General features: G+C 43.9%; 3 protein-coding genes across 4 annotated transcripts; 2 read left to right on the forward strand and 1 right to left on the reverse strand.

Annotated features, from left to right (window-relative positions):
* The first annotated feature begins 25839 nt into the window (after positions 1-25839).
* Positions 25840-40853, forward strand: OSTN (osteocrin). The gene is made up of 5 exons (XM_026093516.2): positions 25840-25980; positions 33433-33531; positions 36366-36583; positions 40187-40283; positions 40589-40853. Exons 2-4 carry the CDS (start codon positions 33433-33435, stop codon positions 40269-40271), a joined length of 402 nt encoding a protein of 133 aa, XP_025949301.1. The 5' UTR covers positions 25840-25980; the 3' UTR covers positions 40272-40283; positions 40589-40853.
* Positions 40854-45757: 4904 nt separating this feature from the next.
* On the reverse strand, positions 45758-54859 carry UTS2B (urotensin 2B). Its single transcript, XM_026093543.2, has 5 exons — positions 54706-54859; positions 52377-52478; positions 49104-49141; positions 47604-47697; positions 45758-45783 (listed from the first exon to the last, which is right to left on the reverse strand). Exons 1-5 carry the CDS (start codon positions 54857-54859, stop codon positions 45758-45760), a joined length of 414 nt encoding a protein of 137 aa, XP_025949328.1.
* Positions 54860-67398: 12539 nt separating this feature from the next.
* CCDC50 (coiled-coil domain containing 50) lies at positions 67399-114862 on the forward strand. 2 transcript variants are annotated; one of them, XM_026093481.2, is made up of 12 exons: positions 67399-67630; positions 87305-87367; positions 88696-88825; positions 93241-93331; positions 97652-97769; positions 101499-102215; positions 104902-105008; positions 105602-105646; positions 106264-106368; positions 106835-106914; positions 107972-108069; positions 109109-114862. In XM_026093481.2, the coding sequence occupies exons 1-12, from the start codon at positions 67582-67584 to the stop codon at positions 109126-109128; spliced, it is 1623 nt and encodes a 540-aa protein (XP_025949266.2). In that variant the 5' UTR covers positions 67399-67581; the 3' UTR covers positions 109129-114862. The 2 variants fall into 2 exon arrangements, with proteins under 2 accessions (XP_025949266.2, XP_025949267.1); XM_026093482.2 differs by lacking the exon at positions 101499-102215 and having other exon boundaries at positions 67401-67630.
* Positions 114863-143007: the final 28145 nt, after the last annotated feature.

Genomic DNA, 143007 nt, shown 5'->3' on the forward strand with positions numbered 1-143007 from the left:
CCTTGTGTAATGAGACTGTTTGGCAAGGAATGAGTTGCTGAAAGCCAGCTAACGGATGAAAGTAGTCAAGAAACCATCTGCCTCAAAGAGACTAATGAAAAAGAGGGAAAAAGTGTTTCTTGGACATACACCTGGGCTATCCCTTTTTACCAAAGCTTTCTACATTTGTCCTGTGTCTATCCTGAACAGAACAGCCCTTCTTATTTAGCTGTGCTGGAATTACAGAGTACCCTTCTTGGAAATATTTCTGTATGGACTGCTGTGTATTAAAGGGAACAGTTTTGTTTGTTCACAGATCTTTCAAAGCCCACACTAACAGTGGGATTTCTCTACAGTTAATGGGAAGAGATTGGCCTCTCTAAAGGACAAGTCTCTTATCCTGTTGTAGGTATCTGAGAGTGATAGCATGATGGACCTCTGCAGGTGCTTCTGTTACCGTAGAGGGAACTTAGACAAGCTTATGCTAAAGAGCTTAAAGTTATGTGAGATGAAAGACTTTTCTTCCACAGGCTGTGTGAAGTCATAGAGAATCCAGTGCAAACCCTCTCCTGGTTAGGTCCTTGGGGCAGGCTCCTTGGAGGAAAGGAACTCTGAAAATCAGAAACTAAAACCCGACTCCCAATGCGGGTTGCTGGAAAATGAGCTCTTGCTTGCCTCCGGTTATAAAAAGGCAAAATGTGCAAGTCATGTAAATCACATAAGACTCTCCTATGTGAGACTGACTGGAGCTGCACAAAGTAAATCTCGTATCATTTTCTTGGATTTCTAGCAAGAGAAATGCTGGATTCTCTGTCTGTTTATGTCTACATATTCAGACTGGGTGTCTTTAGGCTTTAGCCTAACACAAGTTACTGGACGCTGACTTACTGAAATGTAAATGTCTGGCATCTGCAGAGATTAAACCAGGATCTCATGGTCTGATCCTGTAGGAATCTATTAACTCTTCAGAATCTTCTTTTCACCTTAAATAGTGTGTAAGTGCTTTGTTACTGACATCCAAGTAGATGTTTTTATGAGGTTTCTACAGGCAAATCTTTTCAGTTTTAGTTTGGTTCTTTGGGTACTGTATGAGAATTAAGTACAGTAAGAGCTAGGTTAAAATTTTCAAAATCTTAAAGCTAAATTTTGTGAAAACATGTTTCTGGGAAGAGGAAGGTGAAAATATTTGAAATCTTTGCAGAATACTTTCCATTATTTTCAAAATTTGGACTTAGGTTTTTTTTCATCAAAAAATATGAGATTTTGAGAAAAGTGTTGGAATGTTTTCATATCACTAAAAATCTGTGACCTTTTTCAATTATAGGGATATTTTTCTTGCATGCTACAGCAGATTCTGACTTTAACTTCCAATTTACTTTTTTACTTAGTTGCTTTCAGCATTCCTTCATTCTTGAACTCATTCATTCCTCTTTTATGTTTATATGAGCTCCAGCACCATTACATCTCAGAACATTCCTCTTTTGTCTCTGTACAGTGTCATAAAAACACCATTAAGGAACCATTACAGTTTATCTAGAGATTGCTGCACTTCTTGGTATATCATCACTGCAGTTAAACACTTTGGAGTGCTTCACTGAGAGTGCCTTACTTGAAGGATTTGTGCCAATTGAGATGTATAGTAACATGATTTAAAATCATTTATTTAACTTTTTTCAAAATATAAAGCATGTCTTCTGCCACTGGCTCCAGAATGGACCAAATGTCAGCTTTCAGCTGTGAAGGTAACAGACCCAGTGTTGTTGAGTCAGGCTTTAGTAGAGTTATGCTGATTTACACTGGCAGAAGATCTGAGCAAACTTGAAGTCATGTGTTGGAATGGGAACCTTAAACCAAAGATCATTTCCATCTGTAACATGTGGGTATGGCAAGAGGGTTATCCGTTGGGAGGCGCATGTGGTATTGTAAAAAGATAAGTGCAGCTCAGTTCTTCTGTTTTGTGGGTGCTGTTCCTATGAGAGAAATTTGTTGTTAGCACAACTCCTGCCTAACTGCAGTGCCATGCAGTTCCTTCTGGATCCGAGTGAGTCATGCAGACTGGCTACATCTGTCCCTGAAGAAGGGGAATGCAGTGTTTCTTTCCCTTTCTTCAGGGACCTTGTCTCCTTCATCATCAGCAAGGAAACAATGTCCCTTTGCCAAGCAGAAAAGGCAAGTCACCAAATCAGCTTTTCAGCCTGGAACCAATCCTGGAAGTGGCGGAGCCCAGGCTCTGGTAAACCAGGAAGCATAAGTCATGCCTTCACTGCTTCTGAAGGAGGTGGCAGCCAGAATGCCAGTTTAAGACATTTCCCTGGCTTTCTGTTTGCTTTCTGCCACATAGGCGATGTTTCTGATGCAACACTCACATCCTGTATGTATTATTGTCTGTCTGTACGCATAGGTGCTCAGACATGCAATTGTGTTCCAGAATTTAACAAGTTCCCACATGCTGTCTGCCCAGTGCACTCTGAGCCTGCGACTGCAGGGATCTAATGCTCCTTAGCTTAGTCTGTGATGGAGGAAGGCTAAGCCGAGTCAGGTCATCCTTCCATATAAACTAAGAGTATGCAAACAAGAAATACTGCAGCAAGCTAATATATGGTTAAGCTGTAGTAACAACTCTCCTTTGACTGTAATGCTGTGGGACAAGAGAATGTCTTTCTGTTCTGTTCATACAGCTCCTGACATGGCAGGGCTGTGATCTGTATTTGGGATCACAATAACTGACAATCTAAGCCTGTATTTTGCTTAAAACTGCAGCACAAATGTTCTTCCTTTAATGGTTGTCACAGGAGAAACTGGAATGTGTGTGATGCACTGCCTGAGCCTTGATTCCCAGCAGTACAGGAGGGGAGAACAGCTGGAGCAGGGCTACCTTGTGTCTGGGAGAAATGCAGGGGAGTGCTGGTACTGAGCTCTGGTGACTTGAAGCCCTGGGGTCCTGTATGTGAAGGTTGGTTCCCAGAGTTGACAGCTCCAGGAAGGCTGGCAGAGTTCACTGTAGTGTCCCACAAGACAGCAGCACCTACTCTGAGCCCATGCAGACTCTAGGGCGGGAGAGTGCTGTCCTTGCACAAAGCACTTCCTCATGCCTGCACCAGCTGATGCCTCTGAAGATCTTTGGATGCTGCTAGGTGTAGAGTGCACTGTCATTATCTCTTGTGGAGGGGATAAGAGAGCATGCCTGCTGTTAATGAAAGACTGCTGATAAGAAGAGGCTTGCTATTAAAATGGAAGAGGAAAAAAAGGAATGGAACCTTACTTTCCATCTCAGATCAGGTGCAGTAATTCTCTGAGGCTGAGAAACTAGGGATAATAAAATACTTCATGCTTTCAACTTCCTTGGACTGCAGGAGTCCCTGCAAGCCTGATTACGTGGGGCTTTCCACCTTTCTAATACCTCACATCAGGTATTAAGCTTTTCCCAAAATGCGCATGGCCCTGGACAAACATGTAGATGAACAAACAGGCATGATACAAAAAACTATCTTCATTCCCCTGCCATGGGGGTGGAACAGAGAGATGTTAGCTTCTACTAGGCCCCTTGTTCCTTTCTGCATCTGTCATGCAAGCATGATTGGCTTGTCATCTGCAGCTTTCTGCACAGAGAAGCTAAGTCTTTGATGCCTCTTAAGCTTCTGCTACTTTAGCGAAGGCAGTGGGACCTATTCATCCCTTTAAGTAAAATTCCTATGAAGTGCGGGAACACTAGTGTAGCATATACAGCATAAATAAGTCCAGAACTGGACCCCACAGAGTGGCCATGGGCTAAGGTTTGCCAGCTATAAATGGAAAATAGGGGCCACAGTCAAAGCAATTAATTTCTTGCCTCAGGGCGGAATAGCAGACTTCCTCCACTCACACTTATGCAGAGAGCCAACCCATTTTCCAAAAGCCAGCATGCTCATGTTACATGGTGTTCAAAAGTCCTTGCTGTTCTCAGAATATTTCCTTAGCTCGTTTGTCCGGCAAGGGGCACAAGGGAAAGCAATTACTGTGGCAAAGGTGGAAAATGGAGGTAATGGTTCAATCTAATCACCACCCCACCGTGCAGAAAGCTACATCTCTTCTACCAACAGAGGAGGTGTTTAGTGCTCCAGCTCAAGGCAAATATTTCCTCATCACTCAGCAGCAGTTAGGCAGGATGTGTCAAAGCCAGACAGGTCTTGCAACATGAGGAAAGCAAGAGCTGTATGGAACTGTCATCAGGGAATGAGAGTCCTAGAGTTTAGATTCAGCTCTGCTGGCTACATTAAAACAGATGAGAGGCTGCATTACATAGCAGCAGAGATTAAAGTCCAACAAACTTCAGCGCAGAGCTAGGTGCCAGTCATTGCATTTTGAAGACAGTACATGACGCTTGCACCCTTCTTGCCAGTGCCTAGAAGACACTAACTGGGAATCCCTTCCAGGAGCAGGTGTGGCTGATGGAGAGGGTCCCTTCTGCACACCTAAGTGATGGAGCAGGTGTGGCTGATGGAGAGGGTCCCTTCTGCACACCTAAGTGATGGGGTTCTGCTACAGCTGTAGCTGAACTGAGTTGCTAACTCAGTGCAAAGAGGGGCAGCCTTCCACAGCAACCTGCTTTCTCTTGGACTGGGTCTCTGTACCCATCAAGGACCAGGTTGCATTTTATGCCTTCCAAAGACTTTGCATCTGGCTGACAGAAGGGTGATAAAGCAGGCCAGCCCAATCTCATTCATATGAGCTTTACCTCAGTGAAACTTTGCTGTATTGATTTTCCTGATGTTATTCCCAGATTGCACTGAGCTCAGGACACTGCATGCTGGATTTATGTCATGAACAGGCATGAAAATTATTTTCCTCCAAGATCTTGTGTTTGTAAAGCATTACCAGGTGGCAAGAGGAGTTTCTGAGTGTACAGCTGCTGTAGCCATGCTGCAAATAAAACATCATCAAATTCTTATGCTGGTCCAATGGTGGAGATCTTGTGTAGCATTAGAGTTACGTTGCTTCTGCTAATGTAATGAGTAATGTGCATGCACAGTGAGAGCCAGGGTTCAAACCTTACAAAAAGATACAAGCCTCCATTGCTTTAAGTGAAGCATAACTTTTGTTTTTAGGAACATAGGCCTGAAGGTTGTAAAATCTTGCACCTGCTGTTGTAAGCATTCACATCAGATTATACTATTTATGAACTGATCAAGACCCAAACTAGGGCTTTGCTCAGACTGGTGTCCTGCATATTGAACTGTCTCCACTGGCCAGCAGTAGTTAGGTTCTTTACTTTCTTTTTGGATTGAGTGCAAGAGATGGTATTCTTTTATTTGTGGGTAAATTGCAGCTTAGGTCCAATTTATGACTAAAGGCTTGATGTAGAGATTGCTGGAATAAAACAGCCAAACAAGCCTTAAAAAACCTTCAGGAGAAAGCATTGTACCTTCTCTGTGAGTTGATCTGTAGGTCTGTATACACTGATGCCAGATTGTGATCATGTGTAATGACTTTTCAGTTTGGAGGCTCTGTACTGGCTGTTGGTACCACATACACAGTTTTCCTAGGGATGTTATAATTTTTGAGTTCCTAAGAAGTTATTAACAAAATCTCAATAATTACATGGAAATGATTAAGAACCAATTTAAAATGTCATTTAGGTATTTGCTATGTCAAGTGGCAATTCACACATTTTCATTTAATGAAATCAGTTTCCAGTAGAGTTCATAACATCATCAATGACTAAAATAGTACCCCTGACAGCTTGACTGCTGTCTCAAGCTGTAAATCTCGGTAACTAATAGTATATCGAAGAAGCAAAGGTCAATAAATGCAGAAATGTGTGGAGAATCTAATCTTTCCCCAGCACTTGTTATTGCTCTCTCTTCACTCTCCTTTCCATTTATAATCTGTCACATTAAACCAGTCATGCTTTGTGAGAGCCTGATCAGGGCAATTTTCTGATAAAGCTGCATCCTTTATGGACAAAGGCAATATATGACTGCAGATCTGGGAACACACAAAGGCAAAACTGTTCTGGAAATGCAATTTAAAAAAGAGCCATAAATATATTAAATTTGAGAAAGCAATGGGAGAGACTACACAAGTCAGTCATCTCTTCACATGCAATTTAAAACGTTTCTGATGAGTTTGGTTTTGTTTTAAATAAAGTTTCTTCTGCTGAGTACAGAAATGACTTTGGATTCTGACCTGGTAGTCTTTCCATCTGCCAGTACATTTTTTTCCCTGTAGTGTGCTTAACACTTTGCCCAGTCCAGAAAGAAATGACTCAGTCAAAAGGACTTCCTCCGTCTCCCTTGGGTGATTATTCCACAGCCTATTAGGCCTCCCCATTAGGAAATGTTTCCAACATCACTTTTCCTGTGCTCACTTTTAAAGCATTATTCTATGACTAGATATTATCCTAAACAATACTCCTGCATCATTAGTGTTTCCATTTCTTCTGTACTTGCCTATGGTTATCATATCCCCTCTAACATTTTACTGGTGTTTAGCTGAGCTTCAGATGTTTAATGTGTTTAACCTTTGCTTGTGTGCCAAGCATAGGACTGGCACCAGGATATTTATACACCATTAAATAAGGGTGGCGCCTGTTAAATGCAATTACTTTCTTCTGATGCTTTCATGGTAAAGGTTGTGCTAGAGAACAAGGGCAGCTTGTGTTTTAAATTACAAGGAAAAGGTGCAACTGCTAAACAAGAATGACTTATAAGCAGACTATATATAGAAATGTATTTGTTTAGTATCCATCCTTGATGTAAGTCAACAGGGAAAGTAATTAAATTTAATAGATGCCGGGCCTCTTAAACAAAGATATTGTGTGTGCATGCGTGTGCACAGAAGAAATTCCAACCAAACTGATGAATATTATCACATTTACTAGTGTTCCATATTTTAACTGTAAAGAATATCTCTAAAACCACTAGAGTCTTTTAGACTGTGGGAAACATTGCAAATTTTACCACATTATATCTGGATGTATAATATATATGTGTTTTTGTATCTCAGCATATTTGGGTTTCTTTGAACTTTAAGGTTAGCGCTAAATTTGTTGAGTATACAAAGCTCACTGCAGAGATAATTATATCATCACTGTATTGCATATTACCCTAAATTGCTGATATGTACTGCTTAGTTGAATCCAAATATATTTTTTGAATTAAAGGTAGGGTTGATAGTTCTGTCTCTTATTAAAGCTTAGTATTTGGAAATGTTAGTATTTACCTATCTTTGGTTGCTTATAAATTTACTAAGCTTTTAGTCTTTGGATTGAAATTTTCCATGCCAGCTGTCTGTCAGACACAATATGGTGTGTTCATGTAAATGTTATGATTGTCTCAGTCAAATTTGTTTAGCCATTTTGGAGAACAAGGCAACAGGAAAATATGATACAAAAGTGTAAGAACAGTCATGCCAGGTCAGACCGTCTGTCTAGCTCAGTATACTTACTTTGACAGTGGCCAGTACTGCAAGCATATTTGACACTTCCTTCCAATATTCTCCCAGCCTCTAATAATTTGTGGCTGCGGGATTTTAGAAACAGACATGGTATTTTGCACTTACTAGACCTTGAGGGATTTTCCTTTGGTGACTTTGTTTTTGAATCTGTGTAAGCTTTTGGGATCTAGAACATACTTTGGTGAGGAGTTCCACAGTTTAAATACATCTCGGTCCTTTTTTGTTTTTTGAACCTATTTGCTATCATTTTCATATGAAGATCTCTAGCTATTTTATTGGAAGCAATCATTCTGAAGGTTGTGTCTTTTAGAGACCTTTGTCAAACACCTCTCAGTTCTCATTTCTGAGTGGTAACACTCAGCTGAGAGCTCTTTGCTATGTAAGCAAGGTAGGACTGTTCAAGATTGCTCCTTCCTGTGTGCATCATGTTCAGTGTTGTCTGCCCTTTTCCTGGCCAGATGCTTCATCTCAGTATTTTCATCTAAATTTTTCGTAAACATCTCTTATCTTTACCATTTTGAATAACCTGTTATCCGTAGCAAATTTTCTTCTCACAATTGGCTTTCTTTTCTAGATCATTGTGTACTGCAGCAGGAACATATTTTTCTCAAGTTAAAAATTCCAACAATTTCCTTTGATCAGCTCTAGCCCCTGCATGTGATAGAGGCTTGAAGTGGGAGGCAGGGTTGTGAGGAATGTGCATATTGCTATCATCGTGAGCATCTCAAAATTTCATGGGTCATGTTAAAGGGAATGTGTAGACACTCAACAATGACTAAGGAAACTACGGATGTTCAGCTTCACTGAAAGATAAGTCCCCTTTATTAATACAGCTTTAAAGACTGATTTTAGGTACCCAGGATCGATAGATATTGGCTAAAAGAATTAAATACCAAACCCAACACTGACTGAAATAGAGAGTGAGGCTTGCTTAGAATTCAATGGGGTGGATTGAATGAATAACAACTAGTGAATGAGCAAGAACTAGTCCAGGAAAGCATTTAACTAAATGCCTAAATTTACATACTTGAGCAAATGTTTTTAGTGGGGATACTCATATGCTGAAACTGAAAACTGTACTTAAATGCTTTGCTGGACCCCTTTAGGTGTGTCTATAAATATTGAAAATATATGAATTTTTTGAAACGTTTCTTTAAGTGGATTATATGGAAGTATGGCTGGGGTGGTTTGAAAATAACATATCTATCAGGGTGTGTCTGACTGTCAAATTTGACTGGACATTAGTTGTTTGCTCGTTTTTCATACTTGTCTCCCAGAATGGTTTTCTCTGGGGTCTGGTTTGGTTCTCACTGAAGTTAATAAGCAACAATGTTTGTCAAAATATATCAGCTGGAATTTTGTGTGTGTGTGAAAATAAGGCTTCTTAATCTTCATTCCTTCCTTCCCCTTTCCACCCCAGGATATCCATTCCACACGGACCTTGGAATTTTGGCTTCTCATTCATTTTCAGAGGAAAAACAAATTTCAAAATGGCAGAATTTCCCACAGAATAGAAATTCTTTTTTCCAGCTAGCTCTACATAAAAGGGTGCCTATGGCTTCTGTGGCACTTAGATTGCCTGTGCAGGACTGTCAGGTGGATATAGCAACACCTGGATGAAGGAGGAGAGACAGCAGCACACCATCCAACTTGCAACAAGTCAAACCACCCCTCTACCCTAGCTACCAAGCCTCCTTTTTTCCATTCCTCTGTTAAGACCATCTTAGAATAATAGCTCCTTTGGTGAGTCAATTTAACCTTTCCAGCTGTAAAGGTAGTGGATATCTTTGTTAGAGTTGCGAGTTTCAGAAGTTCTTAAGAGAGTCAGCTGTCAGCTCTCAGCAAATTTCAGTGGGACATTTCAATCCTAGCCTACTGGTAAAAAGGAATTTTTAAGTGTGCCAAAAGCCTTTATTACTTAAAATGATACTTCTTCCCCAACATAAAAGAAAAAAAAAAAAAAAAAAAAAGCAAAATAGGCAAGAGTCCAGTTAGTGGAGAAGGAATGAAAATAGTCTCAATGTCTTTCTTTACACAGTCCCTGCAGCTATTTATCTTTCAGTGTGCCATCTTTCCTATGTGAAGCTGTCCACTCTCCAATCTTTTTCCGATACATTTCTTGAGAGAAGAGAAGAATGACAAATTTCTCTGAAGTACAGTAGAAACGGGTGAGTGGGGGACAGGAAGTTAGTTTTATACAGGGTAAAAAGTAGAACATGAAGAAATCATCTCAAATACAGAGAGTGGCAAGCCACATGCTGGGGGTGGGGAGGAGACATCCTGAATGGGATCTGAATATGAGTGGAAAATACCACTGCTATAAGAGAGAAGCTGCTTTGGCTGAATTCAGGCTTCATTCTGCTTTTACCCAGGACTAACTTCTTGTATTCCAGTGATTTTTTTTTTCCTAATTGACAGCAGTACAAAAAGGAGTGAAATCCAGTAATAAAAATCTCTTCCAGTAAGCTCTTTTGGAGCTGTTGTTGCCATTAAAGTCTCTCTTCACAGCAGGGTCTTAACAAAGTTCAAGGAATGCATGTCTGTAGATTCAGGAATGGGCACAACAAGTCTAAGTGCCTTCCTGCACAGTGCCTTAAAATAACTCCACCAATGGCCATTTGTGCAGTGACATTTTGGAAATGTGCGCCGCCTTATTAGAAAACTTGACTCTGAATACCAGGCAATCTACTGTGGTTCTTGGGATGTCAGCCCAGAATCCCTGCAGCCCTCCCATCTCAGTGTGGCTCAGAAAGGCAGTTTTTAAATTAAAATCTTCATGTAAAATAATAGACGTGAGATGAGAAGCCTCATAAACTGAAAAATGTCAGTTGATTTTGCAGAGGCAAATGGGTGGTTGCTTATTTATGTATTTATTTTCACCTCATAAACATTTCAGAAGGAATTCTAACACTTTGTTAAATTGCTGTAAAATTGCAGTCTTCCATGTTTATTTATATATACCTAGTAAACTCCTCGTAGTAACCAAAGTGCCTGTTTTCCACAGCCCGAAGACTGGTGAGTGGGGTTTTCTTTTTCTGTTGTTCTACTGGATTAATGTACTGATAGGCAAATCTGAGCAAAATGAACACATTAAATGCAGACATTTGTTCCCTAAGAAAATGGGAGGGAGTCTACAAGCTAGATATGGGTGCACTTGTCCTGAGCAAGCTAGCGGTTAAGTAGCCAATTCTATGTATCTTTAGTTTTATAGATGCAGCCAAAACTCTGTTTTCTATTTAGAGCTATTGGCCTGAATTCAAAGTCCATCCTGTAAGCAACTTACCTATCATATTCAGTACAGATTGGTCTAGCACTGTGTGCAGGATTTGCAGGGGACTTGTTGTAAGGACAGGATCCCAGACTGATGTATGTTGGTCCAGCTCCAGTCAAAGTTATTGGCCAGATTCTCAGATGCTGGAAAGTTTAGTTAATTCAAAGTCATTGTGAAAATCTGTGCAGGTCTATGAATTGATTTGTTTCTACTTGGTTCCAGAGCATTTATGCTGACTTTCCCACTGGGAACTTGCTCAGGGGAGATTTTCCTCTGATTTCAGCTTGTCTCAGAGTGCTTCCATTCACCTGGACCACATCTTGATTTCGGTTACAACAAAGTAAATGCCATTGAGGACTGAGAAGTTATAACACCAGTGTAATACTGTGAGATAAAAAGCCTGTTACTTTTTTTTCTATCTTATTTTTCACTCAATTCTTATTGTTCTAGTCTGTCCTTCACCCCATCCCAAAGCAGTGGTACCTGCCACAATTTTACTGTCCCAAGTCAGATTTTGAAGTCAGTAGTCTAATTCTAAAAACTAACTAACTAAAAAGTGGAGTGTGCTCTGGAGACCACTATCAGTGGTACTCGGGGTACTCCTGCTGAACATCTTCCCAAGCATTTTTTCTGAGGTAATATCAGTGGTTAAGCTTTTACCTAATGAGAGTCAGTATGAGTCAATGAAGTCAGCAGTTTTGGGCCAGTGACAGGGAGATAAGTGTCATGGGCTAAAGCTGGAGTGCAAAGGTACTTGCACGGGTGTTAAGGGATGTGTTCATGACAGATACCTTAACTGTCTGCACAATATCTCCTCCTGTATCTGTGGGTGTTTTTTGTTCTGTTATTCCTGTTGAGGTGTATACCTCCCTCATCTGGAATATCTCCACTGATTTTAGTGAGTTTCTCTGGATTTTCATCAGCATTAAGGAACATTCAGTTCATTGCTCATACTACTGACACTACCTTGACCCTGCATGGACCATGATAAGTGGGTCAAATATAGTATGGAGGTAGGCAAGAGGACCCTCCATTGGAAATTTTGGGGACAGATTTTGATGTCCTGATTATCTGCAAATCAGTCTTAATCAGTCTGTAAACTGGCCATAAAACGTATCTAAACAAAATTGGCATAAAGTGGGTTTTCAAAATGAGTATGACTTCCATTTCACGGGGTCTGAGGGGATACATGAAATGGCATGAAAGGAGAACTGTAAAGCAGAATATATATGTGAGGATATAGCTGTCTGGGGAAAAAAAAACATGAATTTACATTAACTTTGGATTGAGCTCTCAGTATTTTGGTGGATCTGTTACTGCTACTACAGACTTCTGTAACATGTGAAAGGGATAAATCACAAGCGGTGTTTTTTAAAAAAGCAGTTAGGACAATTTCTCAAGTCCCCAGCTCTTTGGAGGGCAGTAGCTTAAACAGTGCATGCCATTGATTGTGGGAAGGTCAGGAGCGAATGGCCTGCACCTTCCTGTCTGCAGGGAGCTCTCATAGGTGTAATGCTTGCACTGTTCATATGCTTTCCAGAAAGCTGCTGTGACTATTTGCATACCAACATTCGGTACCTTACAGTAGCTTTTCCCAATAATGTGTAGCTATCCTGCCAGTAATCCATGTTTGTCGTTCAGATTTAGTGTCCATGACTCTGCTGTGCTGAGGACTGACTGTGCACTGCTGGGCAAGAAGTGTTCCCTCTCCCCCGTTCCCCTGGTAGGTGTGTGCACTCTCTTACCCAGGGCAGAAGGGGAAGGGAATGTGCTAGTGCCTCTATAACTAGAAGGGTGATTTTTCCTGGCAGTGCTTTTAGGTTTGCTTCCAGAATGTGTACAGTTATCATTTATGCTCTTTTAAATTCTTTCCTTTTCTTGGAAGAGGTCAGTGCATAGAAGGAGAATTTGGATTATCAGACCGCTGGCACTAGCCTACATTTTCCACTGCTTGTGCTAGGAATACAGCTTGGTCTTGTGCCTTTCTTCATTTGTTTACCTTTTCCCTTCCCCTCTTCCTGCCCATCCCCACCTCCATAAGTTGTTGGACTCCTCTTTTCATTATAAAGGTTTTAAAATTTTAGTTGAGCCATTAAATCACTTTTGGCAAGTTACTTGAAAACCTTAAAATTGAACATTTGGTCACCTGAAGTGTGAAGAGCCCAGTGAAATGCTTCCAAGAGCAAGACGCATCTCAGATCCTCAGAGCACTCAGAAGACATCAAATCTGAGTCCTTGCCACTGGAATGAGAGCTTTGAAATTGTCAGATCTGATCTTTGATCCAGAGGTGTCATAGCTGCCAGTGTAAGCTAGTCCATCTGTAAACGCGGAAATGCTCCACTTTTCATTCCATCTCTCACTCTGTATCACTACAGCGGTTGTCCTGGTTACCTGCAATTCTCAGGCCAAGAGGCATGACCCAAGCACTGCATTTACAGTTCTGTACCCTTCAGATGTAGGACAGGTAGCGCCTCCCTGCTTTCTCCGTTGCTGCGATCTCTGCTCTGCTGCAAAATCAGGCCCCAATTGTGAGAGGCAGTGAGCAATCAAAAGATAAAAACAGGAATAAAGGCACCAGAGCTGCTGTAGCTGACCCTGCTAAGAAGACCTCCAACTTTTTCTGTTCAGGCTTTCTGAACTGTTGGGAATAGAGTATGTATGGCTTAATGGGACTGGACAGGGACAGGACAGTACAGGCTTGATGTGGATTGTAGTGCTTACACAGAGATGCTCTTCAAACCTCCTCGAGCTTAAACATCTGTGGGTTTTAGTGTCAGTGCTCCAGACTTATATGTGAGTGAGGTATAGCAACTGGAAATTCTGCATTGTGTATTCGAATCTAGCCCCGTAGCCAGCTGATGGATTTCTGGGAAGTGAGAAACCTTAGCCTTGTCTTTCTGAGACACTGTTACTGCCATGAGAAAGACCACGCTGGTTCATGCAAGATTGGGCTGTTGAGTTTGGCCATGCAAGACTATCTGCCAGAATGTGATACAGTTCTGTTGGCAGTTCTTAGTGCTGAGGAAAAAAAGAGGTTGCTCCCAGCACCCCTATATTGAGCCCAGAGCTTGGAACTGGGGAAGCAGTGGATATATTTTCATATGTATTGACCAGGGATGCCTATGTTAGGATGATAAGTTGTGGTTGCTAAGAACCGGTCCTGTTTCAGAGCAAGCAGTGGAGACAATATTGCTTCTACTGCTGTTTTGCTGCAAGAGAAATAGTGTAGTAAAAATAGAGTAATTCAGAAATAACTATCTTATCCCAACTAGCTGTCATGGCAGCAAAAGGCTCAAAACAGAGCAAGTCCCAGAGCCAGGGTTATTTCTAAACCACTTCTAATTCATGGAAACTAATTTGCAAAATTTTGGGTGGTTTGGGAATATGAAAAGTCCCTTTACAAATCATTGTCTGCTGCAGGAAAAGCAATTTTCATGGACTCAGAATATAAAAACATGATAGTTTTTTTTTTTTAATATATCAAGTCATGTGACAAATTAGAGGGATACCAAATAACATAATTTCAACACAGTCCAACAGCTCATGCTCTGCTTGCATGGTGATTATCCTCTCAGTTTACACAGATCTTTGCACTCCTGTGGTGCTTTAATAACATTACTTTAAAACCCTGACATTTTGGTAACATGAGGAGCAGGGAATACTCACAGCACCTACAGTCGTCAGTCACTGTCAGCTCCAGGCTGAGGTTTTTCTGCTTTCTAACTATGTGGCTGCATGCTTAGCTTAAACTTCTTTCTCTGACACTGAATATCTCACATAGGCCCCACAAAACATCCTGGAGAGTCTTTAGCTAGTGTGCCCAGCTGCTTGAGGCCTCAAGAGTTGATGCAGATGATAAGCTAAGGGAGAGCTACTGTTACAGTTCAGTGTCAAATGCTATTAATTAACCCTGGCTGTTCCCTGAGGATAACGCTATTTACACTGCATTATTTGCACAGCAGTAGAGCAAGGGACCTACCTGAGATGGAGGAAAGGAGAAACAGTCACTGAATAGTATAAGACAGCGATTGGTCTAAGGAACTTCGGAATAAGGTAGAAAAAGGGAGGGAAGAAGGAGCAGGCCACAGGTGCTTCGCGTAGTGGTTTCATATGATAAATGCCTTAAGGGGAGAAGGGTCAGATTTCCCTCTCAGTTCAGTCTGAGTCAGCCAGGCTTTGATTTCATTCATGAAATCATGAATAGCTCTGCTGACTTCCGTGCAGTGACAGCACTCTCTGTTATCAGGGTTATTGACTTCAGTGCAGTTATTCCAGTTATAAGCTGGCTAAATAGAAGCCAGTCTTGTACCTGGAATGGGAAGACCAGGCCTAGCTGGCAGTATTTTCCTGTTGTTGGCTCTCTACTTGATCCAGTAAGAACCAAATTCTTCCCTCAGTGAAATGGGTGCTCTCTCCTCCTGACAGCGTTAGAGGTCTCTGAGCCTTTTGTAGGAGCAATACTTACACCAGGAACATTGTTAGGTGCCCAGTAATGTCCATGTGCAAACAGTCCCATATCACTCAGCAGCCTGCCATTCACCATCCCCTTGGAGCCATCGTGTATTGCTGCTGAGCACAGGGTTTCTCCCCAGCCAGGTGAGCAGAGCTGAGGTATCTGTAGCAGTGTGCAGTAGTCTGTTCCCTTAGCAACTCACCTCTTTTTTTGTGTGCAGAATACTCCCTGTGTTATTTATCGCTTACTGTTGTTATTTGTAATTTTACTGCAGTGTTTAGAAAAAAAATCTGTCATTCATTCTATGTTTATGTTAAGCACATCTGCTGTGCAAGGCACTGAAAACCTCCCAATGTCATTTTTTTCACAAATACAGCTTGACTTTGCTATGGCATGGCTGGGCCACGGGGAGTATAGATGCTTCAGATCCAGGAAGGATCCACTTGTGACGCAACATCCAAACTACCATGTAGCGCAGCTCCTGAACATTTCCTCTCCTGTCCAGTCACTGCAGTTGTGCGCTTGTTGGCAATTTCCTTGATATGGGAGTGCGAGATAGGGCTCAGACTGCTTAGTCAGTATTGTCTTCTCTGTTTCATTCCACTGGTTGGTTGGTTGGTTTTAAATATATTTTGGATGCCTAATAATTCCAATAAGAAATTTCTAAAAGAACATCAAAAAAGCCATCCACAGTATTTAAATCACTATGTTAATGCGACTGAGCTCATGCGGCTAAGAGATTGCAAATCATTTTCAGATGCCGTCAGCGTCTTTTTTTGCGCTTGACTATGTCCTCCCGTGACCATTGCTTGGAGAGCCATATACACACGCGAAGGATTTGCTTTGAGGGGAGGGCTCAAATATCAAAGTGGAAAAAAAGCATTAAAACCTAAAAGCTGGCCATAAAGCCCAGCACATCATTTTCAGAAGCAGAACATTATTGTTACTCTGCTGACAAACTTCTTTTGAGGGCAGCAGCACAGTCCAGCACCATTTTAGATTTGTCTTGAAGCCGCACATAACCAAAATAAATATATGGTTACATAAGAAACTATATTATATTTTTCCTCCTAGGTTCCAAGTCTAATTGTAAAGTAAGCACAACTCCAGCATGTCTGCACTTACGGAAGTAGAGGGCCAAACTTCTCCTGTGTGCAATCCAATTGATTCACACCTGGGATAAATTGGCCAACTGACTGGGAGGAAAGTGCTGTGTCTCTTCTTCTGTGGGCATCCTGTAAGATGTGGAGGTCTTCTGCAGAGATGAACAAGAGGAGGACAGGTAGGGAGAGGCACTGAACAGGCTCTAACTAAGAGCTCCAGTGAGCATTTCAGAGAGGGCAGTATGTGGTTTTTGGACAGAGCCCAGCTTGGTGCAACTAACTGAAGCCCAGAGGGTTACATTGCTCATATGAATCAGTAATGATTTATTTAGCTTCATTACTATGCCAGTAGCAATGGCTATAGTTATAGTGACTTAATGTTACACATAATACAAGCCTGCTTTCTGCTGCTTATGACTAGGGAAAGAGTTATGTTGAGAAACTGTGACAATCCTGTGCTTTTAGAGCTGGGTTTTGAAATTTGGCAAGGGATAATTGTACTTCTTTGCTCCTGAAGGTGTTGTGAAAATACATAAATCATTGTTTATTTCCAAAGTGCTTGGACACTATAGCTCTAAATGGGATAGAAAAACCCACAAAGGAATCCCGTTTGCTCCAGAGCAGAGGTCCTCATGAAAATTCTCATGAAGTCAAGACTAGGCTTACAGAGGGGAGGGATCTAGCCTTATGGCTAGCATGGTGCAGAGGAGGAAGAAATACACAGCAAGGATAAGAAGGCAGTGCTTGAACCTTGAGTTTTCTGAAGTTGACAGTCTCTCTACTTTAATCAAGCACAAATTGTTCAGCTCCATGCAGAAGTAACATTCACTACCTTGTGCTCCATATAAGAAGAAAAAAAGAAGTTCTTCCTGCTGGTCCTTCCAGGCTTCCTGACTAGACTAGACGCAGCAGCAACAGAGGCAGAAAAGCTGGTAAGATCAAAGAGCATTTTCTATGGCATTATGTTCTGGACAGGTCTTTATAGCTCCTGGCTATAGGGCACTGTATAATGCACAGTATTCTGTCCTTTAGCGGACATAGAATAATCTGTATCTGTGTCTGCATTTGTCTCAGCTCTAAAAATAAGGACAATGAAGCAGGGAAAGTGAATTAATTAAAGTGTGTGAGACACTAGGGCAGCAGGACAGTGACTGCTGTGAAAACCCCATTTGGAAATTAATAGTCAGTATGAAAGGCCACACATTGACAGAGGAGGGTAAAGGCAGTTACCTGTGAAGAACAAATAAAAGTGATACCTACCTGTGATGACCAAAGGTTAGAAGCACTTTATGAAGGAGGCCAGCATTGTGAACACTGTGTTACAGCTGTAGACAGTAAGGCCCAGAGAGCTGAAGGGGTTTATCCAAGGTCATCTAGTCAAGGCACTCGCAAAGCTGAGAATGACCCCATGCACCAGGACAGACTGGGGCTGACCAGCTGGAAAGCAGCTTTGCAGAAAAGAGCTGGGGGTGCCTGGTGGGCATGAAGTTGACCATGAGCCAGCAATGTGTCCTTGTGGCAAAGGAGGCCAACAGCATCCTGGGCTGCATTAGGCAGAGCATTGCCAGCGGGTAGAGGGAGGTGATCCTTCCCCTCTACTCAGCCTTAGTGAGACCGCACCTGCACTGCTGTGTCCAGTGCTGGGCTCCTCAGTACAAGAGAGGCATGGACAGAACGGAGTGTTTCCAGCAAAGAGCCACGAAGATAATTAGGGGCAGGAGCATCTGACGTATGAAGAGGCTGAAAGAGCTGGGATTGTTTAGCCTTGAGAAGAGAAGGCTCAGAGAAATCTTATCAATTTGTGTAGATACTTGAAAGAGGTAGTAAAGGAGATGGAGCCAGACTCGTCTCAGTGCTGTCCAGTGAAAGGAGAAGAGGCAGTGGGCACAAATTGAAATACAGGAGATTCCATATGAACATAAGAAACTTTTTTAGTGTGACCATGGTTGAATACTGAAACAGGCTGCCCAGAGAGGCTGTGGAATTGCTGACCTTGGAGATATTCAAAATCTTCCTGGACACGGTCCTGAGCAACCTGCTTGAGTCCACTCTGCTTTGAGTGGGTGGTTGGACTAGACAATCTCCAGAGGCTCCTTCCAACCTCGACGATTCTGTGATTCTGTAATAGGACTCAACTCTCCTAAATCCTAGGGTAATGCTCATGATAAAATGGTTAATGGGATCCAGGACGTGTGCTCTTTTTAGGTTAAATGTTGCCAACAGAAATGTGTGTTCAGGTATAGGGCGGACGTGTGCAGAGCACCCAACACTTCCACAGAAGTATTGAGCGTACTGTCTATATGGTGCCCAGATGATTTATGCATGTGTGTGGATACCTGAAGAATTTTTACATCCGCAGGCCAGTGCATCCTGCTAGTATATCAGAAAAAATGTGAAAAATTGTTGAATTCCATCCAGACAGAATTTGCAGCTGGAAAAAAGAGGACGTGTCTGGGAAAACCTGGACATGAGCTATTCCTGCCTGCAGGATCTTGTGCTAAGCCTCTGCATAGAGCAATTTCTCCTTAAATATATACTCATCTACTTTAGCAAGGTGTTTACACAGCAGAAACAGTAAATTAACCATTTGATTACATGAGAGGTTACTTGCTATTCATCATCCTTTATATTTTTCTCTTTAAAACTCTTTGTCTATTCCACCTTTTGGCTATTCCAGCCAAGGAAAAGAAAGAAGAGTACCTAGTCATATTTTTACATAAAAGGCTTGCTACTTTAGTGGCACCAAGACATCCTACTTGTGCAGACACAGTTAGTTCATACTGTTGTGCCACTGGTCTAGTTTATGCACATTCTTTGAGAAAAATAAGCGGTAAGAAAACACAGTTTGGTCTGGGGTTTATTATTACTGGCTTTTGCTATAGCTCTGTCAGATTATCTGTCTATCTATATATCTATCTATATGTTTCACATCTACCTGACAGAACCATGCCTGCAAAACTTGTGCCTACAAAATGCTGCAAGTGTGGTGACCTCTCAGGCAAGAGAAGGAAGGAATAATCGAGGAGCTGTGAATGAGCTCTCAGTAATTTGTCCCTGTAAGCAGTACATGGAACAATTCTAATCAGTAAACATGTTCCTCCAGCAGTGTACAGAAGTGCTCAGTCCGTCACCTAACAAACTCATTTGCAGTGAATCCAGTCAGCTCTAACTGAAATGTGGCCACCTCTAGAGGGCGTTGATTGACTGATTAATGTTTGCACTGTAATTGAAGATGATGAGCACCGGTTTGTATAGGTTTGATACAGTTCCAATGCTGCAGCCATTTAGCAAATTACAGCTTCACTACAGAGAGGTGCAATGAGTCTGACAAGAGAAAGTTTCTGTCTGATTGAAGTGACAGAGGAAATATGACAGAATTTGGCCAGAACATTAAGATGAAGTGTCATCAGATCTTTAATTCTCAGAAATTCCAGAGACCTTCGCTTCTAGAACAGCATTTGTTTGTGAGGTCCCTTGCAGGGATACATTTTATATTAGATACATTTACACCAGAGAAAGACCCAGAAGCAACTCAAAGCAGTCAGCATCAGTTGCTCTAAACTGCCAGATTTTGACTAACAGCTTGCTCCTGTAGGGTTCCAGCACAGCGTGGTGTCACTGTGCAGGCTGATGTTCCCACCGGCAGACTTACCAGGAATGGGAAGACAGTACCTGCCTTATTAGCATAATTTGGAGGAAATCCTTCCAGGGAGAAGCAGCTGTTCAACCCCACTTTTGACATGGCTGCAACTTTCTCTGCCTGCATGTTGCGTTAAAAAAAAATTTCCTGCAGCATCCTGTGACTTTGTGAGGGGTCCACATGTGGCCCTGCTCAGCTCCCACACCACTGCTTTATATTTGAAGAATATCACTCGACTTCCTCCTTTTCCCCAGACCTTCCTCATCATTTTGCTACTTAGCCATTTTTTTTAATTCTTCAGTATCCTTTCTTCTGCTGCCAAATTACACTTTACTTTTTAGCTGTGGACAGAAAATGGTGAACAGTTGCATAAAGAAAGGAGTTCTGAAAAGAGTTGTAAGGTCAGGACAGAGTGCTGAGGGATTTTTATTGTATTTTTTTCTTCCCATGAACATCTATATGAATTTGAGCTGCAGCTGTGCATTCAGTGCTGTGCTACGTAGCCACATTTGTAATCTCTGAAGCTGAAGTGTGCGCTCTGGAGCTAAGATGTACACTTCACCACCCTGTGGCGGTGTATCATACCGCAGGGATTCGTGGGTCAAAAAGAGTCTATTTCAGTGATAACTGACATCAGCACAAATGCTTCTGCTTGACAAAAGAGGCAGTGTGAAAATATGAGAACCACTCCCTTTCTTTTCCTCATTCTTAATTCAAGAAGACCAGGCTGGTTCATTGTATGTCACCTTTATATTTAGTATTGACTCCAAGCAGCATGGCCACAGGTGATGGAAACATGATCTACAGACTTTAATTTCTGGGTTGCCAGTGTGAATGAGGACCAGTCTGATTTTGGCTCAGAATTATTACTATTTGCTTAGTACTCTGAAACCTCTTTGTGCGGGTTTGTTGCCTCCTGTCCATTAGCCTGTGGACCACTGTGTCCGTAACACAAAAGGCCCTGTCACTCTTCTTGATCATCTTGGGCTGCGAGCCAAAGGCTTGAGCACAAAAGATAAACTGTGGATTTTTTAATTTCCAAACACAGCCTTCTGCATCATAGCATGGCTGTTACAGAAAAAGCCTACATTTCAAAGAGCTGTCCTTGTTTGGGAATTTTGCTTTGCTTTGCTGGTGCTCTTTCATGGATTCTTCAATGTCATGACCCAGTTCCTATTACAAGCACTTAAATCAGGCACAAAGGACTTTTAAAAAGTGTGTATACAGAAACTGCTAAATAGAAAGTCTTACATTCCTAAAGAATGTTACTGGCTCAGTTTTGTATGTTACCTTCCCTTTGTGGATTTTGCTTCTCAAAATCTATGTAGCTGCAAGAAGTCATCTTAAATGGAAATGACACAGCAAAAGCTAGTTTGATAGCTTGCAGATTTAAAAATAGCTGTCTTGAGATAGCTCTTCCTTCCGAGGTGAAATGTATCTTTAATTGGAAAACGTGAATGCACATTGTTAATACAGGGTCTCTACTTTCCATAGTTCTGTCTTGCAGTGAGTCATCGGCGCCCTGGCTCTGTGTATCTACATTAAAAAAAGGTGGGAATCAGCTTGTTTTATGAAATTCCATCTTATATATTGACTGAAAATCTGTGGGGGTTATTTTAAAATGTTTCCCTTTCTCTAGCCAAGATATAAACATAAGTACAACAAAAGTAATATTGGATGTTCTCCCTCAACCAGTGATACCACTATAAAACGATGGGTGTTTGGTAAATCTGGTGGAATGCTAATCCACTTTCCAATGGTCAGAATTGGTCCAATTTTTTCAGAAGAGTTCATTGTCTCATGAAATAGAAATAGACCTGAAGGCACTGTACATCTGAATATCTCAATTGTTTAAACGGAGCCATATGAATTAGTGCCAGCTGAGCACCTGGCTTGTGGAGATCAATTTTTTTAACAAAAAATCTTGTAGTTTTCATTTCAAAAGAAAAAAAAGTTCTTGGAATATTTTTGAGAATTTGGGGGTAATACATTGAAAGCCCTGGGAAAAAATCCACTTTTTCTAACTTCAATGTTGTCCCCATTTCCCCACCAAAAAAAAAAAAAAAAAAAAAAACAAAAAAAAAAAAACTGTACTTTTTATGATAAACTCATTGTTTACTGAAACTGTGATCAGTCTTAACCATCAGAATATATCAAGTCATATGGTTTTACTCCATGACAGTTCAATCAAAAATTCCAGTCTGAGAGTAAGGTCGAGTCCTTTGTCCATAATACCTTCTAGAGCCAGCACTATACACAGTGATTTATAAATGATAGGTGTATGAACTTGTGTGAGTAATCAGTGGTCAGTGGGAAGGATGACATAATTTGAAGAGACTGGAAGGTAGAGTTCCCTTGGGACAACTTAACAGAAAGAGTAGACTTCTGTGACTTAGATCACAGTGATCTAATAGTGCTGCTACACATTTTCATAGGTGAGGAAAAAGACTAAATGTATGATACAGCAAAACCAGCAAGCATGTGTCACCATATTTACCTGTCTTAAGATTTTAAAGACCACAGTTTACAAACCCAAATATAGTTTCCACAAGCAAGGCTGATGAAGAGCAAAATTACTCAGCATTTACACAAGTGAATCGTTGCTAACTTCGGTTCTAATGTTGAATAAGAACTTGCTTATTGAAGCCCAAGCTCTGGTCCATTTTGTGCTAATGACTCAGGCAGCTAGACACTGATTTCAGCAGAGAGGGCTTAAATTTTCATGGCATATATACTTAATAGGAGAAAAGGGAGATGATGGTAGAAGTCAGAGGGGGGATAGGGCTGTGCATACCATTTTGAGGACAAACGTTTGAAGGCAGTAGAGGCTAAGTACACGTTTATACTATGTGGTAAGTCAGTAGCTCTGTGTTCCAGCTGATGCTGAGGGCTTCGTCCAGCTCCTTTTGACTTCTTTGAGCATTGATCGAGTTCTGAGATTTGTAGGACATTCAAGCATGAAATTCTTGTGTACCCTGTTTAGCAGTCTCCCTACCTAGAGCTTAACATATCAAATGCCACTGAAGTGTTAAAGGCAGTGGAATGCACGGTCCGTAAAATTGCAAAATGTCAGAACAAATGACAACCATGCGTATTTGTTTTACAAGCAAAAGTAAAATGGAATTAAGGAAAATACTGAGCCTATTTAATTGATTTGCTGACTAGCGTTGAAAGAGTTACAGAAGATGCTTATAAGAACATGAAGGCACCAGGCAGAAAAGCCTGTCTTTCTCTTGGATAGTAATGAAGAGTGCCCAATGTCTTGTACCCTTCCCTCACCCAATTTCCTTTTTTTGTCTTCGTATTTCAGAAAATCACATGTTGTTTGTTTATTCATTTATATTTAAGGCAGTAAAGATTCCTACTAAACTCCTGGTTGCCCTAACTTAATTAACTTTATTGTAAATGCAATTAAACCGCATCAGCATGGAGGTAATTTGTTTCTTGGGCACTCTGCCAGCTAACTAACCACCATAGACCATTTTCATCGTCTGGGAAGCTTCCTTATCAGCCTTCTCCAGAAGGTGTCAAAAAGGCATCTGTAAATTGTTGCTAAATAAATCTAAGTAGGTTCAGGGCAGGAAATGAACTGTTAACACCACACACCATTTTTTTTCAGAAAAGCCCTGTGTGCTGATAACATATGACCTATTCTGAGGCTGGTTGCAGCCCATGAAGATGGCTGATTACTCAGATCTGACTCTTTCACACCTCCTAGTTATAGAGCTGATGACAGAGGTGTGTATCAGTGACCGTTCTGCAATCTTTTAGGTTACATAGTTTTGTTGAAAGTGCACAGTGATAATTTATTTTGAAAAATCCTAAATAATTTGTCTAAAAGAAAGAGCCTCAACCTCACAGTAGGTCTAGGTGATAACAGAAGTTACTGGGGCTTTGCTGTAGTATCAATCAGTGGAGGGCCTGAATGTAAATTTGAGTACCAAGTGTTAGACATCCTCTTGAAGTCAAAACAGCGGACAATATGTCAGCATTAGTCTTCCCTCTGCTTTTCCCCAGCCCAGCATCCTCCTCACTCTTGTGAAGGGCTGAGCCTCGGCCAGCTGGGTCTCACTTATCCTCCAGGCTTCACCCTATGTTGCCAAGTATGAAAATGGACAAGCTACCACCCTTCAGTTGTCTTTTCTCAGCTTGGCACAGCCCTTCTGCTCCTCTCAGCCTCATCAACACCAAACATGGTGGCAGAACAGAGCCCTACAAAGATCCTGAGCTTGATAGCTCCTGTAAAAGGTCCCCAAGAGGAGTAAATGCCTGTGACTGTGTCCTAATGTCTTTCCAATGGGAAAAAGAAACAAAGAAGCTCCTAAATGGACAGGGCACAGTTGCTAGTCAGCAACACCTCATGGTCAAATGTATCAAAGGCAGCTGATAAATCTAATTTAAATACCTTGTACTTAGTTATATCACGGATATCTTTTTCCCAAGATCCTGCTCTTCAGTCAAGTACTGCTCTATCCTTGGGATTCCAGCATCAAACCTCCATGTAAATGCAGGCAGCATGATAAAACTGAGTACAGTTCCAGTTCTCTTCCAGTGGCAGTGTCTTGAGCTGTGTTTTGTGAGTGTGGAGTTGTTTGCCTCTGCAGTTTTATTCTGATGCAGTTTTAGTATCCATAGCGTCCACTTGGACCTCTTCTGCTGCCATTACTGCTCTGTTATGTCCTAAAGCTGAAAACATTTCCAACCCACCTGCTCCGGCCTGACCTCAGTGTGAGTGCTCACGTGGCTTGTGCACATTTTCACAAGACTAGGCCATACTCACATATCTGCTTGTACAGGGAGATGCTGTAGAAATATTTGCTTTTCCTTTCATTGTTTTCTGGAGCTGTACATTTGTCTTGTTTTCATGATCAAAACTAAGCTCTCATTCTCCATTTATAGTTTTTTCCTTTTCTTCTTTTTTTTTTTCCTCCTGGATATTTCAGAGACTATGGCAAAAATCTGCTTTACAATGAACAATTCTGATTTGGCATTTTATCTCAGCTGTCCCAAATTCTGCTGCTGTCTTCATTTGGGAAATTAACTGAATTAAAATACGATTAAAATGTCTTATTCTTTTTCTGATCATTCTGATTGAGATAGATGATGAAATAAAAGATTTTGCTCCTGGGTGGCAAATTTTAACCACAGAATACAAAACTACATATGAAATTTCCTTTTATTATCTGTTTCTTATAGGAAGGATTTTGGAAAGTCAGAGTAAAAACTATGTTGAAAGTACTGTATCTATAGTCTGTTTAGAGAATTAAGTCATCATAAATAAACTATTAAGAAGTTTGGACAGGTTGGGATTTTAGACCTAAAAATGAGTACAATTGCTGTGTAAATCACTTGAGAACTGAGGAAAAAGGGGCAGAAGACAGATTCATTCTAGTATACAGGTAAACAGAAAAAGAAATGGGTACTCTGATACTGCCTAGTTAAGATACTTCCAAAGCTCATGCTTTACAATAGTTTCAATAACTGAAATGACAAAGTGTCTGAAAGACTTAAGTTCTTGTGACTACTTTATGAAACACATTCCATTTCTACTGCTTATCTTACAATACTGTTTGTCTACTAAAAAGTCACTAATTCATTTCTTCCTAAGGTAAATGTTGTCTCTCTGAAGTTATTTCTGTTATCCTAAAGAAATACAGTGTGTGTGTGTGTGTGTATATATATAAATATATATATATATATATAAAGATGTCAGCTTTCTCTACTGCAGCTTGCAGAAGAAAGAGTTTAGAGGAATGGTGATGCTACTGAAAATCTTTCTACTCCCAGGGCTCTCTGATTATCTGAAAGAAAAAAAGTACCTTAGACCTTTAATTATAACCTAATCATCTTGATCAGAGCAATAAATATAACAAGCATGAGACAAGTATGTGTGTGAGAGTGCAAGGCAGAAAGGTTTAGGGCAAGGATCTGTGGAAAATCTTTAGAAATGATGTAAGAGAAAGCAAAAGCAGGGATTGGAGTTTGTAGCCTACAGCAGAGACTATAAAAACTCTGAAAGAAAGCTGAACGTTAGGGATAAGTTAGGGGGAAGAACATAGCAGGACCATTAAGGTTGGAGTTGCTTGTGTCCAAGGCAAGGTAAGATGAGTGAGGACAGAGGTGGGTTTGGGATGTTTTGTGTGTTTTCTTTACAGAAGTTTCTTCCCCTGGGTGCTTGCTTCTTTCTATTTTTTTCTAATTTTTAAAATTAACAGGCATGCACAAAGTATGCACATGTCCATGTCTGAAGGCAAAATTACAGCTCCTTTTTCCAGTTTGAGATTAAGATAGTAAGATGTCTATCACCTAGTACTTTTGGTACTAAAACTGAACTAATAACATTCAGTGGAAACTTACATTCTTTAACTAATCAGCCAGCATTTAAACAAAATGTGTCACTGCATTTTACAAAAGTGCCTAGTTGCTTTCATGCTTTTGCAGTGCTTTGAAGATGTAAACTGCTGCCTATTCTTCTTCTTATTTTAATCTTACGGATTTTCCTCAGTATATGTTACTTTTAAATGCATGCTACTTCTCAAAATAACCTGAAGAACTATGACAGAATAGTTTCTTTGCTTTACTGAATGCCATACATGTAGACATGTTTGCTGCATGTAATATGTTGTAAAACACAAGATAAACAATTGAACTAGGGAGATATTTTTCCATTAATTTGTAGATGTACAAGAGAGTTTTATTATATCCCATATTAGATAAATGTTGGGCCAGATTCTGTCACATTCCTGCAGCAACAGCATAATCCTGAAATAACATTCCTCCACTAACAGAAAAATTATCACTATCCAGTGATCTGGTTACTTCAGCTGCGTACCACTGTAAATGAAAGCAGTCTCTGATGCAGTGATAGTCATTGTTATTTCTCCATTCTGGGTTCAAAACTATTTCACTCTCTCTTTTTTGCCTCTCAGACTGGAGTCATACAAGTAAATACATGTGAATAACCTTTGGGTTAGATGTCCAGATGCTACTGTAGAGTTCATATCCCACTAGTTTTTGAAGCACAAGCAAATACTGCCTTTAGTGTTTCTTTGCTTGGCTTTCCAATATGAAATGACAGTCCTCCCGTGGTAGTGCAGAGAGCTGAAACAGGGGAACCATGAGGACATTTTGTGACCCTGCCCACTGTCTACTTAGTCAGTCTAGGGCAGAGTACCTATGTTTATCTAAGTCTCTGCTCTCCTGCACTCAAAATGCAGCTCAGCATACTTTTCTTATAAAATTCTTTGAATGTCATGATGAAAAACAGGCAAAAGGACAAAACCAAACAAAGCTATGGTTTAAATGATAGGATATCTGCAAAATATAACTGCATGGAACAGGTGTTCTTTGGTATTTGTAAATACCATCCACATTGATTTCAGTGGTTAGGGCTTGGTTTTTACTCTTTGAGTGAATGATAAGTGTACCCCTCTGGGGTTTTTACCCATCAAATTCAAAAATTTGAACCTTACAACAGTTGTGAGAACTCTCCTTATGGATTCTGACAAAGATTGTAACTGGTTGTAACTTTCCTTTTCTTTTTAGTCAACCCAAAGAAGCAGATTTATCTCTAATTTCCATTTGCAATGTATCTTCACCAAGCAGTTGACTATTCTTCTATTAATATCCTTGATCAAAAGATTTAGAAGTGTTTATCCAGTAAATCAGCATTAATATATGATTCACTTATTAACAAATTCTAGTGCCATTCATGTCTCTTAAGAGCTAATATTAAAGGCATATCTTTGTAATAGAAGTATATTTTAACTGGCATTTAAGTGGCCTAAGTCTTTTCATTGATATTATCAGAATATGTTATATTCTTCATACCACGCATGAAGAACTTCCATTTACCACTCCACTGTTATTAGGAGTGGAGATTTTTTCTTTCACTAAATGTAGAAAAACATAATATATTTCTTGATTTTGATTGCTTATTTAAAGATATCTAATTTTTGTTTTAAATACTAGAGACAACATTTACAATGAATAGTTTTTGGTTCTCATGATAAAGATGAAGGAAGAAAAGTAAATGCAAAAGTGATTAGGAACGTTAAGAAAAGCTGGCTTGTTCAGTCAGTAGATACATAAATGATTTATGGTTGAGAGTTTGTTATCAATGATGTTTTTGTTTTCCATGGTGCATACCAAGATTACTGTAGCTTGCTCAATTATCTCACTTAGGAAAGGTGGAAATAAGCTCTTCTCATTAAGATCTATTTTCTTATACCTTGTAACAACCTACTTCTTTAATAATCCTTAGGCTTCTGGATGTATTTTATCTTTTTTTTTTGTGTCTCCTGCTTCTTGGTCTCCTAATTTTATAGTCTTGAAACTAGTCGGGGGTTTTAATTGCTAAAATCTGCTGCTAAAATCATTTTGTTATGTCTTTATTTATTTATTTATTATACCTAGTAACAGATTTTTCTGAGTTTTGCAAGATGTTCAACCTGTCTCTTTCCTGCTAGTTCTAAGGAAAGATGTCCTCGTTCGTTCTGCGTAGCCATTTGGTTGAGCACACTTTATTCAAATGGAGAAGTGAGGACCATGACTATTTTTCCCTTACTGCTTTCCAACTTGTGGCACTCTAATTTCAGTTAAATTTTTCCTGATTCATACTCATTTCCATTAAGCAAATATTCACCAACAGGGCTGTGGTCATCTTGCAGCAAAAGTATTTTTATCCTTTCTGTACTCTGCATGGGAACTGTGATGCCACACTGTGGTGCCACATTTTCAGCCTTTCTTCATATGAGCAGCGTGATTCATGTTCTTCTCCCACAAATATTGAATGTTTGGTGAGTAGGATTAATGCAGAGTCTATTCAGGCCCTGCAGTGACTAAGCCATCATTGAATTCATGGGTTTTATCTCAGTAAGGATGGTAGGAACAGTTGTAAACTTGGGCATCCTCTGACCACATCTGCTTCTTCCAGTAGCTTAACTATCAATAGCTGGATCAGCACTTATAATAGAAACAGCAGGAAAAGGTAGGCTAGGATAATCATCATGATGGTATGAAAATACAAGTAGTTAGGACCAAGCACTGGAAATCTTATTGTTAGTGTAACATTATACAACGTTATATTGTTAATGAAATCATTGAAGTGAAAACTTGCAAAAGTGATGACTAATCTGAGGTGCCTTCTGGAGAAATGTTTAAGGAACTTCATTTGCAGGAAGTAGAACATGCCTGTCCTTGAAATATCATATGCTAGACAAAGTATTCCATTTGGGATGCCCAAATACCTAGACATTTCCTCAAAATCACTAGCCTTTCTTAAGCCTCTTGCATAAGTTTATGAATTTTAAATTCTTTCTGGTTACATCAGACATACCTTACCAGCAGCTATTTATCTACATAGTTGGGAAGCTGAAAATTGGGAGAAATTTTCAGTGTAGAAGTTACAGTGTCTATACCGTGTATCTAAAAAAACATATGACATGGCTTAAAAATCTAAACATACTGCAGAATAACATAAAGTGCCTGGCACTGACTGCTTACATTTCATTTTGCCACAAAGCCCCATCCTTCAATACCTTGCTTCAGTATCCTACATAGTGCCTTTTTAGAAGGCACTATATAAGAAGTGCTCTATATCTCATCTGTGGGATGAGAATGAAAATACTAGTCTAACCTATTTCTGGATTCTACTTTTTTCTGAGTTTGGGGTTTGTTTTGATTTTTTCCCCTCTTCTTTGGTATTTCCATAGCTAGAAAGTTACACTTGAGATTAAAAAGGTCCCTTAGGAGTTTCTGAAATCACTAAGACTGCTGGTATGGGCATATTTTGGTTTTGTGGTTATGAATATGCTCAGAGAATCCAAAAGTAGGGCAAATTTAGCACTGGCTTCAGCAGGAGCAGACTTATCCTCAGAGCTTTACATACAGCTATGTCTAAGTTGTTCTTTTGTTGAGATGCTCAATCATCATAACTTTGTGGGCCGTAAGGTAGATTCCCATCAGATGCCACATCCAATGCCCAGTGAGGCCAATGGTAAGACTTGATGATACATTTAATTAAGACTGGTAGCAGCAATTAATTTTCTCTTGTATGACAGTGGATAGTTTTATGACAGTGGCATCAGTAACTGGCTTGCAGACACATCTGTGATTTCCCTCAACTGTTTGGAGTTTGCATGGTATGAGACCCTCATGACTAAGAGGTAATGGAGGCTGTCCATTGCCATCCCTGTGCTCACACAGTAGGACTGGATTCCTACTAGATGCTGCCAGGAGCTTCTCGGTGCCCATGGGGCAGTCAGGCCCTGGCCCTGCATCAGCTCTATTCAGGAGCATGCACCTCAAAGACCCTGGGGGTCTGGGCTAAGCTACATCATGCACATTTCAAGAGCAAGGTCGGCATTTGCAGGTGAGCTTGGACATGTCCCATACTGGTGTTGCTAGAACTAGCAGAGCAGTCCTCAATATATAGTGGCAGCAGAAGTGAAAGATTACTGTGCAAGGCATGATGTCTTGCCTCAGTTCTCTTGCTAACAGGCCAGCAAGAAAAATAAAGCTCTTGTGATTTATACTAGTGGACTAATTTCCACAGTAATGTGAAATATGATAGTTCAAATGGGTAAGAACAATGACAGCTGTTACCGTTTTTGACAGGCAACGGGTTTGGAGTTTGGTGATGAATTACACACTATCTGGGGTTTGTTCAGCTCACTTATCTTCAGGATGTAATTTTGTTTTTTGTTTTTTTCCTCTAAAGAAAAATATATTTTTAAGTCCTTTGGTTTCATGTTGGAGACTGAACAGTTTGTGTTTGGTAAAGAATTTTGCTTTCTTATGATCTCTTGTTGGAAAACGGCTCTGCACAGATTCCTAAGAAAAAGTTTTGAAAGTTTATCCCACTTTGATAAGGCAGAATAATGTTCTCTGTTTTATCTTTAATTGTATTTTAATTGGACTTGTAACAAAGATGCCTAATTATATGAGGAATTTGTGTTTTGACACATTTTGAGCTAAAATATCATTGAAACACATAAATCTGTCTGAATTTCAGACTTGCAACTACATTTAGCGAAAGGTGAGCCATATTTTATACCCGATAACACCAGGCCAGACCCCGAGATACTGGAGACACGGAATAATACCCCAGTTCCTTGACCTATCTCTGTAAAATTGGTGATAAATAGCTTTTCAGAATGAGTAAGAAGGCAGGAATTTCAGTCCAGGTGGCATGGGTGTATCTTGCAATGGTCTATGTGGTTGTCAGAGCTTTGCTCATTCTCTTCCAGTAACAAATACAGTCAAGCCTGATTTCAGGTCTCTCTCAGAAGGGGACAAGGTAAAATGTGCATGGGGTGAAGCAATAGCCAGATATGTGGCTAGGAGGGGAACATGCATTTGCAAACACCCCTTCTGGCAGGGCAGTTCTGCTTGCACAATTGCAAGAGATGAGCTAAAGCAGTAGAAGCAGCAACTGATTTTAATAAATAAGATCCTATGACATTGCTGAAGGTGGCCAGCTAAGTTCAAGGCTGGCAGAAGACAGTGTAATTTCAGTTTACATTTACATAGTCCTTATTACTGCCTTTAGTTTTGAAAATACTGTTTTAGAAGTAAACTGCTCCATTAGAACAAGCCTGCATCTTTCTCCCACCTTGGTCACTACAGCATGCAAAAATCAGCACAACAGGATCTTCCGGACTTAGTTTTGCTTCTCTTTAAACCAGTGACATTGCTTCTTGGTTACTGATTTCCATGGGAAATAGAGCCAAGCTTTAAGTTCTTAAAATTTCCTCTGCTTCTAATTTCACTGGCATCAAGTTCTGACTGGTTAATCAAATGTCTTTTGTGTTGCAGGTGCGTTAATGTTTATTTTTATTAGTCTACCAGCTGCTATTTTTAGCTCTTTGGTCTTTGGGATGAATGAATACCAGCACAACCCTTAGACCATAATAAACATGTGTTTTTAACCTTGCCATTTATTTTTATGTCCCTGTATCCAAATAATCAGGATGTGGTTATCTGTGGAGGTGGTAGACTACTACTTCAAATTTCAATGCACAGCCACATACAAAAATATACATTGTGGAAGGCTATAGGCCTAAAAACACCAGGACAGACGCTTGTCTGGCATTAAGGGCTGTCACTACTGGACTGAGAGACACTGGTACAACCTGGTTTGCTGCTTTGTCTTTGTTCTTTGATTCCAGTGGACTTAGTCTGCTTGACACTTACGGAATAACCAGCAGCGTTCTTCTTCACTACTGATGCCTCATGAACAATACAAAGCAGATACATAACGGGGTAACCAAATAACAGAAGTGTATGTAGAATGTATTGAAAAAGCCAAGGCAAGAAACAGAGTAATGAGTACAAATGTTGTATCTTCACTTTTTAAAACTGGATTCCAAGCGCTTTTATGGCTTCTCTCTTTTGTAGTGTGGGAAAAAGTGCAAAGCCAAATATTTTTTGCCATATGTTTTTTGCCTGATCTTATGGGAGATTTGCTAAGCAGAGGATAAAACAACTATCATACATCATATAAATGTATTTATACATCCTTTCTATTTTTGCTTTTGCCAAGAGGAGCGTCAGCAAAGAATGGCAGAATCAGACTTGAATTATACTCTGGGGCTGGACCTGGTAACAGACTAATCAGTAAATTAGCAGATTTCTTTGGCACTAGAGGCCACAGCCTAGTTCTTATTAACATCAGTTGAAAGACTCCCACGTGGTGAAGTCAGAGGCACATTAAGCTCTGCCAGCTAGATCTAGAAAAGGGCTTAAAGAGTGCAGTCGAAATCCATGACCCAAGAAATCCCTGCAGCTTCCTGATCTTGCCAAAACTTAAACCTCTTTGCTTGACTTAAGGGCTCTGCAGGCACCTGCAGTTCTGTAACTGTGGTACATGGTTTGAAGGATATGTCTAAGCAATGGATTTCCGTATAAACTTTCCCAAGATATGGGAGCCATATGACTTTCCTCCAAGATTCCAAGGGGTCTGCACTTGTGGCTACTGCTAATTCACACCATCAGGATCGGGGGCCTGTGAAATTCAGCCTTACTTTAAAAATGCTGCTGGGGAGATCTGTGATTTCTGTAACAGCTTTAGGGCAGCTGCCTGGCATGTGGGGAGGTGAAGGTCAGCCTGGGGAGTTGTGAGACAAACAAACTCTCCCTGCTTATAAATGACTATCTAGTTCATCGGGTCTTAATGCAAGTTTGCATCATTACTTCTCCTGCTTATGCAAGGACTGGCCCATTGTGCAGAAAGGAATTAAAAGATTTTGGGGGCCATTAGAGGACAAAAGAGTGGGGTAAAGAGGAGGGAGCTGATTCTGCACGCAGAGGTGAAGGTCACTCATCTAGCACTACCTGTTTTTTTTACACAGTGACTTTGTATGATAAAATGTGTTAACAGCCATGAGAACAGAGTCTTCCTGCTTGCTTTGGTCTTTGGAGATAAATGTTCTCCTCTTTGTCTCTCCACCATCAGCCTGTAAAGACCCTCACTGGTATTTGCCACCTACTCTCTCTTTCTCCTCTAGGAATGTGGCTATGGAGCTATTAAAAGATCGTTCTCCTTTGCAGATGCTGCAGTTTCAGCTGATCGTGGTGCATTTGGCCCTTGTGATTACCCTGCTGCAGTGGCAGTCTAGCTCAATGCTCCTAGCTGAGGCAGCTCCAGAGGTAGGTGAATGTTCCTGATGGTTACCACATAACCCCTGTCTTCTTAGGGAAGCTCCTAGCCACAGAGTGTGGAAGATACCGCGCTCTCCAAACAGCACCAAAAAGTGAACAAGTATTGACTCTTCAAGGGCAAAGCTGGAGCAGGACAACTTCTGCAATGAAAGGAGTGATGCAAATTGCATGGCTCTGAGAGGGCTGACAGAATGAAATGCTGCCTGGATTCACACAGTCTCTCCTGAAACACTCTGGGATTTCTGTATGTTAAAACATTGTCCAGTGACTTGGGATAGAGAACTTCAGGGATGGGGAAAACAAACTCAACTAACATTGAAAAGAATTCAATTCTTCTCCTTAAAAGGCAAATAATAGCATGAGTCATCTTCGGTTTTCAGGATCCATAACAAGAGCATTGAGAGAAGACACCCTGCATAAAACCTTGTTGAAGGAGACAGAGAAGAGACCAGGAGAGGAAAGGAGCAGTAACTTGCCTAAGCTTGCAAAGAAAACCTGTAGATGAAATGGCAGAACTCATGTCTTGTATTTTATCCACTAAGATATGCAGTAATTGCACCTGCAAATACTTCTAGTGAATTCTTTTTTTTTCTTTTTTTCTTGTCATCTTGACATAAAACAGATGTGGCAGCAAAGATACTTTTGTAACGGTTTCATGTCATGAAAGTCAAGGATCGAAAAGTTAATCAAAGCAGCACTATTTGGCCGTAGGGTCTTTACACAGATTTTTAAGCTCAGCTTAGAAGTTAAATGCATACTGCAGAATACTGATGGACCCTTCTACCTTGCTGTCTGTTTTCAAGTGAGCATGCCCTGATTATGCAGAATAATACCCACTCTCCACATCAATCCCACAGCAGCAGCTCTTCTGATATCACAAAGACCTGGTACCCTGTTTCTATCAATGACCAATGGTGGATGTTTGTGAAGAGAATATAAGAACAGGACATCTTCAGGAACTTCCTGATCCAGATGGGACCAGTGCATTTTTTTAGCTGCTGAAGGGGCCTGTATTTGTCTTTGAAACTGTTTAAACTTTTGGTATCCATGACCTCATTTGGCAATGCATTCCACTTTATCGATATACTGTGTTTAAAAATTAGCTGCTTGTATTTATTTTAAATTCACCACCTGGTGACTTCACTGGGTGAAGAATTGAGGAGCTCTTATAATAAAAAAAAAAGTTAGTCTTTATTTATCTCCTTGCTTTACATAAATTTATAAACCCTCCACTGTATTCCCCCTTCGTTCATTTCTTGGCTCTTCTGTGAAGTTGTGCTTTGTTCAGTGGTTCATCATAGGGAAACCGTTGCCTACATCTGATTATCTTTTTAGCTGTCTCTTTACTTTCTACAATTCTATTATATTCTTTTTAAGATTAAGTAAATAGAACTGCATACAGTACTCAAGAACAGGGGATATTTTTACTTTCCAGTTCGAGCATTGTTGTAGATATTTATCCCCACTAACCAGAGGGGAGAGTTCATTGTTCTTTAAAGGCACAATTTTGTTGCAAACCTTTGTTAACAGTTTTATAGCCCTGAAAATGAATGGAAAAGACCACTAAATGGCCCTCGAGGCTCACAGAAAAAGTTAGAGGGCAATATGAGATCCCTTACAAAAATATTAACAATACCATGTCGTTATTGTGATTATTGTTGTCAGTTGATCCTCCTTATGTCAAGGTCACAGTTTCCTTTTATACACACTGACACTGGTTATGCCACCCACCAGTAGTGAGATGTCACCACTACAACTATGGTGTGGACCACAGTAGATATAAGCATATTACATTATCCATGTGATGGCTTCCTTTACATTAGTACTAATCACACTGTATATGAGTAAGAAAGATAGTGGCATGCTTGTAAAGATAGAGGAAAGTCAGGTTTAAGGCATCTCATAAAAGTTTTGCTTAGAAATTTTTTTTTATTTAATTCCATGGAGATTAAGTTGAGCAAGAAGCTAAACACTTGGTTCAAAGAGAGGAGAATGAATTTAACAGCTACATTCATACAGTAGCTGCTGTCCTATATTTTTCTGTTATTTGCAAAGCATATATTTCACTTTGATTTGATGTGTCTCATTTCTGTATTGATAAACCCCAATATTCTCAGCTATTCTGGATGGCTAAGTAGAGCTTATTTATTTTGTTAAGGTCTTAAGCTTAATGTCATAAATAAGGTTCAAAATTCTGTGTAAAGTCAGTATACTGTTCTTTACTTTCCTCCTCTTCACATACTGTTACTGTGTAATACAATTCTTTGAATGTCAGTGCTGAGCAAGTTGATCTTGGGATATTTTTTGTCATAACAAATAATTATTTGTTGACTTCGAATGGAAAATACTGCATAGATTTTCATTACTATTTATTAGCATGCACTTAAAAAATGAAAATCAGTTTCCTGAAAAATATCAGAATGGATATCAGAGTCTGGTAATGGCTATTGCATTTTTTTAAAAGGTGGAATTACTCAGCTCATGCGAGAAGTGATGCTTACCACACTGTTAAGATAGGGATAGTGGGCTGGCTCACAAAATACAGGCTTTGTGAAATCAAAAATTTTGATATTTATTTTGATAATATTTGCAATAATAGTGAAGGGGAGTTCAAGTCTATCAAAAAAATATTTCAACCTTTCATGGCAACCTGCTGTGATTGGAAAATGACTAAGTTTCACAGAAGAAATTTTGCTTTAAAACATTGGCCCAGGTTTAGTGTCTTAGTGATTTTGTATTTATAGAACTGTTGCTTTGACACCGATTGAAATAATTTTTCTGGAACTTCAGCAGCAAGCAAACATCCCTCCTTTCTTTTGCAGTCTTTGGAGCTTTCCAATGCACTGGGCATGGGAGCACGTCCCACTACCAGCGAAGAGAAGTCAGCCACTGACCTATCAGCCAAGCTGTTCCTTCTTGATGAGCTAGTGTCTCTGGAGAATGAGGTGACTGAGACCAAGACAAAGAGAAGTTTCCCGGGATTTGGCTCCCCAATAGACAGGATTTCTTCGAGCTCTATGGATACAAAAGGCAAACAGAGGTAAGTTCTTTGATGGCTCCTAACAGTGATGAAGCTGGGAGAAGGCATCTGTTGGTAGGTTATCCTGGATACGAATGGTTCATTTTTAGCCACTAGAAAATTCACTGGCCAGTTGTGAGGTGCCTTCTATGAGGGTACCAGAATTTCTTCAGAAATCACTCTTCACAATGTATAATTCTTCAGCTGTGATGAGTAATACATGCTGTGGTTCATTTATCCCCACAGTGCCATCCAACTAACTGGAACATTCAAGGACATGTATTTTTCTAGTACACTCCTTTCCAAGCATGTAAACTGTCCTTCAGTATAAAACTGCCTTTTTGATCATGAGATTATTTACTGCAAAAATGTATCTGAGGCTAAAAAACAAAGGGACAGGGCTAAGTGTTCCCAAAACCAGGATGAAGAGAGGTATTGTAATGCACATCTTGAATAGAAAGATGAAAAACACAATACGAATATCGGAAGACACATTATAGAATGAGCCTCCAAGAAAAAAGCTTCAGGATCTAGATCTGCTCCTGATGAGCCAGGTTTAATCAATACAGCTGTTCTGTTCCATGACGGATTTGTTAATATTTGGGCCTGATACCTTCACAGTACATGCTGGAAGGTATGCATGTTTATAACTATGAGGGCTAAGGAATGATGATTGATATGTCTGAGGAAAGCCAGTGAGTTTGGGGCAAAGGTAAAGAGGCTGTTCACCATATCTGAAAGAGCTAAACTGTCCTGTTCCCTTCCTTCTTCTGGTAACTGTCTTCTTTTGGATGGAATCCCCAATGCCACAAAGCATTTAATGACATGCTTAAAATTTGATCTGGAAATGGAAAGTATTCACTGGAGTCAGTCAACATTACAAGAGTTTTTTTTTTTTTTCAAGAACAGTTTTGCAATATTTTCTTGTTGTTTTTCCACTTACCCACCCAATCTGCTACTAGGAGTTTTTGACTGCAGCCAAAAGTGATAAAGTAGAAAAATTTCAAAACCTCAAGTAGGACTTTTTTGCCCATATAACTCTGCATGAGATCAAAATCACTCATTCTTTGTGTTTTTAGCAGGTTTTCCCTCTTGAGGGGAACAAATACTAGTCACTTTTGAACTTGCAGTGCCTTTTTGGAAAAAATATATGGTAATCCCAGTTTGTCGTGTGCTTTCTGGATGGAAAACTTGTTCCATTCTACACACAATAGAAGAAAAAAAAAACATGGAAAAGGGAAATTCAACAGAAAACTATCCAAATTTTCTAGCAGCTTATCTCTGAAATCAAATAAAGAGATCATGCAAGTGAGTGACACACTGCACAAAATTCCTCCCTTTCCAACATCATCAGCACAGTTTTGCTTTGAGATTATGACTTTCAGAGACCTGATTAGCTTCTGCGTTTGGGATTGATCTACACATTAGAACTGTCTGAGCTGCCTTGATCACTCCATTGATAGTCAGATACTGCTTTCAGCGCAGATTGCGGATCAGATGAGTACCACGAAACAGTAGAAAGGCCCTACCTTTAGGTGGCAACAGGCAAACAGAGGCTGCTGCACTTGCAGGAGTAAAACAGAGGACTGGGCACCCCTGTTGTTGTGGTGCACGAATTGGATAACAGCCTACCACTGCACCAGCTGAGAGTCTGACCTTTAGAGACTGTAGATAATGACTTTTGAAGCATAAAAAACAGATTTACCCCCTGTATGAATACAGTGCATGTAGTACATGGCAACACAACAGAAGGTTTCGGGAGAGAGCAAATGAAATGCAGGCCCTCTTAACACCACTGTTGTGGCATCCACCAGCTACAGGAGGGCATAGATCCTAATCTTGCTTGTCAGCACTTATTTAGAAAATTTTGAAAGCATAATCTCGTTTGGAACAGGAAAATTGAGCAAACGGTCTGTGAAGGAAGCAGTGATTGTCCTGCCATGGCTCCAGATGGCCACAAGAGGGGAAGCTCAGCTGCAGAACCTCCCTACCAGACTGCTCAGCCTTTCACGGCGATAGGATTTTAGGTTTCTTTCTCTGTTTGACTCCAGACCATGATGGTATTGCAACTACTTATGCAGGAATCCCCCTCCCCCACATAAAGCAGTGTGGGAAATTAATTTCCCTTTTTATCGTATCAGGCTTGTTAAGACTGCAGCAGCCCAAGCTTCCTCCATGGTCCCCCTCACTCCCCCTAGCTTGTGCCTACACTTTGTGGGGGGGAGGAAGGGGGCATGATGTTCTTCCTTTGAGGCAACAAATGGAGAATCAGCCCTGAGCCACTTCGCTTTACTTGGATTAGTGCAAAAGTGCTTCTTCTTTCTGGCAGAGCAAGATAATGTAGGTTTTTGAGGAAAGGAAAGTGAGGGCTATAGCATTGGCATCCTGTTCATTTGCTATGTTCTCTAGCTGCTCCAGCATGAAGATTTGGTGCTCCCTACATGTGGTACGCTATAGGACCTTTTCTTGACCTCCTCTGAAAAGCATCTAGAAAAGAGACAGCATGAAATGTGCTGTTGCTGCTGGACTGATGCCTCCAGGCTTCAGTGCGTGCCTGAGTGGTCTGAGGAAAGGATGCTGCTTGGAGATCATGGACTAAACAGATCATTCCAGAGGGATATACACAGCATGGCAGTACTAGCACATCAAGGTAGACTCAGGTGCACTGTAGCATGGTCTCCTGATAGTTTGCATTTGCCAACTTAAAGAACAAAAATACTTTTTATTTATTTTCCTTGACAAGGACCAATACAGAGAAGAGTTCATTTCCAGGGCTCCTCTTTGCCCTGCATTTCATTGACAAGAACATTCGAGGATGAAAGTCAAGGTTATTCTCAGCTGCAGAAAACCTCACCATTTACACAATAAATTAAAATAAAACTTCTGCTGATGAAACAAATGCTCAAAAATGCTGAATTCCATTTTATTATTAAAAGCTGGAATTCTGACTGGGAACATTCTTTTTTAAATAATAAAATACTCCTGCCTACAACTTCTCTCACATCTTTCCCCAAGCCCTTATTCATCAAGTTATCAGGCAATGTAACATACGGAAAAAAACCTAATACTTTCAAACTCATCAAGAGGGTTGTTACTACTCGGTTTTGTGAACAGTGCACTGCAGGATACCCCTTAGGAAAATCCTGCTAGGATTCCTCTGACTTGTCCCTTCTGTTAGTGTGGAATACTTCCCTACCTCCTTGCTCATCCTAACCACAATTAAATAGGAGATTTCGAAGATTCAGGCTAAGGGGTCACCTAAAGTGTATAATACTACGCGTGGAACAATATCCTTATATACATGCAATGCTTCTTTCTTTTATGAATAGCAGGTAACCTATGAAATTATTTGCTTGTTGCTAAGTATAAACAGGGGTAGTGGATCAATATCAGCCTGTCTGTAAACAGGTTGCAACTCTTGCCTGCCTTCATTTTTAAGAGAAGTGAAGCATCCTATTTTCAAACACTCTCATCTTCAGCTGCTGCTGTGCAACTGTTCTGTCTGAACAACAAAGTTGTGAGTGGGATGAATGGAGGAATCAAAGATGCAACAACATTTTGATTATTCCTATGATGTCTTTGCCCAGTTCCTAACCTCCTTCTTTCTTTGTTTTTCCCATGCAGGAAAGTGGTTGAGCTGCCTAAGAGACGATTTGGAATTCCTCTTGACCAGATTGGAGCGAGCCGTCTCAGCAACACGAAGGGTTAGCAGTTCATGCAAGTAAGCCAAAGTACTCCAGGCGTGGGCAGACTCGGAGAACCACACCTGTTCTCGGTTGCATGGAGGTACTCAGGTCATGCCAATAGGTTTGGTTAGGGAGGCTTGGGGAAGGATGACTTCATCTAATGTTGATTGTGATTGTGAATTTAGATTTAATAGTCCTAACTAGGACTTAGTATCCCCCAAAAGGAAACCTAGAATTCTCAGTCTTTTCCATCTCCTGTAGATGACCTTACAGTGTCTTTGCCCAAGCTTTGCATTTCTGACTTGGGAAAATGTAATGTTTACTGCTTTTCTGTCTACAGGTGCTTCTGTTCTGAATGATTGATGCTGTGTTGGAAACATTACAGAAATACGGAAGATGCATCAGAGCATGTCTTGTCATTGACTAATGATTCAACACTCAAGGAACTGACCTCCTACAAAATCTGTTTCACATTGCATTTTACAAACAGTAACAAATTCAATTCATCAGGTCAGAATGCTCTCACAGATATTCATGGTGCCACGGATAGGAGGGAACAGAAAAAATTTATATAGTTTAATTGCATGGCATTTATTTCTTAAACTTGCAAAAGTTCATAATCCTAGCAAGGACTGTTAGAATTTTTGACTATAAAATAAAACCTTCAGAGATGCCAACAGCAGTCCATGAAAAGCAGACAATTTACGTTGCAAATTTGTTTCAGGAGGATATTTGCTTGGTAGATGAAGGGAGGATTTAACCGTCATGGGACAAACCGAGATTTTATTTGAACTGCTATTCAGGAGAAAATATCTGTTGACATCACTAGGCATTTGTCTAAATAAAAACTATGACAAACCTTAGAATTTGGCCTGATGCTTTTAGCAGTCTTTCTCTTATCTCTGCACCAAATTTAGAAATGTTTTCATTGTATGGCAGATCCTGAAATGTGGTGAGACTTATAGTTTCCTCTGCTAAGCTTATGAATACATTTCACTCCTCCCTATGTATAACATAGGAAACCATCCAAATATGAAGTCATCTGCTTCCTAGGCCATCTGCATCATCAGCCTTATTTTAGTCTCTTGATGTGTGTATGGGGCATAATCAGACATCCAACTGTAAAAGTTCAAACATTTCTTACCCTGCTAACATGTGAACATGTGCCTACGCTGTCCATTTCAATTCAGTGTAAAACAGGTTAACTTGAATCCTGTTTCATTCTTTCTCACTTCTTTCCAGCTTACAAAAAATAGCTGGAAAGAGGCGCTTGCTGATATCTAAATGCTCAGGTTCCTAGCTGATCTTTTCTAAACCTCACACATTCCTCATTGGACTTGGGTCCATGTCAGCTAAATTCTTTGGATTGCTATTGTTGGTAAATCACTCATAATTTCAGAAGAAGATCTACTTAGAGGTTATGTAGGACGAGGAGAAAAAATACATCTTGCTCTGACTTAACGCTTACCGTATTTCAGGCAGTGAGCTGCGGTAAGGGTGGGGATAGAAATGAAGTGCTAACTTCCTAATCTCATGTGAGGCACAAAGAAACTGGCCATCAGCTAGCAAAATGGGGAAGAAATACAGTCAGCTTCTCCAAAAGGAACCTGAAAGAAAGAAGTTTGGATGTCAATGAGATTTCAAAAATAGAGCTATTCTGAGGAGTAAGATTTTCAGGCCATGGTGGAAGATAAGGCTTCCCCTCAGAAGGGCAGGTAACATACAATACTTGTCTGAGAGTTGGCAGTACTTTGGCCATAGCAGGGGCCCCACAAGTCTTACCCCCTTTCCTTATTGCCTATAGCCCTGACTGGATCTGAGTCCAGCAACTAACATCTTGACATCTCCAATCTAGGCTATTGCTGCTGAGAGCAGCTCCACAAACCACTGAATCACATCAAGAAGTGCCCCCATCTTTCCCCTCAAGAAGAGTTATATCACACTGAGTTAGGTGTTCATTCCTCCATTAATGGGTGCATTGTCAGTACTTATATGTGAGGTGAGTGAGGGAAGCACTGCAGATGCTTTCCAGATCAAGGTCTCGAAAGTCAGAGAAAGGGAAAAGGGCCATAAGTCCAAACAGAGGAATCATCTTGGCTTTTTGCTTCTCACATTTCCCCTAGCCCCAGTGCTCACTCTCAATCTTTAAGATGCAAATTAAGGCTCTGGGGGCTGGATTGACTGTGTGTGTAGACTGGCTGAATGCTGACCTGAGACAAGATTTTCTGCCCATGCTGGAAGCAAATCTGCAAATGCAATCCCAGACAAGCCCAGACCCTGTCCTCTGGAGTGTGCTGCAACCACCTATCCTGAGCCTGCCCTGCAGCTTAGTAAACAGTTATCGTATTGAGTGAGCTCGCCCAGACAGGCTGCGGATAATCTGCTTGCAAGGCAGCCATAGGTGTAGGCCACAGTCAAATTATGTAGGTGATGTACTCCTGACCACTTGTACAGTTGCCTGTCAAGAGCACCATGGACAAGAGTCATTTCGTGACACATTTTGGGCAACTCAGATTGGAAGAATCCAGTGCTAACACAGCTGCTTTGCAAAGACACTACTGGAATGTGAATGTATTGGAACAGTTGGCTGGTATTAGTCTGGGCTTTTAAATAGCAAGGGGTTTTAAAACCTACAGCTGTATGCAGAAATGCCCTCCATCTAGAGGAAAACATGAAGGCATAGCAGGTCAGAGGTGTCTGTCTGGTTGTTCGTTGTTTCCTAGAACTGGGAGCTTGAAGTTTCAGTCCTATTCTTGGCTCCTACCGTGTTGTGTGCATTACCTGGGAGAAACCAGCAGCTGTTCTGTTCCTCTGCCCCCATCTACATCAGAACATGCTGAGGCCTCCTGTGGTTCAGAAAGCACTTGTAAAATCCATAAAAAATACTGTGTCTGAAAGACTGAACACCATAATTTGCTTTCATAGACAAGACTAGACAGCCTCACTCATTGTGCGTAACATAGGGGTTAACAAATGTGAAGTGGGAGTATACGACAGCATCCATTGCATGCTCTTTGCCCTATGCACTCTCTCTGTTTGCAAAACCATTCAGATGTCTGTGAGGATTTTCTGCTAATAAATCAACATGATCTACTAGAAAGCCTGAGGGAAATGTCTTTAATTACTGCCTGTGGGTCGTTAACTTCAGCAAGAGTGACTGCCCAAGCATGGCTAAGGTGTGAGCAGCACCTCTGTGTAGCATGGAGGTTAAAAAACATGAAGTGAGAATATGCTACAGCATCCATTGCATGCTAAGTTTGCCCTGTGATGTGGAAGTGGCACCTGAGGAGGACAAGAGCTACTGCCCTGTGAGTTAAGGATAATGAGCAGGACCCCCATAGCGACATGCTGAAGGTGAGTCTAGGGAGAGCATCATCATCTTCGCTCAGAACTGGTAAATGAATTGCACTCAAATTCCTCTGTCCAGCAGAGGCAACCAACACAGCATCATAGAGTGCCATGAGGAAATAGTGCGGTAGTCTGGGTACTAGGAGCACTTACGAGGTACGCTGGTAGCATGTAGCACATCATGTCGGCTAAATGTCACTGCTAAGCAGCGTGGTGCATTGCACTCCAGGGACTTCTGTGTCTAAGATCAGACCAAGCTGTTAAATAGTCAAAAATGTTGTATTTCCTGGCTCTCTGATGAGCTTGTCACACCAGGCAAGGAAGGCATAGCTACAGCTAGCATGTAACAGGTGGAGGCTGCTGCTTCCGCCATTCCTTGCAGTGGAATTTCCTGCAAGCTGAAGGCACAACAGCTTTGGGCACTCAGTGCAGCTCTTGTAACACACCTCCCATTCAGCTGGAGCATCAAACACTTTGAGAAAGAGACACCCTTTTCTTGTCAATGAGCTACACTTTCTCCTGATTTTGGTGCTATCTTGAGGGAAGCCCTGTGTTCCCATGCACAATGCAACAGACAATGGGAAAAATCTTTCTGAATCACTACCAAGGAAATAGCAAAGAATTGATATTACCACCAAACTATATTTTATGTACGATCAGACCTCACTGATATAGTCAAGCCGTTTGTATTCCATTTATGCTAGCTTCAACCTGTAACAAAATGTAATAAAATAAATCTCTTGTTAATGAAGTATGTAAAAGGTATTGTTGTGGTAAGCATGCACATCTTGCCAGAGCCCCAGGCAACAAATGTAGGATAGTAATTAATGCTTTGGGAGAGGTAAAGGTTTTGAGGAATACGTAGTATGCAATCTACAGTTAAATAATATGGCTAGATAGGACTGGAGAGACACCTCAATTCTAGTCAAAAGCGATCTACACATTAATAGTGCTTACTGGATTCTGCTCTCATTTACACTGCTGGAAATCTCAAAGTTAGCATGTGTGGCCTCAAAAGATTTATTCTGAATTTACACCTTTCAGAACATGGCCCAGCAACCATTTGCATTTTGTTTGCAAATAAACTTGGATAACATGCCTTAAAATATAAATATGTAGAAACCAGTGATGTAATATGATCTCTTCATTTTGAACAGGTGCAGATATATTTCTACAGTAGGGAAAGCCAGCTTGCATCAGCACTGACCAGCCAGAAGAGCCAAAAATCTCTTCTGAAACGTCTCTTTGGGGTGAGTAGGTGGAAGTCACTGGGGCTGGTCCGGTTCCATGATGACAGCAGCCTGCACATCTCTGTGGGGAAGAGCCATTTTTTTCCCAGTCCTGGTCAAAAGGAAGGGCCTGCTGCTCAGGCACAATAAAATAGACCTGTGTTGCTATAGCTGGGTGTTTAATACGGGCCTTTTTCACAGTAAACCTAACGTGGCCCATTAGGTAACATGAGCCTACATCAAGGGAAACATGCTGCCGCCTTGGGCCTCTGCAAGGGATGAGAAATAAAACAGCACGTGCTTCTGTGCAACAGAAAATGTTTATTGGAATTATATCCAAAGGACCCAGACTTCTGTGCCTGTCCTCCCCCAAATCGACTGTGTACGGTGACAGGGCACAACAAGAAACAGTCTGTCTCAGCAAGCCTGGGCAGCCAGCCCTGAAACTTTCACATTATCCCCAGTCTGCCTTCCTATTCTGACAGGGCGTGTTAGGTCATCCCAGACCTTCTTTTAGGAGGCAAAGGGGAAACTGAGACACCACCAAGAGCAACATCTGTGCAGGTGGACAGAGGCCCAAGCTCAGGGCAACTGAGTTAATGTTCGGTGCCTTGGGGAACCTGGTGGGAAGAGGAAGAGTTCATAAGGGCAGCAGACTGAATGGCATACACGAGGGCATCAATGAAAGTTGGGAAATGTCCGCCAGGTAGAAGATCAGGGAAGGTTAAACCTGGAAGGAAGGAACAGTGGAGAGTGGTAGTGGGCTACTGGCTCCTGTCACAGTCCCTGTTAGACTTGGCTGTGGTGCAGTTTCAGCGGATGGCATCCAAATTAGCAGCACAATGAGATAACAGAACAAACTCTAAGACATTAATACCCAGCAAGGCAGTTTGAGGAAGTGCTTGTCTTCATCGTCTGGTCCCGGCAAGCCTTCAGATGCAGTATTTCCAGAAGCAGGCTGGGGAAGGATAAAAAAGAAGGATATTAGTATCCAGGGTACTTTTTACAACTTCCCATTCTAGTCATGGAATGAGTTTCAAAAGCCCCAGGTCTTGAGGCAGTTGCGGTGTTGAGCCACCATCATGGTTTTTGTGTACATCTCAATAACCAGCTTTGACTTCATATAACACTTGTAGGAAGGTGAATCTTTTGGCTTCTTGCAATATAAAGAAAAGGCCTGAGAGTTGTTTCTGTGACACTTGTTTTGTAGGGATTTTCTTTTGCTTTTGCTCTGCTTTAGCAATATCAGGTTTTTTTGGTTTGTTTGTTTGTTTGTTTGTTTGTTTGTTTGTTTGTTTGTTTTTTTGTCTTTATTGGCCAGTAGTTTTGCTGCCTCAGAAGCATGCACAGGATTTCTCACCTGGTGTTGACTGGAAGAGTTAGCTGCTGACTTGGAGAGACCTGAGCTCGTCATAACAATGAAAGAAAAGGTGCCTACAGATATTTAAAAAACCCCAATGACTTTCCCACTCTGCTACCAGCTGTCCCCAAAATACCATTGATCTCTGTAGGATCTTCCAAGAGAAACAAATTAGGGGAAGAAGGGGATTTTGCTGTTGGAAAAAACAACTGTATCACCAGCATGCCCTGTTCTTTGAACCCTGTGCAGGTCACCTGTTATCAATTCTTTGAGAGCTGCAAGTGTAAGAGGGGATATCTACTTGGTTTTGGAAGGCTGGATCTTTGGAGAAAGCTTCCATGGCAGCTGCAGTGCTCAGGTGTGAGCTCTTCCCAAATTAGAAAGACTTTAGATTAAGGCAGAGATGCTCTGCTTTAATTTCTGGCAGAATATGCTTTAAACCTAACTGGGGAAAGTAGTTTTATCCACATTGGAACCTTCCAGACTGGTAGGAGCATAAATTAGATCAGCCAAATCAATGGCAGCCTCCAGGGTTGCTTTTAAATTGCAGATCCTCTAAGGATCACCTAAGCACTTACACAAAGGGGGTTTTCCCTTGCCTGTTTGACAGGTTGTCAGCTTGCACATGCATAGAGCACCAGGTGTAAGGGAAAAATGAGCTCTCCTGTTTTTAGTCTGGATCCGTCATCAGTGACTTCTGTTTTACAGCTGCCACTTCTTTGTGAAGGAATCCACTGAAAGTCAGCATTAATGGCGTTGTTCACATGGTTGTCAAGGACAGCATAGCAGGAGCACTAGTGAAAAATACTCCCTGAGGCATTGAAAACAGAGTGGAAAATCTCAGAGAAGGTATGGCAATGAGCAATCCTGCCTTGCTGGCAGAGAGGACCAACTGGGGGACCTATTAAGATCTCAAGCTCCCTGCATTCTTGGTTGATTTCCGCATCCTTTTTTGCTGTTTTTCAGTGGCACAAACAATTGCTCCTTTTTTCTCTTCAGGGAGGCAATGACCTTGACAGCAGGGAAAACATGCAGTCCACATGCCTCATTATGCCTTCAGCACTAGCTTTGTGCCCAGAGCAAAATGAGAGGCACACTGAGGGAATGTGTTCATACACTTCTTCCTGGAAAGGCAGTCATTGCCCACATAACCCCATGTTCCTCTGTGAAAAGAAGGGTGCAACACTAACTGCGTCCAGCAGAGTCCTGAATTTGTAGACCCACTGGATCTGACCCAACAGCAGGCAAGGTTTGGTTACACAAAGACCTCACCAGCTGTTAAACCAGTCAGTCATTAGCAAGAGAGGGCCAGGACAACCAGAAATGCTGCCTGTGGAAACAGAAGATGCACCAATGAAAGCCCTGGCTGGATGGCTGCAGCCAGCCAGACCCACAGACCAGACTAACTCAAAACCTACCGCGTTTTTTAGGCTGAGATGCTGACAAACTTTCCAAGGCATAGGCCACCTCTGACCCTTCCTCAGTTGAGAGCTGATCCTTCAACTTCTCCAGCTGTTTAAAAACAAATAAAGCAGTGAACAAATGCCCCATCATGAAGAGCTCTGCAGCTTGCTGGAAAGCGCAGTACAATTCAGGGCAGGATGTACAGACAACCTGGATGGCAGCATCACTGGAGAGGACAAGTTCTTCCCTGGAACAGGACCTTTCCAGGAGGCTCTGCCTTTGGAGCACTCACACTTAACCCCATGTTTCCTCCTCCCCCTAGCTGCTTGTTTCATGGCAGCAGTGTGGGCACCCTCTGCCCTTCCCCTTTGGTGCAATCCAAACCCCTACGGAGAGGAAGCTCTGTAGAAGGATAATGTACCACTAAGACTCAAGTCAGTGCTGCTTCACAGGGGTGGGAGTGCAGTCATCCAGCCACTGCAGCAGAGAACATCACACCTCTCTTCCTCTGGGCTGTGGCTCCCACTCCCTTCCCTCCCTCTGCTCTTGCTAGCTTCCCTTGGTCACAATGGGGAAAATCTACAGCATCTTTTCTCCATCTGTAGCTACTCTCTCCTTTTCCAGTGGGCTGGAAATAGCTATGACCATCATCTAGACTTCTGCTTTGGCAACATCAGTCCCAGGAAGCCCAATCTAATACCCCTCAGCTCTGGATTGAGGGGATGGGGGAGATATGGGAGCCTCCCATATCTAGCATGCCACATTGGTTTTTTTTTTTTTTCAGTGCAAATCAGAAATCTGATGAGTGGAACTCAGCAGGACCTACAGAATCCACATGAACACCTGTATCTGGCCTGAGGGTGAAAAGGGCTTCCACTGCCTGTGGGGTCTGGGGCACAGTGGGAGCCACATCAAAGTTGCTGCATGCCATTCCCTGTTCCTGAAACCCCATTATAGGATGGGGCTTCCTCTTGTCTGCACGTGTGTGTGTGTGCGCGCGCGCACAGTCCATAGCACAGCACGGCCCTGACCACGGGTAGGGCCTCCCTTATTAGGAAAGAATTGAGGGAAAATTCAGTCTGGATTTTATCTGGTGCAGTGGCTATCCCTCCAAATTAAATTATTAGATGCAGCCAGCTGATGCAAAGCATGGGAAGGCAGCACTATCTCCCCTTCTCTCTGCCTGTTCATCCATGGAGAATTCCTTCAGCAACTCTTTTCTCCTGGCTTGGCCCTTTCTGGCCTTTCACTGGTGGCAGAGGCAAGAGCTGTCTCAGCCTTTACTGCGTTAGGTGATCGGTTTCCTGCCCCTTTATCTTTTTCAGCTTGTGAAGATCTTTAGCCCAGGTTCTCCTTTTTCCTTTGTGTGATATGTTCTTATATTGCTGCACCAGAATGAAGAGCAGGAAGATGTAAAGATAGAAAAGGATATAAAGACAATATACACATTTGTTTAGCTGAGCTATTATTCATGCAACAGTACATATATGCATCTGTGCATTTGCTTCTCTCACCTGCTCAAGCTCTTCAAATTTCTTTGCCAGCTCCCAATCTGCAAGAAAGGACAGGGTAACATCAGTATCCACATTGCTTCCAGAAGCTCAAATCAGAAACAGTTTCTTCATTTAACCTCTTAAAGGGTGGATTACGAAATACCTATTTATCATTTCATTCCTGTTAGTGATTTCCAAATCTATGGTAGCAGAAACAAGGACCGAAAAGGTAGACTTTCTCTGTTTAATTCTGTGGGGCTTTACCCTAATTCTCCATTATGAGAGAAGCTTCTTTCATCATTCACCAAGGCCTTAGGGGGACTGGTTCAATAAGGTCAATTGGTGGTATCAGTTCAGGTGAATCTCTTTGTTGCTTTTTGCTGATAACAGCAAATCTATGATGCTAGCTTTTCTGTCACTGGCTGTTTATATGAACTCACATTGTTCCCTTTAAAGCTGGTTTATTCTTATATCACCCGTGTGGGCAGAAGCCAGAAGACATCAACTTAGCCTAGCATAGTCCATTGCTTTACAAGTGAGCAAACTTCAGGGTAGGCAGAGTGTAGCAACAGGAGAAGTAATGTACCAGTGAGTGCATGGATTTGACACTTCTAAATGGTAGGGGAGCATAAGGAACTCATGAACTGGAGAGGATGGAAGATGTGCCTGTTCTTTAAAACCCCTACAGCTGCACCTGCCCTGAGGAAGGAGGGAGGACAGAGTGCACCATTTTATTGCATGTGTTACAGCTCACCACAGCCGTGCTGTAGCAGGGATCTCTCGTGTGGGCTCATGGGAGCTCTGTGCCTAAGAGCTGCCTCTATTTGTCCTCCCTTGGAGTGGTGGAAGCAGCTGTCAAGTTACTGGCAGTGGGGGAGCTGGCTGCTTCCTCTAGCTCTTTCACCCTCCCTTCCCTGAGCAGGGACTAGGATCTGGGGGCAGCTTCTTAGAGAGCTCCAGGCTGAGCAATACTGCACTAGACTGTCAAAAGCCTAGGCACACGGCTGAATAAGCTGCCCTGAGATATCCCATCCAGGATGTGGGAGGAGTTAGTGAATGCAATCTAAAACCTCCATCTGAACGGGGAAGGGCCTAGACTAGCAATAGAAAAAGCTTCAGGAAGGAACATGAGATTTCAGTCTCACTCCTGAAGACTGAGGTACCTTATTCCAGGTGCCTGATGTCAAACTGATATCAAAACAGTGAAACTATTGGAATAAGATAGCTGAAACAATGGAATGAACCACCATGGGATGGGCTCAGTCAAAAATCCCAGTCAAAGCTGAGTGAAGACTGTGGCAGTTTTCTCAGGCAGGGAGGGGAATGCAAAGCAAACAGCTGGCTTCAAGTGCCAGTCTACCAAAGAAGCATAAAAGTAAGCAGAAGAGCCAAGAAAAAGCTAAAGAATGTCCCTGTTAGACCCCACAAGAAAGCCAAAAAATCCAGCCCTAGAATTGCCTCCTTTGTCTACTCTGACAGTGGCTGCAGACATTGGTCTGGATCTCCAAAGGGATTTAGGCATCTAATTCCCCTGATTTCAGATAAGACTTCAGCACACAGACACATTGCCAAACTGGGCTTTTTTTTCACATTTGAAACTGAACAGAAGGGTGCCAAAAAAGAGCTAATTGCATTCTCAGTTTCTCCTTCAAGAAGGAAACAATTTAGCTGAAAGATCCTGAATATTATCTGACAGATATTCATAAAACAGAAAAAGTAACAGTTCCTAGGCAAATGTATTACATTATGGCTTGATCTGAGAGACAGTGTGGTGCTGGGGATGGGCTGGGAGTGGACATGGGGCTCTGTTCCTGGCAGTGCCAGAAATGACCTTAGTCAGGTTCCTCTTAAGCGTGTCTTTACACATCATTAAGGTACAGACAAACAGTCCTGTACCTCTACAAGTGAAAAGTGCCACTTGAGAGCTTGTTATTATTATTTTACACATTTTTACCTCTTTCAGTGTTTCAAGTGCCTATTTTGGCTCAACTTTCCACAAACTGTAAGCTTGGCAATGACGGCTATGAATAGAAAATGAACAGTGGTCGAAATTTGGAACAGATTATCTCAGGCAGGGGGAAGGAAGCTAATTTATGAATGATGCCTTGAGAAACTGCCTGCTGTAAATCCTCTGTCTGTGCTCTGCTCAGAGATTCATTATATTCAATTGTCTGGCATAAAATGCAGCCATTCCTCTAGGAGTAATAAGTGCAATAATCCATAAACCAATCATAAAAATGTTATTTTTTGAATGCATCTCCTTTGCAAGAAGAATGCCTTTGTTAGTATAAGGACTTGATTTATTTATATTTATCATTTAACCACTGCCTCACTGCATTAACAAGAGGCTGGGGAAGAGCACTAAGTGATTTGATGTATTGGATTTTCATGACACAATTTCTGCTGGGCCCCTTTCTCTCCTGTTTTTATAGGAAAGAACAGCTTCCTGCTCCGAGACCACCACATATTGCCTAAACCCTTCCCTGACTGCGGTGGCCATGGGAATAGCTGACCTCCATAATCCATGTGATTGTAATGCCTAGTGTCATGGAAAGCCCAAGTTCCTCTTCAGTGAGCCTGAGTTTGGAGCCTGGCACAACATGCAAAATGGCCTTAAATTTGGTGTCAGGACAGACAGGAAAAGCCCACATGTGCCCTGTCTATGTCCTCTCTGCGGTGTGGGAAAAGCCCATTGTCTGACCCTCTTCCACCAATAACAATGGCTCCAACTCAGGCGGGAGCTTCCAGTACAGTTATCCCAGCTTACGCCTGACCCTGAGGGATCTCGGTCCTATGCTGTCTGCAAAAACATTAGCGCCCTGTGTGCTCAAGAGATGCCAGCCTGACACTGAGTTGCATCTCAAAAGCACTATGGCTATATGGGGGTGCAAGTGGAAAGGTGACCCCCAAAGCTGCTGTATGCTCTGAACTTAATATTCAGCATTTATCCCAGGGATGGCAGAGGTGCAGGGACTCAGCAGCATTTCTCTTCATTATTAGTCATGCCACATACATAAACATGCTCCCTTGGCAGCTCAGCATTGAGTGTCTGAGGATCTAGGCTGTAAATTTTGGGACAGTTTTGCATTGCATTGCAAAAGCAGGTCCAGCCCCACGAGGCAGAACACCGGCTGTTAATCAGATATAGGCAGCACACTGAAACACAGGACCTGAACTCTCTCCACTTTCTGAGCAGTCTGTATTTGCTAGCAAACTCAACACATAAGGAGCAGGCTCCTTGCATCCATATGAGCACAGCTGCAGGAAGCTGAGATCTCCATCCCTTTTGCTTACCAATATTTTCTGGTCTCCGCCATGCAAGTTTCTTATTAAGAAGCAGAGTCAGCAATGTGTCCTCGTGATTTGTGTCTTCTCTCTCCGGATGCACTCGGTTCTCTGCAGCACATAAAACACACTTCTGTCACTCCCTAATGCCAAAAAGGATGGACCCTCCAGCCCCAACATTAAAACAAAAATTAAGGATAAGAAGTAGAAGGAAAATGTCTCCTGTCTTCCCCGGAGTGGAAGGAGCTTGAGGAAGGTGGAAGATGTGTGAATGCATAACAAAATGTCTGGGCAGTAAGGTCTGTGCACTGAAAGGGTGCAGGATGGGGGAACCCTCACTGCCAGCTCTGGGCTGCTGGCCAGTCTCAATGAAGCCTCTTCAGCATGACTGGCTGCAGCGAGCTGGAGACATCACCCAGATTTAGAGAGTCCTGACCCTCTCTGCAAGGTGGATGTATTCAAAGTCTCTGCAAAGCCAATCACTAACCCGCGAGATGTTCTCTTCCTTCTCGAAGCTATGGGTGCTCCCCAGACTCACCTCATCCATCTTCCCATGGCCAACAGAGGTGGGAACTAGCTCCTCGCTGGGGCTGACATATGTGTAGCATAGCTGAAGAGCTCTGCAGCCCCACAGTCCAGCCTTGTGCTTGGTCTAGCCTGGGTGCTAATCTATCTGTTTGCCAGTGGTATTAAAGGATTATTCCTGTGCATAGCTGAAGTGTGGAGGAATTTAAAATTAGGTTCGCTTTTTTTTTGTCTGAGAAAACCTCCTATGGTAGCTGTCTCCTGTTTTCCAAGAAAAATCTTCCTCAGGCTGATGTCATAAAGCAATTTGGGCCTCCCTATGAGGCCCCTTTATGGACTTTTCTTAATGTTTTTTCCCTAGTGGTTGTGACTATGCCCTCAGAAGTGGTTGTGAAATCAGCGGGGTTTTTTGTGTCCAATGGACACAGGGGATCAGACTCTATTCAGAGCCGTGAAGGCTCTCGAAGACCCTCCCAGCTCTGCCATACAGGTTTCCAGGATCATCTAACATTTGGATGTCACATTCGTTATGAGAGGGGCAGGCTGGGAGCCAGACTTTGCAGGGAGAATGGTCATTCCCCAAAATTTTTGCTTTGAATACTCCTGCCCCACACCCAGACCCTGCGAAGCCTTAGAAGATGCCTGTGGAATTCATGGGGAGGGGAAGAAAACGATGCAGAAAGGCATTTTTCTCTCTTCTCCCAAGATCTTTGGGACATCTGCTCACTCCCTTCAAGGAGGTGAGAAGGAAGGATTTAGTCTCAGGTAACTATCCACCCTATATAACTATGATGGGACAAAGACAAAAGAGACATGAGACAAAAAAAAATAACAGATGAGCCTGAAGGATGCTCAAGAGTGTGTGGGAATCAGCCCCATTAGCCACAGCCACATAAATCCTTAGAAGCAGAGGGGTCCTGGCCAAAGTGATGGTCCAAGTACGTGGCCAACTCATCACTGCATAATGCTGCAGCTGAAGCCACTGATCCTGATTGTGATCTCAAGAAATAAACCAGGGGAAGTCAGCAGAGCTGCACGCTGAAGAAAACTCGCAGTTAGTGTGGTGTGCTCTAACCCTCTTTCCTAAGCTTGAAAGGCAGTTATGACTTTAAAATAGCTATTTTTAGTCATTTGGGGGATTTGCTACAGCGAAAAACAATATAAACACTCTATGAAAAGCTAAATGGCAGCAATATTTAGCTAGAGTGGCCACAGGAATGTTTTGGTTGTCAGTACAAAAAAAAATAGGTGATATAAGAGGAAAAATCATTTGAAAAGCAACATGTTATTTTCTAGCCTATTTTTAGCTGATTTTTTTTCTACTGCCAAGTCTCTATAAGAGAAAAGATTAATGATTGACATTTCCCTGCAGAATAAGTCCAAGCTAAGATTAATTTAAATTGTGGGAGAAGAAGATATAAAAAGTAGTTTCCTGAATAAAGAAAGTTCAGCAGCACCCTACCACTGACATTTATGAGCTGTCAAATCTCATATGGTACATACTAGGATTGTTACTCTCTGATATTGCAATATTTTTCCTTGGAAATTTTCTTTTAGGAAAGAAAGAGATACTCTTACCAGACAGATTTCATCAGATCTGGTATTTTTACTGATTAACGGAATGTGCCACACAACCAATGCTAGACCAGAAGGACAGCTATAGGTCATGCTAATATAAGCAAGTCCCTGGGTAGCACCCAGGTGAATTGAGTGTTTAGTATAGTTCGAGGTTGATTTTATTTCCTTTCATGGACAAACAAGTGTTGCATGGCCATGAGAAGCAGCAAAGCAAAACAAAAAAATAACCACCTACCTGTGTCATCTAGTCTGTGTTCCAGCTTACCTTGTAGTAAATAAGGCTCTCCACATGTAGATGGGACATACACAGTCATGGTCAAGATGGTTAGCACTCCAAGGGACAGTGGAAGAGACCACATCTTCTCCATGTTCCCACCACCCAGAAGCATTCTTCCTTCAGGCACGGTGGAGGACTTCAGTGCAACCCAGTGCCAGATGAGCTCACTTTTAAGAGGCAGTGGATGTGCTGTGATTGCAAATGGCCTTTGGAGGAGGGGAGAAAAAAAATTTCTTGAGATATAATTCAACCTGTCAATATGATTCACTCCTTTGGGAGTGGACAGAACAACCCAGTAACAGACGTCAGATGGAACCTGTTCAATATATCTCGTATCAGACTGATCTAATGAATTCTGATGTTCCCACAGGCATGCACTGTCCACGCACATTGATATACATTCCATACGTAGATACATTAAAATATTTTTTCAAGGCTGTTGTTTTAATGGAGTTCAGACACGAGGACTCCCACATTAGCAAGGAAGATTTTGTCTAACGTACAAGTTACCATACGTCACCAGTTTGGACAGAATCAGGTTAATGGGTTTTTGTAATTTATCATTGCACTTCCTAGTGCCTATATTAATTAACATAAGATGGAATGAGCGCTGAAACGGTGGGAAGCAGAGAGGCAGAACTCTTTTCGTTTAACTGATTGGACGATATCGAGTGTGTCTCCTTCACAGTGACTTACAGCTTTGTCAACGGGAAGAGCATCACACCCTATTTTGGGATTGTGTCTCACTGGGGGAGTTCAGGTTTGGCAGCAGATATGGAATACATCAAGGATGGGCAACCCCCTCCAGTTTTATCCAAGGGAAAAAAAAACAGTGATGGTCAGATACTGTTCTGGTTGCACAGCCACATTTCATTAGCTTAGAATAAAGCATTGAGGCATGTTGCACATATTCCATGTCTGTTCTAAGGGTATGACATCTTGGTTTGGCTTCTATTTATTGCCTGCCCATCTCTATGGATCAGGGACCTGCTACTAGCATGCTATTACAACCTTACCAAGAGAAATGCTGTAATAATAACAGTGCTAAACTTTGTTCTTCACTTCACTTCTTATGCCAATCATGATCTGCAGAATTGAGTCATCTGTACTCCGCTTTGACCAAGCACAGACTTGTACATACATTCCTAGTGAATCACCTCATGTGCATTTTTGACACCGCATCATGCCAGATTAACCAACGAAGCAGCATCTGATGGTACCTGCATTTCATCTTAACTCAAAGATATCATTTCCATTTTGAGGCTTTTGGCTTCTGGTCCCCAGTTCTGCCAACAACTTGCTTTGGACCCAGGATGGCTACAGGATGACTAGTCTGTTAATATCACTTTTAATATTTATTTTTTACTAAAAAATGGGGGGAGGACTCCAATTTTTTCCAAGAAGTGTCTATGAAAATGAATGAGATACTTCCATAAAGGAATACTTCTCTACTGAGGAAATATTCCAATTTTTCCCTCCAGATATAATATATAGGAATAAAACAAACTTATCTTTCCTCTCAGTCTTGGGAACCAGTGATCAACCAGATGATATCCCTTTTATTTTTCATGATCTCTAAAGTTCCCTTTGGACAAGAGGACACCTACCTCCCATTCAGGATACTTTCCCATCCATCTCAGTTTCCCTAAGCCCACCTTGGACTGGAGTCCATGGTGGATGATATTAGCTCTGATAGAAACCAAATTCTTAGGGAAGGTGAAGTCCAGTTTTGCTTGGTATTAAATGGTCCCTTCCAGTCTATTTTCAGATCTGCTGTCAAATTGGCCTTGCATTGATATAGACGGTGGAGTTCCCTGTCTCATACAAGTCCATGCAGAATCCATCAAATCTCTGACCAGTTTTTTGTACCATTGGCTGTGAGACATCATTGGCAATTGGCAGGATCTTGCAGGAAAATGAGCTATTCCTTGGGATTTTCTCTTTCACTGTAGAGTAACTCCAGTCATGGGTCACTGCTCCCCAAAAGATAGTTCAGCCTCCCAAAGCAACTTGCACATGTAGTGTTGCCAGTTGAATCAAATGAGGGCTCTGGGTAAAGTGAAGGACAGTCTTCTACCTTTACATACTATGAGGGAGATTATTGGAAGCTGTGTGGAGAATGCCCTGAGTGAGTGGATGAATAGATATCTGACAGCCAGCTGCCAGACACTAGTGAACTTTTTACATTTGCTGCAGCTATGAGATGGATGCTTTGTAGTGATGGGCTTCTGTAAGACTCCTACCTGGAAAAGGTCTTTGCTTTTAGACTATTTGTCCAGTTGCTGGGAAAATTGCTACATTTTATTGTTCTTACATATTTTAATCTCAATAGAAAAAACAACATAGTCACCGTATCTTCCCAATTACTTCACTTACTTAGTGATTATATCTTGTACATCATCCACTGGCCACCTGTGTTTACAGCTCAAAGATAACCAGAAACTAAAAATCAGAGCTCCTTCTCTAACATCTGTGGTTCTAATCTGTCTTCATGTAGAAGTTCTCTTCTCATAAAGCTATGCAGGTAATATATATGATATCAAACTGGAAAATTGATGAGAATGGACAAAAGCAACCAATCTGGAGGGCAGGAATAGAGAAGACTCAGTCTAGGAAGGTTGGATCCGACTAAGCTCAGCTGCAGCAGCTCTCGAGTCTCAGAGAGGTGATTGTATGTGTCAGGGCTCTGAGAGAACTGGTAGGCCTTAATGGCCCTGACCAGTGTCACCTGGGACCTCCACCCACATCCTCTGCCCATAGGTCCAAGAGCATTATTTAAGCTCAGCCCTGGGCCTTTATTCCCTCCCTAGGTTATGTTGTGGGAGTGTTGGTTTCTAGCTCAGCTATAGCTATGCTTGGCTGTAGACCATGCTGATCTGGACTCTGATGTGCAAGCTGACTTCTTGGCTTGACCTCAGACCTGTCTCATCACTGTGAACCTGCCTGGTGATCATTGGGCTGTCTCTGACCATGGTTAACATCACCAGGCCTAATTTTGACCTGTGGATTGACTTCCCTGCTTGGCCTCAGACCTGCCTCATCAGACAAACTTGCTTGAGGATCTGGGATCTTGGTCAAACCTGGTTGCTGTCTCCTGGCCTGCCCTGATCACCTCACTCAGGTACTGTGGGATGAGACCCTGGCTGATGAGGCCCCTGCCCTGTCACCTGTGTTACTGTGCTCAGCTCCCCATCCCTTAGGGAGTAGCTGGCCTGTGCTGCTCTCTGACAATATATTCAGCTCTTTTTATGCACTGATCCCTTCTCTCTGACCCTTGCAAAGGAGGTACTTCAGCAGACCGTGGGTCAAGAAAGACTGAGGTATGTTATATAAAATTTGGATTTCCTTGAAATCAGTATGAGTTGTATTGTTAACTTTAATGAAGGTAGGACAGCCCCTAGAAGAGATGCAGTTCCCAAATAACCTAACCTTGGCTTCCTCCAAAACAGTGACACTTAGTGCTTCAGAGTAAACTTCAGGCAAGAAATCAATATGTTTCTCAGGCAATCTGTAAGATGCAGGAGGCAGTGTTGAGCTGCTGAAAGCAGGAGAACCTGGAGGGACAATTTCCTATAGCCGGCTTGGAGTGGCAGGCTTCCAGACTGCTCTGTATGCTATACATTTTGGGTCTGAAGACAGGGAGGATATATTTCTCTGCTTCATTTGTTCTCAGGAAGCTCTGAAAAACATCACATGTAGCATGTATTCCAGGTGAGCCTCAGCAGCACCCATGGGCTTTGCTGTGGTTTTATAGTCTCAGTTTAGCTGCTATTTGATTCCCAAAGCGAACAACCTGCTGTGGAGGATCTGTCAGGAAAGAATCTTTTCTTAGGGATTGGAGAACGGGGTGTTTTTAATTCTGTCCTACAGCCTCTGCACAAAGAATGGGATTCAACTGAAACCAGGTAGCACCAGTTGGTGGAGGTAGATTTTTATGCTGCATAGTGACACAGGAGTTTCCCTTTATGTATTGCTTTCTTAGAACACTTCTAAGGCAAGGATGGGGAATGATAAATGAATTTAGAAAAGAGGAGGGGACAAGCCTACTAGAGGGAGAGACATCCTATGGGCTTAACATCCCTGGTGAAGAGGAGAGAAGTTTGGGAGCTTATAGCAAGCAAGAAAGGGGAGGTCCCCTCAGAGTATGTGCTTTTGGGAAGGTGGTGGCTGTCTTGCTCCCTGGCCTGGGCTCACTCCTTGCCAGTGATTCACAGTGCACTCCCCTACCCCACTATGTACTTCCTCCTTCCCCATCCCTTCACAGATGCCCAAGCAACTGTCCCCCTTCTCTGCAGTCAAGTCCCTTCTCTTTTCCTTGGTATTTGCTTTCTTGCTTTTATCACTGTTGTAGGACCTCATAGCCTTTGTCTCTTCAGTCCACATTCCTGTTACATCTCTCTGCCTCTCCATGTCTCTAAAATGTTCTTCACCTGATAGGAATCAAAGCAGAAAGCACTGAAAAAACACCCTGTTCTCTTCTGCCTAATACCTTATGCACTTAATATCTGATTTCTCTCCTGCCGATATCACTTGCACACTGGGGTATACCTGAGAACAAAACCCATTCCAGTCCCATTATTCAAAGCACCACTGGAAGGCGCTCAGATACTCTGCTGCTGAGCGTGGTGCAAACTCTCTGACAGAACTTCTTGACTGCAAAAAGGAATTAAAATAATGGGCACATAAGCTAGAGAGCAGCCCCCCTTGCAGTTCCCTGAGAGGGAAGGCATAATGGGGAGAGAGATGTAGTTATTATAAAATGAGATTCTCTGTTCCTCAGGGGACTATTAAAACCAGTCAATATTTATGAAGCTTTTAGTCTGACTCATGCAATTTGTTCCCCCTTCTACGTGCCTGTCTTTGGGACTCAGCTGTTGCTTGTCCTGTTACTGCCATAAAATTAGTTGCTATGGTTTAACTGTCTCATTGCTTAGAGGTGGAAGAGGGAAAGGTCCAAGGCAGGGTGTAAAATTATTCTACTCATTGCCTCACTGCAAGTAACCACGGGAGGGCACAGATCACCTGCTGCTGTCAGAAGTGGATCACACTAGAGAAGTAATGCCTTGTGACAGAGACAGAAGAGGGGTAAGAAGTGCAGCTGGGCTGTCTGCCTGGCTTTCACCTCAATTCTGAGGACTGACAGGGAACTATCTAGCTTCTTGGAGAACCAGTCTGCTCCAAAACACTCTCTTGGAGGGAGTGAAGGGCTGAAAGAGTAGTGCAGGAATGCAGAAGCATGGGATGTGGGAGGAAGCAGCCTCATGTCAAGAAAACACAGAGCAGAGGCAGCAGTGGTACCATTCTTAGCTGCCTCAGTCCTGAGCTGGAGCACCTACTCCTGTCTGTCTTCCATCCCTATTGACCAGGGGTTACTTGGCTGAAGTTACTGGCAAGTTAATGAAAGCAGTGTAGAAAACTCTTCTGCTGTGAAGTGTGCTGTGACATGCTGGCTTCAAAGTAATTTTCACTGATGTTCCAGAATGGTAAATATTGGTGATGTGGCTGTGTATGGACTAATCTGGCTCCCTCTCCCAGGACACCATGTGCTAAAAAGAGGCATGGTCTGGAATGACCTGGTTGTAACATCAGGTTTACACTAAAGTTGATCCCTTCCATTCTGACTCATCTTCTGTAGGTTCCTGTGTCCTGCCTGGGTGATGGAGTGTGAGCAACATCCCTGAACTTGGCAGAGATGGTGGGTGTCCAGTCAGTGATGCTGTGGAGTGTTTTCATAAGAGCAGCACCACCCTGTGGAAGTTAATCCTTCTAGGGGTCCTCTAATGGCAGAAGAAAGGTGGAAGAAAGGCTGTGATTTGGAGCAGCCTATCTGGTTCTCTGGAGAACCTCTCTATCAGTTATAGAAAGAGTTTAGGGAACAGCCACTTGTGAAAATGGTGACTGAGGTAAGAAATCAGTACATTGCAAGCAAGGTATGATTTCTCTCCTGGAGCTGGACTTGCTCTCCACAAATGCAGCTACCAACCTATCTCCTTGCCAGTAATGGCAGATCTCAGCCTCTTTATCCTTTCTAGTGATTGACATGAGTAGACACTATAACTTATCCTGCAAACATGCAAAGCCAACAAATCAAAGTGATGGTTTGGGCTGCAGTTTCTAATGAAGCTTGCCACTGTGCATGGAAATGAAAAGCAAGGGAAATGAGGCATGAAAGGTGTTATAGCCCTCCACTATGCAGTAGAAATGTGAGGCTGCCTGAGTTTGTCACCAGTCAGCTGATGTGTCCTTGCCAGCAAGATGGAGACACTAGCTTGGACACAAAAAGCCTTTTTTGGAAATTTTCTCACTAAAGGTCATGTGGAAGAAGCTTTAGAGGGCAAATGTAGGTTACTTGGTTGGGCTTGTGCTGCTGCTGTCTTCTGCTATACCTTCTGTTGCCAGGGGAATTTGAAACAGTCTAGATATTTTTTTTTAATTTTTTGAGGAAATTTGCATAGGCAACCATAATCCTTGCATTTCTGAGGGCCTGACTTCTTACATAGCTTTTTCATTTGTGTACAGAGCATCTGAAACTGGTAGCTTCTGGAGATGCAAAATGATGGTTTGAGCGAACATCAATGCTTTGTGCATGTAAAATTGTGTATGCAAAATCATAACTAGAGATGAAGGGTACAGCTGAGACCATAGGACATACCCATCCCTCACCTCTTGGCCTGCTTGCCCCCCTGTGGCTAAGGAGGCAGGGTTGGGACAAGTGATGGCACAGGATATTGTTTTCCTGAAGAAACAGAATGAGAGGGTGGAAATGGAGAGGTGACTTTATGTAGATTAAATAATTGTTTGGAGTAGAATCTAGCAGTTTTTTCTCATGTGAGAACTGTACTGACTTCAGCCCCCCCCCCCCCCCCCCAAATTCTCTAATAACAAAATGCCTTGAAGTTTCATACAGGTAGTAGTGACTGTGTGTGACTGAGTACAGGCCAAGGGTGCTTCCCCACTGCAAGTTTTCTTGATTTGGCCATTTATACTTGCATTGACAGAGCTTGCAGGCAGTTCCCTGTGGAGCACTAAGTGATATTATATCTGTTATAAGGGTTCTGTTCTTTTGACCTATAAGAATAAATGAAGTGGCATGATTCACAGCAGGTAAGGGAAGAGTAAAATAGCAAATGTACCTGTTACAGTATTAACCTAACCTTTTTATTGGTAGAGGAGCTTCCTGAAAGACATTTGGCCTCTTTTGCTGATGTGAAACTTGAGTCTCTAATCACCAGATGCTTCTTAGGCCTTGTTTCCTTTGTGGGGTGAGGGGAATCACTAAAACTATAACCCTTGCAGTTGTATATGTAAAACTGCAGGCAGGGATGCAGTGCTAATTTCACATTGCAGCTTCTAGGGAAGTCTGTACAAACACCTGATCTGTGCATAAAACTGAGCTGCTTGCAGCATAATACCTGACTACTTCAGGTTGTATGGGTTCTCTCCAACTTAAGTCCAGAAAGGCCCTTGTTTTGTAAAACTGCAATTCAATTTTTCCAGTGCCCCTTGTTATGTTAAATGCAGGCACAAGTTTAGGTTCCTCTTTTGTTTCATCATTTGCAACTACCCCATTCATAATGCCCTGATGTGTTTTATTTTTATAATATTGTCCTTGTATGCCCCTGCTCTCCTTGTCCTTCAGGGAGCCTGAATTCCCACAGGCACCATCCAGCTACCTAAGTAAATTGCACACCTGCTTCTGACTGCTGCTTTCCAAGTGCTGTAATGCTTGCTGCCTCTCACTGGCCTCCTCTGGCACAGGACTTCAAACATCTGCTAAAGTGTATCCTTGCTTGCTTGAGAAAAGCAGGGAAGTTAATGAAGCAGGTCAAAGAGGGGAAAAATGTGGTGTCTTCAGCTCAGGTGTGAGGGAAAGTCAGTCCCTTGGCAGTAGTCACCACTGACCACAGTTTTTGGACACAGGCTTGTGTGACACTTGATGCTCAGCATCATTAGACATGCAGAACCAACTTTTTCCATCCCTTTGCACAGACTGTTAACTGATGCATATGCTCCTCCCGGTAGGATAATGATCCCATCTATTCCTACAATGGCCTCACCCACTGGAGTCAGCCTTGAGCTCATTAAGGAAACTTTAACAAAAGCTGTTCTGCTGAAAGTGAACATCTTGATGAGGCCTAATTTATTTCACAGTTGTTGCTATCCTGTTGACCTAAAATGACAACATGACACTTGGAGAGATGCCCAGTTTGTTTAAGAAGCATGTACAAAACTGCTTCTGACTGCAGAAAGAACTGAGCAGTATAAGGCCCTCTTAGCTGCTGGTTCTAAGCCTCTGCCTGTCAGCCTTTGCCCCCAAAAGCTCACTGTGGCTTTTCTTCTGGCCAGGCTGGACTGTATTTTTTTAAATCTATTTTTCCTGGTTCTGGTTTGTCTCATGTATGTTTTCTCAGGAACTCTTTCAGTGTCAAGAGCTGGGGTAAGGTTGGACCTGGTGCACCAAGGTTACAATCTGGGTACACCCCTGGGTGTGGTGTATGTGTCATGTGTTTGAGGGTCAGGACTGGGCACCTGGAGGCACCTAGGGAGGGTCCTGAGGCTTCTTGGGGTTTAAGACTTTCCCTGGTGGCACGGTCCCAGCTGCAGTGCCATCTCTGAGCTCCTACCCACGGCTCTTCAATGGACCACATACCTCACTGATTTTGCCCCTTGTATCCAGGGTGTGCCATGGAGAGTAACTGCTGTGTACCTGCATACTTGGATGCTAAAAAGCATGGAGTCAAACTTCTTGGAGGTGCATGGTGCAAGGGCAAGAGTCATAAGTTGCAGCAAGGGAAAGTCCAATTGGACATAAAGGGGGGGAGGTCAGGGGGAGGAATTACAATGAGAAGAGTGGAACAGAGGTCCAGAGATTGTGATTTCCATCCTTGGAGACTTTCAAAACTTACCTGGATGAGTTCTGAGCAACCTGGTCAAATTTCAAAGTCCTGCTTTGAGCAGGGGGTTGGACTAGAGCCTTGCAGATGTCCCTCCCAAGCAGTTATTTCATGAAATAGGGAGGGGTGTGTGTGTGTGTGTGCGCGCCATGCACTTGAGCCCAAATTCTGGTTCAGCTTCCCAGTTGCCTTTGCCTTGGGCAATGAGATGAGCTTGTCTTCAGACAGAAGCTCTTATGGGATAAAGTATCTGCTTTCATAAGATTGAAATGTTGTCTTATTAGCTTAAATAAAGGGGATAGTCTTCCCAGCCTTAGGATTAATCTGCCCACTACAATGTACTAGATACCATACAATTTATACAGGAAAAGTTGGTCTCAGTCTAGCAGAGCAAAAATCTTCCATACTTTTTGCCTAGAAGCAGCAGCTTTTAGATACAGCTGTGAGTCAGGAGGGTGATCTGAGATCCACCGCAGTGAAGGGACTGCTGGGAACATAAGACCTGATTGTGCTGCAGTGGCAGTGTCATCAGTAACAAATTTCCTGGATCCTATTTAATTCTCATTTCTAGTCCTCCTGTAGATCTTATGTTCATTGTAGTTAAATTTGAAACCTTCTATACTCTTCATATACTCTTTGACTGATTAATGCCATCTACCAATCTTGGATTTCATCTGAATGTCTCTCAAAATCAAGCGAAGATAAGAGAAGTCCAATGTCAAGAATGCAAAGGAAACACTGTCTGTTGTGTAGGATCCTGCCTTAGGCTACTGTGTTGGCAAATCCTGATCACAAACTTTTTGTTCCTGTTGTCCCTCCAAAGAGCCTGTTCCAGCCTTTCTGTGCTCTGATAGTTAGAAACTTTCCCCTCATTTCCAGCACTAAGAAAATGGCTTTTACATTGTTTGCCTGAAGTTCTCTGGGTCCTGGTAGAACTCACTGTCCCGTTGCTATCATTGAGTTTCAGTAAGTCTTGCAAGAACAAATACCATTGCATAAGTAAAGGAGGTGAGGGAGAACACAGAGCCGCATGATTTATAAGGTAGAAACCTAAGCGTAGTAACCTCAGGAACTACTCTACTGTGACCCTAATCATGTACCAAGCTGCTCTTTAACAAAGTTATATGTAGACAGGCACATACTTCTCTTAACAGCAGCCAAAGTAATGTCAGTCCAACATTGTAGCTCCTGAGTGCAGTGCAGATTTTGACTAACTTATGCTGCTGGTCTGGGCTTCAACCAGGTATAAATCAATGTGATAGAAATTCATTGCTGAAGAGAGCAAAGAGCTGTCTACATAGACTGAGACCCAGGATTGCTGCCACTGATGGCTTAAAAGTTACATTTATAAATGTAAGTTCTGAAGCTGGCTTTGCCTTAAAGCTGCTGTGTAAATGTTAATATTTCAGGCTTTCAATTTCTGCTGTTCTGTATTGAATACCTTATAGTGAGAGAAGGGAAGAAAACCATATTTCAGTTTTGGAAAGCTATGACCTGTATCAGGTTTGTACTTTCTGTGCCACTTATTTGTCTTCCTGGTTCTTTGGTTTCTTCTTCTGTCCCCACTTTTGTCCAATAATAAGTGCTTTTTTCCATGATAGAAACCTCCAGTGGTAAAGTGCAGAGTATGTCCAGAGGAATATCATACTGACTTAATAAAAACACAGACTTGGGAGAAATGGGAAACAGACTTCAGGGCTCTTCCTGTGCATGGAGCTGGCTGTAACCAAGGGGATTATCTACAAGCAATCCAGTCATTCTGCTTGTGCTAGGTGCAGCTGCTGCTGAATGGCGGAGGGATTAAAGGAAGCAGCTAGGCAGAGCAGAGACTGTGATAGGAGATAATCTGTGTGAGCTGTCCCCTTGGAGGGACAAGACGCTGGCTAATCCCCATATGTATGAGCACATGAGGGACTGCCAGTATAGCTGGAGTGATCTAGGATACCACTTCATTCTCAGAGTGCCACAGTCTTCTAGGCGGAGACCTGTCAGCCCTCAGACTGGGTGTAATGACAAGCATGAGAGGTGTGTTAGATGTGTGTAAGTGAGAAGGGATCATGAATATGGATGATTCAGGGACTTTTTCCTGTGAAGCCTGAGTGGTTGCAAGAAAGGTAAAGGCAGTTCTGGTTATGTATAGATTAAATACAGAGCATATGTGTACTTGCTTTTGGGATGAGGAAACCTCATCTGAAAGGGACAGAATTAAGGGCGAATAATTCCTGACTTTCAGACAACATGACTGGGAAATTCTGGAATAGCAAGAATCTAACCCTGTGTAAATTGATTTCTTTTTTTCTTTTTTCTCCAGACAGTTTCTTTAATGTGTTTACTCTTTAATAAAATTGAGATGATATTTCCTTTGTTTTTTTTGGAGATTTTGCATTCTGCTACATCATCCTCCCAGCTCATCTACAGGGCAGGCATTGGGGCTCTGGTTATCCTGGGAGGCAGAGCACCCCTGGGGTCTCTTAGGGAAAGGAAGTGGGAAATGGGCTCAGCCCTCCTCTCCTGCTCCCACGTGGTGTGTCTGGAAATGTGACCCAGACCCACAGAGAAAGAGTTCCCCTTGGCTGAGGGGTCAGGGAATGGCATCTGATCCTACCAGTGAAACAAGAGCCATGGGACAATTGGGACAAATGCTGGAGGTTGCTCATGTCAAATGTGGTAATACTGTCTTTGCTTCTTATATACTCCAAGTAAGGTACTTATTTACAGTCACAACACTAAACAGGGTCCACCAGAGTGACTCACCATGCTGAGCACAGCCTGGAGGGGCTTAGGCATTGCAAAAACCCAGGTGGTCCTCCTATGTGCTACATTTCCCCAGAGGACATCTTGTGCTGTTTCTTTGCTTTTGGAAAAAAACTGAATTACCTGGTGCACTTGGGCTAAAGAGGACAAAAGTGGGCTGTGGCTGTAAGCCTGCCTTCCCTGTCTGCCCCTGGTTTCTGCCGAAGGTTGGATCTAATCTGTGCTGGGCAGAGTATTACTCAGATTCAAAGGCCTTCGAGCTGCTGCTTTGTGTAAGTACTCCTTGCCCAGAAACCTATTGGCTGTGCTGCCCTTCCTGGAGCTGCCTGCTTGGCTTGCAATCGGTGCCATGTGATGTGCCCATCCCTACAAACTTTTTCACATACCATTTGATTTCCTTCCCTAAAGGGAAGTATGTATGCAATAGCTGTGATAACTGCTGAGCAACTGATATTTGACCTGGATGTATTTATATTTCCTAGTTTGGTGCAAAAAACACAAATACTGTTTGTCGGATCACTCCAAGGGGTGGGTGGGAGAACAGTGTCTGCATCTCCAGGTGCAGACAGGAAGGCTCTGGCACTAAGTCCCGTAGGTCTGATACAGCGCAGCTCACCGGGTGCCCAGGTGAGCCGAGCAGACAGGGAGCTTTCCGAGTGATTTGAAAAGCTGCTCTCGAAACAGCATCGAGTCTGCAGCCTCGGCTACAGCGGAGCTGGCGCTTCGCGGTAACCTGGCGCCGGAGAGCAGCCCGCTCTGCTTAAAGCCGCCTGCAAGCCAGAAGCCATCGCGCTGCCCTCGGCGAGCGGCCCCGGAGCCCCCCCTCGCACCTCCGAGAGGGGAAAAAAAAAAGTGAAACAAGAATAAAGCCGGGTCGCTGGGAGGCTGCCCTGCTCGCTGAGCTCCTCCAGTCGAAGCACCACGGGGGCCGGGGGGAGCGGGGAGCCCCGAGCCAAGCGGCGCCCCCGCCGCAGACCGCCTTGGGGCGGCGAGCGCAGCCCCCGCCCCGCCGCGCCGCTCCGCCCCGCCCCGGCGGCTTTCTGTCCCCTCTCTCGCGCCGTACGGCCGGGCGGCTACAGCGTATCCATCCGCGGGCAACTTTGTAGCGCGGGGCGCGGGCGGCGCCGCCGCGGCTCCGGCTCCGCTGCGGCTCGGGCGCGGGGCGCGTCCAGCCCCCCCGGTCAGCATGGCCGGGATCGGCATCGACCACTCCAAGCTCCCCGGCGTCAAAGAAGGTAGGGCGCCCCGCGGCGGGGGTGTCCCACGGGGAGGGGGGTTGTGTCCCACAGGGGGGTGTCCCACGCGTGGGGGCGGCCGGGGTGCCCCATGGGGGGGGTGCCCCGTGCTTGGGACCCCACGCGTGGGGCCGTGTGGGGGGCGATGCTGCGCGGCCGGTGCGAGGCGAGAGGGGATGGGGCGCGCGGGGTCGGGCAGGGCGGGGGGAACCCTATATTGTGTTATTTAATTTATTATTATTATTATTATTATTACTACTACTATAACTTCCCGGCGGGAAGCCCGCTGTGTCGGCGGGGGAGGCGCCCTGCTCGCCGCCTTGGCGCGAAGTGGCCGCAGCGCCGTGCGGTCCGCGGGGGGGGCGCCCCGGGGCCGTGAGTCCCGCCGGCTCCTACGGGCTCGTCTTAGCCGGATTCGCCCGAGTTAGCGCGGGTGTCGGTCGGACCCCCCGGATACCGGGGGTCGTGAGACGGGAGGGAGGACGGGGAGGGGGAGGGGGAGGATGGGCAGCGAGAGCGGGGAAAGGAGCGTTCAGCTGCGTGGAGAGCTGTGGCCGTCTGCTTACGTCATTTACGACTCCACTTAGGAGAATTTGCTCCAAATGCCAGCATTTGGGTTGGAGGTGAACAAGGAAGTGCCCCCGGCTTGGGGAGAGAGCGAGCGGCGGCGCGGGAGGAGGAGGAGGAGGAGGAAGGCCCCTTTGTTCGCGCGGCGGCGGCTCGTCCCGGCGGGCTCGGGGGCGGCGGGGCTGGGGTGCCCGCAGGCGCCTCCGAAGTTTTGAGTTTGTTGCCGGCGCCTGCCCGGACGTTCAGCCCCGGGCTGGGAGAGCGCCCCGGCCATGGACACGCAGATCTGCCCCTCTCAGTGGCTGCTCGGGGGGTCAGGCGGCTAAAAACGGGTATCGAGCAGAACCGTGGATACTGACAGCTTTGCTGATTTGAAGGGAGCCGGTAACGCTGCCGTCCTGCTTAAAAAGATTTGAGCCTATGGATTACGTGAAGGCTTTGCCGGGCATGGAGCTCCAGAGAGCCAGACGGAGCAGCCTCGTCCACCCTGCACAATCCCCGTGTGCTCGGCGTGCGCAGGGGAAGGGCAGCTCGCAGGCAGCATCGCTCACTTGCTGGGTGTCCGGCTACGGCTCCTGTGTACGGTTGCCAGTTTAGCATGTGTTCAATACCCTGACTCCCCTCAGGTCAGCCAGACTGGGCTCCAGCTTTCCTGCTAGGAGGGAATGTTATCTGCTTCACATCTGTGCCTTTGAGCTTCATTAAAGGTGCCCTTCAGCTGCTTTGGCTAAAAAAATGCATTGTGTGAGGCAGAGTCTGTTCTTTCTGACAGTAATGTGAATCTGTAGAAACTCTACCAAAATCAGCTGCAGTTATGGATAGTACTGAATGCCTGTCTAAATGCAGCCAAAATGTGTTTTCCTTGCTGCTGGCCTTTTGTTTGTTTGTCTGTTTGCTTTTTTAATTCTTACAAAATAACAAGCACGCATCTGATGATCCAACTAGTCTAGAGCAGAAGGCGTATGTTTGCAAAGAGAGCTAGTGGTTCCTTTTGATGACTCCTCATCCTTTAATGCTTCTCTTGAACATTACTTTTCTTCCACTAGTAATAAACATGTGCTTGTTCTAGGGTTTACTGCTAGTCCCATTAAATCATTAGCAAAATTGCTATTGGCCATTTTAGTGTTGCCAAGATCTCATCCTTAGAGTGTGTCCACATGTGGTTACTCAAGAAAATTAATCTCGTTAACCTTTCCAGTGGGTTGATTAAATTGAATTAAATCCCTGTATAGATGCTCTTATTCAAAATTTAAGTAGCCTTGATTTAATTTGGCCTAATTCATTTCTGAAGTGAACTAACTGAACTGAATTAGGGTTGCTTACATGGTAAATAAAAGTATGTTTACAGGGATGTAATGTAGTTCAGCTGGTCCCTCATAAATTTGCAGCTATGGTTAGCATGGGTTAAGTTCCACGAGTGTCCTGGTATGACAATCTGTTGTGTGATAGCAAGTGGATTAAAGGAGTGTCCCAGCGCATCTACAGTTGCCAAAGTGGATGAGGCCTGAGCTGTCTTCTGCAAAGCCTTAGGCATGTTTCACGTTTTTAGTTTACTGATATCATTTGTTTTTATTGTGGTGGAAAGTGTTGAAACTCAGTTATGCTTTGGATTAGATCTTCTCATGCTCAGTGGTAACGCCAACCAAGGAAAGAAACGCATCACCTTCCATACGTAGGGAAATATTTATTGTTCCTGATACAGAGATCACTGTTGATCCTCCTTGAAAACCTTTCCCTATCTTCATTTTGGGTAAAGGTCAGCTTAGTCATTCATTAACAATGAAGAATAGTTCTGCTGCATTTTTTGTGGTTCAACTACTTTGTTCTTCACTGGCTCCCTTGGGGCGGGGAGCGGGGGGGAATTGCTCGTGTGCCGGTTCTCCTCAGCTACAAGAAGCTGGTGCTGCTTGCAAAACAAAGTGCTGCCCTGCTCCTCTGTTGTAGTCTTGAAAGCTCCTGTATTAAACTACAGGGGTTCCGTGCAACAATGGCAGTGAAAGTCTGAGGAACATGCTGCAGGAAGACTTGCTTCGTGCATTTATTTAAAAAAAAAACCCAAAAAACAAAAACAAAAAAAAGAATTATATTAGCAAAGGCCTGGCATGGATGATGATCTACTTGTGCAAAGTGCTTTGGCCAGTCCGGTTTATTTTGAGGGCTGGAAGTTAACAGTATCAAACATACCCTCAAGACGCACTTTTGCTAGCACAGACTAAACTGTGGCACTGCGGCCTGAAGTTACTGAGCCATTTTTCCACAGGATGTAAAGTGGAGGCTCTGACCGCTGTGGTCAGTGAAGCTCTTGTAAGTTATTTGTTGAAGGTTTTGGTGTTAGTTGCAGTATGTGGGCTGAGTTTCTCTGCTTCTATTTCTACTTGCCTTTTAAGTGTCTGTGACGTTTTCTCTTCTCACAAAGCAGCTTTCGCTGTGTGCTTTCTTGTCCCTCCCCAGGGGATTGCTCAGTTATATGTGTGTAGATCTTTATTTCTAGAGGGATCCAATTTGCAAGCCTTTAGGAGACAAAAGCATTCTGGAAATACTATTTTAATTGGTTATTTATAAAGCAACCAAAAGAAATTTGTTTGAGGTCTGCTTGATCTCCAGCTGTTGAATCTAGTCTCTTGTGATCAGATGCATTACTAGAAGTGAAAGAAGAAGGAAGGATGCAACCTGTCCTCTGCCACCTCTTTTAAATGGCCTCTTTGTCACAGGTCACGACACCAGCTCCAAGCGCTGGGTGTAGCCTCTCGGCCCCGGGAGATGCCTCGACCCCCCTGCAGGCAGGCAGCCTGAGGTCGGAGCCGTATGGGGGTTCCCCACGTGAATCTGCTGGCCTGTCAGTCAGGGCTGGCTTTGCCGAAGGGACACTGGCTTTGCAACGTGGGCAGCTGCCTGCTGGGACAGAGGCTCAGCCCCTCATCTCACGTAGGCCTCTGAGAGCCGTCACCTGTTAGCAGTGGCAGGTAAAATGATAAGAGTTTTCTGGTCTTTGTGCCAATTTTAATCCTCTGTGAGAAGGGGAAGAAAAAGTGAGACCCCATGCTCTGGTGCAGCAGCATGTGGCCCTTTGGAACCACAGACAATTGCAGTGGCTTAAGCAATTTTATTGTTTGTTTTTTAATAACATTATAAAGGAACATAAGGGCAGTATATCTGTACTAGTCATTAGAATTAACCCAGCCACATTGCTGTCACTTCAGCTTCGGTGTTGACAAAGGCTAATTGTCACTGCTGCCCATGCTCTGAGAGATGCAAACAATGCTTGCATTATGATTTCTACTCTCTGTTAGGCATCTAATTTGACTTTATGAAGATCCTGAGCTGTACTTTCAAATGCTACTCGTTCTAGTCTGCTGTCAGATAGGCCAGTTTTCCAAATGTGGTAGCAAACGATGCAACCCGACTGCTGCCTTGGGAAAACAGGAAAGCATCTGTCTTGGCAGGGCGTTCTCTGGGGCAGGCAGACTAGCTGGCTCTCTTTGCCCTTAACATAAACTAAATAAAAGTTTGTTGTAAGCATCAGTCTTCCTCTTCTTCCCAACTGCAGCACCTTCCCTCTGACCTCTGCAGCTTAGTGTGACCTTCACCGAGACTCTCGCAGTTAAAGCCTTTTGGTTGCGACTCTCCATGTGGCAGATGGGTGGGTGTCAGCTTCGAGGTCCGATGTCTCGGACTCCCGTGGAACAGACTGACTGATGTTGTTGGCTTATATCTGGCCTTTCAGTGACTGCGTGCTCAGGAACATGATGGTGGAGGAAAGAAACTTAATGTCTGTCAAAGATGGAAGTGGTTCAAGAAGTTTGGACAGCATGGTGTTTGAGGAATGGGTGGGGAGGGATTCTGCTTTGGGGTGTCTCAGGGGCTTGTATTGGGGGTGAAGTGTTATCACTCACATTTCACTACGCTCATGGGAAGGAAGGGTTGGCCTTTAACTGAATTAGTGTAACCAGGACAACAATTCTGAGAGGAGCTGCAGATCAGCCAGGTCATTGCGAAGCCACCTTCACTATGCCCCTTGGCTCCAGTTGTTTTCTTTTTTCTTTTGGTAGCTTGATGTGCAGCGTCACATCTCTCTGCTTTGTGACTTCTACTGAGAAGCGCTCTGAAAAATTCAAGCAAGCTGGATGGCTTGAGGGCAGTGAGGAGGTGGAGGGTGATAGGACACAGACTCAGTCATAAAGGCTTTTCTTTCTAGGTCACTGGTTCATGTCCAGCTCTTCTGAGTAATGGATTTCTTCTTTTTTTTCCCCCCTTTTCAGTGTGTATGAATTCAGTAGCAGAGGCTTCGGGTCTCGTTTCACTTCTGGCTAAAGCTGGGTGAAAGTTTTATTATGCATTCAGTTGTTCTGGATCAGCAGCACTTGGCAGAGGAGATGGGCAGGATTAGCATTTCAGGCTCTTGGCTCCAAAGCTCAACTCTGAACAAGCAGGTCTGCCTCCTGCTCTCTCTTAAATCCTCAGTGCTGTCCTCTGTGAGCTGCCATGGACACTGCACCAAGATGACAAGATCACCCAAAAAGCGGTCTTTAGCAGAGAGGAGCTTCCAGACTCACGTTAACCCCTTCTGCAAGCAAAGGCATTTCCTTAGTTACTGACAAGCAGAGAAGTTTTGGGGCTGGGGTACGGGGCACACAGTCTGTTTTGCCCTGGCTCCTGGGGTGGCAGGGAGGCTGGGGCCCCTTCCCCTATTTGCGGTTCAAGGATGTTGGCCGTCACCCCTTGTGGGTCTCTGAGTAATAATCCCAGCTGGGCAGTGCTTTGCAGACAACATTGTGTTTGCTGTGGCCACTGCCCTCTGTTTAATCTTTAATTTCCTGCGATCAGGAGCAATGTCAGAGGGTTCCTGCATGCCAAGTTGGAGGCAGCGGCCACAAAGAGCTGGAGAGGCCAGCTGTGCCCTCACTGGGACTTCGCACAGAAAACCGTGCTAGGGAAAATGATGGGACGTGCCTTGGGGCTGTGTAAAGCGTCCCTGGTATGCTGGAATAGGCCTTGTTTTTTGTCTTGCTCAGGGACATCCAGTTTGCATGAACATAATGATTTAAAGGACAAAGCGACATGTTCCCTCCCTGCTTCCTCACCCCCTTCCCAGAGTGCCTGTGGCTGGCCGGTTTCCCACTCACTGACTTGCTGCTGCTCCTCTGTGCAGGGCTGGTTTGAAGGTGGAAGACTGAGGGATGAGGCTGCCCTAGAGTTCAGGAGATTAAGGTCTGCTTCCTTGCATGGCATTCTGCCAGCTTGTCCTTTAGTCTTTCTCTCTTAAAAGATTATAAAGATTTTTTTTTTCCTCTCTTCTTCTTTCCCTTTCTCCTGCTGGCTTCTTTCATAGCAGTGAGTCAGACACCCTGCACACCTGGCTGGGCGTTTCGGCCCGGGAAAGCAGAGCTCCTGTCTCCCCAGAGTCTGACATGTGTCACAGATGCTCCATGCTCACCTTACGGTGCTGGCTTATCCCCCAGGCGCGTGATCAGACCTCATGGAAGTCTCTTGACACTTCATTTATGCTTGCCTTTTAAAATAGAAATTGGAGCCTTCCCAGGAGAGAAGGCTCTTTCTTTGTACGAAAAAGGCACCACAGTAGTCATAAGGCCGGTGCTGTATGGCCTCAGTGCTGTGCTGCAGCTGGGGGAGCTGTTCAGCCAGGCTACCCTAAGCCCCACGGTTCGGGCTACTGAGAGCAGGAGAGGGTGTAGCCCCATACTGCACACGAGAGATGCAACCCAAGGGCAAGGCAGGGCTGTCGTGAGCCTTGCATTCAGCAAGGGAGCCTGGTTGGGCCTAGGAGCTCATAAAATGTATCAGTTGCCCCAGGTGCCCAGTGGACTAAGCCATCAGCCCTTGCAATGAATGCTACTGTCCCTGGGAAGAAGGCACAGAGGAAAGCCTGCTCCGGCCCTCAGCACAGCCCTTCTGTTTGTGCTTGAGGATTTTGTGTCAGGCTCTTGAAGATCAAATGATGATTACTGTACTTGCATGCTAACCTACTTTGCCACTGACGTGATGATAAAAATAATTTGATCTTTTCGGGTCAGTGTTGGTAGTGGCTTGGTTTGCGTGCTCCTGACAGCCCTCGCTGCGGTGAGTGCTGTTCAGGACAGAAAGCTGAAGTGGCTTAGCAAGTGAGTCACTCTTCTTCACTTCTCCTTTCAAAGGCGGCTTAAAAAACTGCATACGCTAAAGCTTTGAGTTCATGTGTGTGTATGCGCATCGTTCTCTTCTCCCAGCAGCTTTGCTGAACCAGGAATCTAGAGGAATCATCTTAAGAGGGAATGTTACATAGGCTAAGTGTGTGGTGTTCTGTAAGTGACGACAGAAGGGCAGAGGACATAATTAGGCAAATATTTGAAGGAACTGTGTGACAGGCATTTCTTAAGGACAGTGACAAGGCTGACCCAAGAAATAATGGGACAAAAGGGAGGAAGGAATCAAATGCAGACAGCAGTATTTCCTGGTGGTGAGAGGTGTTTCTCTGCAGAAACCTTTCCAAAAGAGATGGTGGACGTAGCGTGGGCCTCTTACAGCTAGACAGGGCAAGACTGGAGCGTGCCCCAGCAGGAAACGTGCCTAGCACAGGGGCTGTCATTGCCGGCCTGGCCGGGGGGCTGGGGCAGCGCAGGCCTGGCGCAGAGGCAGCTGCCTCTGTGGCACAGGAACGGCTTTGCGCTGTGAAAGTGTCTGAGCCTCTCATGTGTCTGTTATGGGTACGGTAAACCTTACTCATGGGATCCTGATAGGAGGAAATTTTTTCCCTCTGTTCCAAAGTTCAGTTTATGATGGGGTGCTGCCTGACTCGGGGAGGGGAGGGGTTATGTCCCAAATTCAAGAGTGCCTCCTGGAGTCCTTGGCAGTACCACAGGGTGAACGGCTGGGGGCTGGGGTGAAGCAATGTAGGACAGTAGGAAAAGGCCTGGGAATTTTCCAAGCCGCCAGGGTGTTGGCTGTTTCCGTGGCACGCAGCGAGCACTGCTGTTCAGAGAGCTCAGCTCTCCTGCCGGCAATTCAGTCGGCGCCAGGTTTCCGAAGGAAGCTGGTGTTGGAAAGAGGCTGGCTCTCCTGCCCTTAACTGCAGTGCTCGAGGGGCTGGGTCCTTGGTTAGGGCTGCATAGGCTGGCTAGCATTTCCCACATCCTTCGTACTATGGGGTGGAAGAGAAAAGGCAGGTTTGCTGCCAGTCCTGATCAAGTTATTCAGTTATCTTTTACTTTAGACTCTTGGCATTGCCCAGACTGTCAGCTCTGGCTGCATAACAGAGGAACTTGTTATGTCCCGATTTTAATCTTTTTAAAGGTGTGGCTGAAGTGCAGGAATTTTTGTGGACTCGGGGAGCAGGCATTTAAAAGGATGACTGCCTGCTTCTTTCTCATGCTTCACAGTGCACATGAGTTGAGCACAGATGCCATGGAGCAGTTTGCTCCAGGTTTGTGCTGTGGGCATTGCCTCCTTGCTCATCTGGCCCCAGAGGCCGGGGGCATGTTCTTGCCCTCGTATGCAACTGTTTTAAATCGATAGTTGCTCTCAGGGCAGACTGCCAATGCAAGGCTATGGCAGGCAGAGGGACATGTTTTGTTAGTGCTCTAACCCTACAGACCAGTGACTATTTTGTAGATGGATGTGAAGGTTTGGCTGGTCTAGGACCAGCTTTGGTACTTCACGTTCTCCAGAGATGACTAATACAGACTTGGAGAACTTAAGCAGGGGGAATGAGAAGGGAGAGCGAGAACCTGAGAAGAGTTGACAGAGCAAAGAAAAGGGGTTTTGAAATGAAGCAGTGTTCTCGGTGTGTGAGACACAGGAAGGTTGTCCTTGTGGACTGGACCTGCAGAGAAGGTTCCTCTGCAGCGCTGGCAGCAGCTGAATGGGTGCAGAGGGGAAAGACCTTGCAGCCTGGCAGCTGCCTTTTGAGGAAAGAGGAGGCTGATAGGAATCTGTGCTGGAGTCAGGGCTGGCTGCTGCATTGGTTCAGACACCTTCTGCTGAGAATGCAGCAGTTGGCCAGGTTTCCAGCAAGCCCAGGACACTGTCCTGAGGCACATCCTAGTGCAGCTTTCCTTCACTTTGTATCTGATCTGGCTAAATAAAACCTGGCTTGTAAGTATATTCAGTATATGCACTGATGCTACAGTCTGTCCTTCCAGCTGCAGTTTTGCTTCAGCTACAGGCCTCTGAGCAGTCTCTGGCTTGGCTCTAGTCACCTGAACACTGAAAGGAAAGTGATGTTTTCAAGAAAGTCTGTCTTCTGTTTTGCCCCATCCAGAGATGCTTGTTCCTCCAAACTAGCACCGGTGGCGTAAAACCACACTGCAGGGTTTCAAGAGGAACTGGGACTCTTTCTCGCAGGTGGCACTTACATGGGGGTCAGGTTTTCAGATGAAGTTATTTTTGGTATAACCAGTCACGAAACTGTCTGAATCATTATCAGAGGAGTATTGAGAGCTTTCTTGCTGGATCCTGTCTCCCTTGTGTTTTGCTAGGTTATCTCTCAGGACTGAGCAGGAGGAAAAGCTTGGAAGAGATGACACTTTGAATTCAATCTCAGCTCCAGGCTGTCTGCCTCCCTCTCTCTAGAGCCACTGTGTGAGCTTATTTACTGCATCCTGATACTGAGAGTTTAGAAATGTTAGCAAAGCATCTGTGCTCCTGGGTGCTGTAGCTCCTGAATGCCACCCTGAACTGCAGAGTGAAACTGCCAGTCCTCTGCAGAGAAATTACCGAACTGAGCAAGGAGTGTAGGCTTGCAGTTAGCAGAGAACAGGAAGTTTTGCCTGTCTGGGAAATCCAGCATGTCCCTCCAAAGGTCTTGTGTGAAAGAAAATTGCTTAAAATGCTGAAATTAAAGCTACTTAACAAATCAAAGCACAATACAGTGATCACTGCTGAGATGTGTGTGCGGAGATGGAATGCATATAGTGCAGTTCTCTTGAGATGCAAGCCCCATACCTGAAGAGTTTTCTGAGTGGGTGGCAATTCTGAGTTGTGCATGAAAAGAGCCTGTGTGTGTATGTTTTCTTTCCCCTCCCTTGCCTCAGTTTAAACAAGTAGTGTTGGACTTCAAACTAAAAAACTGTCATGATGTCATGATGTCCTGTCTGCAAAAGCCCCCTCCCACCTCCCAAAAAATAAAGTGTAGTATCATCTGGTTGATGGGGCACTCCTGAAGGCACCTTTGACAAATATAATAGTGCTCATGGGGACATCTGAACCAGAGTTTTGACCTCTCCTAGTGAAGATAGCTGCTGTCCCATCTTCTGCTGACCTGTGTGGTGGTTTGCCCTTGGGTGAAGTGAGGGTAAAACATATCTGGTGGGGCAGTGGTGTTCGTTCTGCTGTGACCTGTGGTTGTGGGGCTGTGGTGGAACTTGAACGCTAGGAAAGCTTCTCTGGTTTTATTATTAGTTGTTCGTATCACACACATGGTGTTGGCTCCTGAGTCTATGGGAGCTGGCTGAGTCAACTGCAGCTGTGTCAGATATTAGGGAGGATGACTACAGAGGAAAGTTTTGTTCTCTGTAGTGATTAAGACCAACTTCCTCCACACACAGACTGAACTAAGTCACAGATATTCTGGGTAAAATGTTTGGCTGCTTGGGGTCTACTATCTAGCTATGATGTCGAACTGGAGAAGTCATCTGAGTGATGTATCTGCCTCGAGGTTTTTATCCCTGTCCACCTGAATGTTACTAAGGGTCCATGGTGCGATGGCTGAGCTCATGAGTGACCTTTTCCTTTTGGGGCTATGCAGTCCTGTACGTGCTGATGGACACTGACATGCTCAAGAAAGAGCTATGGAGAAGATAAAGTTGTGTTCTGAGCCTGGCAGGTAATGGCAAGAGGCTGACATACATTAACATATAGCAGCTTATACGTCTACTTTAAAGTGACAAAATAGTGTATGTGTTCAGTACCTCCAATGCACAAACACTCCTGGAATAGGAGGCAGCAGCTATAGCAGCAATGTTGACTGTAGGACTCTTGTAGGAGAAGTTCTTGTGACTTCAAGTGCTTCATAGCCAGGACTGAACTGGACTTTTCTGAAAGAGCTGAATTTTCAAAGCATAGGTTGCTAGTACTCTTGAAGGGTCAAGGCCATTTTCAAGTGCATCGATATGTCCAAGCCTGAAGCATTCTAATATTTTCTTCTGAAAATCATAGACATGGCCTTTAACATTCCTGACCTGTGGGTTGTGTTAAACCTAGAGGATAAGGAAAGTTATTTTTACAGAGAAATTTTGCAGATGAAGTTACACAGGGTGCAATTATCTAATGATAAAAATGATGACCACTTTCTGTAATAAAGGTGGAAGGATAAACTTTATCAGGCTTTGTGGCTGGGGGATAGTCTAGTATGACCTCTTGAGGTCTATTGTGGTGGTTTTTTTTTTTTTTTTTTTTTTTTTTTTTTTTTTTTTTTTTTTTGCAGTCTTGTGTATCTCTGTTTCCTGTTTATACCATAAAAGCACACCCCCTTCTGCCCTGGGGTGTTCAGCAGATACTATCTTAGCTGGAGGACCGTTCTATGGTACAGTTTGCAGGCACATTTAGAGAAGTGAAAATGCTAAACAAATAGCCTCAGAGAAGGCATTTCATGAAGGGAGATTTCTGCTGACTTCTATTTCAAGGCAGGTTAAAAAATAGACTCATGCTCTGAGGATTGGTTCCAAAATAAATATATTTTCTTTCTTTTTAAAGCATTGGTTGGACTGGTGAGAACTTATTGTTGGAGAATGGTGCAGACAGAAACAAACCTCTATATGCCCTTGACCTCAGGGCATTAGCTTAACAGCAGAGAGAATAACTGCCTTCCCAAATCCCAAGCTCTTGTTAGCATCTAGGCCAAGACTGCCAATAAAAAACCCTCCAGTTTTACAGAGATATTTCTTACTGTGGCTATTTGCCCATTAAGAATTAGGCCACTACCCTGCAATTTGATCCCCAGTGAGGCCGCCCAGCCTCTTTGTGCTGCCTGGTAGCTCCCAGTTGTGTGAGATGGGCTGTGGCTGAGAAGCAGAAATCTTCTTTCGCTTCTCCAGGCTGCCGAGCCCAGCCCTCCGTCTCGGAGCAGTGTTCTCCTTCCCTGTGGGAGCTTTTTGATTTCCTTGGCACTGACCGTAGGTGGTGAACAAGGTCCCAGGAATGCCGTTTGTGCAACTCGAGCTACTGGAGTGGAGACGTGTCCTGGCCAGCCTCTGTTGGTGTCTGTATGTGGTGCAGAGCTCGGGAATCTCTTGGTGCAGCGGGAGAAGCAGGAAGGAAATGAGCAGCAGCGAGGTCAGGCTGTGTATCTGGCAGAACAGCTTTGCTCATTGTTTGCTGGAGGTGAGGAGGAAACGTCCGAGTTGCACGTTTCCTCTGGAAATGTCCCTCTGGATAGTTTCTTGCCTCCAATTGGGTGACTGCTTGCTCAGGTTAGCTTTAATTCAGGGAGAGGATCAGCAGATTTTGGAGCACTTACCTAGTTTGGAGTGGCCTGACAGCCCCTGCTGATAGGGAACTGCATGAGGTTTCAGCGTTTTTTGTGATCTGCAGGTTTTTAATAACTCAGCATCTTCCTGAGACCATTAGGTTGAAGAAGGCTGCACCTGCTGCTGTCAGCTTAATTTGTCACTGATTTGTCAGCTCTGTAGGCCTTAAAGTGGTTTCTAGCTGATGAAACTGTTTTTTCCTGTGTCACTTCTTTTGTCTCTTCTCTCCTTTCCCTCCCTCCTGTCCTTTCCTTTGGGATTCAGGAAATGCAGATGCTCTGAACTAAACATGACTCACACCTTCTAGTTTATTTTGTCAATTATCCAGCATATGATGCTGATGGAGAAATGCTGGGAGGGCAGGGGTGGTGGGAAACAAGAGATGGTTTTTAAGGCCTAAAGGAAATACTGGGGACATGCATATGTGGTTCCTGGGTCTTGAACTGGCCGGTGTCCTAGAGCAAGTCAGAAAGGCAGTGCAAACCAAGAGGGCCCTTGGGCCCTTTGTCTGAATTCAAAATGTAGTCTGAGAGTTCAGGCAGAAGCGTGGTGTGTGTAGCCAGGAGGCTGCTCCGCTGTGCGTGTTTTGCTGCAAGCCAGCTGCTGCTTGAGAAGCCGGTGGCATTTGACCGCTTGCAGAGGCAGTGCATATTCACACCACTTCTTGCTGGTCACTACCTTTTTGTCTGCTTTGTTGCACAGGTGAACAACACTAGCAACATCTAAGGTTGCCGCTGCTTCTCTGTTGTGGTTACCTCACTTGCTGCAAAGTGGCTCAGTGTTAGAAATGCTGAGCTATGAAGCTGAGGTATTGCTGGGGGAAGCTAGTGAGGCAGATGGCAGTGTGTGTGTGTGTGTGTGTGTGTATATACACACACACACACACACACATACACATATATATATTTTGGTCAAGTAGTTGCACCTAAAGACATTCATATCTCAGCCATAATGGCAGGGCTTGGAACCCTGCTTACAGGAGCTTCAAAGGCAGGGCACTGCTTTGGAAGGCATGCTTTCAGGGTTAATTCCCACCAGCACAAAAACCCGTGTTAGGAGCTTAAGGAGTGGCTCTCTTCTGGATCCCTCCAGCAGGTGAGTTACCTCTTTCATGCCATTGCGGGGCTTTTGCAGCACACCACTGCTGCAAAGGGTGATGCTTCCAGCTGTGCTCCTGTCAGTCTCTTCTGTGGGTTGTGGTTGTGGAAGTGGCTGGGATTCCCAGATTGGCTCGCTCGCTTTCTTTCTTTCTTTTTTTTAAACTCACAGCTGTGCCGGAAGTGCATATCTGAGGCCCACTCCCTGCTGCGGCAAGGCAGATTGGCTTAATCAAACACTGGTAAACCTGTTATGTTTCATGCTTGGTTGGACTTGCCAATTGTAGCTTCTGATTGCACCCCTGCTGCTGTGCGACCATCTGATGGCTCACCGCCAGGGCCCAGAGATGTGAAGTCGAGTCAATTTACAGCAGTGAATGTGCATTAATTCATTTCGTAGACACATAATTAGGAAATGAGGAAATTGATTTCTTTTTTCCCCGTACATATGAAGCCTCTTGGAGAAGAGGAATTGTGAGTTTCTGCATTGTCTTTGGGGCCATCCTATTTCCCAGCGCAAACCCTGTGCACATAATACCTGGTAGTGAGTATCCTGGGGTGAGGAGGACTAGGGCAGATGAAGCTTGGTTTTGGAAGGCCAGGCATGGTCTGAAACAGTGCACGTCTCTAGTTATTTTGTATTTACTTCACTGTTGGATGTGTGCCTCCGAGAAAGGAGGGCTGGTTTTCTTGGCCTCGTTTGCTGTTTCAGTCATGCTTGACTCAATGCCACAAGCATGGGGTCTAGTGTTGAGGGAGGGTTCTGCATTTGCCATGGCCCCCAAACTTGCCAAGGAGTTGCAGGTGTCCTCCATCTCTTGCCACCTGGCGAGCTGACAGCCCTTCATCGCATTCAGAAGGGGATGTTCTCATCTTCCTTTGCACGTTGTTCTCACACTGACAGGACTCGGGAATAATGTGCTCAAATGAGTTAGGGGCAGCCAGACCAGCCAAGTTTCTGACGATGATGAAAGGTCTTCTCGTGCCTCGTGTCCTGACAGTGGCTTCAGCAGCACAAAGCGAGAACTGTGTGCTCAAGTTGTCCTTTAACAGGCTTAGAAGAGTGGCTGAACACAGTGTGTGCACAGCCAAGTGGCTTCTTCAGCAATGCACAAATGGGCCCAAATGTGTGAGCAGCTACAAGGCTTGTTGCTGCCACACAAGCCTGCTCTGCACCATTTCCTTTGGGAACTAGGGACAGTGATTGAATCCCAGCACTTGGGAGCCTAACCTCTGCCTCCACTCTGCAGCAAGCGCATCATGAATACCTGTGCAGTTTTCCCTTCCTAGGATAACCATCACAGGTTCAAGGCACAGCTTTAGAATTCACGTCTGGCAGTGGCTTGTCTTAGGGTTTTGTCCACGCAGACAAACTCGCTTTGTCCCTGCTTGCCCCCAGAGGGGTGCATGCAGAGGCAGGGCAGGTGGTGGGTGGGCGCTACCTTGGGTCTGGGTGCCACACGGCTGTGTTGAGGGTGGCACTGTATCTGAACTAGTGCAACAGGCTGCTCTGGGACGAGAGCTGGGAAGCTCATGTGGTGGTACCTTAGGCTGTATGTGCTGCCTGGCTTGGGCACTGCCCTACAAGTGACGTAGACTGGCCTGAAGAGCCGAAACAGCCAAGACAGGAACCATGGTTCCTGCCTTGTGTCTCCTGGCATCCCGTGACTTTCAGCTGTGGTCCATAGGAAGTGAGGACCAGAAGATTTTCTCTTGTTCCCCCCTCCCCCCCCCCCCCCCAATCTCCCCCCAAAAGAGTTACTCTTTGGGATCCAGGTACTATCTCTAATAGGTGTGTGAAGGAACAGCTAGATGAAGCAAGGCCATCTATGCAATAAAACAGTATGTGCACTTGACTTTTTTTAGAGGGGTCCATGCTTTCTTCGCAAAGTTTGTAGCAACTCATGAATCAAAAAGGATTAAAATTCAGTGCTGTATTTTTAGGGATGAAGCTCAGTGTAGGAGATGAGACTTTTCTGGGGTTGGTGCAAGACTGTTGAGAGAAGAACATCTATGTTCCTCCACAGCCCTCCCACTTCCTCGCCTGCACAACACACATGTTTCCATCACTGTGTTTTTTCCCAAATAAATAGCGAAGAGTGCCTGGGTGTGGGTAGAAAGTACAAAAAAAAACCCTGAAGTACCTCTCTGTGTACGTGCCTCTGTCTGGTGAAGAGAGGATGGAGCCAGTGTGTCTGCCAGTGCCACCCGCATCGTGACTGACAAGCAGAGCTCTCAAATACTGTGGGGACCAGAGCAGTGTAGGAGCCTGTGCAGAAAGAAGTAGGGAAGGGCTGGGATGCAGTTTCATCAGCATTTCTTCCAGCAGCAGTCTTTAAATATGCAGCTCTCAAATGTTCAACCTTGCTTCTGTGCTGCCCCCCACCCGTGTGTTGCTAGTACAGCTGTTTGGGCAGCTGTGCAATGAACTTCATCAGGGAACTATTACAGTTAAAAATAACACTTTTTTTTTTCCTCCTTCTTGGTTGTTTTTAACTGTCGGGAGTCAGTGCTGCTTTTGGAAGATGTGGTAAAAGCACAGCCCTAGATTTGGGCAGACTCTTTGCGCTTTTGTATTGTGTTATCTTTGCTCAGCTCTTAGCCAGGGCTCGAACCTCAGACTCTTGTCTGAGTGCCCTTCCAGCAGGTGGGATGATGCTGATGTGAGCAGAGGCAGGTCGTCGTTTCACAAACATCCTGTGGATTTAAGTATCGGGGACCACAGTGGTAACGTTTCTCTGGACAAGATTTTTTCCCCCTTCCTTCCAATTCCATAAAATTGCCTGTGTTTGAACACCAAGCACCCTGTGTGACACACACGGGTGAGCAGCACCATTCCTGAAACTCAGTGTGGTGTTCTCGGTTCTGTGGCTCAAGGAAGCGTTTTCTTTATTTATACACAAATGCCCCCTGGAAGTGTTTCAATGCTATTTAGGGTTTTGTGTCCTCTTTCCTTTTAAAAGAAGCTGCAATTAAAAAAAGCAACAACAAAACCTTAATTGCACCATCCAGAATTATATATGCTTAAAAATTATATACGCTTAGTGAGTCACTAGGGGATCAGGGGATCATATTGCTGTAATCTGTGTCTTCATCTCCACCCTGCTGTTTGTTCCTCGCCTCTGAAACCTTGCTTTAGACCTGAAGTGAGGTCTGGTAGGAGCCACTTGAAGCGGGAGTCCTGTCTTCCTTTTGTCACCCCTCCAATGCAGCCAGGCAAACCCCAAAATTCTGTTGAATATAATAAAACATTTATCTGACTTCTTAATATGCAAAGTTAGAAACTCCTCTAGATATTCAGTGAAGGTGCTGGGACGCAGAGGAACTTCTTGACGCTCCTCTATTGGAGTATGTGCATCAACGGGAGAAGGAGAAGGAGGAAGGCTCGTGGGATTGGGGCTCGGCGTGCAGCTGTGTTCTCATTTCCTTGTAGTGTTTTCCGTGCTTTGCCATGATGGAAATGTTATGTCTTCTCAGACGCTGGATGCTTTCATAAATGGGTTCCTCATAAATTCCCCTTGTACTTTTAGTACGTTCTGGGGATTTGGGGTTTATTTTCACTTTCTCTTCGAGGCTGTCACTTTGCTTTGCCGAAGAGAAACCCTGGTCTTCCCCAGGGGTGGCCGCCGCAGAACGAAACGGAAGTGGTTCACATGCCTGCTTGCAGACTCAAAAGCGTGTTGTGACTCTTCACTTTGTGCCATACATTTCAAACAGGACGTATTCCTCTCTTGGGTCCTACTAAGCAGTTTAGTTTATCACATTCAGGAAAAACAAGTGACAGAATTCGCTATTCTCAGTATTTCATTGCCCTTGCCTTAAATTCCCGTTGAATGTGACAGGAACGTGGTGCGTGGCAGATGTGCTGAGCAGGGCCCTATATTGCAGTTTCGGGGCACAGGTCACAGTTTATTCTCAGTTCACCGAGAAGCTGATGCATATATACTAGTGAAAGACCGAATGGATGCTGTGTGTGTCCCTGTCAGATTATGGACATTACTCTTGTATTTTATTGCCCCAGTGCCTATCATAACTAGTTAAAAATAAACCCTTGTGTTTTCCTATGGTATGGATAGAGCATTCCTTTGACATTTCAAGTGTGAAAGTGGTAGGCACTTGCAAAAATATGCCTCTTTCAGACTAGTGCCAAAGGGAGCTCATCCCTTTCCTGTTTAGTTTGTCTCCAGGTCATTTTTGGTGTGTCTTTTTAAGAAGCTATGCTTATCCCTGCCGGTAATGCTAAGGGCTGATTCCATATTTGTTGAGCAGCTGGTCTTTGCTTTGGCTTCTCCAGGTCCAGTTCTTCTAGGCACTGAGAACAGCTGTACAGAAAACAATTTTCACCAAGAAAGGAGTCTACAAGGTGGGAAAACCATGTTTCCACCACCAGTTTCCATGGAAAATGTTTTGGTAGCCCTTGGACTACCTTGAAAATTAGTGAGGAAATGGAATTATATAAAAACACAACTTTTCTTTAAAGGAGGCTTCATTTTAGTTGTGTTGTGTAGGAGATGTGTGAAATCTCCTTTGGTGATGTCTGCACTTAAAATGCTTCACTGTGGGACTACCAGGATGGCATCTTTGCAAAAATCCATCTTTTTTTGGACTTGGTGCTGCTGACTATGCTGTGAAAAGCTTTGTACAGCTGTATTCATGAACAAAATAGGCTTTTTTAGTAAAAGGTTCTCTGGTTGCACTGGCACATAGGGAAGGCTGCATCTCCCTTAGCTGCTGGCTGCTGAGAGGTGAAGTAGGATGCTTTCAGAGCAAAGTGTGGCTTTTCCACCCTCCCAGGATTCTCTAAAGAGCTAACACTGCAGCAATATTTTGTATATTAATTCATTTTTTAGTTGAAGGAAAGAGAAGCTATATTTAGTTCTCAGAATAAGTTTGAAGATCTGACCATTCACATTTCAGAATTAAAAAGTAAACGTAACAGCTCCCTGTATTGGACTAGTTGCATCCATCCAGCCCAACCTTAGGGCTAGAGAGGGAATATCTTCCTCTTGCAGTTCCATGTCAAGTCTGGGCCTATCTTCTTATAAAGGAGGTTTCCTTTGATTCTGTGAGTCTTCAAAGCTCTTAGCTGTTGAGTGAGCATTAGCTCCCCCCCCCGCCTTGTTTTTGTGATTTGCTTATTCCAGAGTTGCCTTGTGATTTTTTCAAACTCTTTTGTTGGGGAAGAGCAGTCCTGGGAGCAATGGCAAAATCCTGGGAAAGCTGATGGAGGATTTTGTTACAGTTTTAGAGCATAGAAGTGCAGTGATGCCAGACAAGGTAATTCCTTGGAATGTGGATTGTGCCAAACAGACCCAAATTCAGGTTGCCAGTTTCACCTGTTACAAAATTCTGTTACATCAGTAAATTATGTTTAAGCCATTCAAATTGCTGTGATTTAACCTTCTGTATTAGAAACTTTGGTGTGCATTGCCAGTAAGGATACACTAGATAGGTTAAGAGATGTTTCTGATGTGATGCCACAGCAATCAGTGCTGGTCCTAGTGCTATTTGAGACTTTCATCCTTCTTCAGAGTACATATAAACTTGTTGCTGATAGGAATTTGTAAATACCCAAAAGCTGGGGAGGCTTATGACACCAACGGTGGGACATGTTTGCACAGCCATTTGTACTGCTTGCTGACTTGGGTCACTTCAAATGAGACATGCTACAACACAGACAAATGTGAGAAGGCTATAGCTTGGCATGAGGAACACCGGCCACATTGGAAGTCTGCGTCACGGAGAGCAGTGGCTCTGACAAGGCCATAGGGAATACACAGCCCAGTAGCCGGAGTTTCCCGTGCCATGTGGAGCAAAAAGGTGATGTGGTCCCTGGGCACTGGCTCCTGGCAGTGGTGAGGAGGGAGCATCAGCACTCACAAGAGCAACACGAAGGTTCTTGGTTTGCATTTAAAGAGCCGATGAAGCTTTGCAGGAAGCAGAGGGAACAACTGTAAAACAATTCCTGAGCCCATAGTAATGTCTTGCTGCAAGAGACATGGAGCTCAGTCTGCTCTGTTTCTTGGAGAGGAGCTGGAGAGGTGATGTACTGATAGTGCACGTGTATCTTTGTGCGGAGGAAATACCATTGTCAGACTCTCTAACCTGGCAGGGAAAGTCATAGCAGGAGCTAGTGGCTGGAGGAGAAGCCAAACAAATTTAAGTGATGGTTAAGGCACAAATGCTTCAAGTGGGTTTTAGTTGGACACACTAAAGGTGGGTTTTGGTTAAAACTCTGGCTGAGTGAATACAGGGTGTTGCACAGAAGGTCTGATACAGTGGTCTTATGGGCACTTTTGGCCTTAAACTGAAGAACCTGAGGTAGAAGGAAGAGTGGAGAAGGCTTGTTATACCAACAGGGCCAAAAAAGTAAGTGCATGTAAAAACAGCTGCAAGTGCAGGAGGGAAAAAAAAACACGAGCCCAGGCCTCAGCAGATGGAAAGCAAGCATCAGGTGTATTTGTGCGTGCGTGTTCCCCCCCACCTCCACTTCTCTTTTGATGCTTTCTTATTTCTGACCCTAATTCTCTTGGCTCTATTTCTATATACAGTGTGTCGAGACTTTGCTGTTTTGGAAGATCATACCTTGGCCCATAACCTACAGGAACAAGAGAGTAAGTAACAATGTTCTTTGGAGCAAATTGAAGCAAATTTGTCCCAACAGATATTTATTTTTGTTTGGTTTTGCTAAGAAAAATCCTCCCTGCTTTTATTTTATTTCATTTTATTCTTTTTAATGAGATACGAATTATTCTTCCTGTCCTCACTGTCGTGTAACGCTATTATGCGTTCTGCCTCAGCTCACATTGCACACTAGAGACAGTTGCATTTCAGTGATTCAATTTTGTAATCTCCTTTAGAGTTTAGTTTGTTTATGCTATTGATACTAAAATTGCATGTGGGAGTGCAGTTGAGGTTTCATTACTGTGCAAAGTTTTTAGAAATGACTAGCAATTTTGAAAGCTTCAGCTTTTATAGGCCAACCTGAGGTGCAACCAAAAGAAGCCTGTTTGTTTACTTACTTCTTTCAAGAGGCAAGCGCTAGCAATTCTGAAATGAGACATTTCAAGACATTTTGAGGTAGGGCAGCTGCATGCTACCAGGGCAAAATAAAGCACAGTCAAGACTTTCAAAAGCAACTGGTGATTTTTTATACGCTTATCTGTTACTTGCGGTATGTTTGCATTGCAGTTTGGGGTGTGGTGGCCTCTCTTATCTGCTTAGGTGGGTGCCAAGACCAGTGGTATCTCCTGGTACTACGCGCTAATGCTGTTCTAGCTACTCCGCTGAGCTGCAGCTTGTGCTGAAGTTGTGTCCTTGCTGCTAGAACCTGAGAACAACTGAAATAAAGCTGGCTCTTGGCTGCAGGTCTTGTAGCTATGTTTCCTTGCAGGCAGTATCCATGTATGGTGAAGGACTTGCTGTAGTATTGAATTGCTCTGTTGCTAAATATAAAGGTGGTGAGATTCTGGAACTGATTATGTGGAGGGGGAGAGAAGTTCCATCCCTGGGGGTTCTTGAGAGCAAATTAGAGAAAGATCCTTCAGCAGTGTTTTAGGTTCAGCTCATCCTCAGTAGCCTCTGCTGGTCCTTTCCACCCCCACTTTATTAATCTAGGATAATTTTTTGTGGCCTGAAAATGAAATATAAGGCCTAAGAAACATTCCCTATAAATCTGGATGTGATTAAGATATGCAGATCTTGTTTTGGTAATAAATGCTTATATGCAGCCCCCTCAGTGTTGAAACAATGCAATCTCAAGCTTTTAGCGCAATTTCAGTTCAGGACTCGCCCACCTCTAGAGATGTTGCATGGTGTTTCCCTGTTGAAAGCTGTGTCTTCCTTTCCAGCCTGGGATCTCCCTCCCACTTGCTTTGTCTTCTTCACACCATTAACTTCTGTAGGTTGATTGTTTGGTATTCCTGTCTATGTTTCTTTCTAGTTGAGCATCACTTGGCAACAAACGTTCAGCGTAATCGTCTAGTGCAACATGACTTGCAGATGGCCAAGCAACTGCAAGAGGAGGAGGATCTGAAAGCACGTGCTCAAATCCAGAAACGCCAAAAAGACCTGTGAGTGTGGGATGGAGCCATTGAAATGCTTGTCCTGTTTGGTCAGAGCACTGCAATTAGCTGCTTAGTTCTGAGTTGATCAAGAGTATGTTTCCTGCTTTTGTTTCATTTTTCCTTTGGATATCAATTGCTGTAGAAGTATTGATGCTAGGCTCTATGGCATGGAGCAATGAGGACAGGGTGGAGTTGGTGGTCATGGGACCCAGCCCTGGCTTGGACTCTGTTGCCTGACCATGGAAAAGGAGCTTTCGTGTTCTGCTGCACGTTGGCACAGTGGGGTAACTGCTGGCCATCTGCTTTGGGCCTGTCCTGGCTAAGGTCTGAGAAAGACTTAGGAGGAGCTGTGCATTACAGAAATGCGCAGTGTTATAATGAATTCTCTGTCTTGTGGAAATTGCAGATATTGGCATATTTCTGTTGCACCTGATGATGTGCTTTTGAGGAGCTCAGCATAGTGCAGTTTGGTGTCCCACAGCACTAAATGGCTGAAAGTCTCTGCTTGTGCTTGCAAATACTCCAGGATGAAGCAAGCTGGGAAGAGGAGCTGCTGTCTCTGTTGTCATGGGGTCACTTGGTGGAGGTGGGGAGATGAGTGCTGGGGACATGCCTTCTCCTGTAGGCACAGACTTCAGCAGCAGCTGCAGGAAGATCCTTATTGACTGCTCCAGTTTGCACAGCAGTGCAGGTTTGCGCAAGGCCTCGAGCCAGATCTAACCCCATAGCTCACGTTTTGGCTTTCTACACACTGTGATTCTTAAAGTGAAACATTGTGGGGTAGAGAAACCCAAACTGGGCTTCCCCTTCAAGAGCTGATTTTGGTGCTTTTCTTGCTTTTTGTGTCTCCCTCAGTCTCTTGCAATGCATGAAATGTCATGAGTGGGGTTAGGTGATGGGGCTCTATCAGGTCACAAGGAGAGATAGCAGCTTGTCCTCTATTGGGGTCCTGGCAGATGTAGGGCCTGCAAGGCAGGACACATCTCCTGGCTGCTGCATGGTATCCTGACTGGTCTCTTGCTTCATGATGCCACCCACCAGGTACTGCCGATGGATCTGGCGTGGTTCATCTGGCACATACAGCAATGTAGTGGAAGAGCTCTGGACTGCAGATGTGTGAGCTACAGGGCTGGCTTCAAAGGAACTGCTCAGAAAGTATTTGAAGCCTGGGATGTTACAAATCAGCCACTGTTTTCCCTGTCACTAGCACAGCCAGATGGCACTGGGAAGATATGTGCATCTTGAAAGTTTGTGCTACATTTCACTGGCTCTGTCTTAGCTAGCATTTAGCTGTGGGAGCATGTAAATGACAACAAAATTTGTTTTGTATCACAGAGACAATCCCTTTTTACTACTTACTAGGAACTGGAAACAATTTTCCTGTTGTATGACTTTGTAAAAGGGATTTGCTAACTTTGTGATCCAGGTTACAGGCAGAACTGCTGATGCAAAACGTTGTGTCAGCAGCAGTTCCACTCCTGAAAGCATGAGCTCTTCTGCAAAAACAATAAAAAGTTGGAGACATCCTTTTGTTACTGGATCTTTTTCTTCCTTAATTCTCTGTACGTTCCTGCTGTCTCTTCCTTGTGAAAGATCAGTGTGTTCTGGCAACAAAATGATCCTCGCTGTTGTTGCGTTCTGTATTGTCTAGAACAGCTTGACACCAGAAGGCAATGGAGGACTAAAGGGGCAGAACAGGGTGGTCATTTCAGAAATGGGGAGCATAAAAGAGCTCTCCAAACTCAGGGGCTAGGTGTGGGGAATTGTGTGTGTGTGGTTGTGGTGGTGGGTTTTTGTTTTTAATTTTTTTTGTCTTATAAATCCTAGATTCTCTAAGAGAAAGAATTTGGGAAGATAATGAGAAAATGAATTTTGTCTCGTCTTTTTAAGAATTCTGGGAAGCACCGAGCTTTATTTTCGTGCTTCTGTAAAGGCCTCTCTTGCATCTAGCTGAGCAGCCTGCACACTGCCAGGCATAGTAGCACCAAGGATGCTAAAATAACTATCTGAAATAGCATGAAAGTATGCTCTTTCCTTGTTTTGCTCCCAGTGCTATGACGACTCTGTTGCACCGATGTGAGCAGTTAAACCCTTTTTTTTCTTTTTTTTTTTTTTTTCCCCTCTGCATCTGGCAATAATTATTTGCCAGAGCCGACATGAATGGGACCGCTCCCTCTCCCACTCCCTGACGCTCCAGTACTCCTGGCTGCCCAGGAAGCGAAGGACATGTAGGTGTGATGTTTAGAGACGGTGACATTTGTATTGTTCTGGCTGAGTTCTGGGGACTGATGGGAACTTGAGTTCATATTAAAGAAACTAAAGGACAAGAAGAGGTGGAAAAGCTCTTTCAACTTGACTGAGCATAAGCAAAAAAGCTAAAGACTAGCCTATGTTGAATCACTAATCCCGTCTCAGTATTTAATTACCCTCTTAGCAACAAAAAAACCCCCAAATATAATCTCTGCTGTTCAGTGGTTTTGAAAGACCTTGATACGGTGTATTCCAAGGTGCATATCATTAGGAACAAGAAAATGCTTATGCTTTTGAATTACTTCTACTGTTCTTTGCTGTGTGTGGAGAAGCAATGACCTTGTTGCCTTGGCTGTGAAATATGAGTAGCTGTTTCAGTATCTTATTTGTCTGCAGTAAGATGTATTTTAAACACTTTGCAAGTCAGTTGGTGCTGGTGAACTTAGCACCTTAGCTTTGCTCACAGGTGCCAGGAGGAAATGGAGACTTGCAGCACTTTGACGCATCTGACCTTTCTAAGTTATTTTCTACCTGGATTTATGTCCTCTGAGACTGGGGTCATAAGAGATCCAGTATTTTAGGCACACTGACAGTCCATTCCCCAGGACTTGTGTATTCAGCTACTGAGTTTTGCTTGGGACTGTGATTCCTTGCTCATACCAGGTTTGTCAAGGGCGTTTTTTGTATGGCAGATCTGCTGCCATAAGAGTTTGTGTGCCTTTAAACTTGGAACTGGTCTCTGCCTGGCAAATTTTTGTGTTTTGCTTGACTGTAGTTTTTGTTAACTGGATAGAAGAAACTGATGTCTGAAGTTATTTGACGTATCGACAACTCCAGCCTTACAAACACTGGAATTCATGTGAGAAGGGGATATAAATAGCATGTAGTACCCAGTTGCAGGTCTGCTTCCAAGAAGCAGTTAATGGAGATAAAGAACCTTCTTTTCCATCCTGTTGTATGTCCTTTTCCATACTTCTAACAGATTAGATGTTCCTTGGTGGCATTTCTCTTCTAAACCCTCTTTTTGCTGTAGCAACCTTCTTCCCTGCCCCAGCCTTGTATCTATTCACTCCTTCCACTTCTTTCTTTCTCCTTAGCTTCCTACAAAACAAGAGGCCCCTGCCATGCTGCTGACCCCTCCAGCAGTGCCACTTCTCTCTGTTTCACTACAAAAAGTGCCTGTCTGCCTTTGCTGTCTTCATTTCCTCCACTTCTGTCCAGCACTCCCTTCCAGTCTTTTGTCTTCAAGTTTCCTGGGTTGTTTGCGCTTTTCTTCTAGCTCAAGCTGAGAACCAGTGCTCCAACCAGCCAGCAAACCCTGCCCATCCTTCAGGCCTGTTTGCTGGGCCTCAGTGAGACCGCTCTCCCTCGGAGCACACAGCTAAGCATTGCACAGCTCTTGCAGATGCTTTTTGCATAATGTTTCTGAAATACAGTCTTGCCTGTCTACCCACACCACCGAAACTTTCGTTTCATGTCTTAATTACTCTGGTATTTCTTTTTCTGTCCCCAGTTAATGCAATCATGCATTGCTGCTGCATCCACAATGGCACCACGGTGATTGCTTCCTCACCCCTTGTTTCAACTTATGTCACTCTTTTGCCTCTTTGCACTGGTTCTGCTTTCTCTATCTCACCCCAGCTCAGCAGGATCTCTCATTCATTACTGAACTGCCACCTTCATCCTCCGCTTGGCCTACTTATTGCGTTTTCCCATAACCATTTCTGCACTTTCTCCTTCCTGGCTTTCATGTGAAAACCGCTGCCCAGAAACAACTATATTAGCCTTCCCCCAAACTCTTCCTTTGGCACCATGTGTGCAAAAACCCTGGTGCAGAAGTAGGCTGTTGTTTGCAGAGACTGCTGTGCATTATCTTGGCTTGCCGTATCATATTGCTCCAATCTCCTCTTCTAGTAAACTGTCTATTAATCTGCTTTCTCTTGCTTTATTATTCAATTATGAATGTTTTGGGACACATCTTTTTTGTATTTGTCCAGCAGTAAGCACAGGGAGTCCTGCTGCCTGCTGAGGGTTCACAGGCTTTGCGGTAATACTGAGTAATAACTCTTGTGTGTAAATCAGATGCATTCTGTTAGTCTTTTTATCCCTGTCTCCAGGCTGGCTGATTTCTGATTTCAGCTGTGTGTGATCTTTGTCTCTTTGCCTTCTAGGGAACGACAGGACTGCGAGATGGCTCAGGAAATCCAAGTGAAGCTCGTATTTGAAGCAGAGCAGCGACGCAGGCAAGAGGAAAAAGATGAGGTAACCTGTAAAGCTGCACAGATGGCAGGGCTATTTGTAGTGACCATTTCAGTGCAGGCATCTCCTAATCATTAGCCAGAGGAGGTGGTTTACATCATGTCAAGCCTGGTCCTTGCTGCTCACGCAATAATGATACAGGGAGGCATGTTGTGAGGACTACGACTGTACTTTATTCCTGCAGTCAAGGACCATGAGGGTTGTGGATGCTGGGGGCCTTGCTAACAAAGGGGCCAAGCAATATGTAGGTCTTGTTGAGGTGCTCAAAGCCCTGATGTAGGGAAGTAATTGCTTCTGCAATCTTAGAACTTTTTTGCTCGTATGCAGGGAGACATGTACTGCTTTTGGGACAGTCCTGGGCTGTGATTGCTGTGGTTCTTGGTGTGAAGACTTCAGCAGGACCCTCAGCTAGCCATCCACCCCCAGCTTCTCTGTTACCTTCCTTCATCTTCAATTTAGTTTTTCAGAGTATGAACACCGAGGTGCAGTCTCTTGCTAGCAGATTCCTTCCGCAATTGCAGATTATGGTTCTACTGCTGCTGCCTGAGAGTGGTCAGTGTGGTCTGTTCATGGCCTTCCAAAGATTTAGCTTGTTGATTCCTTTATCGTGTCAGACTGTTGGGTTTTGTATTCAAGAGAGAGACAGAAACAGAGGAACATTTGAGCGTGAGCCTGAAGCATGGCCCTGTTTCTGATTACAATTGTTCCCTAGGAAGTCCAGCTACTTAAGATGCTTAAGAGGCACCTGGTGGCACTTCCCCTATTGGAAGAGCTTGAATAAAAGACTGTGTGTTCTGCAAGAACCTGAGATAAGGACCTGTCCTTAACTGACAGATAGTTGTGTAAGACCTCTCTTTCCTCTTGTGCTATAAAGCCCAAACAAGTACTCAAAAGCTGGCCAAGAAGACATGAAAAGGTAAAAGGGCTTATGAGAGAAGCTTGTGGTAGCAAGTGGGGGGAAAAAACTGAGAAGCACTCTGGCTAAAGGATTTTGTGATCTAAATGTGACCATCTGTCTGATTCTGTCAGGAAGGTAAAGGGGATGCAATAGCACTCATATACTGGCTGTGGGAATCGCACCTTTTCTTTCTGCTTAAAATAGAGAGCTTCTGGGATGTCAGCAGTCTGAGAATAGGTCCCTGCTGCCTGTCAAAGCAGTGTACTGACAGCCTATGCTGTAGGGGGACAGTCTTTAAATGAATGTGACTCAAAGCAAAAAAAGAGAAGCCATTAATAAGCTTTCTCTTCCTGGTATGTGGGAAGTTCCCAAGTGAGGTTGTAATTTAGCTGTGCACTGGATTAGGCTGTAGCTGAGAACCAATGTGTGATGACACTGCCTGCCTTTGAAACAGGACTTTTGGAGAGATTGAATCGATCCTGCTTCCCCGAGGCAAAGATGGGATAATCTTCCAGGGTCTCAGCCTGCCTTATTTCTTTTGGATGGGCTCTTGTGCTGAAGCAGAGCCTAAGAAAGGCGAGTGCCTGCTGACAACCTCCCAGGGCACTATGCAGCCCTGTGGGGAGTAGGGATGCCATCAAGGATGCTTTTGTAGCCCTTGGCACAGCATCTGTACACATACCTTGCAGGTCACTCTGTATTACCCAAGTACGGGACACATGCCAGACTAGTCTTATATTTGCTGCACATGAGGGTGTAGTATTTACCCAGTGTATTTGGTAAGTCCCCAAAATCAGTAGTGGCTAGCAGTGTTGTGACAGTGCTGTGCTTTGGGCATATCTGCAGTTTGGTGCAGAGAATTATTAAATGAAGCACTAAGCCTGTCTTCCTAGAAGTCCACTTTGTAAGAAATAGCTTATGTGGATTTGCAAGTCCTGAACTGTTTCAGTCCTGGAGATAATATGCTTAAGTTCATATATTTATACATTTTTCTGCATTTGTTAGAAGAGGTTAACTTAGGCAGGGTAAGGGATTTGTCGTTGTTGTTGTAGAGCCTGTGTTGTCCCCAGGTCCTTCACAAAGCTGGTTACCGTTTAAGTCTGATCTGAATCCTGAAATAAGTTTGTATTTAAACACCCATCCAAAGTCCATCAACGCTGCTGGACACCCAGTGTTTTGGAGGGTGTTGGCTCTGACTTTGCATTTCAGTGATGTCTTTCATACCTGCAGCATTCGCTTTACATGCCCAGCTCTATAAAGGCCCTGAGCCACTCAAGGAGCTGTTCATTACTCTGCCAAGGCAAACTCGGAGCACAGAGAGATGAGGGGCTTCCTTGCCCTCTACAGCACATTTTCCCTGTCCTTTGGGGATGTATAAAGACATTTGTCTACAAAGTGGGCTCAGCCTCCATTACAGACTCACCTAGGGGCTTAAATGGAGACCAGGAACAATGACTAGGTTGGAGGGAGTCTACGGTTCAGTGACAGTGAGGAAGAGAGCACAGGGAGAACTTGGTCTTTGAAGCTGGATTGGTACTTTGACCGGGTGGCCTGGGATGGGGGAGACAAGGCCATGTATCTGCCCCCCTTCCTTGGCTCTCCTACTTCTGAACCAGGCTCTCCCCGGTTTCTGTTGCCTCATCTGGCCGTGCTCTCGGCGGGGGTCTTTCGCCCTGGGCTGTAAGTCTAATGAAACGTGTTTCCATTGCACCACAGCTGGGCCACAGTGGCTGCTTTTGGGAGTGTCCCAAATATGTTTAGTAAGGTATGGATCCCTGCAAAACCTCTGGAAGGTAAGGACTGCTTTCCAGCCATGTCCATTGCTGGCATTAGGAATCAAGTGGCTAAAACTCACCTTTACTGTTATTTTTGTTTGGTGTTCAAGTATGCTTTATCTCAGAGCAACTAAACTTGTGTCTTCCACATCTGTCAGTGTTGGCCAACTCAGGTTTGGGAAGGCTTAAATGAATAACATCCTAAAACTTAGCTTGCTATGCCAGTATCTTCCAGCTTCTCTTCCTAGCTCCAAAACAGCTCTTCTGACTCATGAGTTTTTGGGTCCCCAAATAAACAAGCCCCAAGGAGCTGTTTACTGTTGCTAGGCCTCATTGGACCATTAATCAATTCAAAGGAAAACCAATTAGGAAAATGGAGTGCTATTCTCTTTGACGGTATATCTGCCAAAGCCCTGACAGAAGATAAACAGCCTACAGTCCCTACAGCACTCCTGCATTGTGCATTGCTTCTTTCTGCCTGAGATCCCATTCAATTTTCTTTCACTCCAGCCTTCATCTGTCAAATTGATGCATTTCCCTGTTGGCATCTTACAGCCCCTGTAAATTACATCCCATCTGAAGCAAGTTCATGACTTGTTCTGGGAACTCTTTTTAGTCAGAAGAGCCCTCAGCTTGAAACAGTCTTTGTGTCTCTCTCTCTCTCTCTCTCTCTCTCTCTCTCTCTCTCTCTCTCTCTCTCTCTCTCTCTCTCTCTCTCTCTCTCTCTCTTTTTTTTTTTTTTTTTTGCTAGTGGAGTTTGAGAGGGAGGTTTGGTACATCACTTGTGTGAGCACGCTTGTGTAAGTTCCAAAATCTTGCTGAAAGCCCGTGTTTGTACATGAAGTCCCTTCAGCCATCTTTGGCCATTGAGGTCTTCTGGAGTCTTGTGTAGGTGGAATAGGAACCTGATGGAGCAGGTTTTGGAATAGAAACCTGCAAGTCTGCTACATGATTTGAAGTTCAGTGGTGGACCTTGGTGAGATCAGATACTGGTTGCTGAGGTGGCTCCTTGCATCAGCGGCTAAGCTGGAAGCACCCTCCACAGAGGGCTTGAATTCAGACTTCCAGATCTGTGCTGAGGTGCCTGGTGCTGTGTCCTGGTAGCAGCACTTTGTGCAGATATAAAATAATGAAAGCTACAGGCCTTCTGCACATGGGATGTGTGGTAAAGCTGATGATGAGCAGAACATCTTGCCAGAACTCCTTCCAAAAAAGAAGTTGCTGCTTTTATGCAGAAGGGAGCCAGATACCATGAGGAAGCCTGATCATATGACACCTGAAAACTGGTAGTGATGATGGGATGAGCAGGCCTAGAAATGTGTTCATATGGAAGCATGAAGAAAGGGTGTCCGGCAGCAAAGACAATCTGCTTACATGCAATGAAAGGGAAAGATTGTGTACGTGGCCGATAGTTAGTTTGGGCAAGTCACTGCCACAAAATAAGACTAAGGGCAGGAACATAGGACAGGTTACAAGAAAAAAGGACTGTTAATCTATGCAGATCTTATGCAGATCTCCTGTGTAAGGGGCAAGTAACCCTGTCACGGTGAAGTCTGGAAAGTTAACGTATCAGGATTTTTACATGTGTATTTGAATAAAATAATCTGGACATGTCCTTTTGGGAAATGTGATGATTGTTTATCTCTATAGGACATTGCCCGTCTCCTACAAGAAAAGGAGCTGCAGGAAGAACAACAACGCAAAAAGCACTACCCAGAATCCCAGGGACACGCAGTCTGTGAAGATGGTTACTATTCAGAGAATGGAGGTAACCTTCCTCTAGATAAAGGGTCAAGATCATGATATTGCAGGTGAACTTTGGTCTGGCACCTCAGTTTGGGACATTTCCTTTATCCTACAGTTCTGCGCTCAGCACCATAACATTGCATCAGTTTCCAGGGGTCAAGATCAGACTTTATTCTAGAATCAGGAAGAGCGTGTTGGGGGGAAAAACAGAATGTTATGCTTTTCCCAAGGTCCTATAAGATGGCCTAAAGGATAGAGATGGGGTGTGTATATGTGCATGCACATGCATGCATACATGTTTTGAAGGGGCTTGTGGAAAAAGACAGTAAATGATGTTACATAAGTCACAGTTATTACTGCATAGTATGCATAATACACTGCATATTGCAAGTGTGCAGAGGATAATTGCAGGATGATTCCACACTTACATTTGAAGAGAAATGGTTCTGGGTGCCCACCTGTGATGCTGGCACTGGTAAGTGCATAAAGGAATAAATTCTAGTTCATAGGACAGCTTTTCAAAAATAATCCCTTCCAGGTATGTATCTAAGAACTAAAATTAGCACAATTGCTTTGAATGACTTACTGAATAACAAGGTCATCTCCACAGGATATCTTCACTGTGATTATCATCTGGGACTGTATGTTGTGGAAAAGATATGTCCCACAGGGCTGTATTGCTTTTTCTTGGGCAGCTTTTATGATCTAATGCAGGCTTTTTTAAATTGGGAAGAGACAATCAGGGTGTGTTTAATTATGGAGCAATCTGGGGATTGCTTTGCTTTTTGCTGGTGGTGGTTCTTATGTTCGTTCTTCAGAAAATATGTGGTGGGGAAGAAACAGGCTGTTTTTGATTAACAGATTGTCAAGATGGAGACACAACCTCTTATTTCTTACTTTAACATCCCTGCCATTCGTAATTTTAATATTTTTATATGAACTTGCACATAGAGTATTTTAGACTCAATTGGCAGGAATTTCAAGGATGACTAAGAAAACCAACAGCACAAAGTGCAGAAGAGTAACTAGCCAGGAACTTCATGGCCACAAGTTCTGCTATGTGTATAAAGCTTGGAAAGACATGAGTTTGTGAGTCTTATGGCCATCCCTCACCCTAATTTTCAGAATTAAGTGGAGCAAGTCTCTGAAAAATAAAACAGTATAGGAAGCAGTCTTGCCATGCAGAGCTGGGAGTATAGGATGGATATTATAAAAGAAATAGCTGACAAAAGCCTGTGACTTTCCAAACTTAAACTGTAGTGTGGATTTGGAGAGCAGAGTATTTTGTGGGTCTAAGTTTTCTTCCTGCAATAATCTGTGGTGCAGGAGGTGAGGTAGAAAGTTTTCTGCCTGACTATTTGTAGTAGTATTGCTTTTGATTCTTATTCCTTAAAAATTAGAACAGACTGAAGTGTATTTTGATGCCCATGCCATCTGGTACGTTGATCTGAAACCCCTTAAGTACTTAGGCACCATTCAATTAGGCTTCAGCATCCTTGGTTTGTATCATCTTTGTTGCATGTGAACTTAAACACACAAAGCCCTTGCTTTGTTTTTTCTTTTTTGTTTTTTTTTTGGGGGGGGGGCAGGGTGGTGGTGGGGAAGTTGTCTGTCTTTAAACTGGATGCAAATTTACTGACATCCAGAAGGAATGTGGGTTAGGGCTATTGCTCCAGAGCAATCCCAATTTTTAAAAAGAGGAAAAACAGACATGAAGGAAGGCAAAGTTCCTCCCAGAAGTATCTGTGCCATGAAAAATATTTCTGCATTCGCCCAGTTACATGCTGCTTGAGAGAGTAACACCAAGACATAAGGAGTGTTTACGCTGCCCCTGTGGAAGGTGTCACAGGAACTGGCCCCTGCCGGAAGCTTAATCGCCCTGAGATTCGCCAAAAGCAAATTTCCTGCTCGGGCTGTCTGGCATGATTGTGTTACCCGGACTGATCCTTTCCCAACACAGCCTTGTGTTCCAATCCACGCTTTGCTTTCTCATGATCTCCTTCTCTGTCGGTCTGTTTATTGAGCTTTCCTTAATGACAAAATTGAACTAATCCTCAAGGATGCTGAGTTATAGATGCTTGCTGGTATCATTCAGAAACTGACTCTTGCTTTCAATCTCTAGTGGCTGTTGTTCAGTAAGTCATCCAGACTTTTTTATTTGCTATTTATAAGAAATAAAGAAGGTAAATCACGCTAGTGATCTAAAACTGAACAGAAAAAACCCACCACTTACCAGGAACTGCTGTGGTTACTCTTACAGTTCCTGACTTTTTAAAAATATACCTGTTCTGGATAAAAGTCAAACAGATTTGTTTTCAAGGTGGATTTTCTGTAGACTGTGTTTTTGCTGGCTATGAGAATTTTTTTTGTAAATAGTGTAACTTGAAAGGAACATTCAGGGGTTTTTGGGTTTTTTTTCCTGTTCCTCTTCCCGCCCTTTCTTCCAAAGTGTGGATGATTGTAATAAATAGCTCTGCCTTTCTTAAGACAGAATGCAATCTATGTGCAGTGAAATCTCCTTTGAATATTTTTAGATACTATAAAAAACTTAGGAGTAGAGAAGGAATTTACTCTGTTTTTGTATAGTTCTGTTTCAAATCAGCCTCTGCTTCAGGGAAATTTTTTCTTCAGAAATATGTCTTCACTCTGAAAAGCTGCTGTAGACGTAATATTTCACTCTGTGTAATGATTTGTCTTAGCAAATACATTGACTAGAAAACAAATTGATTAGCAGATTGGGTAGAGGCAGACTGCTGCATTCTCGCAGTTGTGTCAGTTTTATTACTGAAACTAAAAGCAAAGAAAATTCCCACCTGCTTTTTGGAAAGCACAGAGGAAACAACCTGGCCAAGCTGCCTAGTTAGCAACTGTTCCACCTACATTGCTGAGGTCAGAAGCTCAATTTTTGTCAAGTCTTATCCTGCCCTTAAGTTTCTGTAGCTCTCTCTACAGTCAGAGTCTAAAATTGCATTTATGCAATGAGTAAGTGTGGGCCCTGAAGCTTCTGGGTCTGTCAGAGACAGGTGACAGTTTGTGTTTGTATGGTGCAGTTATCCCTGATGTCATAAAAAGAGAGGTGGAATGGGCTTGCCATTATGTGGGTTGTCATCTCCCACGGTCAGGAGAAGCTGATATTTCTGAGGAAACATCTTGTGGCTAAAACCAGGGCAAGGCACTAGTTCTCATAAACTAGGATCCAGCCTGACCCTGCTTAGACCATTCTGGCCTGAATTATTCTGCCTTACACTCCCCTGCTAGCTCCCAGCCTCATCTCCATTTCGTGCTCTCCTTTGCAAACCTCCTTCTAGCATCCTGTGGAAATGCCATGTCTCCAGGAGATGGGTTGCTCTACTGTCCGTTTTCCACCCCAATTGCATCAATAAAGCCCTTAATCTTGTTACCAGCTTGGCCTTGTCTTAGAGGTGCTTGGATACACTTTTGTGATGCATCTGTGCCTTCTGCTCCAGCCCCGTGGCTCATGCATAGCTCCATCCCTTGCCTGCACTTGGGCTGGCCGTGCTGCTCTTTCACTCTGTCCCTCATTACATTCTGTGAGCACCTGCTGCCTGCTTGCCCACCATTATTTTCCTTCTGATCCCACCATGCTGGTGCTCCTCACTTCCACCTATGTTTCCGGCTTTTCTTGCATCAAACTCCTTTGTCTGTATGCTGTGGGACCTGCCTCGTTTAGTTACCATTAACCCGTGTGTCACTAACCGGCTCCCCTGTTTGTTCCCCCTCCATTGCTCAGCACACCTGCAGGGTGACTCTAGAGAGCAGGTTTCTGAGCCTCGCAGACGCCACAGTGGCGAGAGGCACACGCACCAGCGGAGAGAGCACCAGAAAGTGCCTTTGCCTGACAGCACCTCTGAGCACAGGCGTCACCCCTCAGAGGATCCTCGCTGCTCCCCTCAACCAAGCAAGGCCAGGCGCAGGAATCGGCATGATAGAGAGCGGCAGGAGTGGACATCAGCCAGCCAGGGTGGGTCCAGGCGACCTCCCAGCCTGGACCTGGAAAGAGGGGCCAAACATGCTGCCCCTGACCGCAGCGGTAGCTGGGAGCCACAGGAGAGGAAGACAGCTGGCAGAGAGAAGGCTTGGAGGCCTCTCAGCCTTAATCTGGACTCAGAGCATGAACTCACAAACCAGGCGCGATATGACAGAAAGCCATCAAGGCATGACAGAGAAAAACACCTTCCCCTTCTTGATGTGGAGTTGGAAGCTGAGCAGGAAACCTGGCATCATCATGGCAGCCAGCTGTTGCACCCAGGAAACCATAAATCCCGCCGTCATGGCCGCACATCGCCTAGGACAGCTCACGACATGAGACTCCAAGACTCCGAGTCCGGAGAAGATCATAGGAAGGGTGAGGAGAGAGATTACAAAAGAGCAGGACATGGGAGAAAACCTTCCCCCTCTCCACACATGGTGACCCGGGGAAGGGTTGGAGACTGCCAACAAGATTCAGGTAACCAAGTAATGGGGAAGGCGTACAAACGTGTGGGGAAGATGCCTTGCTTGCCCCATCCTGCTGTTTGAAACCTGTGGGTTTTTTTCTTCCCTCTGAAGACTCATATCTCCAATACCTGTCTGTTGTCTGTACACAGTGAATCCTGCCTGGGTGTCTCCCTTACTCAGTGTGATTCTCTTTATCCATTAAAACTCTCACTCTGTTTATTTCCTGATCCTGGCATCAAAGAGGACAAGTAAGAAGTTATTGTTAGAAACTGTGGTCTTGGCATCCTATGGAAAACCACCATTTACTTTATTGATCTAATTAGTGCTGTGCTGTCCTTACACAGGAACAAAAGTAACAAATATTTTGGTTATACCCTTCTGTTTCATTGATTTGGGTTACAGGGCTGTAAATAAGGAGTTTGCTTAAGCACTAACAAGCCAGCACTTCCCATCCACTTTCTATTGGAAACCTAAGCAATTCTTGTTGGGGGATGTTCTGTGGCGGAATCCAGTGTCTGAACTGGAAACATCTGGAAGACTGAGTTCTTGTGAAGTTCTGAAACAGGTGGATTTTGCTAGAAAACATGTACTAGTGTGGATTTTGTTGTTTAATAATATTTGGTGCTTTAAAAATCCAGATACACCTTTCTGCTTTTAAAACAACAATGGGAGTGGGGATGATCTATCTCTTACAAAGTAGGAGTTTAGAGATTTGGACCTCTCTAACTGCTGCAAGGTGGGAAGCTTATGTCGAGGCACCTGTCTGGTCTTCACTTGGAAAGGTGGGGATGATAACACGTGTCTGCCTCTGGAGATGCTGTAAGAATTATTTTTTGTGTTCGTAATGCAGAAGTTTTTTGGGGGGATGTAGAAGGTGTTGATCAGATCTTTATAAAATTAATAGGTCCTGATTTGCCTTGATACAACATGGACCCCAAGTGACTCGGTATCCTATCACACACACATTGAGTTAAAGACACTTAAACAGAAGTTCATATCCTCTTCCTGCGGGCAGTAATCATGGCTAGCTTTGTGCTTCCCTGCGTGTGGGCAGAGGTGATATGGAAACAATGTTTATTGTTGTCTTCTGAGCATATCAAGACTAGCACCAATTGATGTGTAAAGAAAGCTCAGTCCTGGTTTCAGCATGGCTCTCCAGCAAGTAATTCCTGGAAATTCAGTTTTATCCTTCATAGAGGCAATGGTGCATGGGAGCTTGTCAGCAAGCTTGCATTCATTCCAGCATGGTAAAACTGCATTTATTGTGGCCTTGGAAACAGTCTGAATGATATAACTCTGTCCAAGCTGGTAGTTTTTGCCAGAGTTTCTGTACTGGCCTGAGATTGCAGCTCTTCACATCTTGGATTGATCAAGTTGTTCTGGGAAAGGCCAGGCCATACACTTGGCTATAATATGCCAGAAATGAAGTTGCTTCTCTTCTTGTGCTAAGAGGGTTTTAAGAGGGATGTTAATTGCTTAAGATCATCAGTTGGTTGACTTCAGTTTAAATAAAAACAGAAAAACACACACCTTTATACCTGGAGAGGAGGTACCTCCTATTCCTACATTTTTATTCAAGGTTGATGCATGTGGTCTTTGGCCCTGTGTAGTTTGCAGTCTCAGGGGGATACGTGGCAGAGGATGATGGTAGTTTGTTGATAAATGCACAGAAAATTTTTAGAGGTTGGTTGCATCTTTTTTTCCTTGGTCTTGCCTGATCAGAAAGAATCTGCTATATGACCAAGTAACATGTAACATCTATTTAAAATAAATGCACAAACAGTGTAACTGGAGACATGAAAGTTTTGAGTGAAACTTATCCTGACTTTGGCATGGAAGAGCGACAGAGAGACATCTGGAGTATCTGTATACCACAGATAAAAAGCAGAAACCTCATTTAGATGTCTGAGACTACCAAACAATACAGTTCAAACTGCAGATAGAAAGAGAAGGAATTCATTGTGTGTGAATGAAGCCATGCATTTTATAAAAGGGATACAGTAAGACTACTTTGATGCCCTATTGCAAATAGACTATGGAGAGGCTTTCAGACTGCAACATTTTTGATCATTTGGAGGTAGTTTAAAATAAACAGCTAAATAAAACAGTCTACCCAAAGAAAGAACTGAACCTTACGTGAACTTCAAAAATGTTTACTTGTCTGGACTTTTTTCACTATGAATTGCAAAATTCATGGGTCAGCCCGAAAGAAGAAATTGTTGGAGACTGTGTGAGTCTGTCCCAGGCAACTTTTGCAGCCCATGCTGTTCCAGAGATATGTTTTACAGAATCCGCTGTGCTCGTAGCATGTGTTAGGCTGCTCTCCATTGCTGAGTTTTGCCAGCATACCTGTATCAGTCCAGTGTGAAAAATCTGCAGTTCCTTTGCTACCATCGCTATGCAGGCATAAACCATGGCAACAAGGGTAGCTGCTTCTGCCACATAGTGGCATTTGTTATGCAGGAAATGGCAGAAGTATGCATATAGGAAAAACTCATTCCAAGGTATATATTCCACCTCAGCTAAAGATCCTGTCAAAATAGCTGTCTGGCAGGGACTCTGCTGTGCTCTCTGGTCCCCTTGTGCGGGGTTTTGCAGGTGGCTGAAGAGTCAACACTGAGGAGATGGTGGGGATTTCCTTTCAGAAGCAGTTTGAAATGGGTGAATTGAGTGTTCCCTTTCTCCTAATTTTGTAGGAACTAAGTCAAGGGGGGCAAAGCAAGCTATTTATGACAAACCTCGAAGGGAACAGGAATTGTCTGATGCAGAGATTGCTCGGAAACTGCAAGAGGAAGAGCTCCTGGTAAGTAGAGAGTGTACATTAATCAGCTTGGAAGAATTAATGTTCCCCATAGTGACAATTTCCTTCTGCAAACTTCTTACGTATGATGGTGACTCTTAATACCTCAGGCCTTGCTCTTCTGCATTCTGGTGCTCATCTTTCTCTCCTATACATGCGTGTGGAGTGAGAAGTGGGTTTTGCCCAGTAGAGCTCTATTTTCTGTAGTTTGCTTAACATAAATCCAGATACACCCGAAAATTAAATGATCAAAGCAGAGTGATGTTAAATGAACGTTTCTATGCAAGTGAAGATGGCATATAGTCAGCATGGTCAGCTCAGAAGTGAGACAAGCCAGTATGAACCTTTGGTGGGAGAGAAGGCAGCAGGGTGGGCAATGTATTGCAATGTGATTGGCAGAAAGGTGAGGGCAAGATTCAGCTAAGAAGTTGAAATGCCAGTTTAATATCGGGTTGTGAGGTAACTGTTGAGCTAGTTCAGTTTATCTGGAGAAGATGGTAGCAAAGATGTGTGAGCACCTGCCTGCCCTGCCCAATAGGTTGATGGATCTGAGTTATTCAGAGGTGTAGCAATTTTGTGTGTGTGTTTGCTTTTAGGCCAACCAGATGGATGAGAAGGCAGCTCAAGTAGCCCAAGATGAGGTGAGCAAGAACCCAAATGTTCACACTATGCCTTTATTTGTAGAAACTGTTAAACCCCACTTGTCCCCTGTGATGCTCTAACTGTTCACTTCTCTCCTTGCTGGGGAAGCTCAGGGCTCTGCTGGTGTTTGTTCCTAGCTGGTTTGCATGCTCAGGCTGGCCGAGCAGGGAATTTCACTGCCTGTTGCAGCCACGGCAGATCAGGGAGGTTCATGGCTGTGTAGCAGCTCTTGTAACCAAATCCCCTGGGGGACTATGATATGCTGTAAGGTGAACCCCACACTGGAGGAAAAGAAACAGGGTCGAAAGGCTCTGCACATGCAAACCAAGCAAATCAGAGATCCGCTGAGCACATAGTATGTAGCCAGTCTCGTTTCTGCTGTGTCACTTGATCTCCAAGCACAGGCTCGGGTGAAATCTTGACTCGTATGGCTTTGCAGCCATTGCATTCAGTAATTGTCCCTTATGGGGATCCAAGGACCTTGCATGTTATAGAGGACACAGTACAAGATGCATTAGGCCTCTAACAGTGATGCTGTGTTAAGATGTATTTGGAAAGGATTTAAACAGTTCAAACCCACAAGAGTTTGACATGTGCTCTGTACTTTTTCTTCCAGGAAATAGCCCGTCTCTTGATGGCCGAGGAGAAGAAAGCTTTCAAGAAAGAAAAGGAACGAGAAAAGTCTTCCTTTGAAAAGAAGAGGCATGATCAAGACTGGAAGGTATGTCAAGCTTCAGGAGGCCTCACAAATGAAGCAATAGTCAAGGTACTAAAGAGGGTGTTGTGTTAATCTCAGGGCCAGATGGAGATAGTTCTGATGTTTTCCGCCTCCTTATTGTATTGAACCAGTTGCAGGGGCACAGCTGAGTGCAACCTTGTGCTCTGCTAAACCATGTGTACCGTCATTACACAGTGATTTTTTGCATTTGACCCCAGCTTAGGGATGGATCCCCCAATTCAGCCTCATATTTAGAGCAAAGCTTCAGTTTCACTTGGCAAGGCTGTTCAAGATACTGGAAACTGGACCAGATCCTGCCATTTGCATGTATCTGGCTGTAGTCAGTTGTGTGTGAACTGAGCACAGAAGGACTGTGCAGAGGTGTGGAAGCCTTGACATAGCAGCTAGTGTCTTGCAAGGCATGGGGACTGCCTGTTGGTGAGCCACTCTCCCTCCTTCTTCCCGTCAGTATGATGCAAGCGAGTCGACGCGCTCAAAGTCAAAAGAAGGGGCTGAACCTCAGCGACACAAAGGCGACAAGTCTTTACGGTGAGCTAAACACATGGCCAGTAAAACTGAGGAAATGCACGCAAGAGGCTGCTCAGAGGCTGAGCCCTGGGGACTAGCTGTGGGGAGACCAGCCTGATCCACAAGGGGCTTGGTGGAGAGTGGAGGTTTTAGCACTGAAGAGATATGGAGGGTACAGAGCCTGTGGGATGTTCACTGACATGCGTCATTTGCTGTGTTTGTGGCATCTGGCCATCTCAGTCTCCCTGCCCAACACTGACAGAGATTGATGAACTTGTTCAGTGACATTTGTTAAATGGCAGAGAAGCACTGAGAGGGTTAAAGAGCTTCTGGGTATGTGAAACCAAATGTCATCTCTGAGCAAGAAGGAAGAACCACAATGAATTTGCATGATTGTTCCTTTGTGTCCCCACTCCCCAGCTAAGCCCTATGCGCTGCTCCTGCTGCTGCGTGTGGAGACCCCGCTGCAAGCAAATGCATTGTGCTTGTGGGGTATCTCCTTCCAGAGCTGATGGGAAGGGGGTATAGTACAGCGCTTCTTCCGAATCACTCAGTGTCCTGGCCTGCTGACACTGAATCCTGGAGGTGACCCTGGTGGTTTTGGTTTCCAATCCTAAGATGAGCCTAGGAATTTTTGTTTAGCTAACAAAAGAGGCAACAAGCAAGGTATGCAGGTGGAGACTGAGAGGGATCTGATTAGAACACTCTGGAGTTAAAACTGGGTGCATATTAAGCACTTTGAAATGTTCCTTGTTCCTTTTGACTGAGATTTGCATTAGATTTCATAATGGGAATGTTTTGTTTCCTGACAACTTAAAACTGTTATTAAATGGAAACAGGCCATGAGAAGCAGTGAATACTGGGCATTTCTCACTGTAGAAATGCTGACCAGCTGTGCTCAGAGGAGCTGATCTGCAGGTGGAAAGCCAGGGCCAGACACCAGTTTGCACCAAGCCAACAGGGACAGAGCAGGCAGCCGAGGTATTGCTTTCGCCATGCTGTTGTGCCTTTGGTGTGTAGGTATTTTTGTCTGTGCGTTTGTTTCCCCATCCCAACACTTTTTTCCTGTGCTTGGCAGGTCACAGCCTCACCTTGATGACTTTGAACACTCTCGTTATTACACAAGCCAGCCTAGCCCCTCGCGCCAGTTTCCCAAACATGAGCACTCTCCTAAAGGTAGGATTGAGCCACAGTTGCCCCAGCATTTGGATTATTGTGTGCTATGTTCCTCAAATAACCAGCCTGGAGGATAGGACTTTTGGATGAGGGATGCTAATAGAGAGGAGGAATGAACATATTGCCCCAACAGGCATGTGATGCTGTTCGGTGTTCAAGTTGTACTTGCTGAGCACGTTACTGGCTGAGAGAGTAAAAAACTGAATTAGTTTGCCATGTCAAACTGCTCTGGCTTGCCCTCTGTGATCTCTTAATGATAAATGACTGTAAATCCAGGCAGCAAATGAAAGAGAAATAACATGAAGACAATGACGTGATAGTTTCCAGATGAATCACCATATGAAGCAATTCAATACGAGACAGAAAACCCTCACAGTATCACCTGTCTGGCTGCTGGATGACCAGACAGAAGTTTTTCCTGAGATCAGGCTTGTTTTGTTCCTGTCGCATCTCAGCACTGTTTTGTTGGCTTGTATTCTGAAAACGTGTAGCAGCAGGGCAGCATGGGTGGGGGTTGTTTGTTTTGTTTTGTTTTGTTTTTGTTTTTTTGCCTGATTTTAGAAGTCTAAAAGCTAGTTGTTTGAATTATCTCTAGAGTCTGTGGGGGAAGAAGGGTACAGCCAGTGTTCAACCTTGTCCAGCTCCACTGATTGTAACTTAAATGTGGAGTTTATTTTACAGAACTTAAAGTTTGAGCCTTTTGTGTTCTGTTTTCGTCAAACAAGTTGGAAAGTTGATAGCACTTTGTATAGTTTATAAGCCCAGTGTTTCTTCCATTTTCTTTAGTGAGACACTGGAAAGTGGTTGTCATGACATTCACGTTCACTGGAAGAATGCAAGTGTCTGCCTGTCTCATTGACCTGTCCTTCCATTTGTTTGAGTAACGTTATGTACAGTTGCCACTTTGGCATTTGACATCACCAGCATCCTAAAGTCACACAGACATCCAAGGAGGCAGGACAAATAAGATTTCTGCAGTATTTTCTTCACCAGGATCTACCCTGCTGATTTATCTTTTTCTTTCTGTTTTGCTTTCCAGGTTCCCGTAGGAAGCAGTAAACTGCTAGCCTTTGCTTTGGTACTGACTCTTCTGTAGCAAACATTACTGGAATGGCCAGGCAACTTTCTTGATTCCTTACCCAATGGGAGGTCCACCCTCCACCCCTGGGATCTCCTCTTTAAGTGTTATCATATTAATATGGAACATTTGTTCATTTCAATTTCTTACTCGTATGTGATCACTTAAGCAGTGCAGTACAATCTAGCCGCTACTGAGCTGTGTGAATCAACTAGCTGATTTAAAAGCTTTTTTTTTTTTTTTTTTTTAAATCCTTTGAGGCTTTCCTTTTTATTTTTTAAGCTTTGGCTGGAGCTTGGACAAATAGAGATGCATATACAACTAGAAGGAAAATCCAAGATATGAGCTGGGTTATGGCAATACAGCAGAACATCTGAAATACAAGTCCTTTCTATATTAGGATGACTTAGTGCAGAGAGTTGTAAGAGGGAACATGTGTTTCTCTCTGTGCTGGATAAGAAAGCTGAGCCAATCCAACAGAGAGACATATTAGCTTGCAGGAAGGAGAGAGGATCTTCACAACATACACCAGGAAAAGCTAGAGCTTGAGACTGATGAGGAATTTGCTTGTAGAACAAATTTTCCTAACTGCTGTGGTTCTTTTTAGGGTTTCCAGTAAGCACTCCTAAATTCTGTATGGGTAGAACATGCAACCAGACATTCAGCTCAAGGTTATTGGGTAAGACAGTTAAGAGGAAAGACAATTTAAACTGAAATTAGACCGTATGTGTATGACTTCTAAAGGGCTCCAGAGAACTGACGAAGCTGTGAGTTGTGGATTAGGAAGAATAACACACGCTGATTTAAATGCCTGAAAGGACCTCTGTCGTCACCTCCTTTGAGCTTCAGCGTAATGCAAGCCAAGGAATTTCATTCAGGCCAAGCAGGGACTACTGTTGCTCCTTGCTCAGTTGCTGAGGCACTGAGCACTGCAACTTATGTCTAAACCTGAATGTGTGTTGGAAACACAGCACTGAAGGAGGAACATATGGGCATTGGACATTGAATGCAAAACCCACAGTAACAGGCAACTTAGAGACACCGAGTCCAAACAGTCAACAAAATATCTGTGCTACCTGCCTTCCCTCCACATTGCTCCATACAGTACCCCAGGCAGCATCCAGTCTGGACGAAGTGATTGCTCTCTGGGGCATGGTTGTGCCTGCAAGTTTAAGTTATCTGTACAAATTTGTCCATGCACTGATACATATTTTTTCCCTCCACTCTTTGAAAAACATTCTGTTCTTACAGAGTCAGGTGGACTTTGCCCTTGGCCTTCTCTCATCCAAATCTTTTGTCTTTTTAATCTCTTTTTGACATTTGTTTTTTTCCCAAGTGCATTTTAACCTGCAAAGCTGAGCAGAGGGACAATGGTTTGGAGTCCGTTAGCCAGTACAGGCTAGTTACTCACTTTAGCAGTCTGGTTCACAGCAGCAGAGCCTGGTTGTGGTGCCACTGCATCCCAGCTTCCTTACTGCCTGGCACCAAGTCAGTCCCATCGTGCTCTTCATTCTTCACTGGCTGCTGTAACTCTGCTGCCGGCTTTGATGAGTGGGGGCAGGGGCACAACTGTACTCACCCCCTCACTGACCTGCTCCTCTGCCTGGGAGCCAGCTCTGCAGAGCTTTGCAGAGAGGAAATGCTGGCCTGGAGCACTGGTAGGAAATTGGAAGAGATCATGGCTCTCTTCTCTTGCACTAATTCACAATTCAAGCCCCAAGGCAGCTGGAAGGCTTTAACTTTAGCTGTTGATCAGAAAGCTACTGTGAAACAAATCACTAGGAAGACAAGGCAACTTGTTTTTCTCATAAGTTGCAAGGACATATCTAATACCACAGCAAGAGCCCATGCCTCACCTTAACCGAAGTGAAAAACTTCCTTCTCCTGCCCTGACTGGGATGTTGCTACCAGTTCCCTACCTGCAGAGTACTAGCTAGTCCCCTGATAGAGCTTTGCTCCAGGCATGCACTAGCCGAAAATGTAGCAATATAGGACCTTATGCATCAGCAGCATCCCATTGACTGCATGCCCTTGCTTCCAGACCATGAGCCTGCTCACCTGCATCAACCCTTAAGTAACTTGCAGGCTCTTGCTTGCTTGCTGCTTCTTCTCAGGAAATATCCCTGCCTGCGGCTAGATTTTACTGTCTTTGCATTGTGCCCTCTTCTCTTTCCATCTCTGTCCATTCAGAAGTGTTAACGTTGTTTCAAAGGAATAGGAAAAAAAACAACGTAGACCGTATATTTTTATTTGATAACTTGGGCCAATGTGGCAACCTCATTTGCAATGATTTTATTTTATAAATGTTTATTTTTATATTTCATGTAACAGTCAAAAATTTTACTGCTGAAAATGCTGGGAGGTTTTTTGGTGGGTTTCTTCCTCCCTTGCATTCCATCAGACTGTATTTATTGTTGTGAAATGGATCTCTAGTGGGGATTTATGTACTGATACTTCTACAAATACCCCAGCCCAGGCCCTGCTGCTTGTATCATCTGGTGCACTTGTGAAAACTGGATGGGGAAAAATCCTGCCAAGTCCAAAAGTGGTTGTGCTTTGTACTCACTGTGCATGGGAAAAATGGTGACTGTGTGTGCAAGGCAAGGAGAAATCGGCAACTAGGAATTCGGCTCTCCCTGGGCTTCTGTAGCTGACTGTCATGGGTTTTCTTGCACTGCAGTTGGCTGCTGTAACTTCTGTCTTATCCTAATCAGAGAAGTCATGAAGGCCCTGAGCCTGCTAACAGATTCTTTGGATGTCAATTCAGGAAAGATGCTCGGGAGTGTCCGAGTTGTTGACTTCAGTGGGAGGGAGTTGGGGCTAGGTAGTGAGAGAGAGTGTTCTGGTTGACTTGTTTGGAAACTGGAGAAAGTCTAAAAACCATCCCAAAGCCTGGACTGTGGTGCTGCAGGGTCTCCTTGTGAGCCTGTTTTGGCCTGCCAAGCTGCCCGTGGCACTGAGAAGAGGGAGCTCAAGGGAAGGATCCCAGGAGCATCTGCTGCTTCCTTGGATGCCTCCAGGGAAGGCTAATTGCTTTGGGGGCTGCTCATCTCTATGTCCCCCCACCCCTTATCCTTTATGTTTTTATTCTTACTCCCTGCCTTTGTTATTTGCTGTCCCTTGTAATTGTTTTTCTCCCCATTTTGTTTTTCTGTAGCCTTTCTGAAGGAGGCCCTGAGATTATGCTGGAAGGGAGCTGACACCTATACCTAGAGAGAGAAACTGTAAAATCAGTAACTGAGGAAAGCATATAATAAATAGAGGAACAGTTGCTGTATTTATACCGTAATAGGTCTTCTGGGCCTCATGCAGTCAGCAGGCTAGAGACTTTGAGGCACACATTGCAGCTGGGCTTGCACGTTTAGCAGCCACTTTTGGCTCCTCCCATGGTCCCACTGAAGTCAACAAGAGTTGAGTTAAGATTGTGGATCAACAAGGACCCAATTCACCTTGGGGTTCAGCAGCCACAGTTTTGCTGAAGTTGGGGAGATGCAGCGGCCCAGGCCAGATGCAAAATCAGCACCTTGCGTGTGTGCCCCTGGAAAGGGGCACATTAAAGTCGTCGTTTTAAAAAGACCCAACCAGAGCAATATTTCCTTTCCATAACAGAAAAAATGTTTAAATAACCTTATTGTTTTGTCTTCTCTTGCCAAGTTTCAGTAGCTTTGCCTATGGTTTTGCTCTGGATTTAACAGTATGTCAGAGTCCAGGCCGGGGACATATGCCCAGGCTATTTCAACTCTGCATCCCTTTCTTACTGCGCACGTTAATAAAGCAACAGTAGCCACGTGGAAAGTTCATCACCATGAAATCTTATCACTTCCTTACCTCTGTGGTAGGCACATCTCACCAGCAAGTGCTCCTCCACCTCCTCACCTCTGTCCGAAGCACAACAGCCCTCAGAGGAGAGGGCAGGCGAGCCGAGTGATCGTGCCTTACTTGCAGGGATACTCAATATCTCCAGTATAGTCTGATCTGAGTCACCTTGCTATGAAACACTGTCTTAAAATGTGGACTGTACAGCTTCCTGCAGTGAGAAGCAGTTGTCATCATGGGGATAGATCCAGCAGGTTAATCTCATTTACGGTTTTGAATTTAGTGGGGGAAGGGAAAATACCACTTGTTAATGGTTAGATTGTCTTTTCATTGGATTTCTGCCATGGGGAGGAGGGATAGAAGTTACAAATGCTGTAATCTGCTTCACTCTGTAAAAGGGATCTTGTAAGTACAGTATTTTTATATCTCTGCATTTCCACCTGTCAGGATTTGAATCAGAATTAATAACATCTCTCAGTTAGGAAAAAAAAAAAACTTTTTTTTTTTTTTTTTTTTACAGTGCTAGACCTTTGTAAGTTTTTATTTTGTGCCAAATTACAGCCACTGTTACATTTTCTTTTTTTAGGGTGTGAATTCAGTTTATTGCTATCGATCAATGTGTGTATTATATATATTTTTTATTATCAAGGTTTTTATTTTAATTCATATTAACCTATATGCAAACTAACTGTGGATTGCTAATTTATATATAAAGGGGAGCACTTTAGAAACAGTGTGAGAATCCCCTGCTTAGTTTACACTCTTGTAATCCAGTGCAGCCAGGCTGTAAAACACAGCGCTTCTTACACAGAATATTCCCCTGGGTATCTGCCATGCAAAGCAGATCCCTCCTGCTGGTCCTCACAGCGCGCTGATGCTGCAGGGTGGTGTGCGGATGCAACAGGAACCAAAGCACAGCTCACAGACGTGGACCGAGTGCGAGTGAGCGAGCTGGCCTCTTTGCCGTCCTGCTTGCGGCAGTTGCGCCAGGGAGGCTGCCGCAGCAGGAATTCTAGTTCGGGGTGACTTTGAGGTTTACTCTGCCCTGTCTCCTCCCCCAGGAGACGGGCAAGTCTCTCAAGATGCTGAATGCTTAGTTTTGCAGCTGCTTTGGGAGATGTAGGGGATAGCACTGAGGCACAGCAGTGCCCCTTGCATAAAATATACCACTGGGCAGGCTCTCATTGTGCTGCATGCAAGTGCCACTCAGATTGCTGTGTCCAGAGCAGGCTGCAGTGTGCAGATTTTTGTCGGGAAATCACACTGCCCTCAGCCTCTGGGTTGGAAATTTCATCAGCTGCCTCCTCCCCCTCGGGTAGCACAAGGCAAGGCTTAGGCCATGCAGCTTGGACTCTCCCCAGGAGAGGACACCGGCACACACAAATGAGTATTTTCTACTTCACGGTAAACAAGTTTCACTGTATCAATGTTCGCTCTAAGTAGACTCCACAGTGTGTCTCCAGCTGCATCTGTGCACTGCAATACGGTTAACTTCCTCAGAGAAATAACTGCAGTTGTCTAATTTAGCTCTTTAGGGTAAACTTTCAGCCTGTTGAATCTAAATGTTAGCCATAGGATATGATGAATTAGTCAAATGGTTTAAATTCCTCGGAGTTGCAAGTTTACCCTGTGTTGCAACAGCTAATCCTTAATTGCAAATTGCGCACTGACAATAATCCATCTATGCAAGCCTTTTTGTTTTTCTTATTCTTATTTTTGACTGTTTACTATAATTTTACCAGGTTTGGCATAGAGCTTCTGAATGACATTTAACCAAAGTATCATATCTGTGTGTGTATAGCATGTTTTGCTTCATACTCCTGAATTCATTGAATGTAAAAAGAACATTGCCTTGCCCCATCTTGTTCAATAAACTATTGTCTTTTGTTATCCACCGCATCCTCCTGTCCCTGTGTGTGCTTTTCTGGGAGCATTGAACTGGGTCCTTTTCTCTGCGGTGAGTCAGAGGTGTGTTCAGTGTGTCCTCCTGCTGGATGCTCCACTTCTGTTGGTTACACAAGAGCAGGGGAAAATGGTGCTTCGTTCCACCTTTGCTTTCCGGAGCTTATCTTCTTCTACCAATAATTATGTTGTTTGAATTTAATAGATGTAGCAAAATAACAATTTATATTTGACTATTTCATGGCTAGAGAGATGGAAAAAAAGCTGTATAATGTCTTGGAAAGAATCTGGACTCTTTCATTTCCTGAGACTGTGATACTGAAAAATAAAACAGTGTAATTATTTGCAAGGGTAGGATACTATGTTTTTTGTTAGCATAGCTTTTAGTTTGTAAAATGCCTGCCTGAAGCTTCCCAAGAACAACTCAGACCTCCAGTGGTGTGATGAAAGGCAAGAAGGAAGCATGACAAATGTCCTGTGACTGACTGACATCTTCAAAGGCAATTAGGAGAGGATGCCAACCGCATGCAATTCAAACACGGTCAGACACGAAGCCATTTCCATGTCACGAATTCAGTTTCTAAATAAGCATGCTAAAATAAACGGGTGGTTACTAAATATAAGGTAAAGAGCTTGAGTCCAAACTGTAAACCTTTCTTAAAGGTTTATTTACTTGCTGATTTCCACCTTTTTGCTGAATACAGCCATTGCAGAGGTGAGCATGGTGCACCAGGCTGCTCCCACCCATGAGGTAGGGGCCTGTGCCAGGACAAGTGCTCTGACTGCAGCAGATTTCAGCCTGGGGCTTGATAAGGCCTGTGTTGTAGTACTGGGGTAGTGCTATCAGATGCTATTAGATCTTTACCTCCCACCAGCTCCATCATAGGGTCCCTTTAGAATTTGGCTCCTTTGGAATTGGCATGGACCAGCAAAACAGTTTGAAAATTAAAAACCCTTGGACATGGCTAGGAGGGGGAAGAGCCCTGCTGTAATTACAAAGCACTCCGTTAGAAATGCCAAGAGCTCTACCAACTTGCAATTTATTGTAGCCTCTTGTCTGAAATGGCTGGGTTGGTCTGTTTTCTTTGAAAACCTTCTTTCATGCCAGCCTTGGCTCTTGTTGAAGCGTTAGACTGGGCTGGGCTCTGGTGGGAGGGAGACAGTTGGAGTACCAAGGAGTATCTTTCGCTTGCTGCATGAATGTGCACACAGAGGGGTTATACCTGTGAACCATGAGGGGAGCATTTAAGAGCCCCTGGTGACTTTGTCCCGTATCAGAGGACTTGCTGATCTCTGGGTTTCTGTCTCGTACGCAGCTCTCAAATTGCTTGGATGTGGCTGGGGAGTCACTGTGCTATTGGTGATTGATCCAAGCTTACCAGCTATCCCCTAACCATAGGAAGGTAAGCTGGTGAAGATTGCTTCAAGCCAGCATTGCTGGGCACCCAGGTGTCTAATTGCCCACTCAGCTGCTCTATCCTGCACTGGCAAGGTGGGATTTGCAGAGGGCAGCTGCCATCTCCCCCCGTGCATGTTTCCTGGCCCCTTCCTGCCACTCAGGTATGTGACATGTAACAGGGAGCTCTTAGCCACAAAGATTCAGTGTTGCTCACAGCTTGGGAAGGATGGCCTCCTCCTTACGGGCTGTCTGTGGAGCATATTGCAGGGTGAGGGGATGCCTACATACAGTGACATACAAGGGGTTCAGAGCAAGCTCTTTGGCTTTGCCTGGACAGCCAGCACTAAACAGAGGTGTGTGCTGGCTCGTGCTTTGCAGTGGAAGCCAATGCTGGTGCAGGGGCATGGCTCTCTTAAGATGCTTTAGAAATAGGATGAAGGAAGAATGGAGAGGAGAGGGCAAGTGAGTAACTCACCCTCTCTCCCTTGCTGGAAGCTCCCATTAGAAAGCAAGGGAAGAGCAGGAGATCAAACCCTTCAGACACAGGGTCTCCAGCAGTGCTCACAGAGGATTATACCACTCCATACTCTAATAGGTTTTTCCTGTTGTGACTATATTTGTTAATATTTCATGCTTACTACACAGAGGGGTAAACACAAATCAGGAATGGGCAGAAGGTGCAGAGAGCCTGCTCCAAGGGCAAAGCCAGTCACATCCCACCTCTCATCTTCAGGAGGGGTGTTTGCATGTGATTTCAGCTTGTGTTTATCTGCAACTGATGCTCTTCCTGTCCATGATGCAAACCATGGTCGCAGAGTGACCCAAGGCCTGAACATATTTAGAGTAGTAGAGATATGAAAAACCTGGTGTACTACACATGCTGCATACGTACCATTCCCAGTTCCTTGCCTGGAGACCTGAGGGGTTAGAGTTTTCCTGAAGTCAGAGACCATCTGCCTTTCACTTGAGACCCTGATTTATGCCCAAGATGATTCCTTCCCAAACTCAGTGTCGAACAGTAGCAGCCCCCATGTCTCAATCCTTTGCACCATCCAGCTAGCAAACAAGTGACACCTCCTGGCACCAATGACTTATCTCAGGTACATGTGTCCATCACTGTCTTTTGCTCTTTCACAGAGGCAGCATCCAAAGTCCATCAGTTTTTCCCTGCTTCACCCCGGCCAGAATTCCTAACACAGTTAATAATAAAACAGAGATTTAAGTGAGACCTAAGATCAAACTGGAAAGCAAAGATTATGAGTAAAACAAGTACAAACCTGAAGTCTAGCAGCTGGGTACTTGTTAAATGTCTCTGCATCTCTGACCCCAGACAACTCAAGACAAGCACCCCACAGCTACCATGCTGAAATCTGCTCCTGGTTCCTTCTGCTGGTGGCAGGCAGCAGCACTGAGCTCAGTTTCCATAAAGGCTCTATTCCCCTTGCACTGGCCTTAGTAACAGCTTCCCTTGCCTACCTTTTACTGCAAATCTGACTTCCTAATACTTCTCTAGTGCAACCACAGCCCCAGTGACTCACCTTGTGGCCTTTTGAGGCCAGGCTTTGAACACGGACGCAAATAGCCCCTAGCTGGTGCTGGAGGTCCAAGATTGCCAGATGATCTCTAGGCTTGTGTAAACAACGTAATGCCACATCACAAGACTAGTCACCGTGACAATTTTTCCCTGGCTATTTTAAATTTGGATGCTGCTTCACTTCTAATAAAACATGGTTGACATATGCAGTGCCTAATTATGGGCAAGAAGAACACGTGTGTTTCTCACTAGTATGGTTTACACCCAGGTGAGCCAATGCAGAAGCAAGCTAGCTTCTCCTTCTGTGAGCACAGTGCTGGGCACACCTCCAGCCTTCCTCCCCTGTTCATCCTCTCAGTGCACAGGCAGTGTCTGCAGGGCCGCGACACAGTCATACATGTGCTTGTCATCAGAGGGCACTCGGGGAGTGGGAGCTTTGTTCCAGCCAGGCACCCCAAGCATGGTTAATACAGTAACACAAAGCTTCCTGGCATCTGAAACTGCTGGAAAATAGCTGTTTTGTAGTTTTAACAGTTCTTAATATAACGGATTGACCAGGGGAAGGTGGGTGAATGGGGTGGGGGTAAGGATGCCTGCATACATGATTTTTATTGCCACGGTTGGTGATAGCTAACTACGTGTTGTCCTGAGGGGTTGTGTTCAGCCTCTCACACACAAATCCCTCTCAAGCACTTGAATTTTGTATTTTTCGGTCCTTGTTAATCAGTAATCACAGACAAACCTTTGGAGGCCAGCCTGCAGGTGCTTGTTACTGTCGAGGAGCACCCCCCTGCACTAGCTGTGTGGGCTGGAGCCGGAGGAGGAGACTCTCTGCAATGGGATGCATCAGGAACCAGTTTTTCCTCAGTGAATTTCTGGGCAACTAGTAAAGCCAGCCAGCTCATCCTAGTGGAAGGGTCCTAAAGGAGCAGAAAACCAGGACAGTATGTACACAGACAGAACCGACCTGGTCCCTGCAAGGATCTTGGGAGGATCAGAACAGAGCATCCCAGAGGAGAAGGGCATGAGCTGCTGCAGCACCTGAGGCAGAGGAGCACCAGCAGCTGTGGTGATGCTCAGATCACAGCCATGGCTGCAGAGCTGGCAGCAGCTGTGTCCTGTCAGCATTTCCACAACATAAGAGGGAGCAGGAGCAGTAACACAGGCTGCTGGGATAGCCAAGTCTCTCTTACCAGAGAGAACTGTAATACAGCAGTGAAAAGCCATCTCTTGCTAGCTCTTGCTCCTCTAGGAACCTAAGCTGGCTTTGATGTCAGGAGAATTAATTCAGCTGTGCAAAGTGCCAGGTTAATGAAGGCTTGGCTCTATGTAGGCTGAAGATACTGAAACAGCAGATCAAAGTTGATCCATTCTAGCTCCACTCTTTTCTGAGTCTTCTGTGCTTTTAACTGGAAAGAAAGCAGCACCCCAACAGTTCCTGGCTGAGAGGACCAGCTCACACCAGGAGCAGGTAGGCTGACCAGAAACATCTCTTCTGCTCTGTGGCTCTGTGTAGAGTGAGATAGAAGGTCTGTTTTGCCCCCTTTGCTTAGCTTGGGTCTCTTGAGGAGGGAAGTGAATAGAAAGCCCAGCTTAACATAGAGTAGCTGCAGGACAGACACAGTTAGCTGGTCCCCAGCAGGCTGGATGGAGGACATCTGTTTGTAAGCAGAGCATGTTTTCTGACAAAACCCAAAGACTGCTCATTTTAATTTGGAAGTCACTTTCTGCTCTGCTGAGAATGGTGTTTTTGGTAAATATTCTACCAATTTGCTGGAGAGCAGGTGTGCAAATACAGCAAGTATCCTCCTGGAGAGAATGAGATAAAATGAAAAGCACATGTCTGAACACCTGAAGCAAGGGAAGATCTCACCATCTGGACTACCAAACCCCCTGCAACCCAGACTAGCCTGCCTGAATTTTGAACAGAAAATAGTCAAAAAGAGCTTCTTACCTGAAAAATCAGAGGATTGGAAGTTCTTGCAGAAATAAATGCAAAATCATTTAAATAAAAATTATCATCATTGCAATTGGTTACTGGGATATTCATGAAGGCAGTATGAACCTGGGCAAGGGGGGAGCTTCTCTGGGTCTTATTCCTTAAACCTTATTCCCTGGAGTACCACATAGCATGCAGCGCAAAGACTTGAGTTAGCTCTGACCACCCTGTGGCCTCAGTGCATGCAAAATATAATTCTGTGCAGGTTTTGATCTGTCCTAAACATAGGTAAACTGCATGAGCACAGCTCAGTGCCAGAGCAATGAAACTCAGCCTGTAAAACTCCATCACAGCTAACCCTGACACCTCTGCAATTTAAAAATGGGACCCCCAGCTCCCATGCAGGTGATTTGACACCTCTGCATCAATTTTCTTCAGCTGAGCCTCACATGAACGAATTCACTCTCAGTTTCAGTACCAATCACTGTGTGCAATCCAGTCCTTTCTTATGACAAATCTTTTCCACCAGAACTATTCTAGCCATCTATTTTTTTCCCAAATATCCTGAACAAATCAGTTCTGCCTTTCCTTCCACTCTCAACCCAACTCTCTCCTGGGAAATGAAGAGCGAATTAAAAATATAGACTTGAAAATAGCCTTGAAATAATAATAGAAATGATGATAACTTTGAAAAAACAATGAAGACGGAGGGGAAAAAATGTTTTGTCTTACTTTTAAATTAACTTTTTCCCACTAAATACAGTTCAAGTGTTCTCTGCTGGACCCAGTGATAACCCACAGCAGCACATTTTATACCATGGCGCTCTCTAGTGGCTGGACTACAGAAGAGGAAAAGACTAGAGCTTCTCCTCAGTGACAGAGCTACATCTGCATCTCAAGTAAGAGATCAGTGACTTGGTGCCAAGGGATCTGGTTTCAGCTGTGCTGGCACCTGCAGCAGAGAGCAGCTGCGCAGGGGTAGGCTACCCTCTCACTGACAAGCCTCCCGCATGGATAGATTAAGCCACAAGGGCAACAGGAAAATACAGTATATGCTCCATCTCTCCTCATCCTACCTGCTAGGTGTGCCAGTGCAGGAATCAAATTTAAGACAGGTAAATTGACAGTGGTTCAGTCCTGCAAGGCCCTGAGGAAGAAAGTGCAGATGGGCACAGTTGGATCAAGCCTTTTTCTGAGTGCTCCAGAAGATTAAACACCTGGTGGATCAAACAGTGTTCAATTTACACAGTTTATATGGGGTCAGTGCATAGTTACTCACATGGAAGTTGTGTCACACGGGTTACAGACAGATCTGGCAGTTTACGATCTTGCCTGGCTGCTTTCAGCATGCCATGGCTAAGAGCACCAGCTGGGAGGATTCCTCATCTAGGTTTGCCAGTGATCATTGGAGACCTCTGGTTTTGCTATCATTTGGTAGCAAGGCTGGCAATAACTATCAGCACCTAAACTATTGACTGCTTTCAGGATAATGCATTTGGGCAATCTTCCTATTGACAGAACTGCACTACAGAGCTGTATATCTTGTATTCTTTTAATTATAGAAATCATCTGCCAAAAATACAGATTTAAATAGTGTCCTTTATGTGGCAAAGCCAAAAACTCAGCCAGAACTGAAATTGCATAGGTAGTGTTAATTAATTAATTAACCCCTTTGTTCAGGTGAAATTAATGACAGAATCAGTGTTCTTTCCCTGGACTCTTACATCACAGCCCCAGGGTGGTCCTGCTGGGAGGTGAGGGGTGACTGGTGCTATTTGTTGCCATCACACCAAGTTTTGGTTTCAGGCTCAGGAATGCTATCAGATAGCACTACAACACTACACCAGATGTAAGGATGAAAAAAAGAAAACCAAATAGCTTTTAAAGAAGTGAAAAATCAAGTGCTGCTACCTTCTTCCTCCCCACCCCCCCACGCACACAGGCAGTTCTGCTTCTTGACAAATAACCGCAACCAAAGCTCCAGCCAGGAACCAGCAAGTCTCTGCCTCAGTCTCTTATATGCTCTTAAACACCCTGAGGCAAGTGGTTCCTCCCTTTAGTAGCCAGCCTTTCCCAGGTTGCTCTCTTCCTAACTGACCATTTCACACTAGGAAAGTTACTTCATCCAATGTTTCTGACAGATTTGGACTTCTCTTGGATTTTACTGTGAGTATTTTGTTTTCTCTTTTTTCCTCAGAGGATGGGAAATAGGGTCTTACATGCTAAAATGATTTTTGTTTTCTTCTCTGAAAATGTGTGTTCTAGTTATTTACATGAAATATGGAAGTGTGTGGTTCAAAAGGGAGCAGATACAGTTTTGTCTGGCTTGCAGTGCTCTTGCGTTCTGGAGAATCTTTTCTCGTTGTGGTGTGAGTGAGACCTCTGCAAAAACTGTGGCTGCTGCTTTCTAAAGAGGCTCATGCAGTGCTCAGAGGTGCTCCCAGGGGCTGAATTACGTCATGTGGATTTTTTTTCTTCCCCTCCCTGTACAGTGCTTTTTAGTAAGCCACATTGGACACCCATACATCAAGCAGCCTCTCTGGAGGTCTCGTCTTGCAGCCTTCCATCCAAAGGGACTCGGAGTGGTTGGCTCTTACAGTGCTGGAGTGACAGTGAGGTGCAGACTATAACAGAAAGATGCCCCCAGGCCTTGCAGCCAAGCTGTTGTTGTGCACTGTGCACAACCATTTTAAAGCTCTTGTTGAGTTACCCATAGCTTGTAGAAGAGAGGTATCCTCTAGTAAAACTAAAGCCTCTTGTTGTGGAGGGGGGAAAAAAAGGAAGGGGGGTGGGATGCAACACTCAAGGAACCTTTCTTCCTGCTAGGGAGCTCCCAGTTTTGCTGAATACAAAAGCAGAAAATGCATCACTGCTATGAAAGACCTTAGTAACTTGCATTACAAGAGTTTTCTGATCCTCTATTGATGCTGTACGAACTTGAAATGGAAAAATGATCTTTGCCCCAAGCTGGAAGGGATGTGTCTTTCTGATCTCTCAACTGAAGCCAATGATATTGGCTACTGATAGTTGTTAATGTGGCTATCAGACATCTCCCTTGCCAGAGTATGAACGAAAGAAGGTAAAATAAAATAGGGATAGCAGCTCACTAATACTTGTTCTTACTGCCATTCCTTTCTCTTTAAATTTATTTCTCTCCAAAAGCACTGCTGTATTTATTTGCCTAATTCACATGGATTTAAGCACATAACTGTTCTTGGATCTTGGCCTCCTCCCTTTCTGCAGTATTTACCCATTACAGCCTAACTGGGTTCTATATTACTGAAGGCTGCCTGCTGCTTAAAGGGCGTTAGACATTTGCATTGAAATATTTATGTCCAGTGCATTACTTCATTAAGGAAATGATCTAAAATGAATGAGGATTGAATTATGCCCCAAATGCCCTTAAAACTGGATGCCAGCTGATTACTTAATGGTCCTCCTGATACATGATGCATTTGAGGTCTGTGTTGCCTTTAATTTTTCATAGGCTGAACTATGGCTTACAGCAGCCCAAGTCTGTGTGGTTAATGGCATTTCCTTGTCATAGAAAGTATCTTTTTTCCTTTTTCTTGACATACATAGTGTATTCATGATATGTGAATTGAAGTGTCAACCTATGTTTTGTGCTTGAGAATGTAATTGAGGTCACCAAACACATTATTCCCATTTTGCTGCTAGAAAGCAAACCTGTTCAGAAAACACTTCTGCAGCCCTGGAGAGGCCATATGATTCACTTTCCTTTTAGTACATGTAAGCTGTCCCTCAAGCGTACCAGGATGTGGTGAGAGGATGGTTCTGTGGTTAAGACTGAAAGAGCTTAATTCAGTGCTAACCACTTAACAGAATATTTGGTCAGCTAAGTGTTTTTACTAGGCTTTTTAGCTGTCAGGGCTCTTTAGCCTTAATATGGACTTCACTAATGGAGAATGAGTTCTTGCAGCTGTGACCAGCTGATGCAAATATTAATGCAAATATTACAAGATACAAAGAAACAATACTACAATAGATATTTTTAGTGTCCTCACTTTCAAACATGTGGTGTGTCTTCCTCTCTTTTCTGGAGTTTTCCTTCCTCTTATTATTTTGTTCCACAGGAAAAAATACTTTCATAATGGAGAAGCTCCAGCCTGTATAGACTGGGCAAGGCTCAGCAAATCTGGGGACAGGGCAGCCTGCAGTAGTGAACTGCAACCTGGCATTTCTGTGTTGCTTGAAAGATTTATGCAGCAGCAATACTGTATCTCATAGCATGCAAATCTAGCCTGGGCACAGTTTATTTTCTAAGACCTGTGCAGTGCCTTTTTGAGATCTAGGAGTGATCTGGTTATCTACACCTAGGGCTGGCCTGATCTTCTGTAAAGGCAGGCTTTCTTTGCACCTTCATTATACAGAGGAGAATTTCCTGGACTTAATAGAAATGTCCTGCTCATAACAGAAAGGCCAGCACAGTTTCCTTTTTGGGTACAAGTGGTAACTGTTGTCTACAGAGCAGCTAGCCAGTGGCAATGATGATGTCTATTCTGTACTTGATAAAGGAAGGTAAAGTGGTATTTAAACCTGTAAAATGTTTGTACTAGTGCGAAATACTGTAAGACAACTTTTTTCTGATGCTGTAGAATTTTCAGCAAGGAGGTTCCTCTCTAAGACAAGAAGTTTGGGTTTTCTTGGAAATACTTGGTGTGTGGTGGAAGCCATGGGGGTGTGTTTCGAGAAGCAACAACTGCAGTAATGCCTGTGAAAGTCACCTACAAAACCAGATGGCTGAGCAGTGTTCTCGTATCTAATTCCTACAATTCTTATGTTTACTTCTTGCAATTCTCAGAAACTGTAAGTGCAAAAGGACTTCACAGGTATGGAGTATCCTAGAATTGCACCAGCATTGCCAGTGTCAATACTAGACCCTTAGAAGATGGGAATTTTATACCTTACTTAGAACTGTTTGATGTTTTTAAGTTCTTGCTATCTGCCTGTGCCTTAATCTCACTGTCTCATGTGCTACAAAAATCCTGTCCTTGCAAAGTTAACTTTATTAATTGATGTGTGTTGAATTTTCTTTTAATAAAAACATGTTTAGCTGGGTGAGCTGGAAGGTGAAGAACATGCCTAGACTGAAAGGAGATTCAACTCCGTGGAGTCTCTTTGCTTATTAAAAAAAGCTCCTGCAGAGCCCAATTTCCTGAAACAGTAAGGATCCCTCCACTGTGAACAGAAAATGCAGACCATAAGCAAGGAGCTGTAGATTAATCTTCAATTCTAATGCAAACTCCCTGTGTAATGTAGGGCAGATTGTTCAGGACAACAGCAAAGGACTTGGACTGAAGCAGTTGACCAGGAGGTGCCTGATCCCAGCAAGGAATATGAAATGCCTTGCCAGGAACTGGAACTCTCTTGGGGAAATCTTGTATTTTGGTAGCATGATTTAGAAGATCCATATATTGACACATCTTGGGCTATTCACCAGGAAATGTGATGCGCAGGTGTGGGCCTGACACAGACCCACATGTTCTGCTTTCATGATTTGAAATCTTTAAATCCCCTCCAGACTAACTGCTGGACTAACGTACCAGTTTTCTGCCTTCAAAATCCTGATAGCAGGCTGGAAACCTGGGTTTTATTCCATCTGTTCACTAAGGAGATACAAGACCATGTCTTCTCCGTCCCGGGAGAGCATGCTGGCTACACAAGTCTAGTCTGAAAAGACAGTGTTCTCCAACTCCTCACGCTGAGGTGCTGCTGCCCTGAAATGAAGAGCTAAAAGCTTCCAGGGCCAAGTAAAAAGGGCAAGGAAGAGCCTTAGGCCTCCTTCAAAAAGAAGGGAGCTCTGAATCAGTCCTAATTCCGCAGCGATTTATGCATTTAACATTGTCACTGGATTAAATCCTGAGATGTCCCGGATGTAGGTAGCCCAACTTGAGACTTCTAGTGTCCACAGCTCTCAGGCAGGTGGTTCTGGATTTGGTGTTTCCGTGGTTTCCAAGGCTCATAGCTGAGTACCCTCAGGAGGCATTTCTGGGCACTGCGTATCGTTCTAGTGTGTGGAAAGCAGGGAGCCTAGGAGCCAAAAGGCTAATAGGTACGTACAGTGGCCAGACAACAAGCAACTCTGCGACTTCTTACAGTGTGGGAAAATCGCTGGGTTTTGCACAAAGCAGGAGACAGGGAAGTCAGGATTATTGCAATTGTTCAGAGCAGGGCATAGGGGAAAAGCATACAAATGCAAAGGAAAGCAAGCTAGCGTTTTTATTGCACTTCCTCTAGAACAAGCCAGGGTCTTTGCTCTGCCTTCCTGAGGAAAAGAAAATATCTGCTCCTTGTTTTACTATACAATGAAAACTCTTCCCCAAACAAATCTTCTGACTCCTGACAGCTTGAGATTTAACACAGTAAATAAGGCAAAATGTTTTTTCAAAGTCATAAAAAAGGACCTATGGTTAGTGGCAAAAGTTAATAATAGTGCTCTCTTGGGCAGTGAATTCGGAGGTTGCCTCATCAGACAGTAATTACCAGCCCAGCACCACCATTCCTGAGACAATTGAAATTTAGCCTCCTGACAAAAAATTGATTTTGAAGATTAATTGTCCCCTGTAGCACAGTTTTAGTCCAATCTAAAATACAGAGAGGACAATTGTCCTTTGAGTTTAATAGAGCTGTCTCTTTGATATTTGCAAAGCTAAATCAGTTATATGCATTTGCTCTTGTTTTTGTCTTGAGCTTAAAGATGATATCAGGAAGGCTGTTTGAGAGATGCTTCTTGGAGAACTGGGAACAGTCAAAGAGGTGATTTCTCCTGTTCTAGTTCCACTCCCGTGTTTCCTGTGGCTGACCAAAGGTAACAGAAAACAAAATTTGGATTTAAACAGAGGAATTTCCTCATGCAGCTCTGGCTGTAGCAGTGTGTCAGTGCTACATGCTCTGCACAGCTTAGACCTGAATTGGAAAGACAAAGATAAGTGGAACAGTTTATCTTAATGTTATTTTCAAATATGTATTAGAGGGCACAGCTCAGAGCCCCGAGGAGCCCAACCCTCTCCAGAGAGGGCTCCCGAAGCTTGGTAACACAAGCTTTGTGCTCTCTAATGCAGTGTTGTCTAGCAACTGAGGTAGCCTTGGCTTGTGGACTAGAGAAACTCTCTTCTGGGTAGATGCTTTTGAGATATACTCTTGGTTTTTTGTTCAGCTTTTTTTGCAGGGGGCTTGTTTGTTTTAGCATAGCTTTCTGTGGTTTATATGCTCAAAAGGTCTGCCAAAGCCCCTCCAATTCTTGAACCTATGGGTGAGTTTCAGTGAAATCTGCCAGGGGTATTCTAGATAACATAGCATGTGCTCAACTATATTAGACAGTAGAGAATCCACATGTGCCACTACTGAAGGAAAATGGGTTTTAACTTCTGCTCAGGGAGTAAGTCACAGGAGGCAGGCAGCTGTTGTCCCTAGGTGCTATGTGAAGCATGCTGACTTTGACTCGGGTATTGAGCCTCCACAGGCATCAGTGTGGGGATGGGAAGCAGAAAAAGAAAAGAAGTTGAGTTTCAGGAGGAAATTTGGCCTGACTCAACAGTTCAGATGTGCAAGGGCTGTTGATCCAAGTGGGTGCCAGAACCTTAATGTGAAACACTCATCTCTTGGCAGGTTTAATATCATTTTTCTGTGACTCTGCCTGCCCATATCACTTCACACTTGCTTCCCTGGCAGCAAAGGAAATCTTGTGCAGCATGGCTTAGGGCTGGCAGCTGGCAACAGGAGACAGGAGGTGCCAGTACCTGTATGACTCCCAAGGGCTGGCTGCCCTTCAATGCATTCTTCAGTTAGCTTAGCCAGAGCTGTCAAACTGTCTCAATTTAAAATAACACCTTCAGACACAATGCTGCCCTTAACGTTGTCCCTTTCCCTTTGTAGTGGCAAACATACCAAAGTAACAGAGCTGAATTAGCCGTGTCCTCAAAGTCTTTTGGTGCCCAGCCTGTCCTGTATGCTGGGGCAAGACTTATTCACACCTTCAGCTTGGCCTCTCCATTCAGTTGTCTGCAGTCGCCCTTCTGGGGCCTCTCCTCCTTGTTCCTTCCAGGAAACGGAAAGGTTGAAGAGCGCTATTTGCTCCAAGCAGGAGGGGCTGATCCTGTCCCTAATTAACATGTTATCTGGAGAAATGGCAAGCTTGCGGGCAGGGGTCCTTGCCATCACACCTGCCTTTAAACCTTGTGACATACTCTCAGCACTAATGCCTGCCCATGGCAGGGGAGTTGGAGAAAAAAGGTGTCTTCAGGAATAGCACTGCAAATAGCAGGGCAGGTTGACTGCTCCCTGCTGCAGAGCGCTTAACAGTTTCATTACAAGAAACCTGCAAGGCTTGCTTTCAAAAAGCTGCAACTCTGACCTCCATCTCTTACACACGCAGACAACAATTGCCCCATAATTCCTCACCTTCTTAGCTTTTGGTCTGAAGAAAAAAATCCCTCTGAACCAACTTCTTTAATAGAGGATTTAGTAAGTTGATTCCCATAAGGTTCTGCCAGGCTCTGGGGATGGTGCCTACCAGCATCTCCAGGGCTTCTGGGCTTTGTGCTGAGTTCCCCAGGCTGCAGTCCCTCATTACCGGAGGAAAAAGTGTGAGAAGAAGGAACAGCTGATGGGAGCTTTGCTAGGAATAGCTTTGAAATGTTTTTGAATTCTCTGAGAGAACGACTGCTCCCTGTGGTACAGACAACAGCAAATGATTTTCAGATTTTCCAGGCTCTTTTCTGGTGTGCAGTTTATAACCTTACAACAGTGATCGAGAAAAGCCTGGTTTACTTTATACAGGGAGAAAGAGGACAAAATCAAGGAAATAAAAGTTGCACAAGTGGTTTAGTTCAAGGTTTTATTTTTCAAGGCCTTTCTTGCCCAAATACAGGCTCTGATGCCTGGGTGTACATTAGCAGGCACCAAGCAGAACTTCATGCTGAGAGGCTTTAATTGCCACACACTCATCTGCAGAGCTAGTGTGGAGCAGGATACAGACCAATCTAAAAATCTTCAGGGAACATACCGGGGTTTTTTTGCTAAGCTCGTAATCAAAAGAGGGAAAAGAATAAAATGAAATAACATTTCAATAGTGACAAAGAGACAATATGCATTCTTGCTGAGCTGTGAATGGTCCAACTTTGCTTAAACTGAGCTGTCCCGCTGTTTTTTCAAGCCTTCTTCAGCAAGCCTTCTGCAGCAGCTTTAGAGGTGTAATTAGATTATTTGGCCGCTTGATGTCTCTGTGGGTTGTGGAGAGCACTAAGTAAATAGAGGTCAAGCTGGAACTGGAGCTGGGTGGAAGCAGCAGTGTTGACAGGTTTGCTTTTCAGAGATAAGGCTTGATAGGGCAGCACGCTGCTCATCCTTCCCTTTTCATTTCTTTTAATGAGCTTCGGGTTTTTAAAAGAATTGAAGATCTAGGAAGATTTGGGTAACCAGCTTCCAAAGGGAGCCCATACAAGTGCTGTAAGCATAAAATATACCAAGAGGTTCTCTCGGGCACATGTGAGACTAGGTCCTGACCAGCCCATGCCCCTGTCTGCTTCCTCACTGGGCAAAATCCCGTGACAGAAAGGGGCCAAGATGCTAGGCTGCAATCAAGGGGTCTGCACTCTAGCATGTCCCTTTCTAGTGCTGGACTTGATAAGTGACCCTCTGCCCTGCTGCAGAGGGAAATACTTAGCAGAACTCAGATCAAAAAATTCACTGTCTTGTGGAGTCCTTGAAGAGAGAGGTGACTGATGCAAAGTGCTGCCAGAAACATGAAATATGGGCCTGTCTGTGGGGCATGTAGTAAAGCAATCTGGGGTATTCCTATGGCTTTCCTGCAGGTGAGCCAGGCTATCCTCTGAGGCTGCTTGCCCTCTCAGGTTGAGACCCAAACCTGTGACTGAGAGAGGAGGTGGTCCATCCACTCTAACTCCCTAGGTGTCCTAAACATTTGCCACAGGGCTTCTGTTTATGGATGGTGAAAACCTAGATCAGCTCTTTCTGAAGCCAGATTCTGTGACACCTCTGTGCTGCAGGGCATGGAGAGATGGATGGGATTGAGCTTGCTTTGGGCACAGTATAGATAAATTGGAAATGATTGCAGCTACAGATCTACACATGGAAATGCCTCAGGTAATGAAATTTCCAATACCAATTTCCATGGGTCATGCTAAACAGTGCTGTGATAGTAGCTGGAGGATTCAGCTGTCCTGTGTTAAATGCTGTGCATGTGCACAGTTAAGATTTCCTTCCCATCCTTCCAGGCCTCGAGATCTTGAAATTTTATTTCTGCAAACCCAGATCTGCCTAGATACAAGTCTTGCTCATGGTGATTCAGCAGCTCTGTTGCTGTTCCCTGGGAATGTACAGAGCCGTATATAAATCAGACATAATTAAAAACAAGTTGAGTGACTTTTTTCCAGCCCAGTGAAAGCTTCTGTTATGGCTTGTCTCAGATAGATAGTTTGTCCTCCCTGCATGGGCTTTCCATCTGTTTTTTATAATGCTTTTGCCTAAAGTGCATCACCTTTCCCAGAGTCACTTCTGAGGGCAGAGCACATTGGATTGGGAAGATGGTGACCTGCGAAGTGTGTGGCTCCAGGAAAACAGCCTCCCTCAGCTTGTGCTTCCCAGCCTGAGGGTGCGTGAACAAAGCTGTACACAAGGCTCACGCTACAATTTGGAGTTTCTTGTGTGCAAACTTGAGATGGCTTGCTCAATCTCCTAAGCTGCTCCTTATGAGCTACAAATGGCTGAGTATTAGAGGAATAATAGATTTGAACTGAAATCCTGCCACGCTGCCTCTGGAGGCAGAGAACAGTGGAATAACTACCTCTGTTACCTCTGACTGAACAGTATGGATTTATGGAGCTGAGGACAAGCCCTCTTGGGAAATGGCAGTAGTGCGGTGGGGCCTGCTCCAGATCAAAGCAGCTTATGGCTCAGAAGTGAAGTACTTAGAGGAATCAAGGGGCAAGGGCTTGATAAGGAAACGGTCTGGGAAATATGTGGAAATAGCAAAGGCTTCTGTGTTCACGTGCTCTAAGTTTCTGTACAGTTCATGAGAGAAAGTTGGAATTTGTTTATTAAACAGCTTTCTGTGACTTATTAACTCCATTCATCTCAGGCTGGAGCAGCTCCCTGCAGACTGCTTGTTATTTCTTGCCTGGAAATCAGTCACTGTCTGGCCATGAAATGACATTCTAGCTGAAATTGCTTGCTCAGTCAGTAATTTATGCTACTGCTAGGAGACTGCTCAGGTGGCCAAATGGCTTCTAGTAACATAACTTTAATTCTGCTCTTTCAACAGAAATAATTCATACTCTGTGTTTCTTCAGAACCCTTTATTAGACTAAGCCCAACTTTTGTGGGAAGATTAAAGCTCTGCCTTTTCACCAGTGATTATTTCAGCAGCTGATCTTTGAGGCTAGAAGCTGCTTGAATTTCTCACAGGAGGCAGCTCAGGAAAACAGAACAGGTCTTGGCAGATATCAATTCTTAAAGTCCCTTATCTCTTTTCCGGTTAGTGTTTGTCTGAAGTTTAGCTGCTGAACACATATGAGTATAGCCAGGTTGGCTCCACTAAGTGGGTGGTGGTACTTGGGTTGCATACTTAATGAACCCTTCCAGCAAATGTAAGGGGCCTTGCGGGTCTTGACTATACGTATCTACCAAGAATTGAAGAAGCAGAGAGGCCTGGGGAAGTTTCACTGCTTGATGCAACAACAACTCTAAGACTTGTTGCAGTCTCACTCGGCAAGTTTAATAGTTGTGATTTCTTGTAATAGCTGAACCAGCTGGTGCCCTGGCAAAGGGCACTCAGACCTGAGTATTGCTGCTGGCCTGTTTTTTTAGCCAATTTTTGCTAAATGGTGAGCCAGAAGCTTTCCATAGTATTTGGAATTGCTGACGCATACCTACTTCATCTGAAAGTCATTCATAATATGTTATGGGGTGTGACTGGTGCTTGCCATTTGCTTGAGGGTGTCCAGCCTGGGTGCACCACCACAATCTGTGTGGTGCCAAGCCTCAAAATTGTCTCTTGCTTAGAACCGTGCAAGACTGTTTCTGTGGGATTTGAGTGCTGACACACCAGCCCAGTGTTTGCTTGCAAAAAGCAACACAAACACATCTCTGTATGATTTGTAATAGGCTTTCAGAGGAACAGCCTAGCTAAGATACTTCTGCCATAAGGGGATCTTGAATGGTTTGGTTTTTCCAGAGCTGAACTCTTACCAGGTGCTAATACATTCAGAATTAGTAGACAGAAGCATAACCTAGATATTCAAAATCCAAAGTAAATTTCCATGTCTCAATTTTTTTCCAGTTAGGCATTGTAACAATTGTCTTCAGTAGGTCACTCTGGCACTGAGGTTCAGATAGGAAATAAAGTGGTTCAACACCTTAGGATAAAAAGTACCACAGAGGATGTTAAGCTTAATATTAGATTGTAGATTAGGATTTCATCCCATGCTTTAATATCACCATTAATAAAACAAACATTCATCTAAACGTTACTGACCAATAGATGGGGGATCCAGTTCTTGCTTTGTATTAAATGAAATCACATGAACACAAGTGCCAGTGTGGGAAAATTGCTGAAAATATGCTTCTTCTATCATCTCAAAGGAGGTAAAGCTGTAGTTGATACCATGGCACCATATGCAAAAGAGCCCACTTGGAACCCTTTCCCTGGATTGCTTTGTACTGCAAAAGGTGAAAAGTCTATCTCCAATTATGACAATATATTTCAACAGCCTGCACTGATGGAGTGTTGCCAGGGAAATTCTCTAATCATCAAAGAACATGTTAGTGTTAATGTGATTTTTGTAGGTTTCCTAAGGGAATGGCTTATGTCCTTCCAGGAGAAAGGCACTGCTGAATAAATTCAGCATTCCTTACCAATGACACCCTGTTAAGTATATTGCACAAATGAAGATTATTTTCCTGAAAGGAGAGGTGCTTCTCCTCCAAGCTGCACACCAGGCATGCTGGCAGCAGCTGCTCAGAGGCATGTGAGCAGCCAAGACCTTTCTCAGGGATTGCTGGCCAGCTAGCCCTGTGAGTTAGCAGTGTGGCTGGCGGGCCAACAGACAAGTCGTACGAGCAGGTCACTGTCCTCTTCAGGTGTATAATGAAGCCTAGTGACAAACACTTCTGGAGAATATCACTGTTCTGCGCTGTTTTGCCCCCTCATGCATCTGATGATCTGGCTATTGGGCTTTCTGTCTCAGCACCTGCTGCCCAAGGGCTTTCCTCTTTCTTGGCACTGCTGCAGAACAGCATCCAGACAAATGGCAGAACCATCTACTAACCTGTGGGGTGCTGTGCTGGGGTCCATAGCCAGGATCTCTTTGAGAGGAATGCAAAATCTGCCTTTTGCTGCAGTAGCAGCCATGGAAATGGGGCTAAAGTAGGTGGTCTTCAGCCACAGGGCTGTGATAAGTAGTACTCTATAACTAACGAATCACTTTCAGTGATGTGCTGCTCTGTATCTGGGCTTTCAGCATGGATCCCAGTGGCTCAGAGCCTGCTTCATTGAAGGCTTGCTCCTTCTTGATGGACACTAAGGACTCCAAAGGGATACAGCTAGGACGTTACCACTGATTTCAGGGGTAAGCAGGCACCTGACTGCCTTTAGGGTTCAGGGCCTTGGGTTCATTGCTGTGGGTGAACATATGTGCAGGCTGCGGCCACTGAGGACAGATGTCTTAGTCTGAGCTGCTGACTAGCTATGGAAGCCCATCCATATCCTGCATTGGCCCGGTCACTGATAACCCTTCATCTGTCTGGAAACTGGCTGAAAATGGAGTGGGTGATGACAGCTCCGAGCAAAGGCCATCAGATATGTTTTCAGTCACTTTCCTTCAGAGTGACACTAGCTGGCTGAGTGCCAGCCACGGAAGTGAGGCATTAACAAAGGCCAGGCAGGCTGGTTTGGTTTTGAGCCATCCAGCAACACTGCCACACTGGTACTGCACATTGCCTGGCACAGCCTGGGTGCAGGAGCACTGAAGATGCCAGCCTGGGTGTCCTGTACTCACCAGGTACTGGGAAACCTGCATGAAAGCTCCCTTACTAGAGTCCTAAATATTTCACTGTCCCTGTGCCTTCCTGGTCCTGGAGTTCAGCTGCAATTTTAGGAGCTGTGTGGAGGACACTAATTATGCTCAATTATCTAAAGAAGTTTTCTCTGGGTGGCTTATTTTGTTTTGTTCCTTCTTTCTCTTTCCAACCCTATATAAAACTATCTTGACAAAAGGTAAGCTGCTGCCAGAGTATTTGCAACGACACTGAAATCTTCATCCTGCATTCCTACGTCTGGCCACAAATTATCCTTAACTATCCCTCGAGTGTTGGAGGAGGGCTGGTGAAATCACGTGTGGCAATGTGCGGTTCTAAGGTCCAACACTCCCCTGAGATGCTGCCCACATAACAGTGCGCTCGGCCACGGCAGCAGGGCTGCATCAGTAATGGTTTTTGAGACTGCAGAGGGGTGGTCCGTCAGAGCAGGCAACTCTGGGAGCAGTAGAGTTAATACTGACTGAACTGGCTTCTTATTGCCAGAGGTTGACTGTGCTAGAAAGCTCTCAGTGCTCTTGTTCATTCACACTGTCAGGCAGGGCTCCAAGTACACAGATGGACCCAAAGAAGAATTGAAATAATTGATGTTAGGCAAAGATGGAAGGAGGAGAGGGAAGCTGTGTCTGAGTCATTGCAGCAGGATATGAATTTTGGAGATCTCCACCCTGAGGCTGGAGCGGAGCTAATAGGCTCCCACACTGAGCTCAGGGACTTGCTGGATACCATGGGAAATGGGAGATATGAGAGAGGGCAAGATGTGTAAATGCCTAGCTGTTCTAGTTGTGCTGTGATATGTGCAGAAGACAGATCCCAGCCTAAAGCTACCTGTGCCTTACAGCAATGTGAAATATCCCACGTCCTCCAGTGTTGCTAACCTGAGGTTGGAAGTTAAACTGTTCCTTTGCTGGCCTTTACCCTCAGGACAGTGTGCAGATTTGCTCCTGAAGCCAGGCAGATCTTTGCCCAAAGCTCTCTGTCTCCCTACATGTAAACTCCTCATACAACCTGTCTTTACAGCTTTCTCTAGACACCTTTTCAAGGGAGAAGCTGGTGAGATTTTTGAGTGGTGGGGGAAAAGCTGACTTGCTCTGGGAGTACCATGATTGGGCATGTAGGATTTTGGGTATCCTTGCTGGGTGGAGCAAAGGTGAGATCTGGTGAGATGAATGTTTCTGGTGTGGCTGGCAGAGAGAATTACTGCATTAACAAGCAGCAGTTTGCTGGAGGGAGGTGGGAAGTGGTCTCTGCTGGAGTAGATGCTCTGTAGGTGCCCCCCAATTAAACATCCGTTCTGCAGTTGTCTGAGTGGAGTAGGCAGGACTTGGTAACCCAGGTAACTTCTTCCAGCCTAATTTTCCCTACATAATAACACAGCAGGAGCATCAATTAATGCAGCTTTTCTATTTGAAGGACAGAACACAGCTAAAGCTCCACCACTGAGTGAATGTCATTGGGGAAGGGAAGTGTTACTGTCCCTACAAGAAGAGGTAGGAGGCAGGAGCAGAGATGCAGAGCTGCTTTATATAGTGGCTGCTTTGCCAGATGTACTTGCACACCCATGGCTCCGGGCAGGCCAACCGCACACTCACCATCTCAGCCAAGTTCAGGCACTGCTAGCACCCAGCTGTGGCAGCAGTGAGTTTAGCAGTGGCTGCAAACCCTACAAGAGACCCTGGCAAACACTCAGCCTGCCTTGAGCTTTGCGCTGCCGCAGCATGCTGCTGGCCCCAGCCAGGCCATGCTGGCATGGGTTTGCTGGCACTGCACTGCAGCAGTGCAAGGTCTGTGCCACAGGGCTCAGCAGCTATGGCTGTAAGACCCTGGTACCTCAAGCTGGAGATGAAGTCGCATGAAATGATTGGACACATTAAAGTTTGGCTTCTGCATCTAGCTGGGGACCACCCAGACTCAGCAAGCCAGGGCTGGGGAGTCTGCAAACACTGCTCCTCCTTCTGGCCCATGCTGTCACAGGCCTCTAGGTACCTTATCCAGGAGCTTTGGGTAACTTTGGCCAGTCATCTTACATGACAGCCTTCCTCAGAGACTGAAAACTGCAGGTATGGCCCATTTGCTTTCAACAGAAAAGAAAACCTGCTCTATCAGCTGTTAAAATAATTCATAGTTGCTTTCTTGGTGCACTTACTGTATGACAAACCATTCATGATATTAAACAGGTGTTTGTTAAAGGTTAGTGATAAGATACCGTATTTCTTCATCTCCTCACCCTCCTGCTTTCTCCCAAAGCAACATTCATGTTTATACAGTGCTTTACATTTTTCAAACCACTCTGCAAACATTAATAAATTAATCCTCACAGCCTTCTATACATATGCTTTAATTAATTAGCTCTCATTTACTTAACTCACACTGTCTCATTAAATATAAATTGAATGTATGTTTGGGAACTTTAACTAGAAACATTACTTGGAATTTATACAAAGCATGAATGCAAAATATGTTAATAGTAGCTGGAGGCAGTAAAATTCAAATACCAAGGTATTTAGCAAAAAATATGCTATGGTGTCAGTGAGCAGAAAGCAGTCAGACAATTAGCTGTTCCTATAAAATGCATATGTTGTTATGGCCTTGAAGACATCATTCACTGTGTGTTGTTACCATAGTAATCCTGGTATTTTGCTTTCCATAAAGTCTGTCTATAGAAGTGGCTCTATTAGTTTAATTTTTCAGACTCACAGCACTATGGCCCAGAAACTCACTACTCTGTGGGCTGGAAGCTTGCTGTGAATTACTCAGATCTGAAGGATACTGACAGACACACAAATGCTAAAACTTAGACTGACTAGGGCCATCAGGTAGTCTTCTCCTTTGTAATCCACTGTGTGAAGAAGCAATGAGACTAGTAACTGCATTATGGTATCCCCTTATCTCTCTTGTTGTCTGGAGGCTGTCATTGGCACAAGGTGCAAAACTAAGTTTGTCTCAACTTTACGACCCATTAAAGACTATTTTTCACCCTCTGCAAGGACAGAGCATGTACTACTGTATGCTGACCAGTTTCCACTCGGATTAACTGCATTGTCATAGATCCTTGAAGTTATTTAGGGCTGGCTGCCATGTGTGTCAGTGAGACTTAGAAACCAAGTATTCCTTAGGATTTGACCATTTTGCCTAGATATAATTCTCTTGGCTATGTCTCTCTTGTTCGTGTTGCATCCTAAAGTGGTGCATGCCACCTAAGAGGCGATCACAGGTCAGCGATGACTGAAGTGTTTTTCTAGGAATAAATTTGTAAATTAGAACAGGAAGAGTTGAAAGAGCTTTAATGGGGTGGGGGTGTCATTTACATTGTGAAATATGGCTAAAAATGAAGCATCATCTGGATACCTTAGATTTGGGTTGAGCCCTACAATTTTTATTTACAGAAAATTATTATTGTTTGAGGTGCTGTGGATTACATCGCCTTTCCTGTCTCCCTACACCCTAGTGAAATGTAGTGGGCCAGAATTTGACTTGTTGCCAGTAGGCAGGCGGCTCCAAACAGAACTAATCATTTTTCCCATATGAAATGCAAAAATCTTTCTCTTAAGGCACATCTAACTTTTTGTGAAAGACTTTTCCTTTGTTTTGACTGTCCTGGGAGTAGTATGTAAGAGGCAATGTGTAATTATGCAATATTGAATGAGACTATATGGTGAGGGATGGTAAGGTGCTAGTTCCTGTTGAGCTGGTGGATGCTGACTGTTGTGTGAATGATAGCAGTAAATATACCACAGTTTCCACAGGGTTTGTATATACAATTGCATGTTTGCATGTATGTTCATTTGACTGCTGTGCTTTTAAGCTAGTAGGAGCTCTCTAGGCACAAAGACAAGCTCCTAGTGATGCCTGATCTTTTAATTAGAAATATGTGTTTCCTTGCAAACTACATGTTAGCCTGTGATCCCTGAGAGGCATCAGGGCCTCGAGACATTGTGTCTCTTCCTTCCCTTGGGTATCTTCATCAAAGTACAAAACCGTCATGCAATGTCAGACACCTTTGGAAAGGTTTTCAGGAACACTGGACTGAATCTTAGCAATTAATTTTCTTGGTGATACACAGAAAAAGGCAGGGCTTTTTGTTCCTCAAGACAAGCAAGAATTAAAGAGTAGAAATATGTTCTATCATTTGAGTCAGCAGGTCTGTTTGAGGACACACAGGGAACAAAAAACGTACTATATGGCATAATAATGTTTCAGAGCAAGTCTCATTCAAAAGCATAATGAGGAATATGTGGAATGGGATTAAGTAACTACCGGAGCAAGAAGAAATATGACTACATTTTGGGAAGGACATCATAAACATTGTTTTCAATTAAAGTTTTTAGAAGGGTGGTAGTACTTTCTTTATCATTTTTATCAGAATACGGAAAGCATTCAGTAACGTTATTTCCTAACTTTGCTTTTCCTCCCAACAATCTTTTTTTATCCAAAAATGCTATAAGAATGTAAGAATAAACATACTAGATCTAGCCCAGTGACTCATGTACAGCAGCATAAGAGCAAGCATAGTGATAGTTTTCCAAATATTCTTGCTTCCAGCAGTTTTTGGTCCAAGGCTTTCATAAAACAAAGGTCTTTCATTTTAACAGCTTAGTAGATTTGTCTTTCACAAAATTGTCCAGTTGATTTTTAGCCTGTCTAAACTTCTGTTATCCACAACATCCTGAACAAGGAATTCCCCAGCTGAAGTACATATTTATGAAGGATCGTCTCCTTCAGACTGTTTTGAACCTGCTTTATGGGGTTTCAATACCCTTTAGTTCTTGTATTGGAAAAGAGCATGTTCAGTCAATCCCTGCTAACCTTCTCCATGACACTCCTTACTGCATGGATTTTTTTTATACTTACCTTAGCTGTCTCTTTTTGGGATTGAAGAAACTTAATCTATTTAGACTGGAACAATTTCAGCTATTTTTCACAGCTACCTCGGGATGAAGATTTGAGTTGATATTGCCAAAATGTAGACTTGCCATTCAAATAAACTCACCAGCTTGTTCCTACTTCTGGGAATTGATTTACTGAAATCAGTGGCATACTGAGAGAAAGGAACTTTGGATACCAAGTATTTGGATCATTCAGAGCAGTCTGAGGGTATGTGAATGTGGTGCCTTTGGGTTTTCTTGGTGCTGTCTTTGTGATATAAAGAGGAAGGGCATTGAGAAAAAGGAACCAGCAGCATTTTCCTGTGTTTATATACAATCTTTCTATTGAAAGAATGTAAGCATACTGCATCACAGCTATGAACAGTAAATGAGAAGGCTACTTCTTAGAGCACTGAAAAGAATGTAGGAGGACTGATTATGTTGTTCTGTTCAGGGTGATAATATGGGTTTGGAAGAGATGTGAAACATATTAGGATGTTAAGGGAGATTTGCTAGTGCTTTTTAATTTTCACTTTGATAGCTAAGAATAATTCATTATGCTCCAGCTGGGAACATGTGCAGAGTGAAAAAGGCAAAATGTTGAGTTAAAAAGCTCTTGAGATACTGACACACAGTTGCAAATAGAAAATGCATTGCCTGAGAAGATGCACAGTGTTGGCCAGCTGTAAGTCAGTTGCTGCCTGTCCCTCTCTCCCATATTATTTCAGAACCATTCCTTCTGATTCATTTGTTCGTAACAAAATTTACTATATCAGATTATTCAATTCTCTTGAATAAAGCTGCTCTAGTGCTGTCTTGGGGACTCTCGTGGTCTCCATTTCTGCAGTATCTTGTTCATCTTGTGCAGCTACAGCAGCACAGAGCCCTCAGCAGAACCTGCAAATGGATTTCTTGGTCTTGTCTCTTAATAACTTATTTCTTAAGTGGTGGCATTTTTTTTCCTTTGGTCTTTATTAGAAAATAATGATGGAGAAATAGAGTAGTCGTTAGTATGCTCTGGTCTTAGGAATTGTCCATAATTCTGTCCTGTGATCTGCTGTGTGATCCTGAATGCACTGCTTATGGTTAAGCATATGTATATCTATAAAGCACCAGTGTAAAGGCCTATTTATCACTTGCACCAATGACCCCTTGAAACTGAGACTTGAGGGAGGTGTGATGCAAAATCCTCAGGATTTGTCTGAACAAAAGTAGGTTCTACTTTGTGACTTCCCCGACAGTTGAAGCTGTTTTGAGGGCTTTACCAGGGAGGGAGAAGTTCTATAAGGCGAAGTCTGATAGCTTTGCAAGTCATCCAAAACATGGGTCGGAGAAGAAAAATGCTCCAGCCCGAGCCTCCACCTAGCCCAGAAAATGTGACTGATCACTGGGCTGTGCTTGCATGTGAGTTTTCCTCATCACGCAGACTCAAATTTTGATGGGAGGTATTTAAAAGACTGGCAGACAAACTTTTACATGACTTCAGTTGCAGTCTTGTTCCCAATTTTTCTTTTATAGTTCAATTTGTTTCATTTAAAGTTCATTCAAAAGTTTCAAGAGTTTGTTTCATTTTGGTTCTTGCCAGAATTCAGATCAATATTTATAAAGGGACTTTATATGAAATCATCCAGAAACAAACATACAATTGCTCTGTGCGTGTGTGTGTGTGTATATATATATATATGTATTTCAACATAAAGCTTAGGACCATTATTCTTGATGAGCTGCAGAATGGAGACATAATGATAACATCTGCAAAGAGTTTGTGTAATTACATTTCAGAATTGGGTATGATCCCAAAGGGGGGGAAAAAACCCTAAACTCTTAGTTTCCTTTAGGAAAATCTGGTCCCCCAACTTAAATTTGACAGCTTTCTTCTTGGAATAAAGAAATAAAATATTAAAAACCCTTGTGTGTTGCAAGCAGTAGCACAAATGCAAAATGTCTGAATCATCCATTTGAAGATCTTTCTGAAGCCAATTTTTCAGACTTCAGAAATACCTGAGCTGGAATTACCTGAGAAGAAAATTACTTTCTGCACATCTAAATCCATCTCAGATGCATACTAGTTTCAGCTGGCTACAGCAGTGTGCTATACTTCAAAGCCTCCTCCATTCTGCAGCATTGCTTTGGATGTTAAGCATACAGGACCATATTCTTCCCTAAATTTAGCATCACTGGTATCTTGACGAATTCAGAGATAAACACCTCCATAAAACCTATCTGCTGCTTGTCTTTTTGCCAGTTTCTTTTTCAGTAGGGAAAAGAACTTTTTTTAGTTATTTTCATTTCAATAAGAAAAGCAATACTGTGTTTTTAATGGATTTGTTTTTTTCCTCTCTACAAGAGCTTCAGGGGAGAATGTGGTTAGGAATAGATGGCTTGACTGTTTTCCTGTTTCGTGGGAGAGGGAAGGAAGGTGAATGGGAAAGATGGCAATTAAAATGCCTTTATTTGCTCTGTCTTTGGCAAAGTATGTTAAAGGAAGATTAGAAACTGTTTCATTTTGTTGAGGTGAGCACTAACAATAGACATCTCAGGAGTCACAGGTAATTGTGTTGGAAAGACCATGACTCTACCCTTTCTTCCTGTTTAAAGGCAGGATTGACTCACTGTACTGTGCCCTGGCAGACATTTCTCTAAACTGTTCTTAAAAGACTTTTATGGCTGGTGATTCCAGACTCCTTGCGCACAGGCTATTCCAGTGCTTCGCTGTCCATATTGCTTGGTTAAATATTGGGAATTGTTTCTGAATTTTCTCTGCTGCAATCCAAGCCCATGCTTCTTGCCTTGTCCACCACAGAAACTGGTAACTTCATAGTTACCTTTTACCTGAAGACCATTAAGTGCTTCCCCTCCCTTTTTTTCTAAGCAAAACAGCCCCTGTTCTTTCAACCTTTCCTAGCTCTTCAAGTTTTCTATACCTCTGACAATTTTTGTCTGTAGTTCATCCACATATTTCTGAGCTACAGTTCTAGAAGTGGACAAGACTTTGGCAAAGCTGTGCAAAGAGGGACAATTCCTTCCTGTGTCTCCTAGGCAGTGTGAGTTTCTTCCTCCCTGGATAGGGTCCACCTTCCCATTTCATGGCAGCCCAACCTCTCTGACTTACGACATTTGCGCTCCAGCTGCCCTGCTGCTGCTCTGCTGCCTGGCCAGTGGCTCTCCAGTTTGCCATTATGCCAGTGAATTATCTCTGCCAAAATGGAGATATTGTTCACTTGTCCTTTACTGAATGACATTGGTAAAACCTGTTGTTAGTTTGTCAAGATTGTTTTGAACTCTGATTCTGTCCCCTAACATGCTTATAGCCCTTTCCAGCTTAGCAGTGTCCGTAAACCTAGTAAGTGTCTTTTCCCCTCCTCATTTATCTCCTTTGTTACTGGAAATCTTCAACAGTAGCAGACCAGGACTGACATCAGCAGATACTGCTTTCTGAGTTGCCAGCAAGCCTTGGAAACCACCCTTGAAGTCTGCTTTTTCAGGCTCTTTGCTTCTATCGCAGCTCTGTTTGTTCATGTGTCTGGAGCTTGTCTATGGGAAAACCATATGGGACAGTGACAGAAGCCTCCAAAAGTCAGGATAACACTGATATTTGTCCTTCTCTACCCATAAGACTTATTATTTTCATAAAAATAAATTGTGGTGGTTTGAAGTGGTTTTGTTTTGACAAAGTAGTGTTAGAGAAATAGGAGGTAGATAACAACTATATTTTAGAGGGGTTTTGGTGGAAGCTGACTGGTCTCTAACACCCCAGCTCCTCCTTTACCTCTTTTAAAAGCCTGAGGTCTTTGCTTTCCTCTGCAGAGAGCTGCAGCCTTCTCTCTCCACCTCAGCTCTCAGGGGGAGCTGCTTCAGCCTGTTGTTTAATTCACCTCAGTGTATTCTTACGAGGCCTGATTTTTCCCAAGAAGCTGAAAGCAGGTAGGGGGGATAAAAACACATTACAAATAAATGAGAAAAGACAGGGCAGTTGCAAACGCAGTAAGACCTCATTCTTTCCTCCCTTGTGTCCTCTGTGCCCCCACAAAGGAATATTTCCCTCTTCTTTCTGACCTACTCAAACTAAGGGAGCTGAGGGAGGAGTGTTTGGGGATCTGCTAAGGGGTACAGGGAGGACAGAAGAAATACCAACATAGGACAGGAGGATTGAGTTAATCCCTGATGTTTCTGAGATCCTTGTTCTTGCTTAGTGGGCTGAAGACCACTACCTGTGGGATCAGCCCCCTTTCCTCAGTATTCATGACTGGGCATGGCACTTCTATGCTTCAATTTCCCTGCTCTAAAGTGGGGGACATGATCTTGAATACCTTTGTAAAGGGCTTTGAGAGC

The sequence above is a fragment of the Dromaius novaehollandiae genome, chromosome 9 (genome assembly GCF_036370855.1).
Source record: "Dromaius novaehollandiae isolate bDroNov1 chromosome 9, bDroNov1.hap1, whole genome shotgun sequence".
Lineage (NCBI taxonomy): Eukaryota > Metazoa > Chordata > Aves > Casuariiformes > Dromaiidae > Dromaius > Dromaius novaehollandiae.

What these genes read in the sequence shown, in the direction of transcription:
- OSTN (XM_026093516.2), top strand. Translation starts at nt 33,433, where the DNA reads ATGCTGCAGTTTCAGCTGATCGTGGTGCATTTGGCCCTTGTGATTACC. An exon ending in TAGCTGAGGCAGCTCCAGAG is followed by an intron (nt 33,532 to 36,365) that starts GTAGGTGAATGT and finishes TTTCTTTTGCAG; the next exon opens with TCTTTGGAGCTTTCCAATGC. An exon ending in GATACAAAAGGCAAACAGAG is followed by an intron (nt 36,584 to 40,186) that starts GTAAGTTCTTTG and finishes TTTCCCATGCAG; the next exon opens with GAAAGTGGTTGAGCTGCCTA.
- UTS2B (XM_026093543.2), bottom strand. Translation starts at nt 54,859, where the DNA reads ATGCTTCTGGGTGGTGGGAACATGGAGAAGATGTGGTCTCTTCCACTG. An exon ending in GCGGAGACCAGAAAATATTG is followed by an intron (nt 49,142 to 52,376) that starts GTAAGCAAAAGG and finishes CCTTTCTTGCAG; the next exon opens with ATTGGGAGCTGGCAAAGAAA. An exon ending in AATTTGAAGAGCTTGAGCAG is followed by an intron (nt 47,698 to 49,103) that starts GTGAGAGAAGCA and finishes GTTTTTAAACAG; the next exon opens with CTGGAGAAGTTGAAGGATCA.
- CCDC50 (XM_026093481.2), top strand. Translation starts at nt 67,582, where the DNA reads ATGGCCGGGATCGGCATCGACCACTCCAAGCTCCCCGGCGTCAAAGAA. An exon ending in AAAGGCGACAAGTCTTTACG is followed by an intron (nt 106,915 to 107,971) that starts GTGAGCTAAACA and finishes TGTGCTTGGCAG; the next exon opens with GTCACAGCCTCACCTTGATG. An exon ending in ACATGAGCACTCTCCTAAAG is followed by an intron (nt 108,070 to 109,108) that starts GTAGGATTGAGC and finishes TTTGCTTTCCAG; the next exon opens with GTTCCCGTAGGAAGCAGTAA.